Source organism: Oxyura jamaicensis, chromosome 5 (assembly GCF_011077185.1).
Source record: "Oxyura jamaicensis isolate SHBP4307 breed ruddy duck chromosome 5, BPBGC_Ojam_1.0, whole genome shotgun sequence".
Taxonomy (NCBI): domain Eukaryota; kingdom Metazoa; phylum Chordata; class Aves; order Anseriformes; family Anatidae; genus Oxyura; species Oxyura jamaicensis.
The window spans coordinates 25,305,919-25,443,252 of record NC_048897.1 but is presented as its reverse complement, the minus strand read 5'-3'; the positions used below and the strand labels follow the sequence as shown (position 1 = coordinate 25,443,252).

Genomic DNA, 137,334 nt, shown 5'->3' with positions numbered 1-137,334 from the left:
ATCCAAAACCAGAAAACTGAACAAACTCCTCAGTTACAATCTACCCCAGGAAATGAAAAATCTGAGGTAAGCTTATCTAATATCTTCCACTTCACACAGTTTTATTACAAATGTGTGTATTTGCTCTAACACGTTAAACAGCATAATACCGTATATTAATTTCACTTGACAAGTTGGAGATTTTGTGATTGTGACCAACTTGAGTGTAAATTTACTACAAATTGATAATCACTTGCTGATCACTGTCCAAATTCAGTCCTAATCTTGCTGATCAACTCCAACTTGAGTCCTGACCTTGTGCTCATAACTGAGAAAATAGAGTCTTGATAGAAATGAATAGCACTTCAGATTCTCACAACAAAACCCATTCTTTACCTGGAAGTTGAACTAAATGTAGGGATTTGTTGCTTACTAGATTCTCTATTGCTGTTTTCTAGAGCTATGCTTGAAGCTACTTCATCACCGGTTGTATTTTGCCACAATGACTGTCAGGAAGGTAAGCTGCTAATGACTGTGATCAATGATGCATTGTTCAGCCTTTTTCTGATCATTTGTTTGCTTTCTGAGAGGTAGTCCCATTATCCTGTGACTGCCCTGGCAGCAGTGGCAAGGCAAAACGCTTTGACTTCAACAACCCTCTGAGGCCAGTTACAGTGTCATAACTGTTAAACCAAGCGTGTGACTTGGGCTAACACATGCTCTGTTAGTGCAGGTCAGCTGATGCTGGGAGCCTTGGGCGATTTCTGTCAAGACTGTGGTCTGAAATATGAGTAGGGTAGGATAACCTGTAGCCATTTTGAAAGATACTGAAAAAGTACAGTGAATGGTGAAAATGAAGACATGGGAAGATTATCAGCAGTTGTCAATTTTTACTGATAAAAAACAAAAATCCCCTGTTTTCAGTACTTTCTCTGGGAGTCATGGAGGGAATAATAAATTTTCTGAGCCAGTTCTCCAAGGGGGTGATGAAAGAGGAGGCAGGGCTCAAGGTGCTGGGTATGCTGTGCCTGGACTTCCTTTACCCTGTATGGAGGGTAAGCTGGGATGAGCTGGAAGGATACTGTACTAGGACCATATGTGGTCCTAGTCATGTTCTATGGCTGTCATGTTCTTGTGGGTCCCAGCCTTGATAGTTAAGTCTGAGGAATGGGCCTGGAAAAGGGTTGTCCTGAACGATAAGTAGCATGAGGTGGTAGTGTGGGGGGAGCCACTGGTCTTAGTTCTGAAAAGCCAGCTCAGTAGTAGTGGAGTTCAGGCTCTCGTGGCTGGTGTGGTAATGTGTGGTACCAGAGGAGCTGAGCAAGACAGGGCTGAGGTGAGCTTTGCAAGCTAAATTTCCAGGGCATAAGGAAAGTATTTGAAGGCACAGGGAAAAATACTGTCCTTGTTCTGTTGGTGCAAAGGTAGGACAAGGGGATTTGGCATAGAAGACAGGTGTACATATGGAAAGGGGGCAAACTGTTGGAGAAATTAGAATTAGTATAAATTAACTGCTAGTAAAAAGTTACCACTTGGCACAGGCAGTCTCGACTTTTAGATGAGTTGTAGTGACAGTGAATTGAAAGGATGGTTAAACCATGTTACACAGGAGAAGGCTGAACTTTTCAGTGGGTACCTGTTGTGCCACATAGAGCAGAAAAGTAATCAAGTCCATGGCTTTCAGGCTGCTGAAAAACAATTCCTGTCCCAAGTGTTGTGTGATCAGTGATAGTGCTGTGGACATATGAGAGGTGCTGCATAATTTAGACCTCAAGCATTGGAAAGAAGCAATTCAGTGAGGGCTGCCAAGGCTGCTGGTGTCACCTGATTTTCTGCAAGCTAAACACTGTATTGGAGAAGCAGGACCCTTGGGGAAACAATCTACTTCCCTGCCTGTACAGAAGAACACGTTCTTGCTTTTAGCTTCACAAGGTTTATAGTGCTTATCTCAACTTCCAGTGAGCTGGTATATAGCCAATGCAACTTGGCTATTCACTTTACTCATCTGTGTGGATGTGAAGGATAACTGGGATCACCTGAACAATGGTTCTTAAAGTAGTGTTGCTTTTCTGTAATTTTCGTATGACTTCATTGAATATGCTGTATGGCTTAATACTATCATGCTTAATATTATCTTACCATTTCTAGGTAACATCTTGCTTCTGGAAGGCAGAGAGAATTCAGAAAGACAAAAGCTGATGCTCATTGACTTTGAATACAGCAGCTATAATTACCGGTAACCCATTTTAGTCTTTTCTGCTCAGCAAAGAGGTGTATTGCCTTTTAAAAGACAGTGAGAGCAAGTGCTGCACTGCTGATTATCTCTTAATCCTAATGAGTTGTGTTCTGATCTTAGTGGTGGACAAGAAATGCAACCAGTCAAAACAGCTTTGGTCCTGATGGCTTTGGGCGTAGGCATAGCGGAAACAGCATGGTTGCAGTTGCTGGAGCTTGTTGGGCTAGAGAGCCTGCTTACATGCAAATAACTTCTTGTCTGCCCATCAAAACTTCTTTCTAGTGGCAAGATGAGAATAGTGGATTGTGTGTACCTAATATGTGTAGGGAAAGCTTTGCTTTTCTCTGTGCAGTTCTTTCAAATAGTTTTCTCGTCTGTGCAAACAATACTAACAGTAATCCTTGGATTTTTTTTGTTACCCAAAATGCTTTTTGTTCTTACCTCAGTCATCTCAGCCATGTGTTTATGGATAACTTAAGCATGTGGAGTTTTTGGGAGCACTAAATGTTAGCAGAGCTGAAACATAAATAGAACTCTGAATGTCAAAATGTAAAAGTAGGATGTGTTAAAGTAGCTTGACCAGTATGATCTCCTTGCCTGCAAGAAGGCTGATGTTAGATTTAGCTCTAAGTAGTAATGCATAGTTAGGTATTTTAACTGACTGCATTGATATAAAACTTGGTAGCAAAGTCTAGTATTTTCATGCAGCTGGTAGAGTTTTGATTTATAACTGTCTATCTTTACTAATTGATTTTAATAACTTGCAAAAAAGGTGCAGTTCATCTCTATCTCTACCTCTAGCAAAAGCTGCAGCAAGTTCTACTAAGTAGCCTTGTGCTATAAAACTTGGTTTTAGGCTTGCTGAAGCAAGAACAGATGACTAGTGTGTAAATAAAGGCTATCTCTTTTTTCAGAGGTTTTGACATTGGAAATCACTTCTGTGAATGGATGTATGACTACACATATGAGAAGTATCCATTCTTCAAAGCTAGTGTTCTGAAATATCCTTCAAAGCAGCAACAGGTAGGCATGTTAAAATAAGTAATAAGCCAGAGTCTACATTTTTCAGATCGTAACCCTCCGATTCTGGTTTGGACTTGCTTTGTCACAAACCCTTTCTTCCATGACTTCCTCACATATAATACTTGATACAATCCTGACTGTCTTTGCTTTAAAACCTTACAACCTTCATTACAATCAGCCATTCAGGATAGAATACTTATGATTTGCCATGTAGGTATGCACCACAAAAAAAAAGTACTGTAGTTATGGACTGAAACAAGCTGGCAGTAACAATGTCAGTTGTCTTAATAATAAGCCTTTGGTAAACCAAACTTCAAGCAACTAGTGGAATTGCTAATAATATTAAAACTAACTTCAACAGTGTCAATGTTTGGAAAATATAAATGCATTAAAAGGCCTGCCAAGTTCTGAAAGGAGCAAATATGTCTTGAGACGAATTTGTAACTTTTTGATTACTTGCCTTCTAGCTTCATTTTATTTCCAGTTACCTGTCTGCATTCCATGATGGCTTTGAAAATCTGAGCAATGAAGAGAAGTTCAAGCTAGAAGAGGAAGTGTTGATAGAGGTTAACAGGTAACATACTGTTGTCAGCTCTGTCTTGAAACTTTCACACTGCCTGCATGTATACTTCATTGGGTGGAAAACCATCAGCCAAGAGAGACTTTAAGCTATTTCTATGTGGTAAAGAAAAATCTGTCAACTGCAAGCCTTAGATGTGACATGCATTTAGTGGAGTAGATAAAACATTACTCAGTGGGGAAACTAATGAAGCTATTTGTAACAGGATATTGAAGTACGGTGTTGTGACTTAGCTGGGTGTCTTGGTAAATACATTCTTGTCATTTCAGGTTTGCCCTTGCATCACACTTCTTCTGGGGTCTGTGGTCTATTATACAAGCAAAGATCTCATCCATTGAATTTGGTTACCTGGTAAGATCTTTAATCATAAAGTTTAATTTAAGTAATATATGCTCTAAGGAATCTGTGATACATCAGAGTAAATGAAATGGCTTTTCAACATAACTGAACTTTTTAAGTGGAGTAAAATCTTGAATCAACTTGTTACTAGTTTGTGCTCTTTCCTTAGCATGGTAACACTTAAGATTCTGTAAATTTCAGAAATTACTCCTATTATTGCATAGATTAGCCTTATGTGGCAGATGCTGCAGTGGCATGACTATCTTGCAGTGCAGTGATTCTTCTGCAGTAAGAGGTCCCATGCAAGAGGGAAGCTACCATGCAGTAGGTGTGAATTTATAAAGTCAACACTATCTGAGTGCATGTGTAACAGGTTCATATCTGTTGTGCAACAGTATCAATGGCAGGGAGCTTCTGCTTACAAATCAATAATTCATGGTACAAGATGCTTACTGTACTGTAAAGTGATAAAACTTTCAGGTATGTAGAATATTCTGTGGAAAGTGTTGCAGAAGCCATCATTTTTAGTGAAATCCTGTCCTTACAAAATTTCTATTTTCTGATGTTCTGGCAGCAGCTAACAGTGTTAGAGTTTAAGACTACAGGAAATTCTAGAGATGAGAACACCTTTGGAGAGTATCTTTCTCAAATAGATCTAATTAATTTTGATGATGGATTAAAGTAACACACATCTTCACTGTTTCCCCATACCAAATAAAGAAACAGAACTGTTCACTGTATGAATGTTCCTTATTTCCCCAGGAATATGCATTATCCAGATTCGATGCATACTTTGATCAGAAGAAGAAGCTGAAGGTGTGAATGTGAGAGGAGTGGCCTGCTGGTTACTGTATGAAGAGGGCAGCTGGAGAGAACTTTCACTGTGCTTAGGCTACTGTATCTGTAACGAAGGTGTCACTGAATTCCAGTTCCTTGGAAGGCAGGTGTACAATACTGAAGACTGTATAGAAATGACTTGTTTACAGTTTCATAAATACATGGAATGAGGTGGGGAGGCAAAAGTAAAAATACAACAGTGCAATATCTTTAAATCCTTTTAATCTAGAAGGTATTTTATATTGTGGGAGAAGCTTACAATTAAGTGTCAATACCATGTGCTTTAGAGCAAACAGTGTTACTATGAGTATGTTTTCTAGGGGTGTGCTGACATTAGGGTGAATGTTGTAAGCAGAACAGCTGTGATGATGCATTGTAGACACACTGCCTCCTAATGAGAAGGAAAAGCAAAGGAGACAACTGTTGTACTGTGAAGTAGGCTTCAAATCTTACTGTGAGATTAGATTCAACATGCCCCGTGAACACTATCTTCAAAGCTGCTGATATGTTACACCACTTTAACCATCAAACAGCTAAACACATTGGAGCAGTATGCTTTAAGGTGTTATCTACATAGAAATGAATGTTTCTCTTAAGCTGGTGTGCCTGTGAAGTATGAATGAACTTTGAACTGGACATTCTGAAGGAGTTTGTCCTGAACTGTTCATTCCATATCCTTCGAGAACATGCTTTAGCCCGGCCTGGTTGTCTCTTAAAATGCTGCGTCCCGCACAGGGGGTTCTGTGGGCTGGCAGCACTGGGAAGAGTGCCTTGAATTGCTCTAGCTACTCCCCAGACAACTGGATTGATGTTGACAATACTTGTAATTGGAGCCCATCTCTCTTCTTGACTTGTTGCCACAGTATATGGCTATAAGGAACAGTAGAGCCAAAGACTGCGGAGAACACTTCAGGAAATTGCTGTTCTGCCCATCCAATGCTTACGTGGCTTGGGAGGTGCTTTTCTTGTACCTCCAATCTTCATGTTCCAGCAATCCAGTAAAGTGGAGCGTCTTGTGGGGAACAATAACGTGTATATTGAAACTTGAGTATAATCTGTGTACATGTCATCTAAAGATTTCTTTAGATTTTTGAGGGAACTCGTTTATTTTGAACGTTATTTGTTTGTGCTTTCTAACACTGTATTATAAATAATAAACTTTTAAGTCTACCCTTTTTCATTTGGATAGCAAATACTGTTCCAAGCAGTTGAAGAAAATGTGCAGCATTTCATGTACTGTATAGCATAACTTGTAAAAGCTGTCCTTTTATTCTCTAGTATAGAGAATCATTTTGCATATGCAACTATTAATACTTTATAATAAATATAAAGCACTTAAAAACATCATAGTTGATATTCTTAAGTCTTCATTGTATCTGCAGGATAAACCATTTGCTGTTTCTTGCCTTAATATGCGCTTGGAAGTACTTTCTTGAATACCTTCAAGGCAGACTAAGTTAAACTTAAGGCTCAATGCTGTGGGATTGCCTTCTACTTAAATGCTCTACGTAAATGCATCTTTAGCATTTATTGTATAACTGATTACTAATAGAAAGAATGAGGAAGAAAGGCAGTTAAAGCAAAGGTAGACTAAACCTATACACTTTAAACTGAGCGTTAGAGGTGAGAAGAGGTTTAGGTTTCAATGCTTTCCTGTCTTGTTAACTACAGTAAAGGGCTAATGGGTCAGTTTGAATGCTGTCCTGTTCACCATGCTAAAAACAAAGGTGAAAGCTGTGAGCATGTATTGTCTTACTGACGTACCATGTGAAGCATTTGTAATATGAATATCTGGGTAATTTATCAAGGCTCCTGAAGGCTTCATTTAACATATGCTTTTGCATGCAGTAAATCCAGTGGGAAGGGCAGAGGGTAATGGAAGGGATGGAAACAATTCAGAATGATGTTATGCAGCTAGTTGAAAGGGGCTGTATTCCTAAAAGGGCTGTATTCCTTCTAGGGGAGGAGGCCATGAAGACAAACAAAAAAGACAAAACATGCTGTCTTGTGCTTCTTCTAAATGAGTGTTTTAAAGGGGGTAGGTTCTTTCCAGCTGGTGTGGTAGGCTTAAGTGAGGACACAGGTAACTCAAAACTAGTGAGCAGAAACCACTGCTTAGGCTCTTCTTCCAAGTGTAGTTTTTCCATATTTTCTGTAGTAGTCTTCTGTAGATTGCATGCTAAGGATAGATCATTTTTTTCCTTTGAACACACACGACTGCTACATTTCCTGTTTTCTCCTATAGTCCCTTAATTTGGGGCAATCTTGTAACAATGGTTAAAGCTCAATTTTAAACTAGCCAAGCGATAAGTTATATGTATCAGCACTTCTGTAATGGGATACTGTTTTGTGAGTCCATATTCATAGGACTTGGCATAAATGTGGTTATAATCATTTCTTTAACTTCAAAATAGTTAATCTCAGGCAATGTAAAACTGATTAATCCTTCTTTCACGTGATTTGCAGAGAAAACTTGTGCTTGAGCTTTTTTCCTGTTTTAACTTTACATCTCATGACTCGCATTCTTGTCTTAGTGTCCACATCACCTTGCAAGTTCAGACATGGAAGAAAAGACCTGCTGATGAAAGTGAGACTTTCAGTATAAGCTATGCTGGCAAATCCCCGTTCCCCAGCACTGAAGATGCTAACAAACTTAACACAACTGTTTGTCATTCCTCTGAAACTGCTTTCTGAAAAGCAATTATCTGAAAATGTCACTCCCTCCCTTTGTGCGTGCATGTCTCAATCAGATGTGCTGCTGTCAGTGAGGATTGTACTTTTTCCTGTGTTAAGCTGGGATGCTGTGTTGAATCACAGTGACTGGATCTGCTGATGCCTCAAGACGCTAGTTTTCCCTCTCTGCAGACCACATCCACAGTAAATCATCACAGCTTTTTAGGAACAGTAAAATCACAAGTCTGGCAGCTGGAATGCAACTGACCTGCTGCTGTTTCTCCACCAGAATTCAGCTACAGCAGCGAGATACAGCTGGTGCTGGGAGCTGACAGCAGCTGCCAGGCAGCGCAGCACAGCCATGTATTGTTTCTGTGACTTGCAAAAAAAAAGAAGGTAGGGGGGAGAAGCACAGTTTGCTGTGTCTTGCAAAGAAAAAGGCTTTTAACAATTCAAATCCTCCCTGAAAGATCTTTGAGGCAGCTTTGGCCAGGCTCCCTCTGCATGCAGGCAGGATCATCTCTGATGCCTGCCTGCCTATGTCAACTGAAACAGCAAATGGAGCTTTCACCGGAGATGAATAAATAGCCATAATGGTTCTGGACTGAAATAAAATACAGCGCGCACTTACAGGGCCTTGGCAGGGAGCAAAAAGGAGCTACTGTACTTGGTACCCAGGCAACAAAGCTGATCACTGGCAAACAGTCCATTTGTTTTTTCCTGATGTGAAATTCACTGTTTATGTCTTTCATTTTCAAAGTATGCAGAGCTCCTACTGACTCAGGGTTAAGTGTGATTGTGTTATAATGTGCAAACAGATGCGTATGATTTGTGTCTGCCGTTCTCATTAAGCAGGGGTCAGCCAACGCACTCTGAATGCAGCCTGATCTGACTCGCATCAACACTGCCTTAGGAGAAAGCTTCTTGACAGGGAATTGGTTTGAGCTTCAGCCCGGCATGGGACTGAAGTGCTCATCTGAGGATTGGTGCTAGAAAAGGCAGAAGGGTAAGCAGAGGTGGTGTGATTTGTTACAGGTCACAGACGGCCTGTGGCAGAGCCAGCAATAAATAGCAGGCAGTGGTTAAGGTCCAGCCCACTCTGCTGGCTCAGAAAGCCTTGCAAATGCTGTTTCTGCTGCCACGCCAAAAAGAATGTTATTTCTATTCGTTATTCCCTTATTATAAAAAATATGACCCAGGAATTGGCCATCTTTCCTAATATTGGAAACCTACAGCTTTCAAGGTGCTGTAAAGTCAGATTTGGCAATTGTTGTCTAAGGTGGCACCATAGCAGATTTTAAATGGTGCCCAGCAGAGCTCAGGAGTCCTGGCAGCCTGTGATGGCATCCGTGAGAAACTGCCAGTTCCCACCAAGTCTAGAAGAGAGCAGAGCCAGAAGGCACAGCCTTGTAAAGTGTCAAAACATTACCAGTTGCCTGTGCCCTTGCTTGGAGAGAGCATCTCCTACCTTCAAGTAGCACGCACAACCTCCGATTGGGCAGAGAATCAAACATTTTGAGGTCATTGCTCTTCCTGCAATAATCGCAAAAATTTGCTGAACTCTGCTCTGGTGTTTGCCATCTGGAAACTCTCAGACTTTCCTCTGCATTTGGGTTTTTCCCTCTGCCATTGCACATCCTCCTGCAGCTTGTCAGGAAACCACCATGCAAGATTTGTCTTGTCTACATACACCAAAGGAAAGGGCATTGCAACCCAAATTTTCCATGCCACATAATCCCTATTTGCCCGTGTTCTTTTCGTTTAAATAGCTACATCTCACTGCACCACGTTGAACTGTGTGAACTGGAAGTCAGTATAGACCATGGCCATATAAGCCTATTGCAGATGTAAATAAAGAGAACAACAAATAGAAAGGCGGAAGGAAGCCTGCTGTAATTACCCGAGACAAAGAGTATTAAATAATACAATAATTTCCCCAGGAAGAGATTATAGAGGATTGTGTGTAATGTCTCAGTTCTGAAGGGTTTAAAAAGTCACCTTACAAAGAAAGTCTAATTAGAAGGCTACAGCTGTAAAGGAAAATGGTTATTTCATAAATCCTTTGGTAGAGTAATTTGGAAAAATACTGGTTTCTTTTCAAAAATAAATCATTTATTTGCATTAAATTATGTTTTGGGTGAAGACCCAAGACTCAAGGTTTTTGAAATTAACTTTGAGATGTTTTTCATTCCAGTTTGAAAGTGTACACAACTGGAAGTAAAATGAATAATTTCCATTAATCTTAATTTCCTTTCCTTTCCCACATTTATTTATAAATATGCAGGCTTTTATAAATTATTTATATAAGTAGGAATTTGTACACCTATAAATGTGCAAGTTTATTTCCTGAGGAGCATGTGGATCACATGGTTATGGTAATTTCTACCATTCAATTTCATCAAAAAGTCAGAAAAATGAGTTGTCACAGCCAAGCAGCAGTTTCTGCAGACAGGTGGTCCAATGAGGTTAGATCTGAAACCATTGTTTGTGTCAAAATTTGTGTTCTCACTTCCCAAAAAAGTAAAGATAACCCCAAATAGAGGAAGGGAATGTAAAAATGGGCGAAACTGGAGACACTGTAACTAGCTTTTGCACAAATGCCCCAGTGGCACAAGTCACTGGTTCGACCCTAAACCTCCCCCGTGGCTGGTGTATACCTGTGCGGGTGGCAGGGGAATGCCGTGCCGTGCCTTTCCAGTACCTCTTGGCTCCCCTCCTGGGTGGGCAAAGCGTGTCCTGCAGCGTGGAGCTTCCAGGGAGCGGGGTCCCCCACGTTTGGCTCATGCTTCTGCCTTTGCCTGGCTGCTTTGTGGCCTCCCAGGTGTGCCCCACAGATGGGGACACCAGATCCTCACTGACTTTTTGACACCCAAACCAGGCTTCTCGCTTTCACTTGCTGCTGGAGGTTTGCAGAAATCTTGGCATGGATATGACCAAATACATGCAGTAATCACTTTCTGTTCACACTTCATATTTTGCTCTGAGAGTAACTTTAACTCCAGCCTACTTGTGCATTATGGATTCTCTCAGTGGCAGAACAGCATAAACCTGGTAACATAGGTATAAATACACATCAAACTAGCTTTATTTTGGAAAGCAGCTAATATTTTGTCTCTGGAAAAGCTGAATGCTCTGTAAGTACAAGCTTGCTGACCTCTCAGAAATACATGTGGTGATATGCTGGGCTCAAGATACACCGTGTGAAGTTACAGAGAGAGAGGGCAGGAGGCGGAGGGAGTTTTAAAAGCCCATCTCCAGTGAGTCACTATAGCCTGGAGAGCAACCACCCTGTGCAGCTTGATATCCTTCCAGTGTATGATGAAGAAAGAAAGAATTTTAATAGCTTTACCTGGTGCTCACCAGATCTGGTCCTGAGGGAGCTGGACTCGGGATCTAGTGGAGCTAAGTGTTACTGCTTGGTTTGTCCCCTTGTGGTAGCTGGAGGTCAGCAGGCCAACAGCTTATTTACACTTTCTGTCCCAGAAATTGCAACAGAGCTTTGCCCATCCTGGCTCTGCTGAGCCCACTCCTTCCTCAGGGGAACTTTGGGCTTAACCTCTGCCTGCAGTTCCATCTTCTTTTGGGTCACTGGAAGGGATTTCAGTGGCTCTTGCTGTGTCCTCCCTAGAGAACTGGGGGCAGCTTGCACGAAGGCCAGTTGCCCTTTGTGCAGAATTTCTAACCCTGGTGCAGAAGAAGAGGATGTCACTCAGAAGAGGAGGGCTTTCAGTAGTGCTCTCTCCTCGTGCCCCAGCTAAAACAATAGTTTTCCTTGGCTTAACCTTCACCTCCCTCTAATACAGATCCGAAGAATGCGTGCTGATCTCTGCCCTTTTGCTCGATGTAGCCATATTTTCCATGTGCTTTATGGCTTCATGTTGCAACTACTTACTTTTACAAGTGTTTACTTTGCTCTTTTTTCCTCTTCAGATTTAATTACCTTGTGATAGCCCTTCTCATATCTGATCCTTTAGCTTTGGAAAAGCACTAAATTAAAAAAAAAAAAAAAAAAAAAAAATACTTTTGGGGGCAAAGAGATGTACTACAGATGTGTCCTGCTGCCTCCCACTTAGATGGAAAAAGGTAAAATGGTAAAAACAGAGGGCCTAGATTGTCATCATGTGTGTTCATGTGAAGCAAAAGTGGCTGTGGGCTTCTGCCATATGGGTTTGGGTTTGGACACGGCTCACGGCTGCTGTTTTAGTGGTTTATTACGGCAGGGTTGCCATGAAGACAGCAGGCGCAGACTAGTTACTAGGCTGTCGTTCCACCCTGCCTCGGATTTCCAGCAGAAAGCTATCTGAATTCTGCGTTAAGATGCAGGCAAAGGACGGCATGAGCTCTGCAAACAGAGGGGAGAAGGCAGAGGGCTTTGCTTTGCTTCAGTGCCAGATTTCCTCGCCTGCTGCTGGAGACCCTGGGAACTCCACGTCTGTGTGATTTGGGCCCTGCCCATCCTTTGCAGCAACTTGATTTCAGCTTCAGTACTTGAAAGCAAATGCTGTGTGTGCAGTGAGAGTGACTGGCTGCAGGGCAGGCTGGCTGTGGGGCAGCTGATAAAGATGCTGGGCCGACCACAGGAGAGGATCTGCCTGCAGGTCAGCGCCCTTGCAAGGAAAACCAACAGCACGACCTTTGTTTGCAGCCCTCACTAGCTCCTTTGTCCTCAGCCTTAAGAAAATCAAACAAAGCTCTGCCTTCCAGGGCCACAGGAGAGTTTTGGGTCCATTTGTTTAACAAAAAGTATCCAGTCTCTACTTGCAGGAGGCCATCTGAACATGTGAATATACAGAAAAAGAAACAAACTAGCTTGAGGACATCTTGATTAACAACTTTGTGGGTACCAGTTGCTCCTTTTAAATGCTTCATTTTGTGGTACCTTTTGCTGACTTGAACCCTTCCTCCTGTGTGTAAAACCCTCATGTAGTGAGCACAGGGAGGTCTGAAGGCCTCCCTGAACTGCTCAGCAATGAGGAGTCTGTGTGAGAAACCTTTATTTTTTTCAGGTAGTAGAGACCAAAACAAGTCCATACAGGATGTGTACAGTCAGAGTCCCATCCTGGACTCACTGCAGACAGCCACCGGATGGCTGAGGTGGGAAGAGAGCTCTGGGCCCACCTGGTCCCAGCCCTGCTCCAGCAGGGCCACCCAGAGCAGGGTGCCCAGGCCCACGTCCAGGTGGCTTTTGGAGATCCCCAAGGAGGAGCCCCCAGAGCCTCTGGGCAGCCTGTGCCAGGGCTCCAGCACCCGCACAGCACAGCCGTGCTGCCTGGGGTTTCGAGGGAACCCCTCGTGTCCCACTTAGGGACCAAACCCAGGCCCTCTGCAACCTCTCCCCACTCCTCGGGTGCTACTGGGCCTGTGTGCCTGCCCTGGTGGCCTTTGCTGTTATCTCGATCTCAAGCTGTGCTTTCTAAATTGCAGGGAAATAACGTATTTTGTGGTTAATGATTAAGACGTTCTTCTGGGAACCGTGACTTTGCTTGGAGGCATGGGGTTGCTCTCTAACATATGTTTAAAACCAGATGTCAAGGACATTCTCTGGAAGGTGCCTGCAGGCATGCGTTTAATGTGGGTTTTGACCCAAATCTACAAGTCTTTCTCTCATTTAGGGAAGGGATCAGTTCTCTTCCCATGGGTGAGAACAAGGCATCTGCAGACTACTTGCTGAGGGTGTTTTCTCAAAATCCCACCATCTTTTGTATACCTTGGGGAAACAGCTGTTAGGAACAGGTTTGTGCCGTGCAGGGCTCTGGAGGGAACCAGACCGGTCAGAGGGACCAGAGCTGTCTCCAAAACATCAGCACCTGTGCAGAACGCCTTAAAAATGAAAAAAAAATAAATAAAGGAAAAAAAAAATAGAAAGAAAGAAGAAAAAAAGAAAATGACAGAAAAAAAGGTAACCTTTCCCCATTTGGATACCCAGATGAAAGAGCCTAATCTTAAGTAAACAAAGTGCAACAATTACCTGACCTGGGCCGCAAGCAGTCTGGGGCAGCAGAGGCGTATAGATATTTCTAAAAACATTACTGCAAGCAAAGGTCTTTACACAGCTGGCAGCGAGACATGGATGCTGCTGGGGTTTGCATTTTCCCTGGGAACAAGTTTAAGCAGAATCCCCGTCACCAGTCCCCAGAGCAGCGGGGGAAATGTGTTGCAGACAAGGCTGAGCTGAGCCTCGGAGAGGGGTTTTGGGCAGATGTAACACGCTCAGCCCCCGAGCAGCCACTTCCAGCTGGGCCATGGCAAGCACCGGGTGTTTCTGCAGAGCAGAACCCATTTTACAAAAGGGGGTTTCACAATCCGTGAGGACATGTGCAGGCTACTGGATCGTCTGAATCTGGCATCTGGTCAGCTGGGTTTTATTTCAATTTGCGTTTTAGAAACTCCTTAGGCATGGGAGGGCCCGTGAAACATTTCTGCATTATCCAAGTGCTTCAGGAAAACGATATCCAGAGCTCTGTTTCCATGATGTCACCTGGGGAGCATGTTGTCCCATTTCATGCCTGCTATGGGAGGGGGGGGGGGGGTTGGTAAACCCTTTTCCCTTTTTTTAAAAATGGAAACTGTGGTGGTAGAAGAAAGGACCTGATTTTTAAGAAATATTGCAAAGGGGGCTGGGTTTCACTGGCAGGCTTTGTGACATTGGAGGGTGACATTAGGGCTGATCTTGAAGCACCATTCTCAAACCAGGGGTGGAAAGAAGCCTCCTTTTCCCAGAGGGGGTTTCTAGGAGAGGGTTTGTCAGAAGGGGAAATCCAGAAGCAATGACATTGCTCTGTCTCCTTGTCAACTTTCAGCTGCTCAGGCCCTGGGTGGCTGCTGTACTGCAGTAAGGCACTGCAAACGCAGAATCGCTGCACGCCACACAAGTATTAGGGCAGACAGCAAACTTCCATGGGCTCTCTTTGGCCAGTTCATAATCCCAACTTTCCCCAAGCCATGAACATCTTGCTTCAGCAGCTCCCCCACCCATGTGGCCACCTATCTCTGCTTTACGTCCCTGTCCTGGCCACCACCCCGCTTCTGCTGGTGTAGCAGGAACCCTATGTACACATGAGGCATGCTGCAGCCCACACCGGCTGGATCCTTTCCAGGACTCTCCTTATCGATACCTGTTAATGCTCACTTAAATGTATTTTTCCAGCTGTCAGTCTTGCTGAACTAAAAAAAAAAAAAAAAAAAAAAAAGTCAGATTGCTGCCCTTAGAGATAAGGCTTGTGGGTGGATTTGCAGACTTCTTTGGGGCTGGAATTTCTCTTATTAGAGTAATTCAAAATGCATTTGGTTTGCTGAGCAGCTGGCAGAAGAAATGAATCCAGCAGGGTCCCTGTATCCAGCAGCGTGTGCAGAAAAAGTGCAAGGTGCCCCGCAGAGACCTGTCCCATGGGTGAGAAACTCGGTTGTCTTTCCATTCACAAAATCCACTGAATTCAGTGTCCACAGGGTTGCCATGGTGAGGACGGAGCTGCTGTTTTTGACTCATAGTGCTGCGATTGTCCAGGGACCACGGCACTCCTCCGTGAGAGGCTGTCCCGGGCCGGTGCTCTACTCTGAAGTTGGGGTTATCATCCCCTGGAGATAAGATAGGAGCTCCCCGTTTATGCACTAGGAATTACCTCGAGTGTTAAAAAGACATCGCTAAGCCTTCAGACATCTTTTTTCTCTGTGCTGGGTGCTTAAAATAGAATTACGAGGTTTGGCTGCCCAAATTTTATTCTTTGCTCTGAAAAGAGTTAAAGCAAATTGTGTTTGGGTTGCAAGACCATCCCTGTAGGAGCAGGACTGGCTGCAGGAGAGGGCAACAGGAGGCTTCATTTCCAAGGCTCGGAGTTTCTCCTAGGGCTGAGTGAAGCAAAGTCTTTGCCTCTCATCAAAGAACAAATTTAAGGCTGCACTTGGCTGAATCACTTGTACCTGAAGGAGCCTCTCCCTAGAGTCTCATTTGGCCCCGTGTATCATTTCCTCCTTTTGCTTACACCTCTTCCTCTGCCTGCCTCAGCCCCTGCACATGCACCTTGTTTGCAGTGTTGTTTTTCCTGCCGCATCCCCGTCATGACAGCAGCCAGAGGCGGATCTTGTTTGCTGAATTCAGGAATTCCGCTCTGGTTCCGCTGCTCCCCAGCCAGAGGATGCTCTGTGTTTGTTGCTTGAACTCTCCGTGCTCCATGCGGGGAGCCCAGAGCCAGAAAGCCTGGCACAGCCCCGGCTGGAGGGGTGCCAGAGGCACAGGGGGACGGCTTTCCCCTGCGTCAGTGGGGAAGGGAAGAGCCTGAAGTGAGCCTGAGACCTGAGCAAGCACCCCAAGCAAAAGCCAGATCTCAGAGGGGCTCGGCAGTCAGGCACCTGGTGCCACCCAGAAATAAAGGGCTTGTGGAGGTGCCCAGTTTAATGCTGGTGGGAGCTCAGACCCCTGAGTGAAGGCTTGTGCTTGTCCTGTGCGTGGTGCCAGAGCAAGGTGGACCAAATGCTTCGCCATTAGCCCCTGCACCAAGGTGCAAGGCTTCCAACACACAAAATGACTTTGCCTGGCTGGTGGCTGTTCTCCGTGGGCAAATCCATGAGCAGCTGATATTATTTTTAGTTCCCAGCAGCACCACCTTGGGGCAGGGTCACGGCACTCTCAAGGAGAAAGATACTCCCACCCCAGCCGCTGCGTCCCAAACACGTGCCAGGGAGAGCTCGCGAGGCTGTGCATGGTGCCTGTGGGGACAAACCCCAAAGGTGTCCCGGAGGGCAATGAGACCAAGGGGACAGGACAGGCAGCAGCCAGCACAGGCACTTCCGACTGCTTTGGCAACGGGAGCGCTTAATTCTTTGTCACCCTGGTAACGATGCCCTGAGAGCAGCGGAGAGGAAACAGCAGATGTTGTGCTCTCGATTATTTTCCCTCAAACTCCGGCAAGCAGGTGCAGGTGTCCTTGGCCTTCCCTCCCGAGGTATTTATTGTGCCCAGCCACCTCCGCAGCTCTGTGTCAGCTCCCTACACGATGCTCTGCCAGGCAGGGCATGCCCTGCCAGCGCTCCCAGCCCTGCAGTGTGTGAGCATCCTGCCCATATGGGAGCCACTGCTCATTTCTGCGAGGTGTCCTGCCCAAGAGCTCATTTTTAGAATACAGCTAAGGTCCCCGGGAGCTTGTACAGGCTGGTGGGGCACTGTTCTCTATAGGCACAGGGGGTGTGAGGACACTGCGTGTCCCACTGGCTGCCCTGGGCTTGGTGGGGCTTTGGGAAGCATCAGCACGATGTTGTCTGAAGCCCTGCTCAGACACGTTAACCACTTGGGGTGCAGGGCCATAATAGTCACACACACAGCACTTATTGTAGTATTTACTCTGTCAGAGGGAAATTTCTTACCAAGGAAGCAAAAAGACTGGAGAAAAAAAAAAAAAAAAAAAAGAGTATTTCCATGTAATTGAGATCCCTCTCTGAATTCAGATGAAATGCAAGCACGTGAAATCCCCTGAGCTTCGTGCTGCCACTGTCTGTATCGGTGCTGCTTTCGGGATGTTCGCTGTAACTGCGTGTTTTGTGGGACCGTCCCTCCTCAGGAACTTGTGGGTCACCAACACTTCTCCTTTCAGTTCAGCAGGGAATTCTGCTCCGATCCCAAGAACACTGTGATGTCTGTAATTGCCTTGGGTAGGCTGGAGAAGCTGTGCAAGGACTCAAGCCTGTGGTTAATGCTCAGAGTCCTGCTAACACAGGCACACCCAAACCAGTCAAGTTGCCAACAGCCAGGAAGAGCAGCTGCACAGAAATAAATCTCCAATTCATTTTAATAGCTCCAAATCTGAAGTTGCTGGAAGCTAATTATAGGAGCTTTGACAGTTCAAGGATTAAAATTATCTTAACAGCATAAACACACTGACTCATTGCACTGACAGTCTCCTAAGCGGTGTGTTCACCTGCGAGCTAGAGGCTGATTTATTTGTTGCAGGTTGGCCTTGAGATGGGGAAAGTAAGTGAACAATATGGCTCTGCTGTTTGACAGTGCTTTGCTCTGGTGATGTTTTTCTGGTAGGATTTGCAGAGCTATTTGCTCACCTGTATCCATGCCTGTACGTCTTTATTTGTATAATGTATACATTCATATGGAAATAGTATCTCTTTATTTATAAGCCACCCTTTTCTTCCTCAATTTGTAGGTGTTTGGGCCTGTCAGACCTGCTGGCCATGTGCACTCAGTAATTGCTTGCAAGGGCAGCACAACTAAAGGTCTGTGCTGCAACATTTCAGGGCAAACAAACACAAGAGGAGCTGTGCAAGGGTTGGTGGCTGCAGGGCATCAGCACCAGCACATCCTCTTCTCCTTTCTCTTTTGCTGGCCTCATTTCACTTGCTTCCCACACCACGAAAGCTGTTGTGACCTAAATTAGCATTTTTTTTGGTCACACCATGTGCAAAAACACATTTAACAACTTTCTCGTAAGGTGACATCTTACGTGTCTTGTGACTGGAGCAGAGGTAGGATTTTTGAGGACTGTCACTAAGAAAAAAATGTAAAAAAAAAAGGAAAGCTGGAGCTCCAACCCACACCTGCCTGCAGGCAGGCAGGGAGGATGGCTGCTGCCATCCATGTGAGGGAATGTGCCACCGTGAAAGCCTGGGAAATTAGTCAGAAGGACATGCTAGGAGTGTAGGAAATGACAAATGGGTCTCTTCTTATCAGACCAGGAGAGGGAGACAGGTGAAATGTTAAGCTGTGACTCCTCCTCCCCATCCCCTTTTTCCTCTTGTCCACCCAAAGCAGTGAGCACCTCAGGGCAGGCATTATTTCCTTCCATAGGTGCAAACCTTCAGCCCAAGGCGCTGCTAAAACCCTGCTGCTATATTAGATATGATACGGGACCAGCAGAGATGAAGAACCTTCTCCCCGCCAGGAGCAGCAGCACGGAGTGGGAGGGAGCCAAACAAGGAAGAGATCATTACTTCTGTCTTATCAAGAGTTCCAGGCTCTGACCCATCTTTTAGCTGTGCCCACCGTGAGCGTTGCTCGTTTGTCTTTGTGAAAGACAACTTGGCCAACTTCAGCATGAGGAACCGGTGCTCCTCTAAATGAGGAGAGGGTGCCACTTAGCTACAGGCTGCTGGATGGACTTTTTCACGAGGTCCCAGTGGTCGGATGCTTCCCTTGCTCTGCTCTTCCCCACTGTGGCCTGTCCGATGAGGTGCCTGGGGTCAGAACCCACTTGGTAAATGGAGACAAGCACGGTGCAGTCCCATGCTGGAGGCTCAGGCATATGGAACAGAAAAGTCTCGTTGAAAATGATGAGCGGTGTGTGGGCCCGCGGGCTGGATTTCTGGTGCCTTTGTCTGTGGCGCCTGCAGGAAACATCGATCCTCGCATATACATCTGGGAGGGAAAGAGAAAGGGAAAGAGAGGGGCCTGGGAGCATTGCAGCATCTGTCTCTGTCTCAGTTGGCTTCAGCAATGCTGGAAATCAGACCACTTGGCCAAGGCATCTTAATAGGTAAGTAGCTAGTAGGAGCTATGTGATCCTCACCATCCTGCAAAGGCAGAGCATGATCGACAAGGACAACCTCCGAGTAGTTCTGCAGTTGTGTAACAAGCTCTGAAGTTAGTAGGAACAGGGCGATGGAGGAAAGTTTACTTCTGTTAGTCCTAGAAATGCTTATGCTAAACCCAACACCTGCAGCAAAGCTCGGACTGAAACAACAGATAGGAGCCTTTGCAATTGCTTTAACTGTATTTAATTAGTGAAATGGAAAAGTGTGGCTTTAGAGGTTCAGATAAGAGATCTTCTGAGCACGTAAGGCCATGGGAAGAGTTCAGCCCAGGCTGTGGGAACAGTTCAGCCCAGGAGACAGTAGCCCAGGGATATCAAAGTCTGCTGTGCTTCTCTCAGTCCCAAGGGGATACCTTGGGAATACAGCGAAGAGGGAGAGCAGGACACAAAGCGGCAAAGGAAAGAGCTGCCTGCCTTCGTGCTGTTCATGTGCTGAGAGCTACAGGGGGAAAACAGCTTCCCATTCTTCCTCCAACTCACTGCTTGGTGCAGGAGAGAAATGCACATAAGACAAGGGTCCAAAATCTGAAGTGCGGCTGAGTTGGGCTGATTGCCTGTATCAAATGTTGTTTTATAGGAAAAAAAGGTGGCTCTACCTCAGCCTTTTCAGGGCAAGGAGCTGTTCACAGCTTATCTACAATGCAGAGCATCTCTAAGTCTGCTCTCAGGTGTCATCTCATTGGTGGAGATTGATGGATGATAGTGGTGCTCTGGTTACAACCCCGAGGAGCGCCGTAGTACCTCTGCACTTCCTTTGCCCCAGGGTATCCTCAAGAGGAAAAGCAAATTGGCTCCATACTGAGGGCAACAGGACTGTAATGAAATCCAGTTCTGGGGTCTCTGCAGAGCAGAGAAAGGGAATTCAAGTCTTGTGATGGAGGGAAGGGGATGAAAGACGCTGCCCGAAAGAAGTAGCTGGGTGTTTCATTAGTGTGATGGGCCTTGGGGGCTGATTCAGCAGCGCTTTTCTGTCAAGGCTGGGGTGTGATGGGCATGAAAGGGACCTGCTTCTCAACACCCCCATGCTCTTCTGTGTGGGTGAGAAAAGATAGCAGGCAGCAGAACAGAGAGCAGCAACAAGCTGTCCTGGTTTTAGTTAGGAGAGAGTTAATTTTCCTCCCAGTAGTTGGTAGGGTGCTATGTTTTGGATTTACAATGAGACTAATGTTGATAACATGCTGATGTTTTACTTGTTGCAGAGCAATGCTTACACTAAGCCAAGGACTTTTCAGCTTCTTGCTCTGTCCTGCCAGCGGGCAGGCTGGGGGTGCAGCAAGAGCGGGGAGGGGACAGACCCAGGACAGCTGACCCAAACTGGCCAAGGGGTATTCCACACCATCTGACGGCATGCTGGACAATATATAGGGGTGGCTAGCCGGGGTGGGGGGCTGGCTGCTTGGGGATGGGCTGGGCATCGGTCTGCGGGTGGTGAGCAATTGCATTGTGCATCACTTGTTTGTACATATTATTATTATTATTTTATTTTTCTGTCCTAATAAACTGTCTCTATCTCAGCCCACAGGCTTCAGTTTTGTCTCGTTTCTCTCCCCCATCCCAGAGAGGGAGGGGGGAGGGTGAGCAAATGTCTGTGTGGTGTTTAGCTGCCGGCCGGGTTAAACCACAACACAAGCCCAGCCAACAGGGGATATAAAACCCTTACTCTTACCTGCAGTGCTGCAAGTGGGAGTCGTCTTGGCCTTGAGCAGCCCAACCTCTATTCTCTGAGAGATGGGAAGGCACTTCAGCGACACGAGCACTTCCCCCACGATGTCCTGTGGAGGGAGGGTAGAAGAGCATGCAGTGAGCAGCCAGTGCAACAATCTGCTGCCACCGGGACCACACATCAACCTTTCTGCAGCTCACCAGGGTGCTCTGATGGGCCCATCAACTGAGGCTGCAGGACCACGACAGCATTCTGGCCATACCATGATTTTCAGCATTTTTATAGAGACTGACTTTTAGTTTTTTAACTTACAGCAATTGCCAGCATTGGTTCTTTATTTGTTTGGTGTAGCAGTTTCTTTTTCCTGGTGAGGAACAAGAGAGCCCCTGTTCCCCTTCAGCTGGATTACCTAGGTGCAATTCTGAGTTTTCAGGCTCACCAAACCCAGACTGGTTTGTCAGTGAACATCACAGAGCATCAGTTCCCGAACCATCACTTAGCGGAGTTAAACGAGCTGCTCTGGGCTACAGGAAAGAGGCTTCCAGCTCTCTCTTGTTCCTAGGGGCGGTGAGAGATGAGGTACTACCATACGGACTACATCTCTGCTGATTTCATGGTACAAAATACTAATTCTTATGGCACCACAGGTTTTGTTGTTGTTTGTTTGTTTGTTTGTTTGTTTCTAGAGGGCCACAGGAAATACTAGAGGCTGCAGACTGTGACGTTTTGGGGTGCTATGAGAAGCAGGATTGCAACTAAATTCACATTGCTCACATTTTGCAACAAGTTCCCATGTATAAGCAACAAATCAATGTTTCTTACAGTTAATTGTTCCGGTTGCTGGACTAGGGATGCCACTTTTTCTCTGGTACGTTATGCACTGCTGTTGTTAGCAACCATTTAAAATACACAGCTATCATTTAAAAACCAATATTAATTCTTTATTGGAACACATCTCGTGTTTTCCTTATGGACCATCAGTCTCTAAACAAACCAAATGGCTGCCAGTGCAACGCACTGTGAACTCTTGTCCCTGCAGGTGGAGAAGGGAAAAGGTGCTGCAACATAAGCCTGGTCATCAATACACCTCAATCCTTCCCTGGCGGTCTCACCTTTAAGAGGCAATTTGAAACTCCACGCCCCAGCCTTCCTGCGCTCTGCAGGGTGCTGGGAGCAGAAGGGGTCTGTTACCACCTGCATCCCACAGATGGACCCCAGGGATGCAGGGCTGGGATTTTCCACTAATAAAACTAACGGGTGACTGTACTGACACGCAGCTCCCTGGCATTGTGTGAGCACACTGGGTAAGGCCATGTGTTAGTCATTAATTACCTTTGTGGTCTTCTGCAGCTCTGCACACACAGCCAGGCTTCGGGAAGCCTTCAGCTCCCTCAGGGCAACCCTGACTTCCCCCAGCACAGCGTTTCTGGAGTATTTGTCAAACTGTTGAACCTGTGGGAGAGAGGAAAAAAGCATGTCCATAGGGTGAGGTGTGGGATGGAGCTGTGCCACAACATCCACATGGCCCACACCTCATTTCAAGGGGAGCTGGCTATTTCCACGTGTCTCCATTCTCACTGGTGCGCACCAGGCTTTTGGGAGCCATGCAGTCCTGATAGCAAAGGATGCCCATGGCAAGAAGAAAAATTCAGATGCAGTAGTGTCACCTGAAGGAGTGCTTCCACCTCTGCTAACGGCCTGGCCCCTCTGGCCTTGCTGAATCCTGCCCTCGCTCTGTGCAAGGTTTGCTCCCTCCCAGCTGGCCGGGTGGTCACTGGAATCCCCTTGCACAAGAGCATGTCTTCTGACAGCTGCCCACACTTGCTCCGGGACAGCTCAGGGTGTTTTCTGCATGTGCTCACACGTGGCTTCAGCCCTGATTTGTGCCTGCCCTCCGCAGCTGTTTCCCCAGAAGTTTGCTCTCCGGCATGCAGCCATTTCCCAGCTCTGCTCTGAGCTCCCAGGCTTCACTGCTTGCTTCCCTCTCGGGAGCACGGTCACAGTGTGTGGCCACGGCTTTGCGCACACGTTTTATGCAGGCATGTTTTAGTTTTCAAATGAAACCACTTAAAACTGCTGCCTGATGGGGAACAGATTTACTGCTGTTGCTTCGTCACACTTGGAGCCTATAGCTCAATGTCAGTGCATGAATCTGCCAGGGTCTGGAAGGGAGTAGCGTGAAACCACTTCAGCAGCTAGCAGTCTTGCTCCCCCGAGGTCTCTTGAAGCTCCACCTCCATCTCTCCTTCCACCTCTTGCTCTGCCTGCACAGCCTAGCTCTCCTCTTTGTACTGTGCTCCTGCCCTTCCGCTGCAGCCATGTCAAGCTGTTGCTTTGCTGCGGTGGTTTCCTTTGATAAACCCGCCAAGTGCTTTTGCTTGTGAAAGTGGCACTCAAAAACTGAGCAAGGAGTAAACAAAACTGAGACAGGAAAATGTAATGGCCAAATCAGAGGGGCTTTGAAGTAATGTGAGTCTGGACATCAGTCAGGGAACATGAGATCTGCAGCAACACATGGGGATCACCGTTCACATTCAGACCTACAGTCTGTCTAGTCCACTGATGCCTTTTGAAACAGAAATTGCTGGCTGGTTGCACCTCAAGTCAACACCTCCAGACCTGTGAGCTTGTTCCAGCTCCGGTTTGTCTTTTTTTGTGAGACTCCAAATTTTGGGGTGATCCGCTTCCCTCTGCCTCCAGCTGAACTCCTGAGCTCCATGGTATAAAGTGGAAAAAGGAAGAAAGCACAAAGACTTCATCTTCCTGCCCCAGCTCACTGCTGGCTCGTGTCTGGCTGCTGGCTTGTGGAGAGAGCAGTGGGACTGGCTGGGAAATGTCCTGTCTGCTGTGGATTTCACTGGTGATGGCTTTGCTGCTGTCCCCTCAGCATGCATTTCAAAGACACCCGAGTGTATAGGGTGTCTCACAGCTATCTGTTGCCAAGGCACATTAAAAACCCTTGGGTATTCATGGGTACGCTGCAGTGTTATAGAGGCACACCTGAACTGGCTCTAAGTGAGGCAAGTCTGAAGCTGTCAAACCACAGTAAGAAAGAATCAGGTAGAAGAGATTTCAGGCTGCATCTGCTCACCATGTTATCCCCATCTGCCCTGCCAGCACTGTGGGATATCCCTCAGCTCAGGGGGCAGCCATGTGTTTACCCCAGGCCCCAGCCTCTATGCCATACCCTACTGCAGGACCATGCATCCCAGGGGATTTCTACAGGGAATGGCTGTGACATAGGACAAGAGAACACAAGCAAATACAGATTTCAGAGAAATCAAACCACCCCTACAGCCTTAAAATGCCCAAGAAACCAGTCAGGCACGCCTTTGAAAGCCAAAGTGTTTAGGGTCTCCAGGCTTTCTGACCCTTCTGTCTGTCAGTGCCACATGACATTGGTTACCTTGGTCGTGTTTCTGTCGCTGAAGAGCCAGCATCTCAGCTGGCTCTCATCCAAGAGGACCTGGTGAATGAGTCTGGAGTGTTACCAACCCCCTTTTTTTTTGTTCCTCAGAGGGATAAGAGATGGAGACACCTCAAGAGAAAGGCCTGCAGTCAAGGCAACGCTCTATGCCTGCTACCAGAGCTAGCACCCCAGCCCACCTCCAACTTCAGAGTACTCTTCTTCATCTTGGTGTCCCGCAGGGAGCAGACAAAATGGTCCCCGAAGGCTGGCCTGCTGCAGTTCTTCACCACCCGGCTTCTCCACTCCTGGACCACACACTGGAGCCCAGGGATGCGGGATGGGACCTCCTGCAGCAGTCGGACCCGGACAGCAGACCCGGTGTGCCCACGGCCTGGCAGCCCCCATGCCTCCAGGCCGCTCACGAGCAGCTCACATTGCTCTCTGCGGTAGAGGAGAGAGAACTTCAGTTTGCCCCGGGAGCTGGGCAGGAGTCCCCCATCAGTGCTCGGGTCTTCGGCGGTGCTGCAGGAGGGGCAGGAATGTGGCTCATCCGGCCCCACTCGTAACTCCGTCATCTAAGGAAAATGAGGATGAGAGGAAGAGAGAGTGATGGGTCTTTTAAAGTGTGGTGTTGTTAAATTTTCTTCTTTTTCCTACAATGGCAGGCACAGAAGGTGTGTTGATACCTAGTGCTTTTGCTCGTGCAGTCATGCCAGCACCTGACAGACCAGCTCCCTGGCATAGCACAGCCTCATGGGCTGGTTCAGACCACGGGAAGAAAGAGGTTGAAGAAGCTTTGCTACCCTCGGGATCTGCACTCGAGCTCCCACTGCCCCCATGCAAACATCCGCTGCTGGGCTCTGTGCCACGGGGGCCTCTCTGGGGCATCCCCAGCAGCTTCAAAGTGTTCTTTGCTTTCATTTTCTCTGCAAATGAGTGCCGTGGACATGACGCTGAGTACCCTGCACAGTGGAGCCCGACAACCACACTGCACCAGAGAGAGCATGGGCATCAGCACAGCTGTCTGGCCGTGCAGGATGGCCACTCTTTTAGCATTTTTCCTTTCTCACCATGCTTTTTTCTCCAGTGGGAGATGAGCAGCTGCAGCCCTGCGATAGCCATTTTGTACTCAGCAGCTGCTGGTGGTATTTTGGGGCTGTTGCTGAGCAGGCTCTCGCCCCTCTGCGGAGCTGTCTGCGCCCGCCTCACTGCCGCTCCGCTTCCTGCTCTGCAGCGAGGCCTGGCCAGCTGCGGGGAGGTCAGCAGGAACTTGAGGAATTTGTTTTATTGGAAACCACATCCCTCCGGTAACAGAGGCACAGGCTGGAAGTGGGGAAGAAAGCGGGTTGTGGGGGAGGGAGAGGGGACAGGAAAGGCCCACAGTTGCTTCTTCAAGAAAACCCAATACATTCTGGATGAAGGAGAAGCAAGGAGAAGTGAAACTTCTGATCGAGTGAGGTTTTTCATCAGTTTCCCCAAAAATGGCACTGTGGGTTTCTTCACTTCCCTCAGCAACAGACTCCATGAGCTCTGCGACTGCCCCCAAAACACCTGAAGTAGCTGCAAAGGTCCCTGCTGCACACCGCGACACCTACCTCCTACATCTTGCTTGCGGCCTGCAGAGCCAGAGCATCTCCTAGCAGCCCTGTTTAGGAGACTTCTAAATCTGAATATGTCACCCAAAACTCACCCAGGGCACTCCCAGTACCCGCTGGGAGGCTGAAGGACGATGACACACATGTCCTGAGTGCACTGGGGCTGTGGGCAGACTGCAGTACCCTCTGGGGTCCTCGTGTGTCAGTGCTTTGCTTCTTTTGCTCCCCCCCTTTCCTCCTGTGTGTCTCTGGGACTGTCTGGTCCTGCCTGGGAAACAGGCGAGTGGGCTCATGGCCCTGACACATGTCTGGCCCTGACACCCCACGTGAAGGTTGTTATTTAAGTGAAAGAGCAGTATTTTGCTTCCTCCGTTCCTTTCAGCTGGAGACATTATTTCTTTATATGTTTTCTTGCCACAGGTTTTTGCATCTTGTTTTCTAGCAGAGGTGAGAGGCTGTCAGTCAGCACACCTCTTGACCCTGTGGGGTTTCTGCAAACAAGGATGGCTCTCGACCTTGCCCTAGCATCAACGTACTTGCCTTGAAATTTGCACGGCTTGCCTTAGAGGTGTCAAGCAGGAGAGGTGGCATCTTCTTCCCCCAAAAGCCATTCTCTGCCTTTATCCTCACCCTGTCTTCACTGTGGTATTTCTTCTCTGTGGGAATAAAGAAAAGCCAAGTAAGTGATGTCCAGCTTGGAGATGATGTATGGAGGCTGAAAGTCTGAGGATGGGATTTTTATCTGGGAGTTTCTGAAAGTCGTTAGGGAGCACAGAGATTAAAAAATCCCATCTCTGGAAATCAGAACCTTTGTATGGGATACTCCAAAAGCTGGGTACAGGTAGAAGGACAACAGATCCTACAGCCTCTCTTGACCTTTCCTCCTGTAGGGACCACGTTGTCACCAGCAAGGCCTTTTTTGTGAGACCTGCTGAAGGGTCCCACGCTAATGCTGCCATCGCTTGGATGCTGGCACCAACCTCCTGGTGTGAATGCCCTATATTTTAGAATTTTGGGGACAGCCTTGCAAAATGCTTACAATATAAATGCAGCTTGGAGCCGTCGAGCAAGCTGTGTTCAGATGACACTTGGCCTGATGCTCCCAGACAAGAGAAGTGGGGTGGGCCATGCTCAGTAACATGGCTTGTGACACTGTGCAGCTGGGAAGGGAAGGAGAGGATTGGATTTTTTATCATTCTTGTTTTGTAAAAGCCATCCAAGCAGAGGGGGATTGCTGAGACTGGGAGACAGGAGGCTGGGGAGAGCTGGAATGAGAGCGAGGAAGAGCTGGTGAGCCTGGCATCACCTGGGGCCTGTGATAACAGATGGGCTTGGAGGGACAGGAGAAGCCGTGCATACATTTCTGGCCTGCTGAAGAAGCAGCTGGTTTCCTGGCATAGCAAGGCTACAACAACTGTGTGTGCAGGGCATGCTTTTGGGGTCCTGAAATGTGTGCCCCGTTTGTCTCCTTACAGGTAACAGCCAGGAGAGGTGGCCTGCCCCAGCTCCACATCATGTCAGCGAGAGGGACCTGGTCCCTCGCCTGCCTCAGGTCAGGGCACCTTGGGCACGGTGCTTGGCACAGTGACTGAAATGCTCGCAGTTGGAAGCATAGAAACTGAGGACATAGCTGTTAGCGAAGCCATGCTCATCTCCTGCATCTGGTCCAGGATGGAAGTTGCTTTTTGAGAGGAGAAGGTAGCAGAAACACAGGCCCCTGGTGGCTGCTGAGCATTGTTGCCCAATACTTACTTTTTCTAGCCCTGTGGCGTTTCTGGAGCTGACACACCTGGCAAGCTAAGATGGTCAGGGCCACCAGGAGCAAGAGGATGGCTACTACCAAGATCCCATACTTCCAAGTATTGGAAAAGGGCAGCTGTAAGCTGTGCAAGGTGAGCGTGATGGAGCTGTCCTCTGCCATGCCTTGTTCCTCTGAGAGAAAGAGAAGGAAGAAAGGGGTCAGCATTGCTAGCACTACCTCTCTGTGTTGTACGACCCAAGCAGGATGCGGGCTGGGAAGGAAAAGGTCTGTATGCAAGTCATATATAAACTGCAGCTTAGGCCCATATGCACAGAATTGGTCATGTTTCTGGGCATGCAATATCATTTATGTGTGTTTGTGCTCGCTGGATCAGTGCTGCACCATCACGGGTCTGTTCTCATCAGTGCCACACAGGCAGGCTTCTGCTGGATTTCACTGCTTCTGGCCAGAGCAATTGACAAAGCAGCTTATGGTCTTCCAAGATGAAAGGCTGCTGGAAATGTGCCACACCTGTGATTTCCCTGCAAGCTTCTTTTCAGCCTGCTTCCTTGCCCTCCATATACCACTGCTGCCTCCTACAGTTGGAGAAAGACACTTTCAGGGAGTGGAGTGATAGGACAAGGGGAAATAGCTTCGGACTAAAAGAAGGTAGGTTTAGATTAGCTATAATGAAGAAATTCTTTACTCAGAGGGTGGTGAGAGACTGAGACAGGCTGCCCAGAGAAGCTGTGGCTGCCCTAACCCTGGAAGTGCTCAAGGCCAGGTTGGATGGGGCTTTGGGCAGCCTGGTGTGGTGGGTGTCGGAATTAGATGCTCTTTAAGGTCCCCTCCAACCCAAAACACTCTGTGACCCTATGATTCAGTTACTGTCCCTTCTGCTTATTGCCTTCTGACAGTGCCTGACAAGAAGATGCTTGGGGAAAGCGTGTGAGAACACGCTGGGTCCCTGTAATTGAAGCTGAGGGAAGGCCTCTGAAAATTTGAAGAAAGGGATCTGGAGAGTTTGTCATCTGTCCCTAGAAGTAACCTGACAATCCTAGGAAGAAGAATAAGCATAGTTTGGACTTCCATCTCTGTTCCTTTGCTTCAAGAAAAAGATGGCAGTGGTCCATTAGGCTATGGCTCGCCATAGCCTTTCATCCTGCTTAGCCTAAGTAACCACAATGAGGACTGGAGGAAGGGATTCTTCCAGTCCTCTTAGGGTAAATATCCTTTAAGAGCATTATCACCCTTCACAGGAAAAGGTTGAATCCATCTAGAGAGGAGCAGGGATGAATGCTCCCTCCCCCTAGGCCTTTACACCCATTTACAATAGAGCTCTGGTTAGGAATAGCATTTGGTGGTGGGAGATTTTATTATTATTTCTCTCTCTCTCTCTCTCTTTTTTTTTTTTTTTCTTTTTCCTTCATGATTGCTTAAGATGAGACTAGAACACTAATCGTTGCAGGGAGCAAACATTTCACCCAACTCTAGCAAACAAGAGCAGCCAAGAAACAGAGCCCAGCTTTGGACAGGATCTATTCCAAGAAATTACTGCTGGTTTACACAGCCCAAAGCAAGCTTGAAAGCAGGAATCAGCTTAGTGAAACTTCCTGCACAGAATCTCTAAATGTGCGTGATTTCTTCACCTCAGAAGATGTTGCTGTTCGTACCAGCTATTTTCTTCTATGATTTCTCATGACTGACTGTATTATCTGTACCTTTGTTGCAGGACCACGTGCAGCTGCTGGGGTATATGCTCTGTACCCCATCCTCCTCTGCTGGGGATGAAGCAGTAGAAATGAACGGGAAGTGACTGGCAGAGACATCCTTGTGTGGGTGAGAGCTAAATCTCAGTCTAAATAAACACTTCCCTGAAAAAAAAGGCACTAAGAGGAGCCTTTAAAACTGGCTGAGAAATTTAACTCACTGCTAATGTGCAACAAGTTGTTGCCATAAAAATGCTCCAAGAATCACAGGCAGGCCGAAGGGCAGTTCTATGGCATCCAGAGGAATTCACCTATAGTATAACCCTCAGGAAGAGCATAGCATGAAAGTAAAAGAACCTGTAGATTAACAGGCAAAGAATTGCATATATCCATTAGTCCTGATTCTGCACTGCAGATCCAGAGACCTTAAAGCTTGTGGCTGGCTGTCATTCACCAGAGAGGTTTCTTATTTTTAAGAACGTGCATCTCTATTATGTAGCAGGAAAACAGCTATTTAAGTAAAAGCAGCGAGGTTGAATGTCTCCTGAACCATCACACTCAGCCTGGCACTCCTGGGACTTGCTCCAAATCAGCTTCACCTTTCAAGGTCTGCTGTGAGCTGCCCCAGCACTGCTGGCTGAGTTAGCCCAACCCCAAAAATGTGCACGGCCGCTCTGCCATCGCACTGATGGGGCAGGACAGGCCTGGCACGACAGGTCCATCTCCATGTCCCATGTCCCCATCATCTAAATCTGGCTGTCACTCGTTCCTTGTCATGTGGACGGCAGCCTCCAGCAAGCCAGGTGTTCCCCACAGAAACGAGAGGATCCCATCCCCAGCTCCTCCCAGGTGCCTAACTCAACACTGGGTGACTTAAACAAAAATCATACCTTCAGAAACGGCTTAAAAGCGGGTCTGTGGGAGCCCTCTGAGAGCCTGCACGCCGCCAGTACGCAGCAAGATCAGTTTGTTATTCTAGAAAAACAAGGTCCCACCCTGCTCAGCAAGACGGGAGCCAATATTGACGAAGCTGGTTCGGAACAGGGCGTACATGTGGAACAATGTGATGGCAAGGCTGCTGCTTGGTTAACTCCACAAGAGCTGCAGAGGGATGGGGTTTTGGGTGTCTGCTTGGTAAATCTGGCCGTGAGGGTCACCACAGGAGGTGCTCTGTGCTGAGAAACCCTGCAGCTCCCCGGAAGGTCCTAAGCAGGGCATGAAGGGGAGAGGCTGAGCTTCTGGGCTCTGGGAGAGGAGCATTTGTAACCCTCTGCTGCTCTTGGCGAAATCATGAAACCATGGCAAATGCTGGCCAGTAATCCCTAGTCACACATGATTGCAAGCCCTCAGGAAACATGGGATAGGTGAGTGGCATAAGAATACATGCTCTTCATCTGCTTTTGCTGTGCAGTTGTTTTTTAACTCTTCTTCCTTTACCCAAAGCAATAGGATTTTTTTTTATTTTTTTTTATTTTTTTTTCCCCAAAATCTGTCCTGTGGCTGTCGGAGCTGTTGCAGCTGGATACCAGGATGCAGCTGAATGAGAAGTCTTTGCACACACTAGCGGAGCTAGATCCGTAGGCACCTGAAAGGTAGGAAAGGTTTTCTCCTTCAGGATTAAGAGGGTGGTGCCAAGTTACATGGCAATTAGAGGGCCAAGAATTGAGGAGGAAGACAAGGAAGGAGGTAGAACAGCTTCCTCCAGGGCTTTCCTTCCTCCCTCACCTGGTTCTCATTCCTTGTCCCATCTGGACTTGAGGGCTTGGATCAGTCCTGTTCAGTCTTTCCAGTCGGGAACTCTGCTCTCTCTCCATCAAGTCACCCAAATCCAGCCAGATTTCTTCCCCCAGAGCATTTGTTAGCAGCTACTAGCCCACCCCATTGGGATTACAGCTATCTTTAATCCCTGCAGTTAGGAGATGCGGCTGCATCCTTGCTTGCAGCATGTCTACTTTAGATTTGTTTTGCAAGCTGTGGCAAGGAAGGTGGGAACGGATCCCCTGGGAGTCTGCTGTGAAGACAGCAGCATCTCCCCTCTGCTGTAAGGCCATTTCTCCTCGTTGTGGGAGGTGCTGAGGAGTAAACTCTTTGGTGCTTTCTGTTCTAGTGATCCCCGAGCGCAGCCTCGCTCCTTGATTTGTGGTTGCTGCACATTAGAGATGAGCTGAGGCATTAAACCTGGCTACGAGGAGCTCAATTAGCCACGGCACACCTCGAAGTGATGGCAGGCAGGCAATTCTTCCCAGCCAATTACAGCATGGTCTGGGGAGTGCTTCTGTACCCTTTGCATCATCTGCAAAGCGTAACTGGGGTCTCAACTAAGCGTCTAAATGAAGTGTGAAAAAAGACAAAAACAATGCATATCATGTAAAGAAGTTAGGGTGGGGAAAGCTGGCTTTGCAGGTCTGTCCCAATACCTTTTGGTTCTTGGGGTGTGATGGCCCCCGGCGAGGTAGGAAAAAGCCAGCAGCACCAGAGGGTTTGCACAAGTGGCTTGTGGGGTGCAAAGAGGGGCTGTTCTGGTTCTGTATTGCCCCCTGTGCAGCTGCTGGGGAGGGGGGGCAGCTGAGGAAGGAGGCACAGAGAAAGCAGGAGGTATTTGCCCAGTGTGGGAAAAGATAACAATTTTCTTCTTTTCTTTTTTCTGTGCAAAAAGAGGATTTGGGCAAGACATAAAACTCCCTTTCAGACTATTTTAGTAGAGCAGAAGCTCTGGAGAGTCGAAACTGCTGTTAGCATCCATGTTGTTCAAGACGGGGTACCTGGGGCCCTGCTGTGCTCCATCCCCTTCCCCAAAAGCTCCCGCAGCCTGGGTTGCCAGGCCAGCAGTAAAACGATGCTCTTCCAAAGCAAGCAGCAGGTTTACCTGGGGTATAACCTGCCTGTGAGGCCAATAATGTTCGCTTAACTGCTTCTGGCAACGTAGCTGGAACACTGTGACCTCCCTGCTTTAGATCATATGATGCAATGAGTGAAAAAAGTAGGTTGTTGCAGAGTCCTAAACTACTAGCAGGAACCCAACATTTTAACACAAACTAAACAGCTGTTGCCACTACTGAGATCTAAAATACAAACCTGTGACAGAATGTAAGAGCTCTAGACTCGAGTTCTCTGCTCCCGAATCTATTTGATCTCAGGAGCCGTGGCTCTTTAAAAGGGTTTGCTTAAGGTGTCAGGATGTCAGTGTTTGGAAACATGCTTTGGGGTTACATGCAGTGCAAAGAGATGGTGCACAGCAGCTTGTTTATGCGTAAATTAGCCTGCTATTTGCATTATAATCCTGGGCTGCACAAAATTTGCAATGGCATTGAGCTGTCTGCCATGAACAGAAAGTTACACCTGGATTTCTCAATCTTCTATTTTGGCTGTGTGATTTTATTATTAATCTTCATAACGTAGTAAAAGAGAAAGCCAGTATTTGCAAGCTGCTGGTAAAAGGTACCCGAGGTCCAACCGTTCACCCTGACGAAGAACCCTGGCATGCCAGGACCAGCAGGCACCCTTTAGGCCACAACATCATGTGCTCTCAGAAACCCACTTCTATTTATCTTTTTATTTTCTTTTTGGAGCATTGTCTCAGCCCAGCCTTGTGCCTAATTTTTGCTGCTTCCCTCATGCGTGCACCAGCTCTTGCAGCCCCTCTTCAGGTCTACCCTCTCTGTTTTTTCCCCAGTTTGAAACAAGCCCACATGTGCCAAGTATGCAAGGGACCATGGATGCAAAAAAAAACATCTAAGAGTTCCTCAGAATGGGTAGGCCTCTAAACACAAGAACTGCTTCTGCCCTTGATGGAAACCAATTAATTATAGAAAAAGGGAAGTTTTTAGCATTTTGGGCATCAAGAGAAGGGTGGAGGAAGTCTGCTCAGGCAAATGCTCTCCTATGTTGGAACCATGCTCAGACCAATGATCTACCTCAGCCCAAGAAAAGGAAGTTGCAGCCTCTACGAGATGAATACGTGAGCCTCACAGGACATCTTCAAATTGCATGCCACACTTAGCGACTGCTGCATGGAGAGAGATGTGAGCAAACCCTGCTTTCTGCAGGGTTAGCCCAGGGCAACACCAGGCTTTTAACCTGCATTTTTAAGCTACATTCTTTCTTCCGTTGCATTGTAGCATTTTAAGCGTGCATCAGATTTGTTTTCCCTTGCAAGAAGGTTTATTACAGCTCCAAGTGGACGCGTAGCCCCAGTCAGTAACCTTTAAACAAGGGAAATGTTTTCTAGGCTTGCAGCCTTCCTAGGGGCTTGACTAAGGTCTCGTGACAGGCTTCAGCTAGGAACGTACCCAGAAGCAAACAAGAAACAAATTATCAGTAGTAGAGTAGTTCAGAGGGATGGATTGGCATTAAAGAAGAAATATACAGGTTCAAGCTATGGGTTGTATCTTATTTTTCTTTTTATAAGTAGAAAAACGAAGCATTTAATTATTTGCAAACAGATTTTAATAAAATTCCTGTAAAACCACTCTTGCCAGAGCAAACGTATCAAACCATTTAATCTTTTCCCATACCAGCAGAAATGTACAGCATCTTTTGTTTGTGGGAAAAATCACTTTTCAAGGGATGCTAATTCTTGAAGTTAAGCAGCTGAACAGCCACTCGTCTGTTTTTCCTCCAGTAGCCTGGTCATCACTGCTTTTCCAACAACTCATCTACAGAAAGGCAGTGGAGAGCTGACTTTTAGATTAAAAACCACATTTGTTATGTGGCTTGGTTTTTGTTTTGTTGTTGTTTTGGAGGGCTTTCTCCGGAGACCTGGCAAAGGCACCACCCAGTGATAATACAGTAGGTAGTTCTTCCCTTGCCTTTGGGAACGGACTCTCTTTTAGAGCCCCACTAATGCATTAGGAGGGATTACAGGATTAAAGAGCTCCTAAAGGGTACAGACCCACTTCTAGCAGATGCCCAGTAATTGTTTACTTCAAGGATAACGATGCTGCAGTGAAAACGTACAACGCTTTCATGAGCCTCAGCGCTGCACGGAAGGCTTATCAGCTACCTGGACACCCCACTCAGGGAATCCACAAGTGTTTTTTGGTAAAAGCACATTCTATATTAAATTAATTAGCTTTACGTATGAAAAGTTCAGACTAAGAAGAGGACACTGCTTTGACTTTGCTCTGTAGGCAGTCACCACTCATGAAATGATCTTCACTTCAGGCTTGGACTCTTCCAGGGCTCTTAGTTCATCATCCACTTCAGAACTCCAGAAAATGTCATACAAACTGCACCAAAACAAAAAGGCAAGCTGGTTTAGGAAGCATCCTCCCATTAAGGTAAGAGAGAGCAGGAAGACACACAAATTGCTGTTATGAGAAGACCACATAACAACAGAAAGGGCCCCATCTAAGTTGGGCAGTCCGCCCCAACAACCAGTAACAGGTCTTACAGCACCGGACCATGTTATTCCTACCATAGCACCACCTTCTCCTCAGGGACCAATGCAGATTAAGCCATTATGGTCACACCACTCGGAAGGGTCAGGGAGGGCTTTGCAACTAGCAGATGGTGTTTCACTCCGCCTGGGGTCACCAGGAGGACTGGTTCCCCTGGCTGGAGCTTGCTGTCTGCCAGGGGAACACAAGCAAGACCAGAAACATCACTCACATCAACTGCTGCAGCTTGCAGCTGGGATTCCTCAAGGCTTCGCAGAGCTTCCTCACGCCCTCATCCTCCAGAGTGTTGTAGCTCAGGTCCAGCTCCGTAAGGCACGGCTTGGCAACCATGAGGGTGGCGAGCATGGCACAGCAGGCTGCGGTGAGATCGCAGTTGCCCAGCCTGAAGGGAGAGGAGAGAGCACAGCAGAGTGGGAATTTTGCCCCCCAAGCAAAAACAAATAAATAAATAAAAATCTAGTGCTATCCCTGTCTGTATGCTGTTCTTGGAAGGGTAACACAGCAGGAGAGGAGATGACTTGTGAGGGTGCCCCTTACCATAGGGAGTGGATGTTGCAGTTGGGGTGCAGCAGCCCTTCACACAGGAGTTCAACACCTGCATCTCCCAGCTTGTTCTCGCCAATGTGCAGCACTTTCAAGTGTTTGTTCACACTGAGAACAGAGCTGACTGCCTTGCAGCATGCAGTTGTGAGCCCGCATTCTCTAATCCTGCAAAGGAAAAATGACATGAGAACTCCAGGGATCTAGAGAGCATCAAACACTGCTCACTTCACGTTTGCTTCAGAGGAGCCTGCAGAGTGAGGAAAGAGGAACTGAAGCCTTCCCACCATCACTGAACTTCTCTCCACCCCCCTGTCTGCCAATCCTTTCAGAGCAGCACTTCTCCCACCATTTATATTGGGGTTGTTTGTCTCAGAGTATGCATCTAGGACAGACAGCTGCCCACAGAAGCACAGGAACAGACTCCTGTTCAGAGAAGCATGCTGCTCTCTCAGCTCCACCATGCACTCCTGGGGAACTTCACCAATTCCCATGCCACTGGGGTAGGGCAAGAACCCCACTGAGGGGTAGGAGCCAAACTTGCAACGTAGAAAAGTTGAAGAGCTGCCTGTTAAAGTTCTATGTGAAAGAACATTTTTCCCCTCCAGGCCATGCAATAGCAGAGCACCCCAACCTGTAATGTAATGTAATGCTGTCAGCAGTGAGAATGCTGAGAATGGTTTTGTCATCCAAACCTTCTCTGCTTAGATTTAGATTGTAAAGTTGGCACCACAGGTTTTGGTGCTGACTTTTATCCAGTCTTTCCAATAAGCAATTCTACTCTTCATTTGTGGAATCATCACAATTGAGGATTTATTTTGTATTATTTCACCTACAAGTCTCTTTAGTTAGGTCTCCAAAAACGTAGTGGGTATGTGAAGCCTCACAGCAGCTTACCATAGCTCCTGGAGGTTAGCTTTGGGATCCTTGAGCGCCTGACACAGCATCTCCATTCCTGAGTCTCTCAGGTTATTGTCTATCAGACTGACCTCCAGGAGGGTCTCTTTTGTACTGAGGACTCTGGAGAGATCTTTACAGCTAGCGCTTGTGAGATCGCAGTCCCATAACCTGCAGGGAAGAACCAAATATTATTTCCCCCCAGGAATTACTTGGATTAGAAAACACAGTTCTCTGTTAATATTCTGAACTTCTGGTTACAGCATTTCATTTTCTTCAGTCCTTTACAAAACTCGTCCATGTATCATACCACAGAGCTTTCTCTTTACTTTCTCCCCTTTGCACTGAAAGTTCTGTTTGTAACAGAAAGGGAATATGCACACTTGTTTCTGGTAGACAGACATCTCAAGAGGAGGAAAAGACAATGTCATCACAAATTCTCATTCAGCCTCTCCCCAGAATTTGGTCTAAGTGATTTCAGTGCAGCCTTACTCCTTCATGGTGTCCTCCACCAGGTTTTGTGAAGCAACTAACTTGCAGTAGAGACATCCTTGTTTCACTAGGGGGTGTAACTGAGAAGCTTTCCGCTTTGGAGCAGACCAACAATACAACCTAGATAGCTCAGAGGCCACAAGAGGGATTTAAGCAAACCCTCTCTACCCTTACCACAGCTTCTGGATTTTGCAGTTTGGATGCAGCAGTCCTTGGCACAGCAGAGCCAGGCCAGAGTCCCCGATCTTGTTATCCCCCACAGACAGATCTACCAGCGAGGACTTGTTGCTCAGCACCGCGCTGATGTCCCGACAACTATCGCTGGTTATTCCACAGTTTTCCAGGCTGCAGGAAAAAAAAAAAAAAAAACACACAGTTTGAATTGCTGCTCCAAACCTGCTGCATTAGGTACGATCCTCCACCCCCAGTTTGGACATTGACCCTTGTATCGACTGTCTTTTTGAAGAGAAACTTTTGGATGTATGACACAGTGAGTCCCCAGCAGCCACAAACCAAACTGGGACACGGAGAATGAAGGAAAAGGGACTGCTGCAGAGCCCTGAAGCCTCTGCACAGCTGGAGCTGGCGCCCTAGATCTACGTAGCAGTGACTTAGCAGCTGTGTGCTCCTCCAGCCAGGCTGTGCTAAGCACATGGGCAAGTTAAAACAAATTGTGCTTCTACCTTGAACCCTTTCAGGGGCTGTACCAACAAGAGGACAAATTCAACATCTCTTTCTTGAAGAACATCTGGGTCTGAATAAATATGCTCAGCCAGCTGCTAACTCAGGGGTAAGAACTAGAGTCTCTGAAGGCTGTTGCTCTGCCACTCACAAATACTAACGAGCAGCCACTCCTTGTAATTGCAAATTTAACCTGGGGTACATGTTCACACCACACCAATAGACGTGGGAGTGAACTTAGAATCACATGATAGTTAAACAAAAAAACACAAAACCAAACAGACGTGCTTTCTGTTTCCACAGTTCTAGAAATCTGAGCCTGCAAAAGCTGCCCTAAATTTCAAGCATTCTTGACAACAGTTTTTCCTTCTTTTGCGCATGGTAGGAATAGCAGCAGGGTTATTTGCAGCTAAAGATGACCAGCTCTTCCTTACTGTAGTAACTCTAAGTTGCAGCTTGCCTCCACCAGCCCCCGGCACAGCTGCTTTACAGCTGTATCTCCCAGCGTGTTGTTGCTCAGGCTGAGCTCCTTCAGGGTGGGCTTGGTTTGCAGAGCAGCGTTGAGAGCTTCCACAATATCAGCCGTGAGTTCACAATACTCCAGCCTACAAGGAGAAAAGAAACCCAGGCAAAAACAAATGTCTCTACCACGTCCTGCTACCAACAGACACATCAAGGCAGAAAATGTGCCAGTGGGGTCTACGAGTTGAGATTAGGCAATACATGAAGGAGAGAGGACCATAAGCAAGCTGCAGCCACTAGTTCTTCACAGTGTGGTATTTTTTTAAACCTAGACTGCAGGGAAACCAAGCAAGACTAGTCCCCCACCCCAACTTTACTCTAGTCCCCTGCTGAAGCAACACGCAGGCTGCCTCAGCTTGGAATTGCAGCATATCACACAGCCTCGCCACCAAGCCTTCCCAAGAGGAGCTGGAAACTGCAGAGACCTGGGTCCAGCTCAGATGTAAAGCAAGGACCAGGTGCAGCAGAATCAGCCTTCCCTTGGGATTCAGAGGCATCTTGCATTAACAGGACACTGCCAAATGAGCTGAATAAAGCCTACGGGAACAGGCACCCAGCTCTGACAGACCCTCAAGACCCGCTCCCATGAATAAGCACAACCACGTTCAGATAAAGCAGGAAGAAATCCACAGCTGGCAACAAAACTCCTGTTTGTCTCAAGTTCAAGACATCTGTGAACTGTCTGATGACCAAAAAGGGACTACTTACTGCAGCTTCTGCAGCTTACAGTTGGGGTTCATCAGCCCCTGGCACAGCACCTTCACTCCAGCAGTTCCCAGCTTGTTGTCACCCACATGCAGCTCTGTCAGCGACGGCTGTGCACTGAGGACGGAGCGGAGAGTCTCACAGCTGGCGCTCGTCAGGTTGCAGTTCTGCAGCCTAAAGGAGAGGGGCAGCTCAGGTGAGATAAATGCATCCTCAGAATTGCTCTGGGGCTCTTCTGGGAGAAGTGCAGCTCTTGGGGTTTGGGCACAGGAAGGTACACCGTGGCACCACCAGGGTGCAGCTCTCTTGAAAGCAGTACAGACAGGTAAGTACTGTTATTTTAAGGTCTGCCAAAATATTGTACCAGCTAATATTGAACCTGTAACATGAACATGAGCTCCTAGGTTCCCTTTGGTCCAGTTGCTCATGTAGCATCTCTAGCAGAAGATCCATCATACATTAAGCAGTACCACAGCTGCTTTATAGCAGTGTTTTAATAATGATAAGGTTAATCCCTGAGAGAAAGCACATCTTATGATTTCTTGTTTCCCTGGAAATGTCATCCAGAGTAGCTGAAAGTAACCATCTTGTCTAACTTGGCTTAAATCCCTGGATATATCATTCAGAAGTTTTACTGTATGCTTCAAGAAGGATCTATGAAGTTTATCCTTCAGTGCTCAGGCTGGCAGGAGCTGTACAGGAACCAGGCTGTTATTTCTACAAGGTGTTTTGAGCTATTGGACAGGGCACACTTGTAATGGAGAAGTGCTGTGCATGGTGGTGCTAAGTTTGGCTTGGATTTGGTTGCTCTTTCTCCCTAAGACACCTTACCAGAACCCCAGCAATGAACAATTGCATTTCTACAGAACTGATACAACTTAATCTATGCTATTTCTTGGGGCCCTGGAGAGTGTGGAGCTCAGGACAAAAGCTCTCTGAAAAATATCAGGAGTCAGTCTCCCAGTACAGCGTAGCACAGTTACACTTGGAAGCCCACCTGAGAACTGCTGCTTGATTAGCTTCAGCCTGCTTTCCCTCTATTTGCCAATGACTCCTTGCTGCAGGGGGCACAGTGACTTTGAAGCAGGCCTATCTGGTCTAAAAAGTAAATAATTTGTACGAGGTAGCATCAGGAAGATACCAGATGCACCTCAGGAGCTGGAGAACTCCAGTTCTCTGCAGAAGAGCTCTTGGACAGAGAAGGTAGCACCTCGTTGAGGGTCACTAAAGAGCAAAGGCAGCAACTGCTGGCCTTGACTAAAGCTCCTGCAGCATGGTTGGGCTGTAGGGCTTGCTAGGGGAAGTCTTTTAATGCCATAGTATGCTGCTGGTGCCTCTGCAAAAACTGCTGGCTTGAGCCAAGCCCCACATCTAGCCCCTGCCCAACTGAGAAGACAGGGCTCATGGCAGAGCCAATTTGGTAGGGTGCAGAAAGACTGACAGCTTGTGAAATGCCAAGGAACACCAACGCTCACAGGAACACTCTTTTGCTTGGTTCCCAGAGAAAGAAGCAAGCAAACTGGATGGGACTGCTAAACCCCGTGCTGATAACTGGCAGGAGAGTACTCTGAAAAATACACTTCTGAGAAAACGTATTTTCTCGGAAATACATGTCAGGTATGTCCTAACAGCACGTACTCCAAAAAAGGTCTCCGTAAACCCTTAACTTGGGTGGGAAAACTCTACCTGTCCTTCCCTTTGTGCTGGAAGACAGTTTGATAATCTGGAGTCTTACAGCAAATACGCTAGCTAAGTAAAAAAAATCCTACAGCATTCCAATCATCTGACCCAGGTAATGGCTGAGATGCACCAGCACGGCTCCGGTACTACGATCACATACTAGATTGCCTTGTGACTTCACCTACAGTACTCTGCAAGCCCATCAGAGCGAGTGGCTTTACCATAACTTCTGCAGGCTACAGCTGGGCGTCAGCAGCCCTTTGCACAGGTACTCAATGCCTGCATCTCCCAGCTCGTTGTTGTTCAGCTTCAGCTCGGTGAGGGATGGGTTCGTGTTGATGATAGAGGAGAGGTCCTTACAGTTACTGCTGGAGAGGTTGCAGTCATCCAGCCTGAAAGAGAAGGAGACGTGGGGTCCGTTAGTCCTCAGGGTCTCCCTGGCTAGAGAGCTCCCCAAGAAAGCGAAGTGGCCAACCTACGCCTCCTTGGTCCCTGGGACACCTCCAGAAGGATGCGTGTGGCTTGTTGTGCAACACATGGCCCAGACCTCTGCTTCTACAGGGCAGAAGACATGCTCTGCCTGCAGGGCTGTGGCACATGAGGGGCTGACGGCAGCTTCCCAAGCCCCAGGCCTCCTCTGTGCTGCACAGCCACACGTCTTGCCCCCTCGGCAGGGCTTCAGCCGGAGGATGATGTGCCTTCATCTGGCCTTCACTAGTGACAAACTACCCACATCTGAAGCCACGTTTAGCCAGAGGCCTGCTTGCAGGCTGCCAGACTGGTTCTGCACCGAGACCAGCCCAGCTGGGCCTGCAGCCAGGCTCCCCAGCCCCTCAGGGATCCTGCCTCATACGGGTGAGTCATGCAGCCTTCACAGCCTCTCAGCATGGAGCAAGGCTGTGGCACGACAGCGGCCTCTTGCACTGAAGGCAGGGTTTTATTTGCTGCTGCTGCTCAGTTGAGGAGGACAGTGCTGAACGGGGTGGAGAGTTGAGGAATGGACTGGGAGCCGGGGACAGAGCAGGATGGGCAGGGGGTGAGACAGAAGAGGAAGGCATTGCAAAGAACCTCACAGTCCCAGCCACAGTCTGTGGGGAAGACTGCAGAAGCAAATCTCCTGAACAGCCTCATCCCATTCCCCTGCTTGCACTGGGGAATGCTGCTCCCCCACAGCAGCTTGCTCAGCACTCTAGGAGGGTACTTTTGGAGACTGCCTGTTTGCAGGGGGCTTGTGCGTGACAACCAAGGAACAGTCACTTGGCAGCATGCGTGCAACTTAATAAGCACGAATGACACTTGCTTTCCCTCACCTGAGGGATCTGACTGCCAAGAATCACCAAAGCGGTGGTCAAGTGTGGATAACCACTCAAGACATTACCTGGCTGAGTGTGCATGCCGTAGTACAAGGGCAGCGTTAGTTCACACCAAAGAATGCTCTTCTCTAGACAAAATTAATCCTTGCAAGAGCATTTTTATCTTTTTAATTAACTTTCTGGGCAAAAATATGTAGAATCATCTCTGTTCCCGGGTCACTTTTAAGTCAATAATCAGCAACACTACAGCTCAGTCTTGCTACTGAAACGCATTGTGCCTTGTACCTCTTCTCACAGCAGAGAAAAATCATATTCAGAGGAGACAGAATGCAGCTAGGGACTACCTGATGCTTCTGCAGGATTTCATGGTAGACAGAAGCTCAGCCCATCGAGACGGGTCCATCTCCTCACACTGGATGTCAAGGTCCATTTTGGGAGTTGAGCTAGGATCTGAAAAGGGAAACTCAAGCTGTTATTTCTGCCACTGGCTCAGAAACAAGCACAGCAACCCTTTACAAACCCACCCATGGCCCTCGGATGCAGGTCAGGCCACGCAAAGTGGACAGTCCATGCTAGCAGCGGCGTTGGAGCAGCCCAGCTTTCAGAAGACAGCCACTGCTGGGTTTCGGCAGCTCTTCCTGATCACAGAACGAGTGGCTGTACACGAGGTTCGGTACCCAGGCTTTGCAGGGGTGCTCTAGGTGGGCAAGTCTAAGCACAGAGAGCCTGCCAAGAGGGATTCTTCCTCGCTCCGCACCCAAATTGTGCTTCAGAAGTACCCCGGACGCTGCGATAAACCCGCACGGGGATGCTCCGAGGCCAGCAGCTGGGCAAGAGCCGAGCCCGCCGCCCCGCAGCCAGGTGACAAAGCACGCTCTGGGCATCTCAGCCCTGCTAACGTGACTCAGAGCGCGGCGCAGCCGCTTAAAAAAACACCCAAACCAAGGCGCTGAGTGATCGCATCGGAATGGGGCAGTTAAAAAAAAGCCAACGAGGCAGCGCCGATGTTCGGCACCGCCTGCCCGGCGGGGCTGCCCCAGCCGCTCCATCCCGGCCACTGGGAGCAGGGTTTATTTAGTTAGCGAGTTACTACAGCTCCCCCCCCCAAAGTATTAGGATTATTATTTTTGGATGGTACCTTAGCAAGCGCCCCCCGCCCCGGTTGCTATCGCTGTTACGTTGCCGTTTGGGGACCCCGGGCCCGCCCGCCCCTTACCGCCGCCGCCCGCACGCTGCGCCTGGCCCGCTCCGCTCCGCTCCGCCGAGGCCACGCCTCCTTTGGCATGGCCACGCCCTCCTTTCCTGTAAGCCACGCCCCCTTTCCGGGTAACCGCCCTGCCCTTTCCGTCCTGCCACGCCCCTTTTGCGGATCGCCACGCCCCTTCCCGGCCCGCCTCTCCCAGCTCCGCCCCTCCCTCGTGGCCCCGCCCCGCCCCTCGCGGCCCCCCCGCCATTTTCCCTCCCTCCCTCCCCTCTCCCCTCCTCCCCTCTCTTCCCCTATTTCCTTTATTCCTCCCCCATTCCGTCCCCTGCCCTCCTTTTCCTCCCTCCTCCATTCTTTCCCCTTCCCTCTTTCTCCTTCCTCCCCCTTCTCCCCTCCCTCCGTATTTCCTACCACTTTTTCCATCTTCCCCCTCCTTTCCTCTTCCCCCTCCTTTTCCCTCTTTTTCCCTGCCAGAGCCCATAGGAGCGCACCCCGCAGCGAGGGGAGGCACAAAAAGGGATGAGAAGACCAAAAGTTATCAAAAGTGGCACCCCAAAAGGGATGAGAAGACCAAAAGTGGCCAAAAGTGGCATCCCAAAAGGGACAAGAGGACCAAAAGCGGCCACAAGTCATGTCCCAAAAGGGACGAGAGGACCCCAAAAAGTGCCGTCCCACTTTGGGCTGCCCCCTTGACTCCTTTGGGGCCATTCAAATGGGGGACACCCAAAACCACCCATCCCTCCTCGAGCTGCCCGGCTGCCACGGGGAGCCCTGTGGGGTGCCTCCCGCCCGCCCCGGCCCTGTTTTCTCCCCTACTGCCTCCCTCCCAGGACGTGCTGGGGGGCAGCACGGAGGTCCCTACCCCGAGCCCCACGGGTGGAGGCACGGAGGCCGGAGCCCTGCTGCCTGCCCCCCGGCCGCAGGCACCCAGCCTGGTACCAGTGGGCTTCTCCCGCGCATCCCACCCGGCGCATAGCGGGGCCGGGAGGCGTTCGCCATCCCTCGGCTCGCTTCCTCCTCTGGCTGCTGGCTGCTCCCGGCCTCGCTATTGTTTCCCAACGCTTTTAGCCCCGGGTAAAAGCTCACGCAGGCCTCCAGAGGAAGGCAGCGAGGTGCTGGGAGGTTTCTATGCTGCCTCCCCTCGTGCCCTCCCAAATCTCAGCATCTCCCCCGGTTTCTTCTGGCAGCAAACACCCCGTTCCCCGTCAGTTCTCCGGATAATCCCAACCACCCGCTCCCGACAAAGCAGCGTCCGCCACGTGCGGCCCTAAAATCCTGCGGTTCCCCCTTTTTGCTACGGGAAAGGGGAAGTTTGGGGAGTTTTAGGGCCCGTCCGCGCGGCCGACACGTACCTCGCTCCGCGGGGCTCTCTGCGGGAGCGCGGCGGGCAGCGCTGACGCCTTCCTGCTGCAGTTACTACGCAACCTCTGCTGTTGTACACACGGTGCCTGCTAGAGGGAGAAGGGCACGTTGGGGCTCTGACCGCGTTTTTCCTCCTGGGAGCACCCAGCATCCTGCTCCTGCCCGTGCTGGGTGCTCCCCAACAGCCTGCAAGGGCCCGAGGGGAACGACGCTGGTGCTGCCCCCCCTAAAACCTATTCCTGGCCGGTCCCAGCACCCACAGCGAGCAGGATCCCAGCCCTCAGACCTCTGCCTCCTCCTCCCAAAGCCCCGCAGGCTCGGCCCCTCACTGGCACAAAGATTAATTAATGTTTCACGAGCCCACAAGCGAGGCGGAGGCAGAAGGCAGGCTCCATTCTTCCCTCCAAAAGAGCAGCAGGGGCTGTGAAGCGGCTTTTGTTCCCCCCGGGGGCTGCATCGGGGGCTGCTCGGTCCTGCCATCTGCGCCGAGAGCCAGGCTTCACACCTGGCCGTGTGAGTTTGGGTCATCGGCTTCCTTTAGGGGCGAGGAGAGCAGCTGCACGGGGGATGTCACAGCCAGGACAGCCTCGTCTGAGGGGGGTTAACAGCACAGCGAGGCTGCGTCCCCACTTTGGGGTCGTTTCTCGGCTTTTTGCCTTCACAGCATGGTCTCCAGGATTGAGTGTGTCCATGTTGGAGGACCCTTTGTCTTCAAAGGTCTCATGGGGTGCTGCCCTGAAAGGGGTCTTAGCCTGCACCAGGGGAGATGGGAACTGACCACCAGAAGCCTGAAGAGCTAAAACTGTCCTTCCATAGTGCCCAGAAGAGAGCCGAACACCAGAGGGTGCACTGCTTCCCCTTCCCTCCCACAAAAGAACAGGTCACCCACAGAAAAGGGTTGCTGGAGCACTCCTGTGACCCCGGGCCAAACCCCAAACCCACCAACACCTCAGCAGCATGGTTTGAGCATGGCACTAGTGTCTGGCCTCGGTGCTCACCAGGTGCTCCTGGACCGGAGGACGGGAGGGACGCTGCAGGCAGTGAGGGATGACTTCTGCTCTCACTCGGGAAGACCACAAGTGCAAGAAGACGACGAGCACTGCCGAGAGGTTGCAGCACCCCACCAGGTTCTACACCTTCAGCCTTTCTCCAAAAGCAGGTCACTGCTGTTCCTGCCCGTACCTCCTCAGCGCTCAGAGGTTTCAGAGTGTTTTGTGTCACTGGACTTTCTGCAGACCTCCCACCCTGCACACAGCACCTGCCCCACACTGGTCTGTGATGGTAAAAAACTGGATTTACAGTCCAGGCAGCCAGGCCAAGATGTTATTGGCTTCTACCTCCCCTTTGTCCCCTTGGCTGCCCTCACTGCGGGGGCAACCAGAGGCATCTCGGGAAAAATCTATTGCCCTTTCCCCAGCAAGCAGGGCCAGGCTGTCCTACTCACAAATACACACAAGTCCAGGGGAAACCGTGTGCAACTGGGCTGAGAAAATCGACAGGAAACACTGATGAGAAAGGCATGTGCATGTCTTTCCTCTGCAACAGTGGAGGAGTCCCAGTGAGTGAGATACCTTCATTCAGGTCTCCGCCTGTTTTTCCTTCTCCTTTATGTCCTCTGTGAGGTCACTCAAGTTTGCCCCCGTTTTTTGGGAGGTGTTTGCCTCCCAGCTGCACCTGCTGATGTACCAGGGAGCCTTGTGTCCCATGGCCTGCGGAAGTCGAGATGTGTCTCCACATTTCTTTCTTTTTAAAATTAACATATGCATGTAACCCTAGAGCAAGCAATCTAGAAGGATGCTTAAATTATCTCAGAATTAAACTCATCAGCATAAGCCAAAAGCTTTGTCTTTTCTCCCTCTAGCTGTTTGCCATTCTGTCCTCCCAGCTCTCACGATGCCCTTGTGCAAGCACTTAATTGCAATTAAAGACATTAAAATTTTCAGGCTAGTGACAGATCTTTTGCTAGCTTGGCTGTGTGAGGCCTACCAGCAAACTCATTACGTAAATTCAGTGGTGGTGGTCAGAACAGCGAGCTGTAAGAACACGCACAGCTCCATTTGTTGCCCTCAGAGCCCTGCTTTAATTCCTGCTTGATCCATTGGCTCTTCCACGCTCGGTCCCGCTGTCCTTCCTTCTGCCTGGAAGCCATTTGATCCCTGAGCTCGTGAAGCAGGGCTCTGTTGGGGAGGAAATGCAAAACTCGTGTCATTCCTCCAGAGACAGCAGGCTGATGCGGCTCTTGGAAGTGAAAGCAGCCCCAGCATCTGTGGAGCCAGGGTGGAGAATCTGACACCGTGGCTTAGCTGATGCCGCAGGAGCAAAACACCAAAAAGGGAGGTCAACAAACAGATGCCACTGGCAAGCAAGTGGCTGGGAGCCTCGAGGTGGCCAAGCAAGCCCTGGGCTCCTCGGCAAATGCAGGCAACCCCCCCCCAGCTCGCATGTGTGCACACATATGGTTGATCTGCACCGTGACAGCTCATTAGAGATTCCCACAAGAAATTCATTAGGAGGAATTTTTAGCTGCTCTGATGTGGTCATCTTGTTCTGGTAAAAGAAAAGCCGATCTCTTTGTTCCATGCTGGCTTTATTTTGGGGGTGGGGATGGGAATCATTATAACAAAATAGTTCTGTGAGTATATGTGCAATATATTGTCCCTGTGTCTACTGTGGTCACCACTAGCCCATGCTGGGCAAGGAGAAGCGTGCAGAAAAACTACAGCCGGAGGAATTATTCCGATGAAGATGCCAGATTGTGCCCTGCCTGTCTGCAGAGGGCGGTGCAGCCTCAGCCTGGGCGGGTTTGGGTGCCTGTGGTCACCGAGCTGAGCTACCAACAGCTAGCGGGGAAATGGGAGCACCAGGCCATAAACACAACTGCGCTTCGTGACGCTGTCTCCTCATGTCGGCTGCGTGGCAGCTGATGAAATAGGAGACTGCAACGGAGTTCACTTTCCCATTAAATCCCGCTGCATATGAATATTTGAATCATTTGTACAAGCTTTGAAGGCTGTGGTAGTGACAGCTGGTTATTTCTTGAGTTTTCTGGGGCTCTGAAGCCTGAGGATGATAAATCAGCCTTAAAAGAGAGAACAAACTTTTTCAATTTTTTTTTTTTTTTTTTTTTTTTTTAAAAAAAAAGCCTCCGTACGCTCATCTGTTTTTCAGACTTCAGTCTGCATGCTACCATTGCCAGTTTCTGGAAAGGGCTGGTAGGTTGCCTCTGGCGGTGGAGAAGTTTCTCTCCGCTGAGAATTCACAGAAATTTGTGCCAAATAATCCCTTTCTAAACGGCACTGCATCTTCCCTTCGATCCCGTTCTTTGTGCTATCGCAGCAAATCCCGTTTTACTAGGTATTGTCCTATTTACGTGGCCTTGCTGCTTAACATGAAGGGTAGCGGGGTCAGGATTTTCAAAGACAGGGTTGCAACGTGCAGGAGTTACAGTGTAAAACTGTACTCTGGAGACAGGTATGGCGCTGCTCTAGGTATGCATGAACCTAGCCGTGTAGTGCAGCTCTGCAAAACGTCTGCGTGTCAGATTTATTCTGACAGGAAAAGCTTGCCCAGGTTTGTTCTTTTTAAAACGAGGTGTGGTTGAGTCTTGTTACTCTTTCTGTATGAACGGTTTAGGTGAAGAACGCTGCTGAAGAATTCGGCCAGTCCGCAAGGTGCCCACTGACGTTTTCCACGGTGCCTCAGGGCCTTCTCGAGGACCTGACAAACACGCCAGACCCTGCGATTTAAGAGCGTGGGCTCCAAGCCACATCTCCGCACCACCCATCCCCAGGGCCCCAGATGCCTCCAGTTCTGAGGCAGATTTTAATTAACCCCAGCACTGCCTCCACAGAGCTCTGAAGGAAGACCTTTGGTGCGGACGGGGGTTGTGGGCTGTCTGAAAGCTGCTTGCCACCCTGGGACACTGAAACGTGGCCCCAAGGCCCTATCCCCAGGCACGTAACTGGAGGAGCCCTGCAGAACTGGTTCACACCTCGGTTCCCAGCTCTGTTTTCGACTTGGAGAGGAACACGAGTGGAGGCCTGCGGTGGGTCAGGCAGCCATGCTGGGAGGATCTCGTTTTAAGACAGCATGTGCGAATTTAAGATTAAGGTTTTAACAGCAAAAAGCGTTTGCAGATGACAACGGCCGACCTCTGGGGATATCTCGGTGCCCGACGTAAGATGGAAGGAAAAAAAAAAAAAAGCTCAGTGGAGAATGCGGGCATCGATCCCGCTACCTCTCGCATGCTAAGCGAGCGCTCTACCATTTGAGCTAATTCCCCTGCCCACTGCACCGCCCGCCCGCACCCCCTCTATTCTCTTCTCGCGAGATTCTCCCCCTCCCTCCGGAGAACTACAGCTCCCATCGCGCCCCGCGCGCGGAGACGGGCCGGGGCTTGCGCGAGGAGCGTGAGCGGGGGGCGGGGCTTGGCGCGGCGGGGCGGGGCCGAGGGGCCGGGGCGCGGGCGCGCGCGCCGGTGGCGGGGCGGGGAGCGCGCGCCCGGTAAGGAGCGGCGGGACCGGGGAGGGCAGGAGGGGAGCACCGGGGGGGGCGCTTGGGGGTGCCCGGGGTACCGGGAGGGTTTGGGTGGTACCGGGGCACCGGGAGGGTCTGGGGGGCTCGGAGGGGTCCCGGGGCACCGGGAGGGTTTGGGGGTGCGGGGGGTCTCCGAGGCGAGGCGGTGCCCGGGGCCGTGCAGGGCTCGTCCCTGATCATCCCCCCGGGATCCCCCTGTCGGTGCCCGGGGGGGGTCTCGCCTCCGGTCCTCGGGTCGCGCAGGGGGATTTTTGGGGTCCCGGGAGGGATTTTGGGGTCCCCACCCGGCTGTGGTGCCCGGGCTGTGGCCGGGGGGAGCGCTGGGGTCGGTCCCTGCGGGTGGCGGGGGTCACCGGGGAGGCTCGGTGCGTGCAGCTTGGTCGCCGAGGTGCCCCCTGAAAAGCAGCCCCTCGAAAAGCAAAGCGCCATGAGAGGCCCTGCCCAGTGGGGGGACGGGGCCATCAGGGCAGGCAGACCGCAGGGGACGTGGCCAGGACGAGGTCCCCCACGCTGGGGACGGTTGTGGGGCACTAGGAAAAGGGGGGCACTTTTGGGGGAAAAAAGTGGCCAAATGGGTGAGTGCATCGGGACCCTCCTGCGTGGTAGCGTCGACCTCTGCTGCTTCTCTTCCTCCCCAATTTTGCTCCTCGTGAAGAAGGTGGCCAGAACGGAGCAGTAAACCTGCTCTTCCTGCGATGTGCAAGTCATCTGTTCCTGGGTACCTTTCCTGAGCTAGCCTCGTGAAGTTCTGGTGAAACGCTGCCCGGTACCCGCAGCGTCATGATCGAGAAATGCTCTCCTGTTACTTATTTCTTTCAGGTCGTGGTCTGTCAGTGGGCTTTGCCCCTTGCAGAGCTTTCTCCGTAGATTGTCCAAATGTTATTTTCTCTAAACTCCTTGGAAGTTTAAATTTACTCCTCTCTTCTAACACTGCATCTTCCTTTAAAGGGCCTAAGCAGCATGATCTCAGCTCTTCAGACACTCTCCTGGCTTTGGTTTTTCATTGTCGTGGTTGCGGGCTCCGTTCTTGTTTTGTGCAGCTGAGGGAAGATTGGCGAACACATTCCCCAAGACACATTTACCTTCCAAAAATCCCAAGCAGCACTGACCGACCAAGCAGGCTGCCACACCCCCAGCAGCACGACTTCTTACCTTGGAGCATGTTTCTGACAGCATCTTTTTTTGCTATTTTAAAATCCCAAGTGCTTCTCCCAGGTGAGCTACTCACCTGCTTGCCAGCTTGAAGAGCGTTGTATCATTCCTTTCTTCAGTGCCCTCCTCTCTGAGCTTCAGGAACTCCAAGTTTTTTTCCTCAGGCTTCTTTTTCTGTGATGCACAGAAATGCCCGACAGCATTTCCTGCTGGCAAACCTCACCTGCCCTCCGTACTTTCAGCATCGCACCTGTGCGGTTCTGCGAGGCTTCCGTCCGGCTCTGCAGGGCTGGAGGAATATTTCGGCTGCGTTTGGGGTAGATGCTCTCAGATGTGAGGTTTCACTTCCGTGGCGTTACGTTTTTCCCATCCCGGGGGCAGGCTGCCTTCCTGCTTTGCATGTGGCAGGTGCAGGGCGCAACGGGACTGCTTCAGCCTTGCTGTGTCCGCCCCGTCCGGGGTCTCTGCCTCGTTTGCTGCTCGTGTGGTTTAATGACGGGGTGTTCGGCGGGATCAGTTCTCCCAGCAAAACCTTTTGGCTTTTTGTAGGATTAAAATTGCACCGGAGAGAGCGCGTGTTAGGATCGACTTTGAAACTCGAAGCCTGTTCAGTTCTTCATGGTCACGCCAGAGTAATTGCTGCATTTTAATTCCAGGAGAGTGTAGTCCAGCTCCCACTGCCCAAGCTGTTGCAAGGGCATGTCTATACCCTGCAAATAAGCTCTCCCCTTGCTTTTCTTTTACTTCCTTTGGCACTGCTGAGCACTTGGGTTTCTGTAGCTGGGGATCAGGCAGGAGTTGAGGTGCAGCTGGGTTTCCACTGGGTCGAGAATCCACCACTTGGTAGCACTGATGCAGGCAAAAATTGTTCAGGTGCTGGTGAATCTCCATTTTCCCCTTGCATTTTCCCCCTGCAAAGGACAGAAGAGTCCCTTTGCAGGTGGTGGGGGGGGGAAACAACAAATCTACATCACCTTAGTGCAAAGCACAGTCCCCAGGGATGCTGAAGCCGTAATATATGCTGCGGGGCTTTGCTGTAGACCTGCTTGCTGTGTCGAGGCGCCCTGGAAGGAGTGCTCTCTGTTTGACACGGCGTTTTTGGAACAGCTGCCGGGGCTCGGGTGCATGCTCTGATGGCAAGGAGCGCTCCTTGGCCACGGGTTTGCTCGGGCAGCCCCGGTACCAAGCGTTTGAGCTCCAGCCCTGCCAATTAGCCTCTCTTCCCTTGCTTTATTACCCGCGCCGTGCCTGCGCGTGGCTTCATCCTCTGCTGCAGGAGAGCTAAATGGGATTGGAAGAGAGCTGGCACGAGGCCTGGGTGTTCCTAGAAAGATATTGATTGCCCTGGACGGTTCGTGTTTGCTCCCTTTGTTCCCCAGCTCTTGTCACGGCTCGGGCTCGCCTGCCGGAGGATGGAGAAGCGGGGCAGGGCGTGCAGATGGGGGCTGGACGGCTGCCATCCCATCCCATCGCCTCGCCGGGAGCGGAGCCTGAGGCAGCCCGCCTGCTGATTCCAGCAGCAGCAGCAGCCTGCTGCCCAGCAGATAAATGCAAACCCGGGGTAAGCCCTGTGCTCGGGCACACCGGTGGGCGTGCTGCTGTCGGTAACGTGCCCCTGCCTTGCCCACAGCTGATATTTCAGCTGCTGGTGTCAGTGTAAAGGCTGGGCGGTAAAAAATAAAATTGTGATTAAATGTGCCTGCGGAGAAATCCTTAGCTCTGGAGCCGTGCTCCCTTTCGGAGCCTAGCAGTCTGCTTGTAATAGGTTGTGCCGCAAATGAAAGTTTCCTGCTTTAACTCCTGCTGTGCTGGATGACACAGGGCTGGCCCACCAGCTGCTCCGGGAGCTGGCTTGCAGGGGATGTGTCCAGAACAAGCTCGCTGTGTTTAATCCAAGCTGAGCAAACGGCACAAAAGTGATACCGTGTGGGAGACTGGGGTAAAAGCTTCCAAGTGCATCAGCACTACCCACCACAACTGCAGGAGCTGCTAGCAAAGCTCCTCCGAGGTTTTTTTGGCTGTATGGCCCACCCTTGACTTCAGAGATTGCTCTCCTGGCCAAGTGTTTTCCCAGTCGGCTTTTTCTGCAGACCGCATCTTCCTGTCCGCAGTCGTATAACACCCCGGCGGCACCGTCAGCAAGTCCCGCGTTGGAAAGGAATGGTTAATTGGGGTATTTTTAGCTCTCCTTGTGGCTTGGATCCTGGAAATCAGGTGCGGGAGCCAGCACTGTTTAACCATTCAGCTTTACGCGGTGGAAAGCAGCGGGACCTCATCGAGTCTCGCCGCTCCACACCAGTTTGTAAATCTCCTGCCCAATTTTCTCCCCAGCAGCTGCATTCCCTGCTCTCAGCAAGTGGCTCAGGGCATGCTTTGCACGCATTTTGCCAGCTGCTAAGCCATCTGGATGGAGGAAACCCTCGTAACATCACTGTGATGCCCCTGTGCTGACGGGCTGTCGAGGGCTCAGGTACAAGCCGTCAGTCTTCCAAAGTTTCACCCGTCTGGATCACGTTTTAATTCAGTCGCGTGATTTTCCTTTCCCAAAGTAAGCTTTTCAAGTGTCTCTTTCCCAGCTTTCTTCGCTACTCATCGTAGAAGCACTGATACCTTCTTTGGGTGGAGGGGAACAAAGTTGCACCGATCGCAAGCTGCCCGTCTTGCCCAAGGGGGGCTGGAATTAGATGGGCTTTAAGGTCCCTTCCAACCCAAACCGCTCTGTAATTCTATGAAAAACTGTTGTCGTAGTCTCTGATGTCTTGTTCGTACTGTCTTCCCTCCCCCCTCAGTTTCATGAGTCAAAACCAGCCGCGAGAGCATCGTTGCCTGAATGGGGGTGACTTACCAGGGAGGATGTATTAAGTGTATTTCCTCTGGGTGATAAAGCTATAAGTAGGTCACAAGTGTTGCGTGTGTTTATTTGTGCTGATTACAGTGCTAACCAGGTAAAGTTACCGAATTTGTTTCAAAGCGTCAGTATTTTCTTGGCTCCCTGACTCGCCTCATGGTTTTCACGGGAAATCCTGTAGCTTAAGGCTGCTCTGCAAAGCACCACTTTGCTTGGTGGCTCTTCCTGGCCCTGATCCTCTGTTAAGTCACCTCTGAAGACCCACACCATCACACCCTTCCATGAGAACTGGTGCTGGCAGTGGCATCACTTGGCCTCCTGGAGACTCCAAACCCGCTCCGTTTGCTCTCGACGTCTAGAGGTTGAGCTAACAGAGCCTAATGACATCTTCTCTTTGATTGCCTCGAGTTGATGGCATAAATGGCACACCAGACTCTGCGGGTCATGAGCTGAGGGTGCCATCCGCTGCCTGGCTTCCATGGAATGTCCGAACTGGGGAGCTTCTTGCTGCTGTTTTATGATAAAACACCTGCAGCTGCCAAAAGGGAGGGATCGTCCTGCTGCTTATCAGGCTCAGGTCCTGCTCCTCACAGTGGCCAGCTCCTATGGGCGTTAGACCCATCGCTGAGCCCATTTAATTCAGTGAAGCAGCAGGGAGCTGTTGAGATAAGCATATTTATTTTGCTGCCAGGGTGTTGCATCCAGCACAGGGGTGGCTGGCGAGGTGTGATGGACGGAGAGGTCTGGGAGACAGGGCAGGAGGTGCTGGCTGTCCCTTCTGGCAGGGAGCTGCTGCCTCTTCCCGAAAGGTGAGGAGCCGAGATGTGCCCAGCCTTTGCTGCCAGGAGGCTGTGTGCAGGCAATGGAAAGTTCCCCAGCAAAAACATCACAAATGTCCTGCCTAGCCTCATGAGGGCTGTGGTTTCAGCTAGTTGCAACTGCTGTGTTAAAACCAGCCTGAATTCATCATTTTTTTTTTTTTTTTTTTTTTTTTTAAGGTGAGATAAGATCTAAGCTTGAGCTTTGTATATATAAATAAAATAAAACTCACTGTTTTCTTGAGGATGCTTTGGGATATTTCTGGGGTGTGCATGGTGACAGTTATCAGGAGATCTGAGAACAGGGTGGTTAGAGATGCTTAGCTGTTAAACTGATGTTAATGCTGTGGAAGCTACATTTGAGTAGCCTTATGCTTTTTACAGGGGCAGAAAAAAAAAACATAACATGGCAGAGCAACACTGGGTATTTCTGTGAAGGGTGAGGCTTGAAAGTAAAGGTTTTAGCTGTGCTCTTCTGTTGGTGCTGGCACTGTTAGTGGTTTTGGTGTGAGAGCGCAGAGGAGATCGCTCACGGTTCAGAAATGAGGTCTGCAAGTCCTTGAGGTGGCTCTGTCAGGAGCTTGTGTGACTAATGCTGCCTAAACTTGAAAAAAAAAAAAAAAAAGGCACCCAAAAAAGAGGCGTGAACTCTGCCTCCTCTGTCTTTGAGGTCTAGGGGGGGAGGGAGTAGGTGGGACTGTTGCTGAGATCAGTGGTTGTGTTTAGATGGCATCTCTGGGTGTGTTGCCATTTCTGGGTCTAGAGATGTATTGGCTCACTTCATGTTTCGTGGCTCTTACCCCTTCGGTGCTGACCGTGCTTTCACTGTTTTTTGAGGTGAAGTCACCTGCTTTCAGACCCTGAACCTCAGAGCTATGGTCCAGGCAGTGACCCTTGCAAAGAGGGCTGGGGGCAAGGGGACTTGGGGACAAGCCTGGTACCTAGGGCTATGGCAGGCTGGAAATGCCCAGGTGGATTTGTACTTTGGTGTTGAGAAGGGCTGCACGGGTTTATTTTCAGCATGCTGCTGTCTGCTTTCCTTATGAACTTTTGCTAGGTCATTTGCATACGCCTGGCCTTGCTCATTTCCCCTCCAAAAAAAACCTTTTGAGAACACCCTTCAGCTATGGCAAAGCACATCAAAACAACAACAACAACAAAAACAAATCTCTTAAAGAAAATCTCCGGCTGTTCTTTGTTATGCCACAAGGCTTACATAGCTATAGTGTGTGGCCATTTGGATGCATCAGCCCGATTTGCAGACCTCAGGTAGGACGTCACCCGGCTGTTTCGGATGGGTCTTCAGAAAAGTGAGCATCAGGGCACGTTCAGAAGTGAATGAAGCTGTTAAAGTGGTTTTGAGTGACTTAACCCTTGAGCAGAGACAAACCAAGAGGGGCTGCTTCTTCCTAGTGCTGCATCCTAGCTTGCAGGCCCCACCTAGGCTTCCAGCTATACCACAGGGCCATGTTTCTGAGGCCGTGCTTCCCATCAGCTTAGCTGATTGCAAGCTGTGCTCCTGCCAGAAATCAGGCTCCTTCCCCTCTTATTTTCTTTCTGGGATGGCTTCCAGTTGGATCAAACGAGCCATGGTCGCTACCGCAAGCATGGAGGAGATGACTGGGACATGTAGAAGGGGGAGGAGGGAGAAGGCAGGACTGTCTATTTTGGCAGCAAAAGATAGTTTGGGATCAGCTAAGTTGATGGGTTAATTGCACCCCAGAGGCATGAGGCGAAACACGAGCGCTGGGCGCTCCTGTCTCCACAGGGGCTACACCACAGGCAGTCACTGTGTATGAGGAACGGCCTGCTTTTTTGGATTTATCGGAGCTGTGGGGGAAAAAAAAGCACATTTGATGTTAGCTTGATAATTCTGTGAGACTCTGAGAGAGGGATGAGGCTGATCTAGAAGATTTGGAGGCCCTGTGGGATAGGGCAGTGTCAGAGGGAATGAGCACCACTTTGCTGAGGGCAACCACATGGCTCCAGTGGAGCATCCAGCTGGAAAATTGGGTGGTGATTTCATTGTTAACTTGCTTGTGCTACGTCTGCCTCAGTTTCCCTCCCTGCAAAGGATGGGCAAGGGCTGCAGTGTGTGTTAACATTTCTGAGAGGCTTTGAAGTTGGTAGAGCCCTTTGAGGTGCTGCTGACAGACAGCTTCGTGTACGTGCGGAGTAACAGCTGAAAACGTTCAGCTTCCCAATTAACCCAGGGGAGGTATCCCTCTGGGAAGACTTTGAGCTCAGCTTTTAAAAGAGAAATGTATTTCTCTGCTTAAATACACTGCAGACCTGGGCCTGATGCCTCTCTGGGAGGGAGCAGGCCAGGTCCTGCCATCCTGTTCTCCTCTGGCCATAGGCCTAGGGGTAGGTTTATTTTCCTGCCCAACTTGTTATAAGCATTTATATGACCTGTCTCAGGATGAAAAGCTGTTGTCTTAAGTGCTTGTTGTTTGAACGTTACTTCCTTGACAATGACTTTGCAAGGTCTGCAGGCTGGGGAGCCTGTGTATTTTTGATAGCTCTTCTGGTGTGCTAGCCATACCTGAAGAGTTAGTCATATGTGCTTGTATCGAGGGGACCAAGCATCATTCCTGTTGAAAACCACACCAAAATTAAACCTCGTTGTTGCCTGCAGGGGGCCAGAGCTGTGTGCTTGAGCTTGAAGATGCTGGTATGGCAGGATGATCACCAGCAGGCTGCAGGAGGGGGGAAGAAAATTACCATAAGCCTCTTAAACAAAACTTGATGATTTCTCAGTGTTGACAGGAAACACCTTGCACCCCTATTTAGACTTAAAAGTGGTGTGTATTTTATGGTTGGTGTATCTGCTCTTGACAGGGGCATGAGCAAAGCTGTGGGGTCAGCCCTGGGGACTGGCAAACCCCTTGCAGCCTCTGTGTCCCCTCCCAGTTCCTTGCCTGCTCTCTTGACCAGTGCTGCCTCTCTTGTTGCTTATCATTGAATCATCTAGGTTTGAAAAGACCTTCTCCAAGGTCAGTCGAGATCATCCAGGCCAGCCAAATGGCGCAGGGCTGTTGCCATCCTTCCCACTGTGCAGAGCCATGCTGGTTCTCTGCCCCATTGCTTTGCTTGCACCCTTCAACCCTTACCCTTTCCCTTTGTAAGTCACCCTGCATCTCTCAGTCCTCTACCCCTGTGCTTCCCAACTTTGTTGCCCACAACATGGTTGTATCTGGAGGAGAGCGGCCCTGGGGGAACGGCGCTGCTGGACCCTGTGAGACTTTGCTGAGAGGGGAGCTCGGGAACAGAGAGCACATAGCTGAATCCTTGGCACCAAGCTGTGTTTCCAGCGTATCTGGCGGCTGTGGGACAAAATGCTTTGTCTGAGAGTTGTGATTGCTTTGGGGGGGAGGCAGGCCAGGCCACCTGCATATGGGTTTTATTAAATCCAGCAGTCAGCAGCACTTAGAGAAGCTACAAGCATCTCTGTTTGCTTTGCTCAGCAGTACTGGTGGGAGATGAGTTTGAACTTTGCAGTCATGTTTCTGTAACATTGTCCAGTAGCAGCAATCGCATCAAGAAAATTGTTAGAGGAAAGGAGCCGAAGGAGGAGGCAGGGAGCAATGGTTTTATCCAAGGGAGCTCTGCTGCTTCCCGAGCAGCAGGCTGGGCCCCAGTGCAGGAGTGGGTTGATGCTGACACGGATGAAGCCATACAAAGCTCCTGCAGTTCCTTTCAGATGTAAGCCATGTGAAGTTAAGGCAGGAATTTCCTTGCTGGGGGGAAATTGTGTTTCTGTACTGCATAAATAAGCTGTCACTGAAGATTATTGGCCAGCTTGGATGTGTGTTGTGTTATTTCTGTCTTTGTAGAGATTTTATGTTCCACTACAGAACGGTGTTCAGTTAGCAACTTCAAAAGAAAAACAACAAAGATCCTCCTGGAGGTACATAACATGAGTAAATAACTCGTGTTCTGGTTAGAGCAGTAATGTAAAGCAACAGGGAGAGCATTATAAACAGCAATGGAAATTTGTGCTTGAGGCTTGCATACGATGTCCATGCTGTGGTCTTCAGCATTGTTTGCGTCCTTAGAAATGACTTCAGTCCTTCTGTAATGGGAAAGCAGAAAGGGGAAAATGGGGGGAGGGTTAATGGATTATGATTTTTCTCTCTTTTTTTTTTTTAATATTGGTTGGCAAAAGCTGATGTCCATGAGTCATGCACAGAGACTAGGGAAAATAAATAAGTCTCTTTTTCTCAGTCCAAGGTAAACCTGTGCACTGCATGAGTAAGTTTTCTTGCACTTTATAACAAGGTCCTTCGTTTGGCAGGAAATACGTGAGACATCCTTGGGCTGATCCTTTTTATTAAAACCTCAGTGCGTCCCCCTTGCCGTTTTGGTGCTTTGACTGAAGAGCTGCTCAGAGAAGTTGCCCCACCCTCACTGTCCCTGTGGGGCTTTGCCATACCTGTTTCCTTACCTTCCCCATTTTCAAATTCCCTCTCAGTTAAAACATGCTGAAGGATGGTCGTTCAGTGACTCTGCTTGTTGCTGTCCCCGAGCCGTTCTGTGAACAGAACAGGAAGAGTAAAACCATCCCATGTTTGACTTCTGTTACCCTACATGGTGACCTCCGCTTTAGATGTGCGGCCAGGCAAACGTCTCCTTATGGCTGCTTAGAAATGTTTCCAGGAAGACCTCTCTTTTTGATGTCTTTTCATCAGCATGCAGCGGGTACTTTGAATACCTCCAGCTGGGTGTTTCCACAGCCGGTGGAGCAGATTTCTGTCACTGCTTTTGCTCTGTGCTGCTAGTTATCTTTTGGTGTGACTCACCTACAGAGGCTGTATAAAGTGATTGGTAGGAAGTAGCAAACCATTTACATGATGAAACCATCATGTTGAATAAATAATAGTGAAATGAGCAGCGTGGCTCTGATGTCAGATGTGATTCACCTGCTTTAGGAAGTAGAAGGAATTGCAGAAGAGCTATAGTGCAGATCTTCGTCAGTGTCACAAAGGGGTAGGAGAGCTTAGCAGGTGATCACTCATGCAATTTATCAGCCTATTGTTTGCTCTCCTGCTTAGACATTATAACTTCACTGCATTGACTGCTGAGGAAGCTTTGCTGGGTGAACAGCTTTGTTTTGGGACAGATAGTCTTGCCTTTTTTCTTGGCTTCCTTCTGCGATTTTTGGGTAAGTCCCTTAAAACCTTGTGTCTGGTAGCTCAGCTGTTGACAAGGACTAGGCAAGAGTATGTTCAGTGCAGAGATCTAGCATCCTTCAGTCTCTCCTAAGGTAGACTTGGCTTCCCTTCCTTTTACCAGCCACGTCTTATTAATGTCACTAATTAACATTCTCTCTGACACTTGCAGGATTTGCCAGTTCTTGTATGCCAATGGGGTTTGTGCTCTGGCTCACTGTCGGTGCCTTCGGGGAAGCTGACGCTCTGAGCAGGTACATCACGCCGTTCAGTGAATGCTTTCTTCTGTGCAGATGTGAAAACACCCATGCAGAAGGTAAGGTCTTCGTTTAGCTTAGCCGACAGCCTTGTGGGAAGAGGGTTGGAAAATGTGCTGTCACTGCTGAGTGGGCAGCCTGCGGGATGCTGCGGGGTGGGGGGCTGTATCCAGCCCTCAGTCCAGAGTAAAGACCTCCTCCTGCTTCTCCTGGCCTTCAGCTGTGGGGAAGCAATGCTTCAGCTGGGGCCAGGAGTGTGCTTCGAGCAGGAGGAGCTGCGTTTTTTGCCAGAGCTTGGACCGTCTTTGCTCCCATACATGTTGTGCAGAGCATCGTGTCATCATCAAACACAAGGAGGCTGCGAGCTGGGGTTTGCTTTCTGGAAAAAAAATCCTCACCTGATTGTCTGAGCTTGAACGTATGAGGTGTTTTGAATACAAAACCCATCTTCTTCCCCCTGCCTGCCACGGGGGCAGCCCGTGTCCTGTCCCAGCAGGGCACCTGGCCACGCTCTGGGAGCTCCCATATGTGTGCTGCTGCTGTGCTGCCCTTCTCTGCTCGCTCCCCTACAGCATGCGTGCACCCACCCTCCTCAGTGGGACCTCAGATTGCTGCTTTCGCCTTGATACATGAGCAAGTCTACTGCTGTTTTCTTAATGTGTCTCTACTTGCAGCCTGTAGCAGCTTATTCTTCCCTGGATAATTATTGCTCGGCTCAGCCGCCGATTGCTGTTGGAAGTAGTGGAGTTGTGCCCAGTGCTGCCCAGTGCATCTTCTTGCTTGAGTTATTCAGCGTGTTTATTGCTTTAAGGCATCAGTGCTCAGCTGAAAAATCTCACCTGTGCTCTCTGAAAGTGTTTGGCAATGAAAGTGGGTTGCTTGAGTTGGTTTGTGTTGCCAAGATGCCTTCAGTAATCGTCCCTCGCTATGCTACCAGCAGGTCTGCATGCTCCTTGATTTCAATTACTGTGTTGCTGTCAGGGCTGCTTCTTTAGTGACTGCAATTGTGTTCCCAGCTGGCTGGAGGCATGTGTGCAGCCGTGGGGATTGAAGTGGAATATTTTGCCGTTTGTGGTCGCTCAGGGGAGGTCTGAGGTAGATGGATGCTGCTGTAGGTGCGTTGGTGAATGTGGAGAGATTGGCCTGGCACACCGAGCTTCAGCTTACCGCAAACGCTCCTGAAGTTAAAACAAAACAAACAAAAAGCTTCATTTCCAAAGGTCCGTCCCTGACAGATCCCTTCTGAAAACAGCACTGCACTTGGCCAGTCTAAAGCCGCCCTCTTGGTCGTAGGAGGACGTAATCCTTAATTCACTGCATGAAGCTTTCTTGCTCCCTAAAAAGGCAAGTGGATTAATTAGGGGAACCAATCTTTCTTGAAAACCTGGTTCAGCTGGGGTTGTCTGGGTGGTGCAGCAAATGCACTGGAGGAGTAGGAGGTAGGGCGGAGCTGTTCCTGGGAGCTTATCCTGGGTATTTCCTGGGGTTTATCACCCTGCACAAGAAGACAACGTGCTCCCTGTGTCTGAGCTGATGGCAGAGGCAGTTAGCAGGGCTTGCGCTTCCCGTGCTAGCCTTCTGGGCGTGCTTTCTATTTCTTAAGGTTATATGCTAGCTCAGAAGACCTCTATTGAAAGTCAGGAACGTAATGACAAGGGGAGCGGTGAAGGTAAGCGTGGTCTCCGTTGGCTGGTCTCCTGAGGTGTGTCTGCCTCGGAGGGAAGCGGTGCTGAATCAGTGCCCCAGACTGCTGGTGACTCAGGTGGCAAAAGCACAAGTTGTTTTCTTCCATGCCTGAAACATTGCAGTGGATTTCCTGTAATGGGGTTTTGCCTCCTGTAGCGGCCGTGTAGGGAACAGTTTGTCATCCTTTTCCTCTCCTACAGACAAAGAGCAGCTGGGTTCTCAGGGAGCACAGGCCCGTGTTGGCTGGAGCCCTTCTTGTCCTGGCATCCTTTTCTGCGTGCCCAGCCTGCTGGAGGAGTAGGGGTCTTGGGAGGCTCTCCTGAGCAGGAGAACTGTGTTTTCAGTGAGCTCCTGTGGCTCCTTCAAAGGCGAGCTTTGTTCTTTGCTTGCCAGTCACAGATGTGCTGGGGTGTGTGCATGTGTGAAGGATCTGAAATGCTGGCAAAACAGATGGAAACTTGATTTACCCCAGTGCCCTCAACCCTATCCCTCCCTTAGTCTCACCTCTCTCTTTTTTTCCTGTTTTGTTTTTCAAGATGGGGCAAGTTAATGTAGCTGCAGATGCTATCTGTTGAGCCTGATGAGATTCTTATGCAAATCTGGAGGCTGTGTTCTCCTGTCAGGCCTGCTTGCATGTATAATCCACTATTTTACTGCAAAGGGGTCTATTTTCTGCTCCAATTGGGTTTATTTTTAGCCAAGACTTTCCCTGTCTAATTGGCAAAAGTTCAGCATTTGCAGTGTGATTTGCAGAAGAAGCAATTTCACCAAATCCACGGGATGGGGGAAGGGAGGGAGAGGGGGAGAGAGGAAATGTATTAGCTAGCAAAAAAGCTAAATGCTGATTTGGAAACACGGCTTGAGATGCTGTTGTGAGAGCAGAAGGGTGGTTGATCACAGCTGAGGACAACGTCGCACTTGCTGCATCGGATAATTGAATTGCTGGGAGTTGGGCAGGTAATGGAGGGATACAGGGGATGCTACAAGCTTCATCACCCCCGTATTTCGGTGCCCCTGTCGGGCACCGGAATGAATAGAGCGGTGTGTGGGACTTCCCAGGGCGCTGCTGCAGCTCTTTGTCCCCTCTTCCCCGGCTGCTGCCCCAGGACAAACTGTCTTCACGTGCCTCCTTGGCTTGACCAACTGCCTGTAACCGTTTTGGGTCTTGAACCAGCCTGTCACACAAAGAGCTGCCCTTCGGAGGTGATCTTCTTGCTTGTTCTTCCATCTTCCCTGACGTTTCCACCGCTCCTTTTACGGGGTCACCGTTGCAGCTAATGGTAACAACACCACAAGCACAAGCCCCCCGAGCACGACGCAGGAGGTGGATGGCTGTGTTCAGAGCCTTTGATGCTTGTTCCTCTGACAAATGAGACGTAGCTCCACGTGTGTGTCTAGAAATTTGTTTTCTGCGGCTTCTACTTAAGTAGCTGCCCCGCAGGTTAACCCCTGTGGTTTGCTTTGTCCTTCTTGATTTTCCAGAGCCTCTTGCAGACAATTGCACAGCAGGCCTGTTACAGTTCCATTAAGAAGATGGGGAGAGATGTCTGAGTGTCGATTTTCTTCTGAATGTTTAGAAAACGGAAGAAAGAAGGGAAACAGCACTAGGACGTTATATGTATTCTGCGTTCAGTCTGAGGGGATGTGCTTTGCTGCTTTTCTGCTCTGCTGAACAGCGTGGCCTGCGTGGAGCTGCATCTTTGCAAGGGAACTGGGGACGAAACTTTTCAGTTCTCTTTCAGTCACTGGGACAAGAGCACCAGGAGAACTGAGGTAAGAGCACCCACTAACTGCCCAGAGCAGTAATCTTCTCTGGGGAGTTAATCCAGCCTCACCTGATAAAAGAATTTATGCGCTGGGAACTCTGTTTCTTTTCCTGCTCAGCCTCCTGAGAAGACTGGGAAAAACAAAGTGCCGAAGTGACCCTCTTCTCCCTGGGAGGGCTTCTCTTTTCCGAAGACATGTTATCTTCCTGTTGAAAACCATCTGTATCAGTTGGCAAATCAGGATTGTTTTAGCTACTCAGCTTTGCCTAGTTCCCTGCAAACATATTCTGAACATTCCCTGTTGGCACAGGCTGCAGAACACGGTGCCTGATGAGGGACACATGTGTCCCTACGTCGCTGCGGTGCCTAGCCCCATGCCCCCGATGCCTGGGAGCCCTCCTGGATGTAGGTTTCCTTCGTCAGTTTGTTCCTGTGGTTAACCAATATACTGGGTTAAATAAAAATGGTCCTAGGGAGTGTTTTCTTCTGCATTGCACAAGCTCTGGAAAAGCTGCAGCAATTAAAGAGCTAATACAGCAGTAGATCTAGTAGACTGCAATGAGCTTTGGATATATAGGTTTAATTATTTTTAAGCCTTTCCTTAGGGAAAGTTTGTTAGTTTTTTTACCTTGTACTGCTAATTGTTTCAGGGGGAACTCCTTTCTCATTAGTGCTTTCTCCCTGAAAGGCATTTCTTTTCCTGTCTCTTACCCTCAGAAGGCTGGAAGAACCCTTATACATTAGGAAAGTAAGTCTCTACTTTAAATGGCCTTAAGCACGTGAATATTCAGCTCAATTTCCTTTTACAGCGGCTTGTTACGAAATGAACAGGAATCTCGGGGCATCCCTGGGTCAGCTCTTCTTTTGAGCCCTGGGAGAAAGCACAGCAGGTTTTGTTCCAGCAGCTGAGTGCTTGGAGGAGGTGTCCACCTCCAGCTTTGAGTACTCTATTAGGAAAATACTTCTATCGGTGAATTCCTGCTGTTGTGGTTGTGCTGTGCTGGAAGTGTGTGGGCATGTATTTTAATCTGCTGCTTTAGAGAGTGCAAAGACAGCCGTACCGGGTTGAACCAGGGGTACAGCTGAAACTGATTGCGTCTAAAGCAGTGCCCTGCCTCCAGCAGCAGTAGTGGAGCTACTCTAAAGAGCTGGATAAAGGCTGAGCAGCCTCATTCTGCTCAGTAGTAGCAAAAAACAACCACCACCACCAACAAAAGCCCCTGTCCACCTTCATCTGCCTTTTTCAGGCTGGTGGTTTGATCCTCACCTTCTCCTACAAGGACTTGATGGTTGGGCTTAGCTGGAAGAATTACGCTGCTGGTGACGTTGCCCTTGTCGAAGGGGAGAGAGATTGTGGAGCTTGCAGAAAACCATGGTCCGCTGACACCCCAAGGCAGCGTGTGTGCCCGTGCACGGTGCCCATGGCTGGGGGTTCTTCCCCAGCCCATCCTGTTGCTTCTGAAACCCCGTAAACTGCGAGCAGAGCAAACGCCTCGTGGCAAGGAGTTGCACGGCTCAATTTCACATCACGATGTTGTCTTAGTAAGTAGTTTGGTTCCTGGCACATCTCAAGCAGGTAGTCCTGGCCTGCAACAGAGTACCAAGGGAGGCTGTGAGCTCCCTGCCCGTGGAGGATGTGCCTGGGGATGGGGGCGAGTGCAGGGTTTCGCTTCAGAAAGTAAAACCTCTTTGTTCCTTTTGGGTCAAATGGTCCTCTTGCAGCCAGCAGAAGGGGAATTTCCTGATCCTCCTGGGAGCGCAGAGCTGTGAGCACTGGAGGATGGTCAGGACTCAGTCTGCTGTAGCCTGAATTACTTATTTTTCCCCAAATTTTCTGTGTATTGAGCAGCTTGAGAGCTCTGTTGGGGTGGCAGCCTTTAGCCCCACGTAGTCTGGCACGCACGGAACGGCTGTGTATGTGGCTAAACTTTGAGATCGAGGTCTGCAGGTGTGGTTGCAGCGGAGGGAAGGCTGTATCTGGGTTGCTGCCAGCGAAGGCCATTTTCACAAGGTTCAGATCACCACTTTTAAGGCCTTCGTTCAGAGCAGATGAGCAGTTGTGACATGCAGGTCTGTTTCGTGGGCACTGAGCAGTTTGTGGTTACCCGGCAGGCTGTAACCATGACAGCACAAATTTAAGGCTGTTTGAATTTGCTTTCACATGCAAAGACCTCGTGAAGCCCTCACCGAAGGCAGTTTGGTGGCTGCCTAAATTGCTGCTTTTCCCACGAGGTGACTCAGGTTCTCCCCTGCTCTGCCCTGCTGTATAATTACTTGCCCCGTCGTGGTTGGCAGCAGTAAAATGGGATGCGAGGAAGGTGGTGACGGTGACCATCTTATGGGCAGCATTTCGGTGACCTGGGGTGAAAGGCATGGCACTAGCCAAGTCTTCTCTGCACATTCAGTTTCCAAACAAAGCATGCTTTCCAGCAGCTTTTGCTGCATTAAAAAAAAAAGTAACAGCGAGTGGACATCTAGGAGGGGCTGCTGGTAGTCGGTAAGGGGAGTAATGCCTTTGCCCTGATATTAGCGCAAAGCGTGCTCTCCAGCAGACCCCACTGAGGCTCCTTCTGAAGTTTCTCTTTCCTTGGCTGAGTCTTTGGAAAACCCTTTTCATTCCAAGTTTGGTTTGGAAAGAGGAACGCCCCCGCAGATGGCTGCTCTTCAGTTGTCATTCAGGTTGGGGTTTTTATGTTCCTTTTTGCATTACCCTCAGGTGCAAACCAGGCTTCCGGCCAAAAACCAAGTCCCAGAAGTCGAGAGAAGCTGAACAATAAGGATATTCTGTTTTTCCTCTTTTATTCTCTAAGCTAGAAATGCAACAGGCTATCTGATGCTTTATCAGTTCATAAAGGATTGTGTTGCTTTTTTTCCTCTTTGGCTGAGTCTCAATTTAGTCAAGTTGTTTGTTTTCCTCAAATAAAACACACAGCTTTCATTAAGACTTGGCTTGGCTCTGTTTTGCTCCTTGCTTGATAACGTCTGAGTGGTGCCACTTTTTCTAGACAAATGCCACTGCTCTGCTTCAGAGTCCTGCTCTCATCTGATAAGCTTTTTTTTTTTTCATCCTAAGCAGCTCTCAGAGGAATTGCAGGATTGTTAAAGAATAAAAAATACTTTCAGGTCTTTGAGATACAGAAAGACTTACGTAGCTGGAGGCAAGGCAAGGAGAGCGATAATGTTGCTGGAGGACTTGGGGCTGGTGTGCTGGTGAGTTATAAAGCTGAAGTTACAGCTGCTTGCTTGGATCCCCTGTTGGGATCCAGGGTGCTGTGGATGGTGCAGTCTGTGCCGACTCCAGTTTTCTGGCCTCACAGGAGCTTTGGTCTTGCATTTCTCCTGTTTTTTAGAGACTGAGGAGAGCCAGAGGTAAGTTGTGACTGTGGCTGGGCTCCTTTCTCCAGGTTCCTGTGAGCAGGTGAGGGAGGGCCCTGCTCTGTGCTGCCAGCTGGAGGCAGATGAGGCTGAGGAAGCTGGTGGAAGCAGCAATGTGGAGACAAAAAGGCTTTGGGGGGAGGGGGTTTCTAGGAGAACTGGTTGTTACCTAGCCCTGCAAAATCCATACAGCGGTGCCTGTGGTAGTCTGTGGTTATTCTAGCAGGGATGCCAGTCAGTGCAAGGAGGTGGTGGTACTTCCACGTGTATTGTCTCATCCCTCAGGTGGCCATAGCGATTGATCTTTATTTTATTTTTTATTTTTTTCTGGGGTAGCTGTTCTTCAGGCCTGGCTAGCTGTGCTTTGCATGGAAATGGGACTAGGTGCTGCTTCGGGACCTGCCATTTAGCAGGCTGCACGTAAATCTGCCGAGGTTATTTGCTGCTTGTTAAGCCGTGGCTTGAAGGAAGCCCTTGCTGTCCGCCTCCTGTGGCGGGGGTTTTTAACAAGGCACCTGCAGAAGAAGCAGCAGGCACGGTATTTCTGTAGCTAATGGGAAGGCGAGATGTTTGTCTGCTCTTCCCCTCCTCAGCCCCATGTTTATCCCACAGAGGTGCCTTCCCATCGCTTTGCCTTTACTTTAGAAGGAGCTGGGGGGACGGGGAGCGCTGTGAATAAAACCTCGTGCAGGTACCTAAAAACAGGAGGCGGCTGCGACAGCAGAGGCTCCTGGCAGGGTTGAGTAACGAGACGCTGGGTGATGCTGAGAGCCCTACGCCCTGCTCTTGCACAAGCAGCAGCACGCAGGAGGCAGCAGCAGCCTGCCCTGGGTTGAAATTCTCCCCCAGCTCTTGCAAAAACAGCTCCGGCCTTGCAGAAAGGGCTTGAAAAGGAGGAAAATGGGCAAACAGCCGGGCAGGGGCAGCTGGAATAGGTGACTCCAGCTCAGTGACTTTCTTTTTTTTGGTCTTTAGTCCTAGCATGCATCTGCTGCAGTTCCTTTGTGTTGCTTCTAAGCACTGGCCATCCTGCATTTCTGAAAGTATGTTTTCATTTTTCTTTCTTTCCTGAGGGTTTTGGGCAGTGTTTCCCAGAGCTATTGTGGTGGGCATTTCCCCTTCCCTCCCGACAGCAGCTTTCATTTTTGCCTGAATAGCTCAGCATTGTTCACATTGTCTTCTAATTTTATGAGCTTTTTTCTTTTTTGATTTTGACCAAAGCAGTTTCCTAAATGCTTTTGGAGTCCTTGAAGTCACTTTGCAGAAACGTGGGAGCAATTCTTCCTCTTACAGCACGTCTTGTATCTGAAGCTCCAGGCAGGAACGCTGTTTTGTAGCGCTCACGTTTGAGTTTCTGAAAGCATGATTCTTGTGGGCTTCTTGTTTGTTTTTTCTGGACGGTTTTCTTTAAGATCATGCTAAGTTCAGCTTTGAGGAGGACTTCATAGGCTTGATGGCATTTACTTTTGTTAAAACTTGAGGTTTCTGACAATGTAATGAACTCTGCTCTAGGTTTCTAAACAGCATCTGTTCCTCCTCTTCCAGCCCAACAACTATTTTCTCCCCCCTGCAATTCTCTCCAGAAATGACAGGTTATTACTGGGATTTCTATGCATATTGGTTTCCTGGGCCTGATATCGCTTGGCGCTGAGGATATTGATCTCTTTTACCCCCTTTGCTCTCAGAAGCTGGGCTCTGGGTCAGCACGATGCACGTCTGCAGATCTCCTGTAGTTTGTTTGGAACGTGGTCTCCTGGCTGGGTAAAGACTTAGGTTTGCTCCCCTAACTCAAGCAGCAATAACAGCTTTCCCCACTGATATTTCTTGGAACTAAGTATCTTTTAGCCAATGAGTGGGCATTGTTGTTTTTTTTTTTTGGGTGGCTGGTTCCTCCCTCCACTTTGGGGACTGAATACTGGTGAAAGGCTTTGGGTTATGTCAGCCCAGGTAGGTGGTATTTGTGGCATAGCAGTGGCGTCTCCTGGGATGTGTCTGACTTGTTCCTTGTCTGCCTGTGGATGTTGGCCTTGCTGGTTGGGTGCTAGGCATCTGCTGATCCGGCAGTGGGAGGACTACAGTGAGTGGAGGGCTCGAGGATGGGCCACGAGCCACACGCCCAGGACAGCAAGTCACGGGTGGCTCCTCAGCTGCTGGGAGACAGCCACGACCTTGCAGTGCTTGCAGCTTGTGATCTGATGTTCAGGAGCCAGGTTCCCTGAGCATTAACTGGTCAGAATCACGGAATCATCTAGGCTGGGAGAGACCTTCAAGATCACAAGTCCAGCCATCAACCTAACCTATGGAGTCCCATCACTGAACCAAGTCCCTGACTGCCATGTCCGCATGTCTCCCCAAAACACCTCCAGGGACAGGGACTCCACGCTTCTCCCCAAAACACCTCCAGGGATGGGAACTCCACCGCTGCGTGGGCTTGAGCTCTGCAGTCCCGTAGGTCAGCCCCCAGCTGAACCATGTTGGATGTGCTCCGACGGATGATGCGCTCATCGGCTACTGTGCATGCATGGTGTTGGCCGGAGCATCTGGCACCAGGACGGATGCTCTTGGAGCTGGGGCTCCCTGTGCACAGGACTGTATATTTACACTTCTGGTTCGAATTGGAAGCAGATCTGCATGTGGCTGCAGCCAGCGCTGTGCAGGAGAGCGGTCCTCGCTGGAGACGCTGCTGGTTCGGGACTCCTTAATTCATCTTTGTTTGCAGCGTGCCAGAGCACAGAGCTGGGCACAGGAGTGTTTTTACAGTGTTTCTGCTGCAGGCACTGAAGGGCCAGTAATGCGGTTCCTTTTCAGTGAAGGAAGGGTTGGTTGGTGCGGGTTTTTTTCCTTCTTTTGTTTAGGTGATATATTGCTGTGAGATGGCCCTCGTAGTGCTGTTCCTCACGAAGGCGTGAAATATTTTATTGTTGTAGGTTTCCTTTCCCATTCAGATAGGAAAAAAAAAAAAGGCATTAAAAGTGTGTGTGGAGGAGGGGGGGGGACACATGTAGTGATTACTAACCTTTTTTAAAGTCACTGTTCCCATTTATCCTTTGAACTCGTGTTTGTTTGTTTGTTTCCCAGTACTTTGGAATAAAATCACCAGAATTTTGCAATAAAATCCACATGTGAGAAACCAGTGGCACATCTAGTCAAAACAGGTTGCTTGTGATCTAACTACTTAAATGGCTGTAGAGAAATGTTTTGGTTAAGCAACTGGAGGACAAATACATGTTGAATTGATTAGTTCCTATCTATGCTTCACGCTGTAATGAAGGTGCCACTACAGAAACTACACAAGATGAACATATGTCAGGGTATTTTTTTCTGAGTTTGTGTGTTTAAAACTGCAAACCTGAGTGCTTGAAAGTTAAAACCTTTCTGGTTTCCTTTGGAGATGCTTTTCCTTGGCTAGGCTTGGTGGAAGGGCAGCTGTAGTTTACGTGCTCAGAGCCCAGGAGGCTGAATCCTCGTTTCTCAGCCCTTGAACACTTTGAAATTGAACACTTTGAAATCATACGTGGTTGTGTCAGGCCCTCTGGGAAGCGTGGTGATAGATGTGGAGCAGTAGTGATAATTTTGCTTCAAAATGATGTGGTGCTTGCTTATATTGAGCTGGAGTAGTACTCTAAGCATGGTAACGACATATTTCCGTAGGAAGAGGTGCATTTTCTGTCCTTATTTAACCTTGCTTCTCTTAAGGCTGCTCTGAGCAGCTGTTTCTTTGGTTTTTCTCAGATACCAGCCAAAAATACCAACGTTCACATTTCAGGAGGCTTTCTATGTGTAGATTAAGTGAAGGAATACTTTAACACAGGACCTGGCTGTCACACAGCTAGGTGTAATCCTAGTTGCCTAAAAACGCAAAGGTATAACGTAGGAAGTTGAAGGTGCTGCTCCTTGCAAAACCTGGTTAGAATTAGGTCAGTTGGTAACTGTAATTTTTTGGAAAGGCTTTTAATTGTCAGTTCTCTGAATACTTAATATTATTTCTGAGCGACAGTGTCTTTTTCTCCTTTTTTGCACTTTGGGTATTGCTATGGTACGAGCAACCTGCAGAATGCATAGTATGAATCTTTACCCGTGTGCTTGAATGAGGTAACTACTCCCATTATCCAGAACCGTTCATATATCTCACGAAGGGCTGTCCTAACTGTGGGACTAACCTTGAAAAATCACTGTGCTCATGCTTGTTTTGAGTTGGGTTGATCTTCAAATAGGGCCATCTCCTTCTTTTTAACTGGGAAATGCGACTCCACCAAATGCAAGTCTTCTGATTAATTGCAGTTGCATGTTATTTTCCATCAAATTCTAGAATTACAGTTTATGAAACTAACAATTATTTTCTTGATTTATCTTAGTTCAGCCTTATAAAACAACAAAAGATCTTCAAAGCGTGCAGCTGGCCAGCCTGCCTAGTTCTATGTTTTTGACCAACGGACGTTAATTCTTTGGTTGTGAGTGTTGCAAAGGAGATTCCTCTGAGACCAGGGGGGAAAACAAAACAAAAATAACTGCTGCGTTTTATCAAGATAGATGAATGCAAAATATTGCAAAGCCATCTCTTGATCTGGCCTCAAAGATGAGAGTTGACAATATTAAAAGAAAACAAAGCCTAATCTGAAACATGCTCTGCACACAGCTGAGTGTTGTTTTACGAGTAGGACCTGGAGCCCGCGAGCCCCTGAAGCTGGGCACAGTCACACGCCCGGGGTGGTTGTGGCTGGTCATTGTGTCAGTTCAAGGCCAGAATTAAGGCTGGTGTCTGCGTTTTCATCAGCCCTCAAGGCTGATGAAGGATGAAGTTGCATCGAGGGTAGTGCTCAATAGATGTCCAAACATAGGCTGGCTAAAATAGATTTAAGGCAAATATAATCCATGCCGTAAGTTTCACGGAGGCTTATCTCAATCCAAACACTGTGCCTACAACCACGTCTGCTTTGTTCTTTCAGCTTTATTTTTGCCAGAATTAAAATAGCAGTGAGGTGGATGTGAGCTTCAGAGAGGACTTTTTTGGGGGTTACCTGCTGCAGGGGAGAGGCGAGGAGCTGCCAGCCTTCTCGGCTCAGTGAGCTGCTCCCCAGGCTGCAGAGCAGACGTTGGAGGGCACCGGCTGGGTCTGTGTGCCTCGCAGGTGTGTGTTTTGCAGTCTCTGCACTTAAATACTCGGCTTGACTTGAGATTTGCAAAGGTGGTGTCTTTTCCCTAGAGGCTGAGCTGTTTGCCTGGAATTGAAGGGGAAAAAAGCAACTGTTAGTAGTAGATGAAAAAGAGCAGTCTGCCAGCCGTCCTAGCGCGCAGGTCACGCTGCAGCCTGGAGCTGGGCTTTTTTCATGAAGAGCAGCTCAAAAAAAAAGTAAGCAGACAGAAATAACCTCCAAACAAAACAGAAACCAAAACTAACAAAGGAAGTGCTTGCTATTCAGATGAACCGATAGAGTTGAGGGAGGAAAAAACAACTCATCAGAGACCTCCGAAGTTTGCTGCTTTGGCCAGAAAGGTGCCATTTTCAGATGGCAGGAGTTGTGTAGTCTGCACAGCCATCTGAGAGGTGATGCAGACATTCCTGTGGTGTAATCCTAGGCAAAAGCAGGCTGGGGGACGAAGAAGAAGATGCTGAGCTGGGATGCAGGAAGGCAAGCCTCAGCTCTTGCCCCACGTAGATGAAATCTCTCCAGGGCAGCATTGGTTCTGTTCCTCGGCTCAGTTTCAGTGCAATGAGAAGTACAGCAGGGAGGAAGGGAACCTGGTCCCAGCCTTCGCCTCCACCCCTTTGTTTTGGGTGCCGAATAAGGGTAGTGAATGTTTAATATATATATATATATATATATATTTATATAGTATATAGTTTGTATACCAGCATCTGTAACCCAGAAGTAACACCAGAGGAGGAGGCCTGCTTTTTGTTCTTGCTGCCAGAAGCTAGGATGAGGTGGGAGAAGACATGAGAGTGTTTTAGCTGCGTGACAAGAGGCTGGGTGCCAAATGTAAAGAGCAGGTAGGAAATGCCAGCGGGGTGTTGCTGGCGTGTAAGTCCTGTGAACAGAGAGGACAGACTGCGTGTATTGATGCTGCTGTCAGCTCTCATTTCCTCACAGCTCGGGGACTGTGAATGAACAGGCCCTATTGATGGGATGTCCTGGTTCTAATGTTGTGAGCGGAGGGATTTGTCTGCCCTGAAGCATAACACAGCTCTGTGTGCGCCTTGCGGCAGCGCTGCGTGCAGACCTTCCCAGCACTGCAGCCTGGCTCTTCCTCGCCTCTGCCTTCAGACAGGACTTGAGGGGGAACTGCTTTATGGGTTTGCCAAGCTTGGAACTGTTTGGATATGTTGTAGGTATGGAGAAAGGGTTGGTGGGTTTGGAAGTGTGCAGGGGAGGTGGTGCTGCCTTCCCTGAGAAAGCAGATGTGCTGGAGGGGAGGTGCTGCTGGTACCCGCTGTGCCCCGTGTGCCTGTCTCCCCAGACAAGTGCTGCAGCTGCAAAGGGTTTTGCCCCAAAACCGTCCCTGCCAGCCCCAGAGGTTTGTGCTGTGCCTCTTAAATCCTCACCTCTCCGTGGAGTGAGAGATGCCTGACCAAGGCTTTTCCCTGGCTGTCCTGTCCGCACCCCTCAGTTCAGAGGCTTTTACTTAGCCAGCAACTGGTGAGAGCATCCATGTTTTTATCCTCATAATGTTTTAGCACTCTGTCATTTTAACACCTGACAAGTCTGTCCTCCTTGTATTCGGAAGTGCTGGAACGAGTAACCTGGTGGGAGAGACCCTGGCCGCTCGCAGCACGTCCGGATGCTTGAAGGGAGTGGGAAGTGTAGGGTGACTGCAGAGAAACAGGAAGAGTTGGTCAGCACGGTTGCAAAGTAGCTACAGCAACGAGCCAGTGCTTCCTTTTCTGTGCGCGCACTTCTGACACTGAGGCAGAAGGCAGACAAAGTGCCTTGGCAAAGCAGCCGAGGTCTGGAGGACAAATCCCTGGTGATTACCTCTCTGGAGAAGTGGATACCTGTGCCAGAAGAGACCCCACCACCTGAAAAGAGATTTTGTTGCTGATTGTTTTGTTCTGGATGGCTGGATGCCGCAGGGAGAAGGATCTCTGATCTCTCTGCTCCTTGTTACTGGTGCTGCGTCTGCTCCCGGTTTGATGGAGTGAGGGGAGGTTTTGTGCTGAAGGAGAAACTCCCCAGCAGCCATCCTGGCAGGCTCACTGGCACTCACCTCGGATGCTTGCGTGGTCAAACGGAGGAACAGCTTGGAACCAGCATCAAGGTCTTGGTGCTTCAATGCTAGAGGGCGAGTGCAGGAATAAATGGCTTAAAAAAGCTTTCTTCAGCGGCACAACCCAGAGCTGTCTTCCTTTTCCCTGTGCGTGTATCATTTTTTATGGCCTTCCAGCATCGTCCAGCCATTAATGGGTTTGGTAAGTGTTTATCGGGGAAAAGCTGTGGTGTGGAGGTGATCCTGGCTTGCCTTCCTGGAAGTTTGTCCTAGCTGGCGGCTCAAGAGCTTTGTCAGCACGTCACAGTGTCTGGTTGCAGTGGTCGATGTGTCGGGGCTGTCTGGGCAGACGGAGGTGCCTCCTACACTCAGATTTCCTTCGTGAAGCTCGTTGGGCTGGGAGTAGCTGCCTTTCCAAACAGGCTGTCAGTGAGCAGGGTGCTTGTGGGTGCTGGGTAGGTCTTGTACACCTCACTGGGGATCGCTGGGAGTCTGACCCCCTGTGAAGGGTTGCTGGGCTCGTTCTCACCCGCTTGCAGTGTGTGTTTGAGTGACACGCTGCGGAGAAGACGGGTGTGCTGCCCCTCACTGCTTGGGGCTCTGCCCCAGAGCAAACAGCATTTCCTCTCAAATCTGCTGCCCGAGGAAGAGCAGGTGGAAGTTAGCAGTGTCTGTGATCCCTTCTTGCCTGCTCCTCTTGCAGAGGTGTTCTCCTAACATGCCAGGACAAAGGGCTGGAGCCCAAAGCTCTCCCCACTGGCACCGTAACAGCAGTGCGTGTTGAGCAGCGACTCAAGCATGGAAGATCTTCCACGCTGGCTCCAGCCAGGTCCACCTTGGCCAGCATTGGCCCAGACACACCCACAGTGGATCCTCAGGGAAGGAGGAAGAGTTGTGGCTTTAGCAGCCACAGATGGCCCTGTTCTCCTGCAGTTTGCGTGTTACTTTTCAGGCAGCTTCTATAACTTGATGGAAGCAGCAGAATGTGCCCCAGCCCAAGCATGTGTCACACGGAAGAAGCATTTCCTCCTTTTGTTGCACTTTTATAACATGCCATCTGACCGTCTTTCACCGAGCAGTGAACAATCGTTCTTCATTCCTAACATGCTTCGCATGAAACCAGTGGCTCCTGCAGGCTCTTTAGTTGCGTGCCTCAGCACATAGGTGGCTTTTTTATGGTGCCCACAGCTTAATATTTGGTGATGATACTGTCTGCCCTGACTGGGCTGCTCTGGGGTCTGCTTTTAGGCAAAGGCTTTGGCGGGGGTTGGAGCTGACCTCTTAATTGCAGAGAAAATAGGTTAATTGCAGACTTGGTTGAAAAAAAATGGTCTGTGCTTCATCATATTGACTTTCTTCCCAGAAGAGTTGTTGATACTAAAGAGCAGGAATTTGGAAACACGCCCACATGACCCCGTATCTATTACTCAGCAGACATTTTTGTTGCACATCTTGCATTTACTCTCTTGCTGAAGTGTTAGGCAGACCTACAGTCTTTCCGTTCTGTAGCTGCACGCCCTTCGCTCTGTCTTTGCAGCTAGAAACGAAGTGAGAGCGATGCTCGTTAGTGGTGTGATCGCCGTCGTTCAACTAGAGGAGGACAGAAGCTGGCTGTTCTCACTTAATCCCTCCGTTAAAAGCACTGAAAGCTGCATACGAACTTGCTTTGGTTTGCCAGAAGGTGTGATATTAAAATAACCAGCCCCATTTCTTTAAATTGCCAGAGCTGACTTAAAAATCAAATGCACCCAAAACCCACCTCAGAGGTCCCAGTGTAAGAGTCTTCTTCCTGGGGTCGCTTGATGGAAATAATAATGCACCCAAGCGAATTGATGCACAGGATTCCTGTGGGCTGTCAGAGGGGGAAGGGAAGCCCGGAGAGCTGTCAGCCTCTGCAATACACACTGTGCTTTCTGGCAGCGTAATTATTTACTGTGGTGCGTGGGGAGGACAGTTCTGGGGGGCTCTCTGGTCTTTCCTCAGCAAAGATTTTCTTTGCTTGTCCACAGGTTCCTGCTCTGTGCATACTGAGGCATTATTTAATGATGGCTTTGGAGGCAAAGGGAAAGCTGAGCCAGTTTCTGTGGGTAATGAGAGCTCTTGCTTGATGGGCCTGGCAGAGGGAGTAGGCTCAGATCTCCACTGTGCCAAGCCTCGTGTTTTCCCAGTGCTGATCCTTGCTGGGAGGACTGGAGATGCATAGAGTAGGAACTGGCTGACTGGTTTTCCCTGTGCCTTGGTTTCTCTTTCCAATGAGGTCTTGTAAGCTCTCCCCCTTCCTTGTCTTCTGTGGACTGGTGCTAGAAACAGAAGTGCTGGAAAATAGCTCTGGTGTCACCCAGAAGGGCCTCCAGTTGAAGCTGAGATGATTTAAGCAGTAAGATCCACAGTTACCATAGTACTGTGAGAAGGGGCTTTATCTGTGACAAGATGGGGGGGGGGGAGGGGAGAAACTAAGCACTATTTGAGTTGATAAATTGTTGTCTAGGCATGAGAGTGCTGATAGGTGAGCGCAGTGTCCGTGTCTGCAAAATACAGAGGTGGTGTATGTGTCTAGGGAAGCTTACTGGCATTTTGGGTGACGGGGCAGGTTGTATTTCCGGTGGTTTTATGCTCATCTTGCAAAGTTGAAAGCCTAACCTGTTTTTGCGATAGCCCTTGTGGTTTATTTTTGAGAGCTCTTTGCTAAAACCAGATGGTTTGGGACATCTTGGTCGCTAGCAGAGAAGCGCTCGGTGTTTTCAGCAGCTAGATGTATATCTACAACTCCTGGCAGGGGGCTTCTTGGTACAGAACACAGCAAGCAGTGAAAAAGCTAAATAACACGTCCTCACAGGTTCCTTTATTCACTGCACATGCAGGATCTGTGCCTTACCTGAGACCAGAACCAGGTAAAGTTAACGGGATGTTACTTCAGGAATAACCAGCAAAGCAGGCTGCCGTTAGCTGTGCTCCCGATGCTCTGCTACGTAGAATGAAAGCATTGCTGTTACACAGCATTTTCTTCTCTTACCCTTGTGCTGCTGGCTCTTTTGTGTGTCTTTAAGTCTTTGGGGAAGCATCTTTGGTGGTCTTTCAGCTGTGAGATGCTAAACCTCTGGCTGAAGGTGTGCAGCTACTCTTGGTGAGCTCCCTCAGTGAAATAGTACTGCCAGGGAGCCCAGGAACAGCCAAAAGGTGTTGCACGAGTAGGGGTTAGTAGCGTCTTCTGTATTTTCTGCTTGGCTAGCAGATCAGTTTCCCTCCTGGCTCGCTGCTGCCCATCTTCCAACATCTGCTTCTTCCTCCTCTCCCACCTGGATTGAGCGCTGCAGTGTGTTTGGGTGGTTTTCTCCTCCTGAGGACAGGCACAGGGCATTGCAGCATCACTCCTTGCAACAGGGGCTACCACGGGGAAGACCTCCTGAGCCACAGATCTCTGGGGCTGCTGCACACGTGGTCTTGGGAAGGCCCGAGCTTTGATTTCAAGGCATCAAGTAGCGTAAAAGCCTCAGTACAAAGCTAGAGGACGCCCCGTTGCTGTTCCTACCCCTGTGCCACAGCAGAGCTTCCTGCTGCAGAGGTGTGTGTTAAACCAAGGTCACTATGGACTTCTCCATCTCCTGCACCAAATGGAAGGAGCTTCCTTCACTCTTGTGTTCTTTGAAGAACCTTGTGTCAACGCAAAGCCACAGCTTTGCTGTTCAGGTTGAGTTTTGCCACGGCCCTGTCCTTCCCCTTCAGGGAGGAGTGGAGAGCATGGACCGAAGATCACAGATGTTAGGTTCTAAAGAAAATTACCCAGCAGACCTCCAAAATCAGAAGCCTGATGCGTCTGATCTTGGAGCAGGCCGTGCTCCTGGTGGTATTCTGAGCCAGCTGTGAAGACTTCATTAAAAAAGATGTTTGACCCGTGGGGGAAAAAAAGTAAGGGGAGTGGTACCCGCAGTGCTCGGCGGCAGCAGCGTGCACACAGGCTCGGTGCTGGAGGCAGGCGCTGGGTGCGGGGACGGAGGAGTCTCCTCGCAGGTTGGGAGCAGCGAGCATCTGCAGTTGTGCTGAGCGTGGTACGGACCTGCTTGCCAGAGTGTCTGTCACAGCGCGTGTTTACAAACAGACATCTCATTAGTGAGGGCAGCCGGGGAACGTGGCAGGGGGCCCAGCTTCGGGGAAGCTTTTGGGCAGCTTGCTCAAAGGAGGAGGCAGTTGCTGAAACATTTGTAAACTTGCCTGTGAGCAAACTCTTCCTGGCTTCCCTGCGTGCAGTGGGAGAGCTGGGGGGTGAGCCGGGGTTTCTCCACATGCTCCTCGTGGTCAGGCTGAAGAGATGTGCTACTGGTTAGTGATGGCTGCTGATGGCAAGTCTGAGCAGCCTGGGCATTCCCATCATAGAGTTCTGCATTCAAAACTCTAGTAGCGTAGAGATGTGCTAGGCTGATTTCAGGGTCTGGAGCTTTTTCATTTTTTTTAAGCTTTCTTCTGTAATGTTCATATGAAGGAAAGTGCTTCGCTGTTACTTTTTCTTGAGACTATAAAAGCAACACCAAGTACCTGCTTGCCGTAGGCATGTTGCAGTGGCAAGCCCCTTGTGATGCTGGCTCCTTTTCTTTGTTGCTTACAGAAGTGTAAGGCCCTTTCTAACATCACTCCCATGTATTTAGAGATGAGAGCGCAATAATTCAAACTCTGAACACCTTCGGTCTTTGCCTTTCTCCCAGGATGGGAGGGTGCTGGTACCTGGCTCTGCAGACCCTTGCACAGCTGCCAGGCTGTGCAGTCCTGTCCAGTGGCACTCTGGTACCTCTAAGCCTGCATTATCTTTCCTCACTCAGTATAAGGAACTGCAAACCTCTATGTTGAAGAGGTTTATCTCCTTTGGCAACAGGTTCTTAACCAGCCCTGAACGCTGCATGTTCAGCGGGGTCACCTCAAGCTGCATGGTTAACACTTTAGGATCACCGTGGTGTTTGCTTGAACTTGGGTGCTTGGCCTTCCAAGTGTGCAGCTCTTTCATAAAAAATCAATGAAAATAACTGCAGTCACTCTGACGGGCTGTTGTGAAGCGGACCGCGTTGTGAGAATTTCCCAAATTGTTTTGTTTTCCTCTATAAGTTTCCTTCTGCTGAAAATTAATGCTGGATAGTGGCAGGAGCAGTGGAGTCAGGGAATTCAGAGTTAAGTGATCAGCGTGTCCTTAGTTCACCCTTTTCCCTTCTCTGACCACAACAGTCTGTCTTAGGAAAGATGGTGATTTGTTAGCTGGAGAAAATATATTTACTTCCAAGTGGAAAAACCCAGAACCCAGCAGTTGCTCTGGTCAGTTACTGGGAGGTGAAATGCTCTGCCCTTACCTCCTCTGCTGGAGCCATGCCTTGCTTTCCTGCCCGTGGAAAAGCTGGATGGAGCAGCCATGGCAAGGAAACCCCAGGCTGGCCCTAGAGAGCGTCCTGCAGAAAATTTGCCTGCACCAGTAACCAGCTTTGGATGTTAGGCTGCAAGGGCACTAACGAACAGTGGGGCTGTCAGCCGCTGTGTTTGGGATCACAGGTGAGTGCAGTGACCTTCATGGCGTGCCTGATCTGCTGCCCAGTGCTCTGCGGTTGCTGGAAGCTCCAGTGCTCAGCGATGTTTTAGTCTTAAATAAAAGAGGGTAGGTTTAGGTTAGATGTTAGGAGGAAATCCTTCACTGTAAGGGTGGTGAGGCACTGGCACAGGCTGCCCACAGAAGCTGTGGATGCCCCAGCACTGGAGGTGCTCAAGGCCAGGTTGGATGGGGCTTTGGGCAGCCTGGTCTGGTGGGTAGCATCCTGCCTGTGGCAGGGGGCTGGAATTAAATGATCTTTAAGGTCCCTTCCAACCCAAGCCTTTGTATACTATGATTCTGTGATGTCTCTGCTGCGAAGGTGAGACTTCATTTCATCTGGTCATATGGGGAATCAGCTAAGTATTACATGCCTCAATTTCCCCATTTGCAAAGGTCGTCTTTAAGGCCAGGCATTAAGCTGCCTGTCTTCCAACGAGCTTGCATCTCCATCAACCAGGCGTAAATTCTGACTCCAAATCAATTTGCAGTGGCTCAAAACACACCGTGTGTAAACAGGAGCATGCCTCGCATCCTCTGCAACAGTGCTGCATCGCGCCAGGCTGAATCTGGCCCAGCTTCCTACGGACAAGCACACAGTGTCTTTTTGGGCATCGTTTGTGGCACAGCCTACCTAACAGGATAGACTTTGTTTTTCATGCTTCTCCTTTTTTTTTTTTTTTTTTAGGGTATTTTTGCAGACGTTGGGATTAAAGACCTTCTATTTTTAAAACCTTTAAAATCTTGGAATGTGGCTCCATAGCAGTAAGTAGTGGAATTTGGAAAAAAGTCTGTTAAAATGTCATACAAGGGAGAGTGCAGCCATTAGGTCACGTTTAAGCTGTTAGGCTTTCTGTTGCTGTATGACTTCTTTAATGAGCGCAGAGCTATGAATGTTTCCTTTTTAAAGAAAAACAAACAGCAGGCCTTCCATCTTAGACAAACGTCCCTTTTTTGAGTGGGCCTCTTCACTTAGGTTTTTCCCATTTAATGGCCTTTTTTAGTGGCCCTGTTCTTTCCGTCCGATCTGTGCCCACACGTCTGAATGTTTCCATTTCAGAAAGGAGGACAACGGTGCCAGCAGACAAACTTCCAAATTCTGAAGTACAGAAGCGATTTTAACACCTCAGAGCTGTGACTAGCAAGAAAAAACCCACCAAAACCCCTTCAACTTTTACTGCAGCGTAAAGATAAGAGTGCTGCTTAGCTGCTTGCCGCGCTACGATACTGGAACGGAACAATTTGCTCCGAAAAGGGCAGAGTTTGTCTAGCAGCACTGCAGTTTTCAGAGCAAGTCGGATGATTTGCCTATCTAATGCAGCAGCTGGGCTGTCAAACGTGGTGCCTCGGAGTGGGACTTCTGGGTGTTCCTCAGCTGCAGGACCCAGGAGGAGTTCTCTGTCTCCATCTGCCGCGTTGTCATGCCGTGGAGATGAGTGTCCCCCAGCTTTCTGCGGGGCTGAGCTCACCCTCATCGCCTTGTGAGTGATGCCCAACTGCAACCCAATTCTGGCCACCGTGGTTGAGCAGTCTGAATCGGGCAGTGCTTTTCTGTCTGCCCACAAGCCTTCCAAGAGCCTGTTGAGGGGAAAGGGGAATGGCTTTTTCTCAAGAGTAGCTGAAGGCAATGCCCTAGTTACCATGGCTTTTAAATGAAGCACTTCAGGGGTTGTACAAAAGCATCTTTAGCACTTGCAGTGCAAAGGAAAATGAAAGGACGTGGATTATGTCAGCACTGCATCAGAGGCTTAAATGAATGTCATTCATTTATTGTTCGGAGCTGACCCAATTTGGGTTGGATTTATGGAGTGGGAGGGGAGAGCGGACCTGTTTCGGATGACTTCTGAGGCTAAAATGCACTCGTAGGCTTTGTGTCGGGCCTGCATTGGCTTCTGCAGGGTAAACAGCGCGGTCTGGAGGGTGTTCCCGGTGTGCCGGCGTGGCGACACGTCCTGCCCTTCCTGGCTAGACGTGCTGCCAAAGTGGGTTGACTCACGCCGCCTCTCCCCGTGCCGCGTTCCACAGGGGGGGAAAATTAGTTGTTGGGGGGAGCCTGCCCTGCCGAGGTTTGTTTTATTTATTTTGCGACGTTTCTAAAGCTTCCAGTCTCCGGGTGATTCGCAGAGCGGCTCCAGCCGAGCGGATCCGCCTGCTGGCGGCTCTGGATGAGGTGAGTCTGCCTGGGCTCGCTCGGTGTGCAGGCTCCCGGGATTAATTGCCAAGTGGCACTTGGTAATTAATGACAGGCCATTAGTGCCGGCACCGGCTGAGGAGGCTGCATGGTGCCAGGCAAAGGCTGTGAGGCTGCAAAGGCACGATGGAGGCAACAACCCGTTCAGCCTGCCTGCGGTGGGACGATTCTCTCCATTTTTTCCCCACACCCTGCGGTGCTTGCTCGAAGCACCAATTGTGCCACGGTCCCGTGCCTCGCTCCTCGTGCGCCAGGGATGCTGGCGAAGAGCTTCCTCCCCATCTTACGGGGCTCTGAAGGCTGCCTCGGGGGCTGCTGCCTGCATCTCTTGCTGGAAGGCCCTTGTTGGTGTTCCTTAAACGATTTTGGTTCTGCTGGGAGGAGTGCTCTGTCTGCAGATCCGGTGAAGGAGGCACTTCGTTGGATTTTCTTTTTTTTCCCTCCCTTGCACAGGTTCCTGTGGTCGTTACAGCACGCTCCTTCCTAATGATGCAGCTTGGTTTGAGAAGTGCCCGGCGCAGGTGGTGCTGTGGGCCTGAACCTGTCTGCAGGTCTGGGAGAGAGAAGGGAAAAATAGACACAGCAACTCCTGAGGAACCAGGCTGGGAGTTTCAGAGAATCGCAGCCTTTGAGCAAACGTTCTTTTCTCTCCCTGTTGTGCAGACCAGTCAAAATCTGAGTTTCATTGTATGTTTGTTAACAACATTCCACTTAATTTCGATGGAGCCAGGGCTGTGTCCTCCAGCCAGCCGCCCTGGTAAGCCCCTGCCTGGGCTCTTGCAGTCCCTCCGGAGTGGCACATCTGCCTCGCAGCCTGCTCACAGAGGAGGGAAGAGTTTTGGTAGGGGGAGGAAGGCTGCCGGGGGGCCCAGGAGCGTGCTGCAAGTAACAGGAGGCTGAATGTGTTCCTTTCCGAGATGCAACCAGCAGCAAGTCCGGATGTGTTGAAGCCGAGGTTGCTCCGCACGTCCCAGCCCAATTTCTGCATTAAGGAAGGGTTTTGCTCTATAGGATTCGGTGTCTGAGGCTTTTAGGTTTGCAAAGGAACCCACTGGCTGGGAAAGTGTGCTTGTTTGTGGGTGAGGGTATCAAAATGATGTTAAAAGCAGGTGTAGTGCACAACAGGGCCAGGGGGCAGGGGCTGGGGGGTCTGCCAGCACGCCCACATCACAGTGGCACCTGTCAAGCGTGGCGGGGCCAGCGGGTGCTTGTCTCTTTGCCCTGCCCCTCCTGGGGGTGTGAAGGGCAGGGATGCCTTCTGGAGGGCAGGAGGATTAATGCAGAGACATCTATCTGCTTGCTGTGGGAGACCTGAACCTGAGACCAGTCTGGGATGTACCCGTTTTCTGTCTGTGAGAGGTTTTGGCTTGTTTTCTTTACTGCTGTTCTGTGTTTGTGGTTCTTATTGATTTTATTTTTACAATCAGATTTGATAATGCCTGCCCAAATAAAGGGTAATGAAAGTCGAGTAGCTTGCCTTACCTCTTAACACAGCCACCGCTGGGAGTAGTTAGTAGCTCCACGAGCAAAGAGGCAGGGCAGTTCATCTCGCTTTGCTGGGCCTGAGCTGGCTCTGCAGGGCTTAGAAGTAAGCTGGGGTGGTAATTGGGCACGATGCGATCCCTGTGGCAAGGCTTTGCTTTTGTGTGTAGCCACCGAAGGCTACAGGAAATTCATTGTGTTCCTTTGAACAGGATGGAGCCTTGCACGTGATCCTTTTTCTGAAATTTAATTCTGCGATCTTTACCCATTACCTACCAGCAGGAAGACTCCCTAAACTTGGAAACGTATTTCATCTACTCGAAGAGGGGAAAAAAAACCCTCTGTCTGGGTCCATCTGGGGAGCAGTGTCTGTCCCCTCGGAGGGGTTAAAGGCAGCAGCTGCGAGATGGCTCGCTCGGTTACAGGAGGAGGAACCATCCCTAGCGAGAAGCGTTACGAATGGCAGCGTCCGCCGGCCACGTGCAAGTTCAAAAAATGCCTCCCGGATTTGGGCAGCGAGGGGCAGAAGCGTGCTCGTGTTCAGAGGATCTCAGGGGAACTGCTCGCGTGGGCGAGGGCGTGCTGCGCGCCGGCCCCAAAGCCTGGCGCCGGGGCATTTCTTAGCGCTGCAGTTGGCAAATGCCGCGGGTTGCCGTGCCGAGGGCGCCGCGCCGAATCAGCCAAGGCTCTTTTAACTCGTGTTTAAGGCTGGAGGGGTTTGTTGCGAGTTCTGCTGCCGTTTAGAGGCTTTGCCTTCCTGGCCGGCCTCCAAGGTACGTAGCTGGCTGTGTAGCGCTCGCTGGAGCGTACCTCCCCCAGACTTCCCCTCCGCTTTGTCTGGTGTACCCGAGACCTCGCTCCGGAGCAGCGTTCCTCTGCATCTTCCCAGCGCAATGCCCCTGGTGAAATCTGGCTGCGGGGCGGCCTGCAGGTCATCTGCTCCGACCGGTAAGGTGACTGCTTCCAGAGCTCCCTGGGATTTAAGGAGGGAAAAGAGATTTTTAATGTCAGTGCTTTGCGTCAGGAGGGCTGATGACTGGAGTCCTGATTGCTTTTCTGCTAGAGTTTTTGTGCATGTGAAGGCTATAATTTAGTTTCTTCTTGAATTTAACAGCTGTGAAAGGACTAAAATCTGCTGCTCGTGGGAGCTCTGACTGAGGATGTGTGAAGAGGCAGAAACTTTCATGTCCTTCTTTTCTAGAGCAGATAATGCTTCATGTGAAAAGGAGAGCGGAGAGCTGTCCTGCACAGTGACCTGCTGCACACTTACAGCTAGAATCCTGTTTCAAGCCATGCAGGGTAATGTTTTGGGATGATCTTTTAATCTGTGGCCACCAGCTTTGAAATAGCACAGCTGAGCAGGCTTTGTTACCTTGCCAGGTTCAAGTTGTGCGTGCTGTGGTCTCCGGGCCTGGAGGGCAGCACTTCTGCCATGGTGCTTCTCCCAAAGACTAAGGAGTTAATTTCCTACTTGCTGGCTAAGTAGAGAGAGCTCGATCCTCGGTTGTGGCTCGCCCCGAGGGATGGACAGATGGGACTTGGTTGCCTTTGGCAGCTGCTGGCAGTCCCGTCTGCTTCTCGTATGCTGGCAGCCCATCGAGGGCAGGCACAGCGTGTGCTTCCTCGTGTCCGGTGGCTTGTCACTGGAGATACAGAAGAGGTCATTAGTGCATTGCCAGAGGCTGGCATAGCTCTGGGGATGTAGGAAATTAATCCTTAAAAAATTGGGCTGCGGCAATTAAGGCATCCACAGAATAACTTGCGTCCTTGTGCTGCTCTTATGCCTGGTCTGGAGCTGGGTGGGGCTGCGTGACGGCTCGCTGCGTGGCAAGAGCCTGCCGATGGAGCTGTGGTGCTGCCCCGTGGAGCAGGTGACAGCCTCCGATGGTCCTGCAGGACCGTAGGAAGATCCTGCAGGTGCAGAAGTCCGTGGAGACCGCTGTTGGCTCACTTGTAACATGCACAGGCTCCTCATTTTGCTCCTGGAGCATGGGGAGCGTGAGCTCTGCTCTCTCAGGCTGGTGTAAGACAAAAAGCGAAGTGCCACGACTTCCACTGTGAAAACACCATAAAAGGCTGTGTCCTCAGGAACCGGGCATGGGAGCCGTTCCCACCCACATTGCTGCAGCATGAGTCACTTGGCTATCGCAACTGCTCCTGGTGTGGATGCCCGGCCGAAGATGCGAGGAGCGGAGGGATGAAGGGGAACTGCTGAAGTGATGGAGAGTTACGAAGAAGAGGAAGGCACGCACGCTTGCGTGAACTCGCCTGAACTGCTGGCTGGTTTTGCTTTCGTTAGTATTTTTTGAGAGCTTCCAGAAAGTGCTGCTTGCTGGTGACGTGAAGTTGAAGTGTTTGCAGCAGAGGGCCTTCTGAATGAGCAGAAAACCCCAGTGTGCTTCTAGGAAGCACAGTAACTGCCACGTGAATGTGAAGCTGGAAAACCTCTCTGACGTGAAAGTATGTTTTATCCTCCATCTTTAAACTTAGTTTTTAAACTTTAAGCTTAGTTTTTTTTTCCTCTCCTCGTTCTTCATCTGCATCCTTCTCTTCCCTGTGCCGGTGCAGGACTAGGCCAAGCTGCTATTGACAGGCTGCGTCCACAAAGAGCTCCCTTAATATATCCATACCTGTGCCTCTTCTCCCACACGCAGGTATTGGGAAGTAAATCTGGGTTTGTTTTGGTTTCTTTCCCGAGACGCCACCCACCTGCCCCGGCCCCAAAGATGGGGTGGTTATTGTTTTTCCCTTTTCCTTCCTTCCGCTCGACGAAGCCTTGGCTATCGGGGCTTACCGGATTAAGTCTGTCAGTGGGAAATTCTATAAAAAGCTTCCTTTATTTAGACGCCAGCCCAGTGATGACATCATGTGGGCAAGTTCTCCAAGTTTGTCCGAGCTGCGTGCGCAGAGGAAGAGGTAGTGGCTGTGGAGCTGTGTGCTTGCGAGGACGTCTCTGTGGACCTGCTCGGTGGCCTGAGAGCGGGGTCCTGCGCCAGAACTGGGGCTCCCATCTCCCAAAGAGAGCACCGGGAGGTCCTACAGCAGGTGGTGTGGGTCGCTCTCATCTCACCCCGGTCTCTGGCTGGTACATCTGAAGGAAGTTTTTAAAGGTCGTGAAACCGTAGCCATGGTTGTACTGCTCAGTGCTTTCCAGGTTAGTCCTTCAATGTGTTCTTGTGCTGCTGTGGGCAGCAGCCACCCAGGCTCTGCTCCTGAGTGTCTCCTCGCTGGCCTTGAGGCAAAAAGGGCAGGTTTATGGATGCGTCTCCCAAAGGGAAGGAAGAAGCAGGGAAACAAGGTGCTTGTCTGGAAACATGGCAGTGGGCAGACAAACCCACGTGTCTCAGCTTGAAGGCAGGCATGAACATCTCGAGAGGCAACCAGGAGTGCTGGAAGTGCCTGCGGCAGGTGGTAGGTGCGCCGTGTGGCTTGGGGCAGAGGGAACGGGTGAGGTTGGACACCAAAGGTGGCAGATTTTTAGCTTTGCTTTTTTTTGGCATTTGTAATGAGAGTTTTGAAATGGGGGGCAAGGCCTGTATTTGTGGAGCGTTCGGGTTAGCATAAGATTACTGCCATTTTTTTTTCTGCCATCACTTGTTTCTCATCCTTCAGCAAAACAAGTGTCTTCTTTACTCCACGTGCCTACCTTTTAAGCTGCTTTTCCATCCTTCCTCTGCACAGTACCTGCTATGTTCAAAGGTAAGAAAGTGACCTAAACAAGGTCTCCAGGCAGAGGTTACCACTGGGCTTCATTTACATCTTTGGGTGAAAAAGCATCCTTGTGCATGCTGGCTTTGTTTCATTATTGCTGTACGGTAGCACAGGCTTCTCCTCACCTGCCTGCAGGAATTCCCAGGTATTTCTTCAACCCAGAGACCATTTCAGTGTTGTAATGGTACAGAACTCCCAGTTGTGATGCACTTAGCTGGCATCACGATCATTCTACTTGACCTGGTAGTTTTGCAAACCTGAGAGTCTGATTTACATAGTTTATTGGTCCTTTGTAAGCATAGTCTTTATTACCTGTCCTGGTCTGTTCTGCTATGGCAGGTGGTGCTTTTTGGTGTGTGCTGCCTTTTGAGCAGCTCTGGCATTGGTGCTTAGATGTGTTTTCAAAAGGGCCTTTGGGGTGCAGGTGGGGTGTGCTCGGAGCCCCTGGGGTTTCTGTGTGTGGGGTACAATAAAGCCATCAGCCAGGACTGCTTGTCTCTGAAGGGATAAGGCTGATGCTTCCGTGTTAAAAATATGTCTTAAAGTGTCAGAAAAATGTGTTTATTATTTAGGCAGTGTATCTGCGGCATAGCACCATAGCGGCCCTGTGAAACAAGTGGAGCTGATGAACAGTTGCAGAAGGAGCTGACGAACATGTGCAGTGCTTGTTAACAAATACCTGCCACCGGGTAAATCATGTACACGCTGCACCTGATGGGCATGGCACGACCCGCACCTTTCTGGGGTAATGCTCACAGAGAGGAGCGCGGTGTGGCTCTTGGTGTCTCCTAAACCTCAGCGACCACTTCAGGGCTGGGGATACTGGGGGCAGCAGGCTGAGCCACCAGTGCAGCCTGCCCATAACAAAGGTTTCCCAGTGCCCTGTCGGACCCAGGCTCTTGGTCAGAGGAGCAGGCCCATTCCAAACCCGCATGTGCCCATGCCTGCTCTGCACCGCTGCTGTTCCACTGGTCAACGTGATTTTCTTCCCATCTTCTCCAACTCGATGCCCTGAGCTATAAAAATAATAATAAAAATAAATCTGCATGGCACAAGTGTTCTGCACCTCGGTATGGATGACTAGAATGCTCTGCTGTCTTTAGAAAGTTATTTTGCAACACTAGGTCATGTTAGTAGAAAATTCTGGGCTCCCGGGTCTCTGCCCTCCAGTATGAGAGAGAAGCCTCTTCTTGCAGATAACCAGAGATAGGACTAGAGGGAATGGCCTCAAGTGGCGCCAGGGGAGGTTCAGGTTGGACATGAGGAGACATTTCTTCTCAGAAAGAGCAGTCAGGCACTGGGATGGGTTGCCCAGGGAGGTGGTGGAGTCACCGTCCCTGGGGGTGTTCAGGGAAAGGTTGGACGTGGTGCTTGGGGACATGGTTTAGTGGGTGACATTGGGGGTAGGGGAACGGTTGGAGCAGGTGATCCTGGAGGTGTTCTCCAACCCAATGATTCTACTGGAAATGGCCCAATGCAGGGCTGCGAGGTGGCCAAGGGCCTGGAGCTCCCCTCCTGTGAGGAGAGGCTGGGGGAGCTGGGCCTGCTTGGCCTGGGGAAGAGGTGGCTCAGGGGAGCTCATCGGCGTCCTTCAGTACCTGAAGGGACAGAGCCAGGCTCCTGTCAGTGGTGCCCAGCGCCAGGACCAGTGGCAGCAGGCCCAAAGTGGGGCACGAGGGGTTCCCTCGAAACCCCAGGCAGCACGGCTGTGCTGTGCGGGTGCTGGAGCCCTGGCACAGGCTGCCCAGAGGCTCTGGGGGCTCCTCCTTGGGGATCTCCAAAAGCCACCTGGACGTGGGCCTGGGCACCCTGCTCTGGGTGGCCCTGCTGGAGCAGGGCTGGGACCAGATGGGCCCAGAGCTCTCTTCCCACCTCAGCCATCCGGTGGCTGTGTGAAAATACAGATTTACAGGACCCAGACTCAGCTAGCATCTCAGCTATCTGAGCAACCTAATAGGTTGCCTAGAAAATGAGATCTTGGAGGCAGCAAAAGAAGTATTTTTTCTAAGGTAGCTTTGTGTTCCCTGGTAAGAAAATCCAGTGTTCTCGATACCACGGTAATTAACAAAGAAACAAGCCTGTTTTTAACATTGGGAAGTAACATCTGATAATGTTTGCTCTGTAGAATGGGTGTGGGGATTGGGTATTTTTAGCTGCAGCTATTCAAGTTGTTCTGTTATGACCTTCTCTCAGTACCCTTTTATAACATTTTCTTGTAAGTATTTGTAATTGCAGTAGCTTTTTTTCAGCCAAAGACGTGTTGCTGGGGGGAGAAGAGGGTGTAGCAGCCTATTTCTGGTAGGGGTGTGTGTCCAGTGATAGATTTTTGTTGTTGAAGAGGGTACGGTTTTAGAATAGGGTGCATCTTGGATGCACTCAAGGGACCTTTCCAAGGCAGAGGGTTGGCTGCAACAGCTGTAAGATTGCCATCGCCTGCTTCTTAAAAGCAGTTTAGGCTGTGATTTGTGAGCTCTCAGCCTCTCTCAAAAAGCTGAATTTGGACAAGAAGTGTAAAAGGTACTAGACAGTGGAACGACATGCTGACGGATGCTGTGGTGAAGCATCCTAGAGGAAGCGGGCCGTAATGAATGACAATCTAAACTTCAGGTGTCTGTGTGACAGTTTGGTCTATAGCTGACTGCTGTAGACTGCTCCATCCTTCTCCATGCAGCTGAAATGGTTCAGGTCAGTGTGTCAGGCTCGCTTTCCGTGCTGGCATCCCATCTCTTGGGGATGGGACAGTCACAGCGCTGTCTCACACAGGTTTGGGTCGGGGTCCCTCCTGGCTGCAGCACCTAGCAGTAGGGCTGGAGCTGTGTCTGGCTTAGGCTGAGCCTGGGGAAGGGATGAGAATGGTGTTTAAGTGGTTAATTGTTTATATTTTATTTTTTCTCAGCACCCAAATCAGTGATGAGGATTTTCTGCTGATGGGCAGTAAATTAAATTAAGGTACCATTCCCTGAGCCAAGGCTTTCTTTTTTTTGTTTGTTTGCAACAAGTGCTTTCATGCTGTGGTGCATTTTTAATGCCCACAGGCGTGCGTGAAGCTGATCTCAGAGCTGCTAGAAACGGCAGCAGAGCACACTGAAGGTATTGAGACCGCGCTCGGACATTGGTCCAGCCTTTAGTCAGGAAAAAAAACCCAAGTAGCTGCTCCCCAACACACTGAGCACACTTTCTGCAGCTTGATGATGTGATAGCATTGTGGGCAGGTATCACTGAAGACTTTGCAAGGTTGGGCAGCGATAGCTGAGTATTTCATGTCCTAAGTAACACTCACACTTTTGTTCCCCTTTTCAGTGTTGGGACCTTAAACATGATACTCTGGTTGCTTAAAAAAATAATATTATAAATAAAAAGTGACTGTGCATGTTAATGCATTCAGTGCTTTTTTGGGAGCTGTAAGCTTGGCACCAGGGCCTAAGTTTTCATGTGACACCCATGTTTAATTCTGAATCGCTCACTGGCAGCATCACTGTGGGCTTAGTGCATTTCTATGGTCGCTGAGTAAAAGACCAGCGGCAGCGGCTCCATCCTGGTGGCTTCATCCTGGTGGCGTTGGGGTGAGGTATGGCGATAAGGGGTCTGGCAGGAAGGAAGCACAGCGCATGGTAAAGAACAGAGAAACTGCTGGTGCTTGGAACTTGAGTGGGCAGAATATTGTCCGGAAATGGTCTCTTGTAGCAGGGTTTGGTTCCTGATGGTACGTGTGGTCCCGGTGGGACGGGCAGGCAGTGCAGGCTGTACCAGCTGAGGGCCACCTCGCTCCCAAATCCCCCACTGCTGCTGTTAGCTGGGAGGGAGTTCAGGCTGGGATTCTACCGACAGCCCTCGCAGAATGAGGAGGGGGGGGGAAACAATCTGGAAAAGCAAATATTTTTGTGATCTTGTTGAGCAACAGCGTGTGCTTTTGTTTTCTGTCAATGGAAGGAAGTGGGAGAAACGTGTCATAGCTTTAGTGCATCACAGGCTTCGGTGCTGCAAAAGAGATTGAGCGCAGAGGATCACAGATCAGGATCCAAGGGGTAATGTCTGTAAGGAAAAGATGCTTAGAGCAGCACCTGGGAAAGGCGCTGCTTGTGTTCAGCTGCAGCCGAGTATCTGTCAGAAGCAGGTGCCGAAGGAAAAAGAGCAGAAATGGAGAGAACCTGAGCTGAAGAGGTACGTTTGCCTTCGGTTGTTTGAAATGCGAGCATCTCTCATGGCTGCTTTGTAGGCTAGCAGTAGAAAAGCTGTCCTGTGTGTTGCACGAGTGCTGTGGCTTTCATCACAGTGCTGAGTATTGCACTGCTACCTGCACTGCTGTGCTGCCACAGGTGCCTGCACGTATGGTGCTCTGCCAAGTGGTGCCAGTGCAAGCCTGGGCGCTCCTGGGGCTGCCGGGGTGAAGTTTTGGGATGCTCTGTGGGCTGGAGGCAGGAGGTGCAAAGCCTGAACGCCACCACGCAGCTTCCTGCAGCCCTGTGGTTCTGGACTGAGGTCCCTGCAGTGCTGCTAGGCTGGCGTGTGCTGGCCCTGGTGCTTGCGTGCCCTCCCAGGTGGAGTTTGGGGTATTTCTGCTCCTGGACTGAGTGACGGGGGAGTAGCGACCAGGGAGCTGTGGTGAGAATCCAAGTCCTGGCACGCATGGGGATGGGTGAGCCCGTGGCACTCACAACTGCTACAAATAGGCAGTGGTGCAGAGCATTCTGCAATAGTGAACTTTGATCTTGCAGATATCAAAGAATTGGGAAAGTTTGTACAAGAAACAGCGACGAGAAACCGATGTTTAACACCTTTATTGGAGCACTTCCTTCCTTGATCCTGATGTGAGCAAAGACTGACGTTGGTACAGGAAAAATGAAGGCTGCTCCGGCTTATCAGCAGCTGTTTTGTACAGTGGAGGAGTTTTAGCTTGCTTTCTGCTTCTGGGGAGTAGTCGTGGTGTCAAGATGCTGGGACCAGGCAGATGAGCTCCTCTTGTCCTGTACTTAGCCAGGACAAGGCTGCAGTGGCTGTGCTTTAGGGGCTGTGCGCGCTCTAACGCAGGCTCCTCTGCTAGGCTGACAGTGGTGATGACAAGTAACCAGGCTCCCATTTGCTCTCTGGAAAAGTTCTTCCTGCTAGTGGCTTGATGTTTGTTAAAAATAACTTGCACATTCTCCATGGTTTTTGATTTTGAAGTGTTATTTCAGGGCCTGCAGTCATGTTCTAACCCCAGTGCGAATCTTACTCTGTAGTGGCCCTGCTCTTTACTTCAGGAAAGAATAAAAGCCACTTCTTTGCTCCTTTCCTTATCAAAACACACCCCTGCTGTTCTCTGGTGCATGTTTCTTGACAAACTGCCTTTTCGGAGCGATCTTGCAGAGTGCCAAGTCCAGCGGCTCTTCAGGCAGGAGGCGTTCAGCCCTCCCACTTTCAGACCCTGCAGTATAAAGATTGCCCAAACCCCGGTGGAAAGTCATCATCCTGGTTCCTTGTAGCAATTAACCAAATTAACGGACATGCTTTAAGTGAAGTGTCTACTTGTTGCTTCTCCTGGGTTCGATGCACTTATTTTTAAAGTGCTTTTTCAAGTTCAAATCCGAACTCATTTTTCTTCAGCTGAACACTTCTTCAGAGAAGTCAGACTGCGTCTGCTTCTCGCTGTCCTTGTGAACCCCCAGGTGATGCTTGATCTGTTTTCATTTGCTTCCAGGGCAGAACACCACCTGCACAAAAGCACTGCAATTCAGGACAAAAGCACACAAAAAGCAATTTCAGGACAGTCTCGCCCTAGCCAGTGGTGGGAGCTCCTTGCGCTTTCTTCCTGCCGTCAGGGCAGGGCCCTGCTGCTGTCTCACAATCCACGGACTCCTGCATATTTTCCATGGGCCAGATTTTTTAAAATTTTCTCTAATAGAAACGCCGTGTGGATAAACTGCCAGAAGTGAGCAGGGGAGCAGCCTTGCAGCACAGTTCTTGTGTGTGTGTTGTCACTTACCCCACACAAGCTCCAGCTTTCACTGGACCAACCCTTCTCAAACATCACTATTAAAAGGTGAAGTTTGCTGTGGTCCCCTCTCCCTCGCTTTTATCCCGCTTGTGTTATTCATATTGGAAATGGCTGCGTCCCCAGGTGCTGTGGAACTCGGGCAAGGTGCTGGCGAAATTCCTGGCGCTTCCCAACGGCTTTGCCCATGGATGCTTGCCCAGGGGCCGTCCTCAGCCCCCCCTCCTGCTGGGTGCGGGGCCAGGCACTGAGCTCATGGGTAGGGCTCTTTCCCCAGAAACCGAGACGAATTCCTGCCCCGTCCCTGCCGTGATCGTCACAGGAGGTTTCAAAACCAAGTGTGGGGAAGAAGCTGGGCTGGCAAGCCTGAACTGCTGGTTTGTGCTGGGTTGGGATGGCCTGCAAGGAGAGGTAGGGGTGGTGGGGGCTTGTTGTGACTTGGTCATGTGTGCCATGACTTGGTAAAGAAATGCAGAATACAGAATACCTTGGCTGGAAGGGGTCTGCAAAGACCCTCGAGTCCCAACTGTGAGGTGTAGGGTTGGAAGGACGTAAGGGTTTTGGCATTTTACCCTTGTAAGGAGTGCTTGGACACGCTGGTACAATCCCATGTGAATCTCCAATGCTGCTTGGTGTCCCCTGGCAAGCACTCTGAGTTCTCCCACGTGTCCTGGACCAGCAGAGTGCCGTCAGTCCCTGGCTCTTGCAGTTGTCCCTGTCCCCAGCAAGTGTCCCCGTATCGCTGCCTCAGGGCAGCGCTATCATCGCTCTGCAGACCCAGAGCGCAGCCTCTGCAGCAGCACGGTCTGAAGCACCTTTGCTGAGCCCTTCAAGGATGATTAAATGCTAGTTAGGAAATAATTAGGAAGTCCCCAGGGAGCAGTGGCACCCCAGAGCAGCGATGGGGCCGTGGGCTCAGACCTTGGTTTTGGGAGCGGTGGTTCAGCTGCTGCTGATCGCCTGGGGCTGGAGCCCTGCGGTACACGCAGTGGGGTTTTGCTAGCGGCCGGAGTCTGCATCCTCTTCCACGCTTACCAGCCTACCTGGCTGCCTGCTCATCGCTCCCCCGAGCATCGTTTTCTTGCATTTAACTAATATTGCAGTAACGTTTTTGACTTCTGAGTATCAGCACCCTTTCCTTTGCCGTGGCTGGAGAGTCGCGTGGCCGCCCCTCGTCGCGTGGGCTCAGCGGATCCATTTTTAGCATCAGCCCCGCGCTCCGTGTCAACCGTGGTGAGGTGCTAACAGCCAAACGCCTTGGGAACTGCAAGCAGTATCATGCAGCCCTGACCAAATTACCCAGATGTTGATTTCAACACCATAAAAAAAAACAACTGGCTTTATTTTTACATCGACTCCTAAGCTGGTGAGCTGCCTTTAACAAGCATGTCCTACCCGATCCTCGCTGTTTCGTAAGCTCCAGGCTGCTGCTAGTACTGCGTGTGCCGTGAGTCTGCCCTCCAGTCAGATTTTATAAACATGTTTTCCACAAAGGGAAGAGGGGAGGCTTCTTGAGTGAACGCTTTCCTCCGAGGGAACATAACCATTACGTTTTCTTGTTTATGTAAAGCGGTGCTGTTGCACCAAATAGCAGAAATTCCTGCCAGCATTCAGTTCGGGTAATTTTAGGAATTATCTACAGAAAGGAAGGGAAAGGTTATGTTGTAATTAAAAAAAGATTGCTTTAATGCTCCTTCAAATGCTGTGTGTCCTAATGCTGCACTGCAAAGTCGTAAAAGATGGCAGAGCTTGGGGAGACGTTTTCTCAGTGCCTTCCCAGTGCTGGATCAGACGCTTCTTGGTTCCCTGAAGTTGTCTGTTCCTTGATGTGATTGCTTGGGGCTTCAGTAGTAGGAGAGTTAACAGCAGTTAGTGCTTTAGCATCTGGAGATGCTGTTTGGAGGTGGTGGAAGTCCAAGGAACGGCCGGCGTCATGGTCAGGGAGCGTCCTCACACGGGCTGCCACGTACAGACGGGTTTGGAGGCTGTGCCACCTGCTTAAACCCGTTACACTGGTCGAAGAAAGGAGGGCAGTCCTGGGAGAACCTCACGTAAAATACTGATTTTCCTAGGAGCACGGGCATTGGTCTGGGTCATGGTAACAGCTCAAGCCAATTCTCCATAAAAACGGAGCGCAGCCAGGGGCTTTGGCGAGCGGTGGGAGACCCACGCAGTCAGTACAGTCCCTCTCTAACTGAATTTAGATAACTGCAACTTAGGAACCATCAGCCTCAGCGTCTATTTTGGGCGAGTTTTCCAGAGGCAGGCTGTACCTCATTGTTAGCGGATTTTTCACTTCCTACCTATTTGTCTCACTGGCTGTCCCAGTGCCTTTGCATAATGGGACGTTTGTTATTTCCTTGTTTGCGTTTGACAGCGGCGCAGTCCCTCTGTGCCAAGGAGAGCACGGGCTGCCGGCAGCGCGGTCACTGGCTTCTGTGTCCTGCTTGTTCCCATATCCTTTGCTAAGGGCCCTCTCCAGCTCTCGTGGTGCCAAGGGGGAAATCTGAACTGTTGGCCAGGACGCGTGCCCTCGTCCCTTCGCATCAGACGCTGGTTACGTGTGGGTAGCCTGGAGCTGGCAGTGGTACCCGAGCCAAAAGCAGAAAAGACTTGAAAAAAGGAGATGCAGCAACAGCTTTTAGCCCACCCAAAGTTGCCCTGTGCGTCTTGGAGGCAAAAATCGCCGTAGGAATGGTGAAAGGAAGAGCAGCGCGTCCCGTGGTGTTGCTGTGCGGGTTGGAAAGAATGGAGTACAGTGTTGTGGGAGGAGAGCCTGCGGTCTGGCAGATCCTTCCCAGAGCATCCGAGGGCTGTTATTGCCCTGTTCAGCGGGGTTGAAGCGTTGTCTTGCCGCTCAGCGCTCGCCGTGCAGCCGCCTCCAGGTCATTTTATCCCGGTGCTGAATCTCCCTTTGGAGTTTGCCTAGCTGGATGCTGAGGTCCAGCCGTGCTTCCGTGCTTGGAAGGAGCGCTCGGATTTGTCCTGCCTGCTCCACGCTGGAGTGGAGAACGATCGTTGCCGTGTCTTCCCCTGGCTTGCTCTTAGAGAAATGTAAGCTGCTCTCCCAGTCTTAAGCAACCAGGAGGAGTCGGTTCTTGAACTCTGTTTATACTGTTCCTTTCCAGCACCGTGCATCATCCAAAAGAGTTCTGTTGTTTTTTTCTGTCTTTCTTGCCTTTTTATAGACACTGGAAAGGAGGAAGGGGGGAACGTGGAGTAGAGAGAAAATAAGTCTTCAATTCCCAAAACAGCATGTGGACTTTTGCACTTCCCAGTTTACTTCTCTTTTTTTTTTTTTAGTGAGGTCAAGTAGAAATCATTTAAATAGTGAAGCTTTAAAAAAAATCATTCATCTTCCTTTATTGTTGTCTGCAGAAGATGAGTTCCTAGCAGAAAGAGCCTAAAACAAATGTTTAGATGTTTTTTGTTGTTTAAAACTTTTTTTATTCCCTGCGAGGTCTAAAAATAGAAGCTGCCAAAGAATTGCTTGCAGACCCGCGGTTCTGCTCGAGGGCTTTAGCTCAGATCTAAAGCTGTGGCTTTTGGCGTTGCAGCGGTTGTTCTTTGCAGAAGCACCGAAGCTGCTCTGCTGTAGTGCGAGCAGGGAGGAGCCGCTGTCAGAGCCGTCTCCTTACCAGCCCTCTTTCTCCTCCCTGCTTCTCCCCTCCTGCCTCAGCCCTTGGTCGGAAAGCCTCCACCTGAGCCCCAAGGCACGCCGCAGCACATTTGCCTGAAAATGAGAGCGGAACGTAAGTGCTGGGAGCACGAGGAGGACGGTGGGGAGGAGGCTGAGGCTGCACTTACTGCCACGCACGGTGTTAGCCTGGGTGGGGGTGGATAGTGTGGAAACGCAGCCTCACGTTGAAGCCTTTCTGTAAGGAAAAGGCTTGGCCCATGTGTTTGCGTTTCACCGTGTCGCTGTAGTCTGGCGATGCTTGCAGAGAAGTATTATCCTCTTCGTGCCCACAGCTTTCCATTGTGCTGTGCAAACCCGATGTAAACCTGGGGGGACAGGAAAATGTGAGCAATTTGCGTTACAACGTGTGCAAGCCACGTTATGGGTTACTCAAGGGCAATGTATGCGTACCGCAGTGTGACTCCGTGCTAACGGGGCCCACCTCAGCAAGGAACATGTGGGAAGTCATCTGCCCCTGGGGGCTCTGAGGCGCTGTGCTGGGGGGGCGATGGCACAGGAACGGCAACTGAAGTGCTTCACGAGTGCTCCTGAGTGAGGTCAGGTGGGACCATGTTGCCGAAGCGGCTTCTCGAGGTGGAAGTGAGCCGTGCTTCCTCTGGTGGGCACTCACGCACGCTTCCCCCCTTGTTTCTAACAGCAGCGTCGCGCTTGGGAGCCAAGTCTCGTTTCACACTTGTGCAGTTAGCGTGTTACTTCCGTGGGTTGCTTAACACGAGAACTAAAAGTTTGTGTAAGAGGGGAAAATCGCACCCCCCTTTTCTTTAACCTTCTTCTGCTAAAAGTTAGTGCTTTTTCTCCAGTCGCCTTGATAAAGCACTGCCTGCAGCAGTCGTTGCAGACCATCCTGGTGCAGCAGAGGCAGTGCTGGAGCTGTGGCTGCGGGGCTCCGTAGGCTGGTCTGCTGCAGCACGTCGGCTTTGTTCTGGGAGGGCTTGTCACCAACCGAAACGCCGCTCGGCTTCTGCATCCAAAGCTACGGGATGTGCTAGCAGTCCTCAAAGTCACATGCACAATGTGCACGTGCCCACACGTCGCAGAGCGCAGGCTGACAGCCTTCATGTCTCTTTTTTTTTTTCCCATGTCACTGCTGAAATTTGGAAGGAATACTAGTTCTTGAGGCTGTCACAACGACAGCTTCACGCTGGGCTCTGTTCTTTGAATTGCTTTTAGCTGGTTGGATGTGTTGCGTACAAACTGAACCCTGGGGTAGGGCACGGAGCATCCTCTGCTTGCTGAGCCTCAGGTAGCGTGTCTGCTGGTGCAGAAGCATCGTGGGCTCTGAGGTGTGCCAGGGATGGAAAGCTCACCGACTCCTTGCTTCCTTCACAGTGACTCCGTGGCAAGAGCGAGCCCGTGTGCGGAGAGCCTCCTGGCGTGCCTCTTCTCCCGGCTGCTGGCACTGAGCTGCAGCACTGCGGGGCCACCGAGGACGGAACTGCAGTGACCGGGTGGCGTGAGCCAGGCCAAGGGAACGGGTGTGCAGCTTGCAACACGTGACGGCTGGGATTCGTCGCGCCCTGTGGTGGAGACGTCGGGTTGGGGCAAGGAAGGCTTGCAGCCGGTTAGATGCCCGAAGGGGAGAGCACAACTCTGGCTGAACGGATGCATCTCGGCACCTGATACCAGGCTCAGGTAAGGGCGTGCTGCTGGGCACCGGGTCGCGTTTCCACGCTCCTTTCTGACTCCAGGGATCACTCCAAGAGCACTTGTGTGCTGCTGGTGGCTGTGCCAAGAAATTGAGACCTGTGCTGGCCAGCCTGTTCTGTTGTAGTCCTGGGCGTTTTCCTGCTGGTCTTCTCGGGACTTCGCTAGTTGCATCAAGCAGCTTGTTGCAGAGGCTCACTTGGCTGCCACAAGTGCATCTGCTGAAGGAGGTGGATGTGTTTATATAGGGATGGCTGTAACTTTCTCTGTTGTGCAACGTGTGGAGCTATTTCATTGATAGGAGTAGAGGGAATGGCCTCAAGTGGTGCCAGGGGAGGTTCAGGTTGGACATGAGGAGACATTTCTTCTCAGAAAGAGCAGTCAGGCGCTGGGATGGGTTGCCCAGGGAGGTGGTGTGTTCAGGGAAAGGTTGGACGTGGTGCTTGGGGACATGGTTTAGTGGGTGACATTGGGGGTAGGGGAACGGTTGGACCAGATGACCTTGGAGGTCTTTTCTAACCATTGAGTCTATGATTCAGATATGGTGCAAGTTTACTGGGACAGAAACTGGTATGAGCTTTGTGTAACAAGTCTGCCATGCAGAAAGGGATCTGTAGGCAGTCATTTCCAAGGACCCTCAAGACAGCTGAAACATTAAGCCAGCTGAATTGCTGAGTTAGTGCTCCTTATGCTATTCAAAACACAAAAAAAGCATGTCTGCATGCTCTTGGGTTTGTCGTAGTCAAGGAAATAAACGTGCAGACAGGATCTGCTGGATGTTGGTTCATTCTGCCTGGCAGTAATTTCGTTCCTGAAGCCGTTATTCGCTCTGTCAGTGCAAGTCTGTTTTCCTCTCCTGTAGCCGAGTGCCACTTTTTGGCTTGAGGCTTCCTAAAGCCATCGTTAGGGGACTGGGGAGGTTCGTTTGGGTTGAAATCTCCCTCCTAGGATTTCTAGTGAAACCACTAGATGGCTGTGAGCAGAGGTCCTACAGCTCAACATCTGCTGTTGTCAGCATCAGTTGTTGAGCAGAAGGACCCGGGTCCTGCTGAGCAAGGAGCTCGGGGCGCAGCCCGGGGCGTGCCATGCCACCCCAGCCAGGGAGGGCTGTTGGCTCCTGCTGCTTGCTGCCTCAGCACCTACAGCTGGCTGCAAGTGGTCTGAAGCATGCTGAGGTGCCTGTCTGTGCACTTGAATTAACCCTCCTGGGGGATTTTAGCGCTCTGTAGCCTGTTTCTTCCTGAGCTGCTCCTCCATGGGGCAGTGGGACGGCGCTGCAGGGCACGCGAGTGCCGCACCGCTGCTCGAGCTGTGGCTGCTGTGCCCCGGGGCATTGCGTCCTGGGGACACTGGGGGCTCAGCTCCAGCAGGTGTCCTGGGACAAACAGCTCGAGCTCAGCTCGTTTAGGTACATTCCCTGCATGAAAATCGCAGGGACCAGCTCGTACCTTAGGCAGCTAAAGGTTTAAAGTATGCTAAAACGTGCTTTTAAAATAGAAGGTGAAACAGGAACAGAGATGTGCTTAGTTTCAATGGTGGTGGATGTGGTCGTCAGTATGTACCTTGGTGACTTTGTTCCACAGTAGCTTCAGTCTGATGCAAGCTAGCACATTATTTAAGTATGGAGTGTCAAAACTTGCTTTATTTACTACTTTTTTTCCCTTACGGCAGTCTCTAGTAGTTATTTGGGCACGTTCAGGGCTCCAACACACCTTAGCCCAAACTCATTTCCTCTTCAGGGCAATAGTTAGCCAGGACGTGCTGCTCGGAGAGGCAGCCAGCCTTAACATCCCCGTCCTCGTGGGCTTGGGTGCAGCTGGGCAGCACAGAAGTGCTACAACGGCCGCAGAAAGCGTGCAGGGTCTGTGCGCTTTGCCCTGGGGGGATGCGGCGTGCTCAGGAGGGGTGCAGGCGGCTGGGACGGCTCAGCTTGGGGAGGGAACTCCAGATTTCGCAATTTGGCTGCGTGCCTGTGTCGTGCTTGCCTTTAATTTGCTGTAACTGGTGGGCGCAGCGCAGACAGAAGAAACCAAAACACAAGAGGCTGTAATCTCGAGTGCGCAGAGTGGCTGCTTCTCTGCAGGATAAAATATTGAAAAATTGCTTTGCAGAGTACCTGCGAGTCTAGTCCAACGTTGAGTGATGCTATGCTTCCTGAAAAGGAGACTCACTGGCAAGCCCTTATGCCAGGTTATAACAGACCTACTGTCCAGCAAAAGGGTGAAGGCAACAGTGAGCACAGCCTGCACTGGTGCAGCATGGCAGTATAAAATCAGCACGTGTAAAAAGCCTGTATTTTCCTTGAAAGAAGGCCGAGAGAAAACTGAGAAGTCAGCAGCTGTGGCTCAGGAGGGGTTTGGCTGCTGGGAGGCTGAAGAGCTCAGCAGCGCCCAAGGAGGGAGGGTTGACACCAGGGCTCAGCTCACGCAGGAAACACGGGGCAGCGCCTGCTCTCACACTGCTGCTGGAAACGGAGGGTTCAGGGTGAAGTGCTGCTTGCTTCAAGCTCGCTTGGTGTGAAAAATACTGGATTGGCACAACATCACTGCAGCTTCTCTGTTCAAAGGCTAGGAATTGCTTGCTGGCAGGTCCCAACAGCAAAACTGTTTTGCAAGAAGGTCTCAGAGGCGTCAAATCCTGAACCATGGCTGAAGTGCATTTCTTGTGAGGCACATCGAAACACGGTGATGGCGCAGCTGCCTGCACTGTGCATGGCTCGCCAGCCAAGTCTTCAGTGCCCCTGTCCCTACCCAGAGCCTGCCCCTCTTCCATTTTTGCTGGATTCAGGTCTGTGTGCAAGGCTCCTGTCCCGCTGCAGTTTAATGGGACTTCTCCTTGCTTGTATCCATCGAGCGGTGGGGCAAGAGGACCTGGAGGTGAACGGAGGGCTGCAGATGTGTCCTCAGGAGAGGAGCCCTCTGGAAAGAGGTGGCAGCATCTGCTTCATCCGCAGCTACTGACACAGAGGGAGCAAACCAGGCAGGGTGACTGCAAACGGTGTTTGTGAGAGGCAGCTTTTGGGGGGGGGGGGGGTAAGTTGCAGGTGGCTGAGGAGCACAGCAGGCACCTGGTGCGTGTCAGTGGCTCTTGGAGCTGAGCTCGTTCCTGGCTGCGAGCTCCAGTGGAAGTCTCCTCCTGGCTGATGCGACAGGGCTCGCTCTCCTGAAAGCCAGCTTCCCTTAGTTAGTCTGGTGCTGCCGTACAGCAGTGCCATGGAATTTCAAGGACTACTTTAAAGGCAAGGAATGCAGAGCATGGATTTAGATACTCCACTTTCCCTAAGTATTTGCTATTACATATGATAATGATTTTATGGAAAAAAAATCTGTGACTTCTTAGGGAGTAAACTTGACTTAAAGATAATAGTGTTTGCACACAGTCCTGTGTTTTTGACGCAGACACCTTCATGTTGCTGTCAACACTTGAAATCCCACACCTCAATTTTTTGTGTAGAGTTTGCATTTGCTCAGGGCTAGGTAGGGATTTGGTGTGGGTAGGCAGTAACACACATTTTCACGAAGCATCTCTTTTGCTTACTATTACTGGGGATAGTTCTTCATCCCTTAAAGCATAAACTGGGAGCTCCCAGTTTTGTGGGAGATGGCAGACTGTTGTTTTTTTTTCTACTCACTATTTTAAAAAGAAACTACTTGATAACTCTGTTTGTTAGTTAAATTCTGTGGCTTGAGGCTTTCTGTTGCTTGTATCATAGCAAAATCATCTAGTACCCTGTTAATGCGTTCTTATCGTTCCTCTTCATGGCTGCTCCACAATGTGGGATTGTCACCCAAAAAAAAAGCAAAGGGAAAATGCAGTTCGCACAGGAGAAAATTGAGCAGCTGGAGAAAGCCATTGGAGTTGTGTATTTAGGGGAAAAACAGAAGTCCTAAGCCTGGTGTATGTGAGTGGAGAAGCGAGGTAAGTACGGGCTGTAGCTGATGGAACCTGTGTTGTTGGTTGGGGTTCGGAGCCAGGCAGCCAGCTCTTACCCCGGTGCCATTTCTGGGAGTGGTGGCATTTTCTGTTTGTTCTGGTTTCCTTCAGACTGAACAGTCACTGCTGGCCCTTCCATGGGGGTTTCGGGGGTGGCAGCTGGCCTTGTCCACCGGCACCCCCTGTGCTGGCTGCACGAATGGGCAGACGAGCGAAAGCGAGCGCAGCTCCGCCTTGTCCCATTGCCATCAACCATCTTGTCTGCTTTTGAGTTGTCTTCTAAATTTGGATTGACGAGCAGCAGAAAGAAAACAAGCACGCATGTTCCAGGCAGGAGATGCAAAACGGGCTACTTTGCATTAGTCTGGGGCTTCTGGCTGCTGGGAGGCTTTCACGTACGCTGAAGACAAAAGAAATGTGGTCTGGCTGCTTTCTTCGGCTGTGTGAACCCTCCTTGTCACCAAGGAGCTCTTCCTCTGGTTATTCTATTACAGCATGAGGTTAGAGACAGAATAATTTCCACTTCGTAAACACCTTGCATGTTTAATTTGACACACAGTTTATTTTTCCCTCTGGCCTGCAGAAGGTTTGTGTTTTTAGCACCGCCTAAAGGGTCTCGTTTCTTCAGCCTCATAACAATCGGAAAATGATGTAAGGAGGGAGTGGGGTCAGGAAAGCAAATTTGCCTCTGATTTAAACTTCTCAGAAGAAAGCCACAGGAAGGAGAAGATAAAGATATGTTAGAGGACGCGGTGAGGCTGTCACTCAGACCTTGCACCATGAAAAAATGAAGCCACAACTAACACTCGTTAAGCAAAAGCCAGGGGAGCATTTTAAGTAAGATCTGTGGCTTGGCAAAGTAGAACAACATGCAGTTTAATATACTTGTCCTTGCTCTGTTCTGGCTGGGGAGTGAATAACAGGGAATTTCCCTTCCTGCTGCAAATAGAGTTTGCTCTTTAAAGAGCCTCAGCCCATGTGCATCCTACCTCCAGAAGGGACCGGAGTGCTTCCTTGCGGGAGGTCAGGGCAGCTCCCGGTTCCCACTTGTTTGCAGCGACAGCTCAGAGTGACCAAGCGGGATTTGCTTTGGGGGTGTAGATGCGAGCTGGTCTGACTTCTTTTCAGAAAGCAGCAATCTTTCCTACTTGCTTCCCTGCCTACCTGTAGCGGTTCTGACATCGAGTGGCCGATTCAAACGTTGCTCACTGGTCTCAGTGCTGCTCACTGCCCTGTGGGTGTCCTCCAACTAATGTGGGCAAACGGAAAAGGACACTTTTAACTGACCTGCTAAGTGAAAACAAGGTGGGTAGGGCTTTTCTTCTGACCCTGCAGCCAGTTAGGATTCTCTGTGTGCTGCGTGTTCCCATAAGGGGTCCCCCACACTCCGTGCTCCAAGCCCTACAAGAAATCTCTGGGCTGTGTTGTTAAAGCCATTCAGCTTTCCGATGTTCTGGGTAAATCACTGGATGATGATTCATTGTGTGGCAGTGGGGAAAATAGTTTAAGGTTGCGGTGGCTCTTACCAGTTTTTTCCCCAGCCCTGCCGAATCTTTTTACAGCAGGCAGAATCTCCTTGGAGCAGGCAAAAACAGCCTGACTTTCTAACAAACTATTCTAAGAGGTTTTGTACTCGTAAGCATTCAGAAACTTCCAAACTCTAAGCCATTTGTAAAACCCTGTTAGAACTGTGTTCCCTCCCTCTTCTTGAAATGCAAACTTCCCATCTGGGACCTGTGGAGACGTGGCCATGCGGGCGATAACGTGACGTGACTTCCCAGTGCTTGTCCTGCCCTCTGCGAGTAGGGTTCATAATTCATGGCAGAAGCATGGGGAGCACTTGCAAAAATAATAATAAGGAATAAGAACGGAGTGCTGCGGGAAGGGGAGCGAGGGAAAGGTACCAGCAGATGGAAAGCTCTGAGGCTGGCTGGAGTTTGCCTGGTTACAAAGTGGTTGAGAATGTGGTCGGTGAGCTGGGGGTGTCCCCCGTGGGCTGGGGGTGTTCCTGCTGCCTCCCCCCTGCCAGGGTGGCTCCTGGAGCCTGAAGGTGTGGGTGGCGTTGCTTGCAGCACTCTGGCACCTTGCCTGCTCAGGGAGGTGACGTGGCCGTCTTGGCTGGGTGGTGCACGGCAGCACACGCCGCGTGGGGCAGCTCCCAAGCTTTTCCAAGAGGAGGGGGATGTGGTAGAGCTGCTCTCTGCTCTTGCAGCCTCCTTGCTTTCTCCCCCGTGCTCAGCTTTGTTCGGCAGGGAGGATGCTCCCATGGGTCTGTACAAGGAGACCTTGGTGACTAACGACTGAGCCCCACGTCGGTCACAAAGCAGATGGGGCTCCATGGTCACCTTGCTACCCCGTTGCCCTTCTCGTAGGGATGCGTGTGGATGCTGATCGTCCAGAGGCCAGTTCATCACATGCACACTTCAACAGGCAAACGTTTCTCGTTTTAGCACTGTCTTTGATGTTGAGTCAGCCTTCAGATGTCCCTACAGCTCTGATGGCTTCACACCCAGAGCTGAGGGCAAGAGTTGGGCGTTTTGCTCTCATCCCAGAAATGCTCAGCGGTGCAGCTGGCGTGCGGCCGCATGGCGCAGGGGCTCTGTGGTAAGCAAGGCTGGTTTCCTCGTCTCCATTTTAAAAGCTTGGTGTCTTTCCTACAGGCATGTGTGTGCCTGGAACAAAGGCACAGAGTCTCATCCTCCAGCCTGCTTTGCAGACAAAGCTCCCACTTGCTCAAATTCAGTTGTTCCCCGTGCAGAACGAGGAGCTGGCAGTCGTCCTGGGTGCATGCGAGCTCCACGCAGGCTTTGTATGGAGGCTTTTCAATCTCAGCCTAATTTTAGCTTTGGGATAGGGCTGGAAGCTGAAGTTGTCAGCAAAGCTTTTTCCTATTAGCACTTGCCCAAAATATTTCCCATGCTGTGTACACACTTACTTATCTCCTTCTCTCTTTTTTTTTCTCTGCCTTACAGCTTCTGACATGAAGAAAGATATAGACACTTTAATAACCCAGGAAAAAGCGGAGATCGTTGCCAAGTATGAGAAGGTACCACGCTCATGCTTTCCCCCAGCGCACTAAGGCTGCAGCTATTTAATCAAGTGGTCAAGCAGGGATGCTCCAAAGCATCTCCACCGTAACCCGTCTCTCCCTGCCCGCGCATCCCCTCTCACCTTGTCCCCAGACTTTCTCGCGGGTCCTATCCTCTGGCTCAGGCCATAGTTCGAAAGGTCCTGGGCTTCCAGTGCTTTGGTGCCCCCTAACACCAGGCTGCCTCGTGCCCATCAGCACCGAGGTACAGCCCTTCCCAGCCCAGAGCAGAGACACCCCCACACAGCTGGATGGTGCAGATTTTTCTCCCTGCTTGCATTGTGTTCCTCTCCTTAGAGCAGGTTGGAGTCTCCAGGCCTGTTGCTCTGTGCTTGTGTGGGGGCTGGGGGAAGCAGGGTGTGGGCGCCGGGGTATTCCCACTGCTGGGGGTGGCTCACGGGCATCCCTTCTGCTTCCAGGGCAGGCAGGAGGGAGCTGAGATTGACCCGTGGGAAGATGCCGACTTCACGCTGTACAAAGTCACCGACCGGTTTGGGTTCCTGCAGTAAGTCCTGCTCTCCTCTCCTGTCCTCCCAGCGCGTGCTCGTGCAGGGTGCCCTCTGCACAGTGTGGCAGGGCCGGCGGCCTGGCTCCGGGCTGCTCTGTGGCCTGGCTCCATCAGCCCCAGAGGCTGGGGGCATCTCCTCCCTCAGCCACCCGGGTGGAAACATGCTGCTTTGAATCTGCTGCGAGGCAACATTCAGAGCCCTCCAAAACTGCCTCAAAATGCTCACGGTGACCTTTGTGAGCAGGGGAAAAAAAAGATTTTGAGATAACCACTCAGTACGAAAGGTGTGGTTTGTTTTTTTTGGGGGAGGGGGTTCAGGATGTCCTTTTGCTTGTTGACCTCTCTGGGGAAGAGTGGTTTCCCATCACCTGGTGTCAGAAGCTGCAGGCTAGTGCTCACGCACCTCCCTGGAGGCCTGTGGCATTTGTTTGAAGGAGATCATCCTGCGTTTGCCCCTGCTGATGCAGGGCTGTGTAGGAGGGGAACAAATGAGATCTGATCATTGTTCCTTCCCTTAGGAAATCCTTGCTCTAAGCAGGGCACAAAGGAATTAAATGCACACCTTTTGGCTGGGGAGAATGTTTAAAGAGCAACTTTTCTTCTGGATTTACAACAGAAGTAAGAATAGTGGCTGTTCTGTCTGCAGCAGGGGGGATTCAAAGCTCTTGCTGTTCAGAATTCCCCCGCTTTTTTTTAATGGATGCCCAAGTGTGCACAGGGTTTCCAGCAATACCCGTGCTTGTTATCCCCCCAGCAGCTCCCAGGTTTTGGTTGGTGCCTCGGGCAGGCAGTGGCCCAGAGGGACAGCTGTGGGACAGGCACGAGGTCCTGGAGCCATGTGTCTCTGGTGCGTGGCTCCCTGCAGAGGGACCCGCAGCTCCCGGTGCTCCTTATCCCCAGGCTAACCTTGTCATCCCTTGCTTTTCCAGCGAGCAGGAGCTGCCAACCCGCACTGCCTTGGAGGAGAAGGTGAGAGCTGTCGCTTTGCTGATGTGGTTCTCAGATCCTTATAAGCTGGTTTTTAGGGAAACGAATGTGCAAGCAAGAGCGCAACAAGCAGAGGTGGGGACTCTGCACGCTGCAGCTCCGGGACTGCTTGTTGGAGCTTTTATCTGTAGTGCCATGCACCTCTCTTCCTCCACGCTGCAGTGAAATCTCACATTTTAAAGCACTTTTTGCATGTTTTTTCCTCCTGGGAAAAGCTTCCCTCGATTGGGCTGCAGCTACAAAAGGGGACTGAAGGCACAGGGAAAGACCACGGTGGTTGTGGTAACCCTGCTTCATCCTCCTCTGCCCCGAGCTGGCAGCGTGTCCTCCTGCAGGGACACGGGGCTGTTTGCAGAAAAAAAAAGGCATTTTATTCTGAGATAGAGCCGAGCCTCCCTGTGCACCGTGCCACAGCTGCAGGAGGTTAAAGCTCACCTGGAAAGTGGAGATGTGTGTGCTTGGGTTGTGAGTGGGCTTTTGTGGCAAGTAACAGCTCTTTGCTTCGGTTCATCTGTAAAATACCTTGCCTCAGAGGGACCGGTGTGGGGTCTGGTTTGTGGATGTTTGGCTTCTCCGTTGGGATCCTGCTAGCTGGGACTAAAGCGTCTCATGTCCACCTGCCTTCTGGCAGAGGTGATGCAGAATGGTCTGAGGCTTGCTGAACCTGGAAGGATTTTGTTGTAAAGGGCTGCTCCTCTTGGAAATGCTTTCTGTCTGCTAAGCCTGTGTCTCTCCTTGTTTATACACTGCATTTTTAATGACCGTGGGTTGAAATTGCCAGCTCCTGCAAACACCTCTGGATTATTCCTGGCCCCACCAGAGGTGTTCACGTGTAGCAGAACACAAAGTTCAGCTGTTAGAAATTTCAAACTGAAGAGAATTAAATTTTATTCTTTTGGGAAGTATATTCTGGGGCTTTTTTCTTACATTTGTCTTGTCTTCTTCCCCCTTACACCAGCAAAAGCAGCAGGAAATCGAACGCGTGGACAAGTGGCTGAAGATGCTGAAGAAATGGGGCAAATACAGAAACAGTGACAAGGTAAGATGGATGTGATGGTGCAACCTTTGAATCAGGCTTTCAAAAAGCTGAGAGAGAAACTAGAGATCAGTTGGAAAATATTGCCTAGTTCTACCCATTAGTCTTTAAAATTCTCAATCTTTCCCTGAGCTTGCTGGTTTACCAGTAGAGGGAAAGTCGTGTTCTGACGAGAGTGTTAATAAAAATGGTTTCCTAAATGCTGCCCGCATATTTGCACTTAGCTTACCCATGCAAGCAGGAGCGCAGCAGAAACGTTCATGTGCCCTGCCTGCAAGAGCAGGGGGTGCCTCGTGCCCCAGGCTGTTTGTGTCTCCAGCACCTGGGAATGGCAAGGAAGGCGTGAGGGGCATGGTGCAGCTGATGTTCTAGTAATCCACGCATTGGTAGACTCTGGGAAGAGACTTAAAGCAGAAACCTCTTTAACCTACTGGCAGACTTCAGACCCTCTCTGGGCACGGACAGGAGCACTGTGCCTGCTGTATGCTTAGAGCAAGCTGGACGTGGCGCCTTTCTGCGTGGGATTTTGGAGCCTCGTGTTCCCCAGGGGCCATCCTCAGAAAGAGGCAGCCAAGGAAGTGATGCCAAGTCCTTTGGGCTCATGTAGATGGATGCTTCCCAGCAGCATCAGCAACCCTTACAGCCTGGGGGCCCAGCAGCTTGTGGGGGCTCTGCTGGCTGTATGGCACCCTTTGGGGTGTCCTGAGGGACCGGGGTCCTATGTACAGCCCCAGGGGAGGCCCCAGGAGCCGAGCAGGATTTTCACCGCCCAGCTGCTTCTTGGCTTTTGGTTTTCAGCTCGTGAGGTGCCTGACCAGCCATCTACCAGCAGGCCTCTTGCAGGTCATTGTGTCAGAAAACTGCAGAGCTCTTGTCATGGAATAAATGACGTTATTATTTATACCAGCCCCTGAACAGTTTGTGACTCCTGGACACAGAAGAGGCATTGTCCCCTGGAGGACTTGAGCCTGGCTGCCCTGGCAGTCGGCGTCAGCCCCCTCAGTGGACAGAGGGAGCATAAAGGAGCTTTGACTTGGTCCTGATGGTCCTGGCAGCCCGGTGGCACTGTTCGCAGGCCGGCCTGTGCTGCTGGTAGCCACCGGGGAGTGCCTCCAGCTGCCCTACAGCCCAGTGCTCAGTGCCGGGTGGCAGGGAGCAAGACCCGAAGAGGCACAACAAGAAGCACTTTCAAAAAAGAAAGCAGGTTGCGTCCTTCACCTGCATGTTTTTCCATTCCCGTTCATCCTTTGTGTGGACCACTACGCTGTTTGCATCCTTTATTTTTTAAAGGAGAGATGCTGCACCACCCCATGCTCTCTGGGAGCAGAGAAGCCACTTGGAGATGCGTGTTGCCACGAGCTGACGGCTGGCTGCAGTTCACAAATGGACTTGCAAAGAAAGGAAAACCTGATGCTGGGAGCACAGTAATGCCCTTCAAACACTTGCATTTTTTCCTAGCGAGGGAGGCACGATGAGCTCTTGATCTGATTTTTGCAATGAGCAGCAGGTTGGGTTTGTTCCTTCCCTGAGCAGTCAGCCTGTCGGCTGCGTGGCTGCTCGTCTTCACGTTTGTTTTCAGCACGTCACTGCCATGACAGAAGCCCAAGTGTCACAGGATGCCGTCTGCCTGCTATTTTAATAAAGGCTCGGATGTTGTCTTAGGGGAAAAATCCTCTTGCTGAAGATAAGAGCCTTGTATTTGATCTTTGTTTTGATAGAAGCTGTGCAGAAGGGCTCTGGACTCCTTGTGCAGGCGGGTGTGTTTTGCAGCATCTCTCAGCATTTGCATGGGGTTCAGGTTGTTGCCTCAGCTTGCCTGTTGTGAAACGCATGCTGTGCAATTGGGAAGGGTGTGAGCTGCTGAACTTCTCTTGTGTGGACCAAAAGCTGCCCCAAGAGGACCTGCAGGCTTTCTCCTGGAGAGGAGAGAAGGGCCGTGGTGGACCCATCCTCCTCCCATATCTGACACCCCTACCAGGACTGCTGTGCCCTCCCCAGGCGTGTCCCGTGTCTCCCAGCCCAGGGGGCATTGGTTCAGCAGTGGCTGCAGGCTGGGGAAGGCTGCATGCCCGGCTGTGCCCTGGGTTTTGCTCCCTGAGCAGCATGTCCCCGTGTGCTGCTTGCTGGTGGCTGCCGCAGATGCTAGGGAACAAGGCAGGAGAAGCCCTGGTGTATTGCCTGGCCTAGCGTGGCATGGCTACGCCTAAAACCATTCCTGGTGTAACCTGTTTAGAGATGAGCAACAACTCAGATTGCTGCAATTAAAGCGATGCCCTGGGGCTCCTGGTGCTTCTCACCCTATCAGATCTGTCTGCGGAGCTGTTCCAGACATGCTTTATAGCAGCGTGATTTAATTTCAGCAGAAACACAGGTGACACCGGTGCTGTTCCTAGGATGGATGTCAGGCTGATGTCACGGTGCCTTTCCCTGGCTCTGCGTGCTGTCTCCTGGCTTCCACAAGGGAAACGATGAGAAAATACCCAAGTCCATGCAAAGAGCACGTGGTCCTGCAGAGCTGATGTATGCCAGACCTGTGAAAAAGTAGGAAACTGTGTAACTCAGGGTGCAGCACCAGGTGGTGCGTGTGCCCTCCCCTGCTCTTTTAACCCATGTGACTGGGTTTAGGATGCTAGGAAGTGCTCTGATAGTGCTACATAAGCATACGTGGTTATGGCAGCACAGTTTAGGGGGGAAAAGGCTGTGCTGAGTGTGCTCTGACAGCAGGAAAACTTGCTTGTTGTAGCTCTGGAGTAACGGGATTTCAGCCAGAAGCATCAGTCCTGCGGGACTGAGAGCTGAGGAGAGGCCACGACTTCTGTCTGCACCGTTTGCAGGCTGCTCGCTGCTGCTGGCCGTGGGGAGCATGACCTTTGGAGAGGGATGGCTTTGGCCAAAGATGTCAGGTTTTTAGACAAAGCCTCTCTCTGCACGCAGGCGTGGCCTTGTCTCTGCTAAAGGGCACTGAGCGGCTGTGTGCTGGCAGGGCTGCTTGGGATGAATCAGGGCTCTGTAGGAACAGGCACAGACCCCCGGGAGGGAGCACTCTGCTCCTGCTGGGGACAGCTTGGTGACGTTTGGTGTGGCAGGGGCGGTCCGAGTCAGGTTTTGTCCCCGCTGCAGTGCTGCCAGCAGGAATATCCCAGGGAAGAAAAGGGCTTGGGCTATTGAGCAAGCCTCTCTGCCGTGGCCATCACATCTGCATCGTCCTTGCCACGTGTCTACTGGGGCAGTGGAAGGCTCCTCCTCTGAAATTCACTAAAGGACTGTTGCTAAAAATGAATATTTCCCTGCTGTATTATAGGGTTCCAGCTGGTTTGGGGTTTCAGGCTCTCACCTTCCTTTTCCCAGCAGCTCCATCTGCCCCGGCAGCAAGGGGAAGCCGAGACACTTCCTAAGGGAGGGCTTCTCAGCTGGCCCTCACTTCTCAGTAGGTTTTCCTCCCAAGGACTGCTGGCTTCCTCCCTCATTATGCTGAGGTGAGCGAAGGCAGGCAGCGTTTTCCTCTATCCCAAAGGTGGCTGTTGTAGTAAATGCACGTGCCCACCCTGAGCCATCGCTTCAGCCACCAGCATCCCCAGCTATAAAGCATGCACGTGTTTGCTCATCCTGCTGAGCTGTGGCTTGTCTGCTTGGGTTGTGGTCCTGGCCCTCCTTCCTCAGCTGCAAGCACCAAGCAGTTTATTAGAGACGAGAGATGGTGACCTTGAGGGTTCTTCATTTTTCCCACAGAGCGGGGGTTCCCATCACCTGCGCTTCCTTCCCCCCACAATTGCCGCCTTTAATGATAACTTCCCTGTTTTCCTTCAAGCCTCCCGAAGAAGGAAAATTGCTCACTTTTACTCTGTGTGACTCACGGCACTGAGGTTTTATCACTTGTACTTTTGGAGGCGGGGGGAGGAGGAAAGCCCTCAGATAAATAACACAGAGGCATTTCAGGGTGGTTCGATCACAGCATGTTTTGTAACTCCCTTGTTTCTGCTGCACTCTCATGCAGAGAAAATCATTAGAGGCATTTACTACGTGCCAGTGAGGGCTGCGCTTGTTACAGTACAGCACTAACAGGTCGGAGAATGCAAAACGAAGTAATTTTCTTCCCCCAAGCTGAGCATCTTGCTCTACCTTGGCAACTGTCAGCTTCAGAAATAAATAAAAATAAATAAATCGTGGGCTGGTTTTAACTGAACGGGTACATACTCTGTTCTCTTAATCCTGTCTCATCTTGTTCTTCACTATCTCATTCTTCACAAAGCCATGGAGGCTTGCAGGAGCTGGGCTCTGTGTGCTTCTTACTGGTGCGGCTTTGGAGCACTCTATCTAAGCAGGTTTGTTTGCAGCTCCAGCCTCTTTCATGCTGATTTAATCACTCTCGGGTAACTCAACCCAAGTGTGAGCTGGAGCCATGGGGACAAAGGTGTCTGGCGAAGTTTTGAGGCTCACTGTCCTAGATCTTTGCATCTATTACATTTTTGTTTACATCCTTCTTCACTGTGACTAGGATAGGGTTATTTCTTTGCCTGTCCCCTAGCCTGTGTCTATTTGGGCCCTCCTGCCTCATCCCACACTAGCTCTTTGTGCCAAGAGCCATCTGTGCTGTGCTTTGCACAGCCCCTAACTCAGTGAGCATTGTGCCACAGTGCAGGCAGCGACAGAGCAGAGCTGCGAGTCTTTAACCTTGTGCCCAGGCCTGTGCTAAAAATTCAGGTGAGAAGAGAAAAAGCTGGCTGTGTGAGATGCACCAGAAAGGAAAGGTGGCAGCAGCAGATGGTGGGAAGGCAGAGCTGCAGGACCACAACCGCAAAACCTGCTGCTGACATTGCCCGCCTCGATACTTTCCCTTGAGTCCCAGCCCTTCTCTTGCACCAGCCTCCTGGAAAAAGCAGAGGGATTTTGGAGGAGGTCGGAAAGGTTAAAACCAGGCAGCACAAACTGATTGCTTGGTGGGACATGGACCTGCTGCTCTGCCCGCGTGAGCACGCCTGGTCCTATGGGTCCCCCAGCCCCAAGGAAATCGTCATATCCTAACGTGAGCGCCTGTGGCTGGAGCCTGGGCACGTGCAGCGCATCCTTCAGCGCGTCCCCAGGAGCCGGGAGGAATGCTGCAGTTGGCTTTGCAGTGCAGCTGCAAGGCATTTCAAGGGTGGGATGAATGAAAGTGTGGAAAATGTTCAGATGTAAGGCACTCTTTTTTTTTTTTGAAGTGTTCTTTTAATGGGAGAAGTCAGGGATGGAACAATAGTTCTTTTTTCTGTTTCCCATTGGAATTTAATGGTCTATTCAGAGAGAGGGGGCCTTATGACAAGAAAAAGGGAAGAGGCATCTGTGAAATGCATGAAAGGCACACAGGGAGGCAGGAGGGGGACACTCAGATGTTCGTCCCTGATTCCCATCCTTGCTCCAGGGATAGCACACACGTTGTTACTTTGCTCAGGATGAGAACCGTGCAGGCTCAGACCGAAGGCTTGCACAGCCAAGCTGCTCTGCTGCTCAGCCTCGCCGTGCCGGGAAGCTGCAGCATGCTAACGTTGCACGTGTTTTCCTCCTGGCAGATGTGTCGGCGAGTGTACAAGGGCATCCCGCTCCAGGTGCGGGGCCAGGTCTGGTCACTCCTGCTGGATGTTGAGAAGATGAAGAAGGAGAACGAAGGAAAGTATGAGGTACGGCTCCAGCATGGGCAACGGGAGCAGGTTGGGATTCACGGTGGACGCTGTCTCCATCTGTGATGGGTGGGAGGGGTGCAAGGATTCCCAACGGGAAGCTTTTAGGGATGGGGGGAGCCCAGCCCCCACGTCCTCACTCACCGGCAGCGAGGTGGCGTGCAGCGGTGGCGGGGCTGAATCCCTGCAGTGACCTGCTGAGACCTCTGAAAAGGAAAGGCTTCAAATCAGCGAGGGCTGAGAACAAAAGTGGGATAAACTCTTTATCCTTGCATGTGTTAGGCTGGGGTCTGTTGGCCAGCTGCTTTCCTCAGCGTGCTGCTTCCATGTTTTCTGCTGGAAGTGGCCAGCGCAGGTACTGTAGGTGTTACTGCATCTTCAGGGAACGAGAGGGGACAGAAAGCAAAGGTGCTGCTCGTGGTGGTTCCCTGAGCTAAAAGGAGGGATGCGGAGTGGTCACAAGCACCTTGCAGCAGGTGGGTGCCAGATGCGGGTGCCCCGGACCCCTCTGTGTGCTTTAAAACTTCACTTGTGGTGTTGTGAAGCTTTCAGCAAGGTCAGAAGCCTTGAACCAGCCTGCGAAGGGGCAGTAGTCGAGAAAGCCAATCACAGCGGAGCGAGAGCGGATCTTAAAGCCTGTGGGGGATTTTTGAGCAGTTTATGACTTAGATGTGCAGCTGGAAGTGCATAGGAAGAACTGAAACAGCCTCGATTGAAGCAGCTGGTGTGTGTTGTCCTTTATCTTCAGACGTCGTCATAGGAGTGCTATTTTGGAAGTTTCTATTAAAAATCAATTTCCATTGTTTCCTCTGCAGATAGGAGCAAAGTCCTACTTGCACTGCTTCCTACCAGAGTTCTTCATGCTGCAGACTTTTCTATGGATTTCTTGGTATCAAGCAATTTCTGTGGCGTGTGTTGAACAGCAATTCAAGTAATGGGGCTTGCTGTATTTTTTTTTATTATTTTTTACTCCAAATGTCTAGGCTGCTTTACGCTGCCTAGCTTCTTTTCCTAACCTGTTTCACCATGGAGCTTGCACTAGCGTAGCTCAGAGGCCAAGCAGGCTCCCTGGGGGGCCGTGCACACCCCGAGCACACCTCAGCGCACCCCTAACAGCCCGCACAGCACCCTGCTGGCTGGCTGCTCGCATCTGCACCACCACCAGCACCACCAGCCGGGCGGTCAAGCAGCAGAGTTTCTTGTGACAGTGAGCACAGTGTGATGGAGCCACGTGCGGGGTGAGGAGCAGGCGGTCGCGGAGGTGACTGCTTTTTGGAGGTTAAGTCCCACTTCCAGCAGGTGGAGGCATTTCTAAAACATCTGCTTATTAACGGGGTGATGCTAATACTCATCATAGCTAGTCAACTGTGGATGTTAATAGTGAAGTGCTGCTGGGATGGGGTCACGTGAGGGGGCTCAGGGAGCAGGGGCTGGGATCGCTGCACTAAGCAGGGATAATGAAGCTCTCCCAGCGTGCAGTTTCTTATCACGCTCCCTCCTGGGAAGCTGTGCCGTGCAGGCAGGGAAGCAAAGCAAACAAATGAAAGTCATGAGGAGTGTTTATCTGTGCTCCAGAAAGATGGATCTGCCATAAGCAGGAGCTTCAGGGTTAATAGGCTTTGCTGGATTCAGCCCCCCAAAAGCTCATCTTAATCCTCCTCCTCTTTGGTGCCACCTGCCACCAGCAATTAGCTCTCTATTTGCTGCAGAAGAGGGTCAGGGGCACCTCCTGGAAGAGAGATTTTGCTTTCAGAAGGAACCAAGAGTCAGCCTCAGCCCCTTGTCCTGTAGGGGCTGGCCCCAGGGCTGCCATATCTCCCTGGGAATGAGCTGGGGCACAAAAAAATCCCAATGGCCTCAAAGCATCTGCTGCCCCTTGGGGCAGGCCCATTGCTGGGGGAGAGCAGGGTCCTGCTGGCTGCAGGTGGCTCTGGGGAGGATCCCCGGGACCCTATCCAGACAAACCAGGTGGTCCCCACTCCCTCCTCCCTAGCAACATTTTAGGAAGCAACTGGCCCAGTAGCTGCTCACTGAGCTATGGGTGCCTTGCTCTCCATCTCTGGGACTGGGGTCCTCTGAGCATAGCTGGGTTTTGCATTTAGCAGCTGTGCCCAAGAAGCTCTGCTCACACGCACGTGCAGCTCAGCACATGCTCACTTTCCCAGGCAGGTGTGGTGCTTTTTCAAGCCAAGTTTGGGGAGGCTCAAAGAAGAGAATGTCAAAATAAGGGTGGTGTGTTTTTTTGTGTTTCGTTTTCTTTTCAGGCTTTGAGAGATTTCTGTGCTGTTTTTGTGGGGAAAACAGGAGTCTTCAGGGAACTCTGAACTCAAGTGGTGCAGGGTACAAACCCTGTCAGGGAGGGATGCAGAGAGTACAGGATTTAAAGCAGGGAAATTATAGCATTTATCCAATCATCGTTCTTTTGTCACGTTTCTTATCCTGCCTTGTCTTGTTCAGGCAATAATTCAAAATAATCCCTCCATATACAGCTGCTTTCAAGGTTGAACTTAAAATTCCTAGTATCAGCTACTGCGAGTATGGGCTGTGCCCAGCCTCCAGCCACTAACGAGCTGTGGTGCTCCAAGCACTGGTGTGGCCACCTCGAGAGGTGAGCAGCATCCTGCAGGCCCCTTGTGGCAGGCTGGGAAGCATCCAGAGAAGCTTCCGAGTGGGTGATGAAGTGTCCCTGCAGCTGTGTTACCTTCAGTCCCCTGCGCTTGTGAGGAATGGATCTGACCCTGGGCTTGCTGCTCACCTCCGCTGCCCCCACCCATCTGGGTGATCTCAGGCTGCCTGAAAACAGTCAAAAAACATATTGTTTTAATGCAGCTAAACATGGGGGATGTTGAAGAAAGAGGGTGAGATCACAAGCAGTACCTAAAGGCTTGCTTAGCAGTACCAAAATGGTCCTTGCCTGCCTGCTCAGGGCAAAACGCAGGGCTGTGAGGGGACCTGTGGTGGCATTATCTGTGGAGCACCGCAGAGCAGAGTAGTTCAGCTGGAAGGGACCTTCAAAAATCACGGAGTCAAACTGCCTGACCACATCAGGGCTAGCGAAAAGTTAAAGCATAACGATGAGGGTGTTATCCAAATGCTTCTTCGACACTGACAGACACGGGGCATCAACCGCCTTGCTAAGAAGCCTGTTCCGGTGTTTTGACCACCCTCACGCTAAAGAAATTTTTCCTTGTGTCCCATCTGTCCAGTCTTGGGACTCTTGAGTGTACAATTGGTTCGTGTGGGCCTAGCTTTGGTACAAATTTCCTTTTTCTTTTTCTTTTTTTCAGTGGGCTTTAGTCCTTTATCCAGGTGACACTGCTTTAAATGATAAGCTGGCATGGGGGAACGCAGGGATCCTCAGTTCTGAGTTTAGCTCCTGTTCTGTACTCTGCCCGGTCCTTAAAATTGCTCCAGTGCAAGGCAATACCCCAGGACTGCTTTTCTGGGATTCAGCGCAAACTTTTTAAACCCAACAGGATCCTGTTCTGCAGGGGAAGTAGGGATCACTTCCCAGACAAACCAAAGCCGTAACAGAGCTCTTGGTGCTTCGGGATAGCCCTGAGAGAGTGCCAGGCTAGGCGCCAGTAATCCCAGTAAATTTAATTTCCTGGTGGAATTTAATTGTAAAGGTTTCCAACTCTGAAAACTCCTCGTGTGTGTCTGAAGATGAGCGAGGGCTGGTTTGGGCCCAGCTGCTGTGGCAGCGGGGGTGTTGATTGCGGGGCGTTCACCACAGGCCTCGGCGGTGGGAGCGCTGCAGGCCGTGTGGCGAGCGGGGTGTGCCAGCTCTGTGCTTCGGGGGTCACTTGGGACGGGCGAGACACGCTGGCCCTTGTCCCTCTGTGCAGACACACATCGTGCTCGGCCACCTCTGCTCTGCCTCGGTGGGGAGGCGAGCTCGTGGCCTGTTGTGGTTGCTGCTCCCCGTCCTGTCACCCCCAGCCTGCAGATCACCGCTCGCTGTCCGGACTGCTCTGCGGCCCCTCTGCACCTCACAGGCTGCCGCTTCTGCTGTGGGGAGATGTTTCTTCTCCTGCCCTGCGGGAGGTGGTAGTTCTGACCCCTTCTTCTCGTCTGCCCCTCTGTCTTCCAGCAAATGAAAGAACAAGCAAAGAGCTTGTCCTCGGAAATCAAGCAGATAGATCTGGACGTTAACCGCACCTTCCGAAACCACATCATGTTTCGGGATCGCTACGGAGTGAAGTGAGTACCGCTTTTGAGGCTTCAAATACCTCTGTGGGTATTGGTAGGTTGGCTGCAATGGGACTGGGTTAAGAGCTGGCCAGGATGGCCTCCAGCCCTGGGGCTGGGAGCAGCTCACGAGAGCAGAACCACCTCTGCCTGCCCCAAAAACCACAGGCATGAGGTAAGGCTTGGGCCGCAGGCATTGAGTTCAGCTGTTGAGTCTCTCTTTTCGGGCAGGTCCCTGCTGAACCACGTTCAGCACCATTTCTGGAGCCTGTTGTGGTGCCTCAGCCCCCAGATCTGCTCGGGCTGCAGTTGCAGAAGGCCTGGTTTGGGGTGGTGGGGTGGGTCTGTATGGAGCAGGACGCAGTGTACACGGCCTCTGCAGTGCATGAGTTTGGAGAGGTTTGGAAAAATGGCTTTGTCACTTGGGTGAGCCACACATGGCTGACCTAGGCAGACACAAGGTATGCAAGGAGGTCTGCGCTGCATACCTGTTCATTGGTGACTCCCTTAGCAAGGAGGGAAGGGAGAAAGGAGAAACCTACTAATAAAAAGGTGACAGCATTCCCCCTGGGATTAAAACACTTGCTGCCTCAGTGGCTTCCAGACTACTAAAAAGCCACCACCACCGCTCCAAACCTGATGAACGGGTGTGTTGAGCACTGTTTGTGTGGGCAGTTCATTTTAGTGTCCTTCTTCTTTCTCCCCAGGCAACAGGCTCTGTTCCACGTCTTGTCGGCATACTCTGTTTATAACACCGTAAGTAGTAAGTTAGTCTAGTTCAAGTGAAAAGCACTGTCCTGATGCGTGTATATGTATCTGGCAGGTGTGTATATGCCAGGCAGTGGCAATCCCAGCTGGAGTCCTACTGCTGGTTTGTACAGACTGCTGCAGGGCTCGCAGGCAGAATAAGCGCAGGTTTCTTCACCCAGCTGTTTCATTCCCTTGTTTGTTTTTTCACCCGGTAAAATGACACCTCTCAGATTTGGTTTGAGCAAGTGCCAGCGCAAAACAAGGAATTGCTCTTTGGCTTTCCACAAGACTGCCCTCCTGGCAGAGGGCTTGTCTGCCCATCATGTTCCTGACTTGTCATATGCTGAACAGCATCCTTGTTGAAAATGCTGGTTTGTTACCGCAAACCAGTCACTTTTAGCAGTAGGCAGAACAGCCCTAAATTAGCTGCTGAATGCACTGCCTCCATCCACAGGGGGTCACAGCTACCCCAGGAGGCACAGGTGACTCAGGGTGGCAGTCAAAGGAACAAAGACCTTGCCTTCCCTTGTGCGGCTGACTGGATGAAGGCTTACCAGATTGATTTAATTTTTAACTACTTCAGTGCTTCCATGGCTAAAGGAGCCCCAGGTAGCACTGGAGCCATGTGCTGTTGAGCGTCCCCTCCCACATTCCCAGAAATAGCTGTGGGCACCCGTAAGGGGCTGGCTTATGGCTGCTCAAGCCCTTTTCTTTTCATCACCACTAAGTTCCAGTGAGGTTGGTGGCAGTGGGGTGGGCTGGGTCCAGTCCACGGCAGAAGCAGCTGCCTGCTAACTTACCCCTCAGCTTTGGCTCTTTGGCATCATTAAAATCTTGCATAAACATTTGGAAGGTGCTGTTCAGCAGATGACGCAAACCCAAAAGGCTTTTCAAAGGCCCGGGTCAGAGCTTGGCTCTTGACTTAGACCAGGAGAAAGAGGGAGAAGTGGTTTGCATGCTGGTTTTAACCATCATGTGGAGGCGCCTGAAGATTTTAAAGCCTTGCAGGTGGGACGCTGTAGACCATATGGCAGATTCTGTAGACATATGGGAACTGTAAACTTGAGAATAAGCAGTAAAGACCTGGAAATGGGACAGACCTTGAAATAGGACTGGGAGGCACAGGTAACCTGAGCTGTTCCCAGCCATCCTGGCATAGCAGCATCAGCAGCATAGGTCCGGAGGGGACCAGGATCCGTGCTGCCCCATCCCCTGGGTCCTCCTCGTGTGCACCTTTTTGCCAGCAACAAAATCACTGGGGTCTCACGGGGTTGCATGGAGAACCACAAGTGGCATGCGAGCACGTGTGCTCCCTTGGCTCTTGCAGGAGGTGAGCTACTGCCAAGGGATGAGTCAGATCGCAGCCATCCTGCTGATGTACTTGAACGAAGAGGATGCATTTTGGGCACTGGCACAGCTGCTGACCAACCAGAAGCACGCAATGCATGGTAAGGATGAGAAGAGGGATGCAGGCAGCAACTCTCCCTATGGAGGCTGCTGTTTAACTTGGCCAGGAGAGCCTTGCTTCTCCTTAGGTACTTGTTTTAAAGCAGGTAAAGCTTAATTACGTGCTGTCGTGAACAGTACAGAGCTGAACTCCACTCCAGGCAGGCAGGTTCATCAAAGAATGTGATTTATCGGCACCGGCCTCTAATACTCAGTAATTAACACTGTTGCAGAGGCGATATCTTCCTTCCAAAGTGCCTTGCCCTTGGCAATCCATTAACTTCAGCTTACAAGTTTTTAAAAAGCCTAACAGAAGTACATCCAAGAGCACCACTTAATGCTGGTTTTTGTACACCATGAGCTATGTGCCCTTACGTTTTTATGAAGATGCAATTCCACCAAATGGGCTGTATTATTTTTCTTCAACCACATGAAAGTTCCTTTGATCTTACTTGTGGTTAGAAGTCATCTGTGCAGAGAGGATTATTTTAGAAGTGGAGGGCTAGCCCTTATGGTTTGATAACTCTGGATGGCTTCTGTGAAGGAGCCCAGACAGAGCCTGCTCTGGGTCTGGCCTTGCTTTTATGCTCTTTACTAAAGCATTGCTTTATCTGTGATCCTGGGATTTCAGGGCTGGATAGCCTGCTGGAGGTTTGATAGTGTGCACAGGGGGCTTGTCAAGTGCATCTCCTTCCAGATTGCAAGCTTGTGTTGTACCCGCACTGGTATGGACATGCAGGGAATGTGTGTCTGCAAAACCAGCCTGCCCCTGTGACCGATCGCTCCCAGAGCTCTTCTAATTTTTTCCTCTCTTGTCTTTTTTCCTGTAGGTTTTTTCATTCCCGGGTTCCCAAAGCTGCAGAGATTTCAAGCTCATCATGAGCAGATTTTAAGCAAACTGTTCCCGAAACTGAAGAAGCACATGGTATCTCTTTGTTATCAGTCTTCCCATACTAATGCTGTGTTTTAATGCCAAAGCAATTAGTGTAATGTTCTGCTAAATACACGCACAACTAAGCGTATTTCTAACTCTATGGCTGCTTCAGCCACACAGAGGCAAGCGTTTATTAAGTTGTTTTTCCCGTGAATCTTGCTTAGGGGAGTGGCTGTCGTTTGCTTGCTGTTTATCATTAGTGCAGGGACTGCTAAAATTGGAAGGCTTCCTGAGCAGAGCCAGGCAGGAGGGCTTAGAGACTGCAGCAGAAGGAGCTGTGGCTTACAGCAGTGAGGCCACACTGCCTTACTAGACTGGCTGCGAAGCCCAAAGTGCAATGGAATGTCTGGAGTTTTACTTGGATAATTATTAGCCCCGAGTACTTTCATTTAACGCTTCCCTGCCCTGCTTTGCGGCTTGAAAGGCAGGAGAATCCCTCCCGATTCTGGAGCAGCATGAGATGTGCTGCGTGTTTCCGTGGCTCGCTGTGTCCAGTTGTTTTTCTCGAGCAGCCAGCACGAGCCCATCTGGTGGCTGGAGGGGTGTCTGCAGGATGCATCGACTGCAGTCCAACGGCTGGGTGACTGTTTTGCAACACCTGCTCCCTTTTTTCCCCCCTCTCCTCCCCCTTTGCATTTGCTTTAGACATTTGGTATTCAGTGGCCAGACTGCTGAAGGTTTCTTATGCTCCCAGGGGGCTCGGTGGCAGGGCTCCAGGAAAAGCCATTTAAATTGCCATCGTCTGAAACAGCTCAGCTTAGTGCTACGAGCGAGCCAGCCCTGGCCGTGTCAGGGACACAGAGCCAGGACAGGTTTTCACTTCATTATAGCCACTGGGGGTAGGGGGGAGGATGGGAGTAACTCAAATCCTTGCCAGCAAGCACAAAAATGCCTTCATTAAGAGCCTCTGGTAGTCAGTGGGTGCCAGTAGTGGTGGTTTCCTGGCTGGAGAGCGCAGTGTGCTCCCTGTCAGGTGGGACTATTTTCTTGCCTGGGGTGTCCATGCCGGTGATTTGCCTGCATGCTCTGTAGCAATCCTAGAAAGCATTTCCCCCTAATGAACAGCTGTCTACAGCTGATTTTTTATTTTTTTATCACTTGGCAAGAGGCACAGCTCCCTCCCCAGTGCCTCTGCCCTGGCAGAAGGTGTAGCTGCCAGAGAAGTGGAGTTACTAGGTGGGGGCAGCGGGGAGCGAGCAATGGCTTGGCCACGCAGGTGCGGATTTGCCGGTGGGATGCTTGGGGTTCCTCGTTTCTGCGGTGCTCTGAGAGGCTGGGCTGGGAATTGGTATGGAAACACAACTGGTAATCCCATGGGTTTGGTTCCTGCGAGGTTTTTGTAAATCCCTGGGGTGGAGATTAGGCCAGAAAAGCTTTGCTTAGACATCCCTCCTCGTGGCTGTGGCATGGCTGAAGCCTGGTTGCAGACTTTACTCAGTGAATAAAGAACCAGAGCGGGGTTTCAATGCTGCCATTTAAAGCAGGGGCCTTTGTGTGAGAGGCAAGAAGCCTGACAAGCCACAGCCAGAACCTGCACCCAGGCCCCAGCGTCAATAAATCACCCAGCCCACCCCCAGCAAGCCCTGCGAATCGCTTGAGCTGCCCACAGCCTGCCTGCTGAAACACGGGTCTTGTTTGCTGTCTCGTCCTAGGACAAGGAGCAGATGACAACGGGGATTTACACGACCAAGTGGTTCCTGCAGTGTTTCATTGACCGGGTGAGGACCCCGTGGGCTGTGTCCTTCTCTGCCACCTGCTCGCACACTGAACGCGCTCAGTTTTTCTACTAGTGAATTGGGAGGAAGTATAATTTTAAGATGGTTTTAATAATATATAAGGTGGGATGTTACGCACACTCTCATAAGGCAGGAAATTCAACAAGGGAGAAGCTAAGAATAACCACCTGTCGTTCATGGTGGATGACAAGCAAACTCCGACAGCCCCACTGCAAATAGCGGCTGGGAGCTGGTCCTGCAGCAGTGCTGGGAGCCTCCCAGCTCGGAGAGCTGCTTCTCCTGCCCACTGGCACTGCTGCGGCCGTGCAGAGGCAATTAACCTCACTTTGGCTCTGGCAACGTGTATGGAAAAGAGCTCGAGGCACAAACCCGAACAAATTGCATGGCAGCAGTTGCACACAAATGAGCAGGCTGTGCACAGGAGACATATGAAAGCATGAGAAAATTACCCTGATTTGTCCAAGGCTAATTTGGCAAGCCCAAGCCAAGACTACCTAATTTTTAGGGGCAGCCTTGTGTTGGCACACGTGAGCACGAGATGGAGGCTGGCTAATATTTACTACATCTGTGCATCTGCAGTCTCAATTTTCTGCTTCCCTGTCTCCTATAAGACTGAGGGCAACCTTTTCCTCCTGGGACTGAGCTCAGACATGGACATGCACTGCCTTTCTTGTCACTGAAAGCTGTACAGAATGTAGCCACCTGAGTTTCTTAGAATCACGGAACCACCAAGGTTAGGAAAGACCTTCCAGGTCACTAAGTCCAACCACCACAAGCCAGAAGGTTTAACTTTAAATCAAAGCCTTAGATGATAAAATACATTTTTGTGTTATAGACGAGTTCCAGATGCCTCACCGGGGTGCATGTTTTGGTGTGAGGGGGACGTAGCCTTGCCGCTAACCTCTGCACTGCAATCCCGTAGCTGAGTGCTGCTGCCTTGGTGCTAACGGGCTGGGTTTGTTTGTGTTTGGGACAGACGCCCTTCACCCTCACCTTGCGGCTCTGGGACATTTACATCCTGGAAGGAGAGCGGGTGCTGACAGCCATGGCCTACACCATTCTCAAGCTGCACAAAAGTAAGTGCCTGGCGCAGTGGGGAGGCGGCGAGGGGATGAGCTGCCACGTAGCCACCAGCCCGGGGACAGGGTTTGGTGCTCAGCTCAGGTTAGCCCAAGCCAGTGCTGCCATCCAAAGGCAGATTTTGTCTCCAGCTGGAGCGTCTTCCTGCACAGTCGCCGCCTTCAGAAAACTTGAGTTTTGACAGCAAAATTGAGGCAAAGGCTGCTGGAGGTGGCTCACCCTGAACTTGTTTTCTCACCAGTCTGCGTGGGCATGGAGCACCCTAAAGAAAGGTTATAATGTGTGCTCCTGAGCTCGCTGTCCTTTACAGCTGTCAAAACTACTTTTAGAAGCGAGCGGGCACCCTGAGCTTTGCTATTGCTTGTTTATTGTGGAATCGAGTTGTGGAATCGAGAGGCGATATGCTTCTAAAATGACCAGAACCTGGTTTCCATACATAATGTCAAGGTAGTGACATTTCTGTTGATACCTTTTGGACTTCAAGGTGAGCTGACTAGCTTCTCTAGAAAGTCAGAAAGTGCTCCCACCTACCACCGGGCCTTGCTTTGTAGCCGTGAGATATTGTGAGATCCTAAAACTGGGATAGAGAGATGCTGATACTGCGAACTGGGGACTTCTGGGCCTGCAGACGGGCAGTCAGACTGCAGATGGTCTGCTTCTGCAGACAGCCACCCTGCCCTTCCTTCAGCTGAATTAAGAACATACTGCCCCGAAATAAATCTGAAAGCATCGAGTTGGTTCGCAAAGACGGTGTGGGTCAGCATCGCTGCCTGCGGGCATGGGGGGAGGCAGCTGTTAGGTCTGGGTCTGTCTCGTGGAGCTTTTCCTCCTCCTAGAGGCATTGGTGAGAATTTCTAGAAACGGCCCCAAACTTGTGTCCTGGCCTCCCCATCACCTACCAGCCCCTGCGTTGTGCTGTTCTCACCGCCAGGAAGGTGGGTGAGAGGAGGGGCAGCACACCCAGCCCTGAGCAGCAGGAGGAGAGGGGCCAGCACCTTCAGACCCCAGCACAGAAAGGGCAGCGCAACCCCTGGCTCGACAGGTTTTACTTCTGACCTAGACAAACCAGAGCACAGCAGCTTGTTCTGCTTCCCAAAACAGAGCCCCAGGGTGTGCCACTGCTCTCACCCGGCTGTGTTTTGTGCCCTTCCCCAGAGCGCTTGCTGAAGATGACGCTGGAAGACCTGCGGGAGTTTCTGCAGGAGAAAATTGCCGCTTCGCTGCAGTATGAGGACGATGCTGTCATCGAGCAGCTGCAGGTGTCGATGAGCGAGCTGCGCAAGATGAAGTTTGACCTCCCCCCACCAGGTGGGCAGGGCCCCCAGCCCCCTGACCCCTTGCTACCATCTCCCTGAGGCCTCCGGGGGCTGCGACCCTCCACGAGAGGGGTGGCCAGCAGCTCGGCTCGGCTGCTGCCTTCTCCTTGGCACTGGTCCTCCCGCGTGTGTTCCTCCTGGTGCTGCTGTCAGTGGGGGGAATGATGGGGGCAGAGTGGGACGCTGCTGGGGGGGTGCTCTATTTATGTAATGTTTATTTTTCATTTTTACTATTTCTTACTTTTTATTGCTTTTCCATTTTTATTTATTGTTTTATTTTTAATATTTCTCATTTCATGGTAATATACATATTTGATTCCAACTTTTATTTTAATCCCTCTTTTACGTTATTTGTTCTTTCCCCTATTTCCCCTCCCTCCAATGCAGCAAAGCCCGAGGAGTTCCCACGCAAACCCCTGGGCCTGGAGCTCTCCCTCAACCCAGTGGCCGTGAAGGCCAACGCGGCGGCCAATGGCCAGAACGGGCTGCTGGGCGAGCGGCCTCCAGACAGGGACGCCACGCAGCCTCCGCCCCACAGAGGGCCTCCAGGAGGGACAGCCACCGGCACCGCAGCAGCCGCGAGGACTCCCGACCAGCTGGGCAGCAATGCCGCCGAAGCGGCTGACGGACGCTTGCATCCCCCCAGGCACGATGGCGAGGTGGAGGCTCCTGAGGCTGTGCAGCAGCAGCCTCCCTCACCAAGAAGCGAGGCTCCGGCTGTCCCCGCTGGCCAGGAGGCCGCTGCGGTGAGTGGAGAGCCTGCCTCACACGGCAGCCCCCGGAGACCTCAGGGGGAGCATGAGGAGAGCCCCGTGCTGCTCGCTGCCGGCCGCATGAGCAGAGCTGCCTCACCGGCACGGCCTGGAGGCCCGCAGCCTCTGCCCCAGCACGAGTCGCCCAGCCCTGCTCCCTCTCCGCACGGCTCCATGGACTTGCTGCACGACCCCAGCACCTCGTCCGGGACTGCACCAGCCAGGGAGGCTTTGGCACCCAAGCAGCATTCCAACACAGACAGCTCGCCGAGGCGGCCAAATCCTGCTGCGTGTGGTCTGCCAGAGGTAGAGCAGGCATCTTCCCCACATGGGGAGGATGAGGAGGCACTGGATGCCCTCCCTCCTCCTCTGCCAGCTCAGCATGAGGACTTCCCCGAGGCCGAGCAGCAGCGCGGAGCGGCACTGCTGACCCAGACAGACTTGAGGAGCCCGGTACCCAAGTCTGCGTCCACGGGCGAGCTCACCAGCCTGCAGCAGGGCGCGGGCACAGCGGAAGGACTGGGCTTGGCCGCTCACCCCCCGCACAGGCAGTCGGGCGGCAGCGTGCCCCTCTTGGCAGAGACCCCGGGGCGCCCCTTCCAGCGGGGAACCGAGGGGAACAGCCCCTACGCCATTGTAAAAACCACCACTCCCCTGCACGTGGCCCACGCCACGGAGCAAGACTTGAACAGAAAGCAGGTGGCACTGCCCTTGCCTGAGGCCGGCCGTCCCCTGGCTGCCACCTCCCAGCTGCCTCCTGCCCCGGGGGCGGCGGCCGCCCAGGAGGGTGCCCAGAAACCATTCAATGCACTGAAAGCGCCGCGGCTGCCCCTCAGCCCCAAACCAAAATTATCCCCACAGGTTGCCAAATCCCTCTCTGAGAACAGCTTCGTCTCAGCCTCTCCTCCCCCCGCAAAGCTGCCCAAATCGGTGACGTTTTAGTGGGTCATGCGGGGAGGTGAGGGAAAGGGGCTGGAGCGGCACCGGTGTCACGATGCCCTCGGCATCGCCCATGGAGCCGTGCTTCGGTACGAGAGCCCGGGGCAGCTGGAGCTCCAGGAGCCGCCAACATACTCCATCTTGGTTTGCACCCGTGGTTTCTTTTCTATGGACAGAAGTGCTTTAATTTCGGGTCGCTCGTTGGAACTTGCCGAGCCCCGGGACGTGCAGGGAGGTGAACTCGTGCGCTTTGTTGCTCTCCTGCCTGTCTCCTGAGCTCTAGTGGTGGGTCTGCGGGCACAAGGCAGTGTAGTCTGAAATATTTGCCAAGAGAGGCGTTCCTCCCAACTGCCCCATCCGCCTGGCCAACGGTGTTTCTATTCCTGTAGCAATAGGCCTTCAGTTGTTTTTCCAGACCCGCGGGAGGCAGCAGCCCTCGGGACGGGGCCGCGGCACGCCTGCTCAGCAGACTATGCAATTCCCTGCCACTCCTGGTGAGGGTCCCCTTCCGCCTCCCCCCGCTGATGTTTTCCTGGAGGGGAGGCATTAGCAGCCGGGGCAGGTGAGCCCCTGGGCCTGGGGGGGCTCCGAGCAGTGCCCCCAGCAGCGGGTGCTAGGCAGGGCTGTTCTGGCTGAAGTTCTCAAAGGGGCAAGGCAAGGACAGCAGGGAAGGTTGAGCCGGGCGTGTGGGGAGGCTGCTGAGTGGCCTTTCCCTCACGGGTCCGGGGCAGCGAGCAGGCTTGCTGCCTTAAACCAGCTGAAGGGGAAAAGAGGCTGCTGCTGCCCTGCTCAACCTGGCGAGCTGCTGGAGGTGTGCACTGGTAGCTAGTCCCAGTGCCCAAGCTGGAGCCTGCTGCTGCTCTGAGCAGGTGAAGTTCCAGGGTGGAAATGCTGTAGAAGTTAGGACAGGCAAGCACATCGCCCAGAAACCTTAGGTCAGCCCTTCTGGTTTAACCCAGCCAGAAACTGCTGCCCGGGGAAGGAAAACCTGGGCACAGAGCAGGGGAGATGATGCTCCAGAGTTCCCCCTTGCTGTTCATGCAGGGGGAGGTCCTGGTGGCCTGTCCCTCATCCCCTTCCCCGTGAGCACTCAGGATCCAAGCCCATCCTTGCCTCCAACTCCTCTTTCCCAGCAGCTCTTCCCAGCCTAGGGGGCTGTGGGCGCTCACCCTGCAAAGGAACGGGGCCAAGCTCGTGTTTGCAGCCCTCGGCAGTTGCCTCACCCCTCCAGGCAAGAAGGAGGCTTGAGGAAGGCAGCAGGCGGGGAACTCGAGTCCAAACATGCTGTATTTTTTGCTGCTTTCCTAAAGGGGTTGCTGCAGATGCCACCTTTTGGACAGCAGGTGGGACTGAGGGAGCTCCTGCCTGGGTTTGCAGGCCAGCAAAGTCTCAGCAGACCTCGCAGACTGGTTTTCATCCTTTAGGCTGCTTCAAGAACATAGCCTGAGCCAAAGCCTGCCTGGAAGCCCAGCAGAAAACACCCCCTGAATTCCTTTGGGGGCAGTTATCAGGTGTGTGTGTGTGTGTGTGTGTGTGTGTGTGTGCTAGCAGGTAGGAGCAGGTGCTCCCCGGCTGTGGATGTGGTCAGCCAGGCCACAGCGCCCACAACTCCTGCTAAACTCCTTGCTCTGTCGGGGAACCCCATCTTCTGCCTCGGCTGAGTCTCCAAAGCCGCCTGCCCTCCCTCTTGGGGGGGCAGGATGAGCCTGGAGCTACCTCGCAGGGGTGCTGGGAGAGGGGTTAGCTCTTTAGGTGATGTCTGGGAGGCACTTTGAAGAGAAGTGCTGTGCGAATGCTCCGTGCTTGGATTTTGAGACACCACGGGTCATTTTTAGGGTAAAGGTGCTTGAATTGGTTTTAAGTTAGAGTATGCTCTTCAGTAACTGCAGCAGTGAAACCCAGTTGTGTTACAATACCTGGGCAGTATTTCAGGACAGGAAGCCATTGCCTTTTGCTAGGAGCTGTACCCCACTGACCTCTGCAGCCCCAAGGGAAGCAAGGAGAAGCAGCCGAGGGCTGCCCCAGCTTGCTTTCTGTCCTCAGAGCACACTGAGGTGAGCTTACGTGCAGGTAAGGCCTGAGCCCCTCGTTTATGACAGCCCTCGCCCGTCGGTGTGCGTGCCCTGGTGCGCGTCTGTGACCTTTTGCAGTATTCACATTGAAAAGCTGATCTGCGGAGCTGGTGCTGCGCGGTTCCACTGCACAAGGTACCAAGCATGGGGGTTTCCCTGCCCTCCAAGTCCCCCAGCTGTAACAGAGCCTTGCAGCAGGTTCTCCCGGCATCCCCGAGCCGGGGGCAGCCACCAGCAGGGTTCGGGGACCTTTGGGCCAGGCTCGCTGCTCCCACCGGTGCCCCTTCCACCACGAAGGCAGGCTGGGGAGGGGGCAAGCAGCGGCCGTCCCCACAACGTCCCCTGCTCAACTCAGCCTGGCTCACTTGACCCTGCCACCACCGAGGCAGCTCTTCCCCAGCCTGCAGCCCCTGCAGGCTGCTGGTTTGGGAACTGGGCATGTGTTGGGAATTAGCAGAGGGGCTTCTGCCCTCGGGGATGGGGGGAGAGAGCCTGCCGAGAGCTGGAAGCAGGCGACGCTTTCCGGGGGGTGGTGTCAGCCATCAACCTGCTCTCACTTCAGCATGTCCGAGGAGCACCTTCAGCAGGCAGCCAGCTCAGCAGCTTTTCTGCCTCTTGTTGCAGATGAACGTGCAGCTGTGGCAGGTCTGCTCTCTGCTGTGACCTATCTTAGGGCACCTGCTGCTCCTAAAAGGGCCCTGTGTTAAAAGGCCACCTCCATTTCTCTCCAATTCCTCCTCAGGCAGCTGGAAAGAGCTCAGCAGCAGCTCAGCAGCAGCAGTGGCAATGCTTTGCTCCTGCCCCCAGCTCCCAAACTAGCCTCAAGCCCGTAGCGAAGCCAGTGGGACCGTGAGCAAACTCAGGAAAGGGCTCCCAGCTCCGTGCCCTGCCAGCCCTGGGACGGCTGCCACCGCCCGGCAGCCAGGCCAAGCCCCGGGGGCTGCGTTTTGTTCCCTAACTGAGCACTTTGAGCAGCAGCACCAGGGCTGGGGACGACCCGTCCTCCCGCGGCAGCCTCCGCGCTGGAGGCTGGGGGGTCTCCTGCGTGCACTTTGCTGGCCCTGCGACCATCGGCTTTTATTTGAATTGCTATTCTTGTTTACAGCGTGGAACGCTTCCTACTCCGTGACTCCTTCTAATGTATTATAATTATTACTGAAAAACTATTTTTATGTCTGTGCTTTTTTTTTGTTTTATTTTTTTGTAAGGAAGTTTTTTTCGGGGGGGGGAAAGTCAATCATTCCTTTTTACTCAGCTCCCAGCAGACTGTACATAGTATTCGATGCTGTGTTTTACATGGTTGTAATGACGATGGTTAAAGAAGTTTAGCATAAAACCTGTCTCTCTGCGGCCTTTCTTGCGGCAGCGAAGCCCCAGCTGCCTTTCAGCTCGGTCCTGCTGCGTGGCGGCGGCGAGTCCTGTCCTGTGGCAGGAGCCAGGTGCCGGCTGGGAGGGACAGGCTCGCACACGGCAGCACTGGGGTGGAAAACCGCTCAGGTTTGGGGTCGGGCTCAGTGCTTCCCTGACGTGAGCGTGAGTGGGAGCTTCCGTGCGCGCAGATGGCGGAGACATTTGGCCGGAGCAGATGTCCTGGCTGACAGCAGCACGGTGAAAGCATCCCGGCTTGTTCTGGCCCTGTGCCTCCCTCCTGAGTCAACAGCCACAGGGCCTGAGCAAGGCATTACCAGCAGCGGAGGCCAGAAAACCACTCTTTTCTATGTAAAGCCTTCCTGTCCTGGCTCGCTGAGCCCACAAGGAGCGTGTCCTGCTTCCAGCCCCTGGCACTGCCCTGCCGCCAGTGGCCAGGAGCCCTGCCCCAGCTCCCTTTCAGCACGGAGCTCGGTTTGGGCACTTGTCTCCCTGCCCGTGGTCAGTGCCAGCCCTGGGGCTGGGAGGGTTTGCCCGGACGCGCTGCAGCTGCCTCCTGCCCCAGGGCTGAGTCACGTTCCTGGCGTTCCCAGGGCCCTGAGGTGGTGCCCTCGCAGCTCAACAGCCCTTGGGGTGTCACTGAATTACCTTCAGGAAGGGGACTGCAAAGGGGAAGCAGAGGGACTTGTGTAGGTGTACGGCGAAGAAACAGAAAGTCTTAATACTGTTCAGTTAGAAAAATCAGTCAGTCAAGAGAGAAATCCATAGGAAACTGCATTTAAGAGTTCTGTTGCTCACAGCCCTTATTTTTTCCTTTGCTCTCCTGCGTACCTCTGGAAAACGTCCAGTTTCCCTCCAACAATTCCCTATTTTCAGTGGGAGTACAAAGAATGCAGAACAAAATCTAAGTTCTTGTAATAAAAGCCAGGATTACAGAAAACCCCAGCAAAAGGCCAACACTGAGATTTTGTGTCTTTCCTTATGTTGCAGACGCGTTTCTTTTGAAAAATTCTTCAGCCCGTTACATTTACTTGCAGTAGTTGGAAGGTTACAGCATGGTTTTGCTGCGACTTCGCGAGGCTTGCAGCGCTTCCCGAGTGCACTGATCCCTCGGAGTTGTGGGCTGCAGACCGGGAGCCTTGGAAGGAGTCCAAATTTCCCTCCAAAGCAAGCTGGCAATTCATGGCAAGTCACTTCTGGTGGGAGCACCCTGTCCACCTGGGGGACTGGGGTCACCGCAGGACTCTGCAAGCACTCAGGCTCGGCACCGTGTGCGGGGCTGGGGGACAGAGGGTCCCATGTTGGGGCCCTGGCAGCCACCCCCAGCGGAAGCAGCGGATGCTCAGGGAGGCGGCAGCTCGCTGCTCGGGGCAGCGGGGAATTCCCCGTGGCTCTGGGTAAACAATCAAAAAACTCTCTGAAAGTCTAACATGGAGGGAAATTTTGCTCAGTGCTCTTAATGAACACAGAAGATTAAAAAAAAAATGACTTAAGTAATTAGCATGTGTTCTGTGTTCACAGAGGTTTACACATTTATAGCACTAGGAGAAGTCACTGTTATGTACCCTGGTAACCTTCATCAATCCCCTTGCACCCACCCTGCAAAACGTGTTTTCCCAGGAACAATTTCCTCCCACACCTCTTCTGCTGCCTCTTGCTCACAACTGAGATAAATGTACAGCATAACCCCAGGTAAAGGAGGATTTGCAAGATCAGCCACTGGCTGTGTAGCAGTTACTCAGCCCAGACCCCGCTACCATCTTTTTTTCTCAGAAAACTTTAATTTCCCTGGAAAAGACTGTGTTTTTCACTTCTACTTGTAGCATTTTCATTCCAATGCCTCAAAGCTCGTTATGAAGCTTATTAATGAATCCTCCCCTCCCTGGGTGCCCGAGGTCATGCAGGGAGCCTGTGGCGAGCTCAGGTGCGGGGCAGACAGGCTTGGGCCCCATGCCATGCTGTACGCCCCAGAGCATCCTTCCCCCTGAGGGAGGAAATGCAGGCCATTCACAGCAATCATCTTCTTGAAACCTCTGTTTCACACAAGCAGCAAAGTCCGACTTTCCTTCTCAGTAAGCATCCTCTGACAACAGCAGGTCTGAGGAGCTCGATGCAGGTTGCTGCCTCCAGCCACCCATGAGCTAGAGCCATGTATCTGGATGTGCAGTGAAGCAGAGCCCCGGCTATGCAGCAGGCACAGATGTGATGTGCTAAATCCCACCTAAAGAGAGGAAATGTGAAAAGCAGCATCAATTTCTGGAAGGCGCGGTAGCTGCTGTGCTTCACAGAGTAATGCTTGTTGCAGTGAAATGGCAAGAGGGGAGCCAAACCAGGCGTATAGATCTGACCCATACGCTGGTAAGTGGATTCGAGAAAAGCTGCCAGCCTGCTTTGCAAGAACAGACTGTAATGCAACACGAAATACAGATTTCATTATTTAATTATTCTGATCAAATAGAAGTCCGGGGTTTTTCTCCAAGCAGCCAAGAAGCAATGGCACGATGTGCTAGGTGTGTCGGTCAGCTGGAAAACCTCATCTGGATAATCCATTCCTTTTGTGTTCTTTCACATACACACCTTTTTCCTACACAGTGAGCTCCTGGCAAAGGCACCTAAAAAGTGCAAATTTCTCAAACTAAAAGCGCGCCAGCTGTGAAAACTGTAGGAGGAGAGAAACAAACTGTTTTCTGGTAATGCCAGCTTGTTTTTGCCTGAAGAACACCACTTCTGTCTGAAGCACATTACTCTCCCTGTTCGTGCTGGCAGCGGAGGTATCGCTGCCCAGAGAAGCGCACGGGGTGGGAAGCGATGCCTGGGATCCGCTGTTTAAGCGGGGCCCCCAGCCCACAGCATCCACACACAGCTGCAGAGGAACCCCGCAGCCCTTCCTGTCACAATTCAAGGACACACACGAGGAGCACAGAGGAGATGCCATTAATAGTTCTGCAGCTTTCTGTCAGGAATTTCCAGTGGAGCTATAAAACGGGGATGGCTAAGGCTAGCAGGGATGTGAATCAATGCAACGGTCCCAGGAGGTGCTTCTTCAATAGCAATTTCACCCTTCGCTAACCTCTTCAGGTTGGTGGCTAAAATTCCCTTGCCTTTGCCACCTGAAGAAAGCTATTACAACAGTAGGTGTTCAGCAGACCTCCGTTGTGTGCCTTGCTCGAGCCAGGTGTCTCCTGCTGTGGATTTGCCACAGCATAGAAGCAGAGTTTTTTCCTTAAAAATCAGAGACTAAAAGAAAAAAAAAAAAAAAAAAAAAAAAAAGTTCTGTATTCTTACTGTTACTACTGTGGCTCAATGAATGCTTCTTTGCTCACATGTCGTGTACAGAATTTGGTATGTGGGACACGGGATCCTGTTCGCAGTGGCTGGACAAGTGCAAAGCAGCCTGCACACAGAGCACAGGCACTAATCCCAAGTCTTGCAGCCTTGGCCCGATTCTGCTACAGACCCGTTACACGACTGCCAGGCAGACACCCCATCTCTGCGTGCTTCCCTTCCTGCAGCAGCTAGGTCATCACCTTGGAATAAGGCCCTTGGAAAAGGGTCTGGTCCTAGTCCTCATCAGCAGAACTTCCAGGGCTCTGTAGGTCTGATTTAAGGAGGCATCTTTGCAACACAAAATTATTCTCCAGGAAAGGATCTAATCCTGTCCAGGAGATGAGTAACTGTCACAAAAGTGCCAAGACGGGGGAGATTAATTCGCATGACCTGTTTAGATTGGAAGTCACAAAGGCCAGACAAAAAGGACGACAGACACTTCTGCTTCTGAAGTTTTGAGTTGTTGAAATTTCTCCAGACAGACCTAGAACTCGGTTTGCAGCATTGCCTCCAGATGTAAGGAAATTCTACTGTGTGGTGAAGGCTGAACCCATGGACTGGTTCTTAGATACCTCTTAGGACCAAAGATGGACAAACTATAGGAAAAAAAAAAAAAAAAAAAAAAAAAAAAAAAAAAAAAAAAAAAAGATGGACAAAGTATGGAAACGACAGATGCACAAGCTAAACCTACCCATGGGTCCGTCCCAAGCACTGCAAGCCCCCTCACAAAGTATGCTGCTTAAAAACAGTTGATTTGCATTTGAAAACCAGAAAGCTTTTGTTTTTCAGAAAGCAATCTAAAAATAGAGAATTAACTAAGTCTAACACGCTAAATGCATGAGTTGAGATCACTTGCTGGTGCTTGAGAATGGGCTTTTGGTGCCTGGGGCAGAGGAGTATTTGTAACTGCTGCTGGATCGTGGGACCTCTGTAGATCTTACTGTCTTACTTAGTCTTATGAGGAGTGGCTGAAGGAGCTGGGACTGTTCAGCCTGGAGAAGAGGAGGCTCAGGGGTGACCTTATTGCACTCTACAGGTACCTGAAGGGAGGCTGTAGCGAGGTGGGGGTTGGTCTGTTCTCCCACGTGCCTGGTGACAGGACGAGGGGGAATGGGCTAAAATTGCACCAGGGGAGGTTTAGGTTGGACATTAGGAAGAACTTCTTTACTGAAAGGGTTGTTAGGCACTGGAATGGGCTTCCCAGGGAGGTGGTTGAGTCACCATCCCTGGAGGCCTTTAAAAGATGTTTAGATGTAGAGCTTAGGGATATGGTTTAGTGGAGGACTTCTTAGTGTTAGGTCAGAGGTTGGACTAGATGATCCTGGAGGTCTCTTCCAACCTAGATGATTCTATGATTCTGTGATTCTGTGACCTGTCGGTCACTGTGAGTGTCCTCCAGGGACAGTGGGACGCTTGGGCAGTGCCAGCACCACCAAGCCCAGCATGTGACTCTGATGGCAGGATCTATTCAGGAATGTTCACCAAAGGGAACTGTGAATTCCTGATCCCACAGGCAAAGCTGCACACACTGCCCAGAAGCACATTCAAAGCCATGATCCAAAACCAAGATGTTTCAGCATCCTGGATCGCATTTCTGGCGTGTCACAGGAGCCAAGCCACGGTACAACCGGTCTCTTACAAGTCCTTTCCTCTCCAGACTAATTTGATCTGTAAGGTGCGAGACAAGAAGAGTAGAAAAGCGCATTGATTATTTTATGTGCTTTTATGGGACTCCATTTCAGGAATGGTTACATAAAGCCTAAATAAACTGGTAAGCAAAGAATAGCAAATCAACAAAACTAAAAGGTTTGACTGTGTACTACTCTATCAAAGTGTGAATATCCTCTACAAGACAACTTTGCTGCAAATCACAAGGGAAATGATACCTCCAGTACCCCGGTTCCTCCCCATGGTATGGGCTGTACCCAACACCAGAATACCAACACCGTGTACTGGGACCACTGGGCAATTAAACATGTTGCTAGCGCAGTGCCACTGAGTTACGAGAATGAGACCCTTTCTTCCTCAGGTCTTTGAAACAAACCTAAGAAAGGAAACTCAAATCTGTAGGGAAGAATAAATGAAAGCTGATCTTCCGTGGGCAGTAGCTAGCACTTTGGAGAACATGCTTTAATGCAACATCCCTGTAGGAAACTTGGCCCAATCGAACATTTCTATCATCAAAAGGGAGTGACGTGAACAGCTGGATCTGTTCCGCAAGTGCAGGGCACTTGTGCTCGCTGCCTTCCACACCCCGGACTCCCCCAAGCACACACCTCCCACCCAGCCAGCCTCCTGCTGCATGCTCCCATGCCTCCAACGTCACAGAAAACCACCAGTTTTCCTTCTTTCACAGCTAATTATTTTTAAAGGTGGAGTTATACCTAAATAATAATAATATAGTTTCAGCATTTTTCCAGAAAAGAAGCACTAGAAAGCCAGAATGATACGCTGCGGCAGAGAAACAAGCCCAAAGTCAGCATCTGGGTACTTTTTGGTAAATACCTGCAGTTTGTGGACTTCTGCCCCTGAAAGTATTTCAGGTGTAGTTTACATTGCTGCTTAGCACTTTGTTGCCCAGGGAGGTGTGGAGTCTCCTTCTCTGGAGAGAGATTGATGCCTGCTGGGCTACAATATACTGGAGCTACCGAGAAGGAAGACTTTCACTAGGCAATTTTGTCGAAATTTTACTTTTGAGAGCAGACACCAGACTTGGAGCTCATGGAAGCCTACTGCCCATGTTCTTGAAGAGCCTGGTAAAGCCCCCTTAGTCAAGACCTCTGAAGCAGAGATGAAACGGTTGAACATACCCAGTTTGCTCCTCCTACAGACAGTGCATATGCCTTACCCTAGTAGTAAGAGCATTGAGGTAAGAGTAAACCAGGTAAGAGCAGCCTGAGAAAAGCGTGCTTACAGTAAGACATGGGTTTGTTTTACAGGAAAGTTGAACAAAATGCGCACTTCTCCATATCTCTCAGCAAGTTTAACTAAAGCTTGCAAACTTAATGACCAACTAGTAACTTTGGAAACTGGCTGCTCTTGGCTTGGACTGGCGTACACTTTGTTGGGTTAGAAACGGGCTGGGTAGCCGGGCCCAAAGAGTCGTGGTGATTGGCATTAAATCCAGTTGGAGGTCTGTAATCCTCTAAGTAGGGGGCTGGACTTCAGTGGGAGCCAGGACGTGTCTGAGCAGGGTCAGGGCTGCAGTCAGGCTGTGACCCAGCCAAAAAGCTCTGTCTTTGGCTTCTATTGCAGGAGTCTTTTTGGTCAGCAGCGAGGACAGGCCTGGAGCAGGTGGTGGTCAGCAGAAACAGGGCAAAAAGTTTTCTTCCAGTGACTGCTGCAACCTTCTTGAATGACGAAGGGAGGGAGCAGGATCTGGAGGCCGTGCTGCTGCTTGCACTTGACTTCCCCCTGGTGCCTCTGCACAGCGCTGCTGCATCCGGCTGCGGGCACCCCTTAGCAGAGAAGCAGCGTGTCAGAGGCTCTGCTGGCTGGCAGGCAGGCCTGGGAATGGAGGATAGGCATTTATCCCAGCGTAAAACAGCCAGCATTTTCCCAGATATGTCATAATTTGCTTGTGGAATTAAGTACGGAAAGATCACAGAATCCCAGAACGGTCGAGGTTGGCAGGGAGCTCTGAAGATCCTCCGGTCCCAGCCCCTGCCCAGCAGGATCACGTGGAGCACGCTGCACAGGAGGGCATCCAGGTGGGTTTGGTTATTTCCAGAGGAGGAGACGCCACAGCCTGTCTGGGCAAAAGGTGATGTGAAATGTCCGAGTGCCGAGCTGCTGAAGCCCTGAGGACCCAACGCCAAGAGATGTTTCTCCCTCCTATTGGCAGAGCCTACCTGAAGATGAATTGTAGTAAGGTCAGGAGTTCTGGAAACCTGGGATCCCCTGGCAAGACTGGAGGAACTTCCCTGGGCACTGACCATGCAAGGAGGACTGCCCACTGTGCCCACACAGCCTGCAGAAGGGGCAGGGGAAGCAGGCACCGACCTTAGGGTCTGGGCAAGCTGCTGTAGGTGGGGAGCTCGCTTATGCACAGTCTTGGCTCGGCGCTCCAGGTAGCCAGGGAGGGTTTTCAGCCCCTTGGTCATGGTTAAGCATTTAGTTTTGTTAGGGAATGTCTCATGGAAGAGGGGCGTGTTGTATTCCAAAGCCTAATGCCTTTATTGGAGCTGTGCAAATGAAGTGGCTGCTTTACCTCCGCCTTCTTTCCAGCGGTTGAGAATTCCTTGGAGATGCTTTCCTTTATTAACCAGAGGAGTGCCTGCTCTGCCAGAAGCTGAGAAGAAACGTACTCTAAAAGTACTCTAAACGTGAATTACAATGAATATCTTCCTGGTCAACCTGTTGGCTTCCTTCTGCCCCTCTGTCTGAAGCCCTGAAGGACTGCAGTGCAGGGCTAATGGACAGTATTTGTAAGAGACAACCCAAGTGTTTGAAGTGTGCAGAAAACCCAGTCATGTCCCATTCCCAGTCCTCAAATTGGTATAAAAGCCTGACTGCAAAAGAAGTGACATGAAGGTGTAGTTCTGGAGATGTATCCAGAGGTCAACTCCAGGGAGTAGAGCCTTGAAGAGTATTTTTATTCTGATGAGATACCCGAGGAAGGAGGAGACCGCCTCTGTGGGAGCACAAAGTGCTTACCAGCTAATGAAAAGGAATCAGTATGGAGAATGTCAAGTGACTGCCTTATGCTGTCTGTTAGTTTGCTTTGCACTCCTTTACCTTGCAGCCTCCTAAAAGAAGCGGTGATAGAAAAGACGTCTCCTGAAAGCCCTAGGATTTGTTCCTGACAAGCACCTGTTGCTCCCAGTGCCCCGTGGCAACATTTCATTGTTTGATTGGCAGCACTGGGGCCTTGTTCATCTTTCTTGAGTAATTCCACAGTTTAGTTCTGTGAGGTGCCATTTGTGGTTGTCAGCGTGTTTGGAACGCTGGAACGCTGTTTTCTCCCTCTCTGAAAAACTCTTTTGGGGGAAAGAGGGCTGTGGGGAAGCTGGGAGCGCTCTGCATGCTGGGGA

At 50.7% G+C, this 137,334-nt stretch overlaps 4 protein-coding genes, 2 long non-coding RNA genes and 1 other non-coding gene across 15 annotated transcripts in view; 4 read left to right on the top strand and 3 right to left on the bottom strand.

Moving 5' to 3' along the window:
• The window catches only part of CHKA (choline kinase alpha), a 21,909-nt gene extending 15,571 nt beyond the window's left edge, over positions 1-6,338 (top strand). For both annotated transcript variants that reach the window (XM_035327106.1, XM_035327105.1), the window contains 7 exons: positions 1-66; positions 438-496; positions 2,128-2,215; positions 3,130-3,238; positions 3,706-3,812; positions 4,088-4,169; positions 4,920-6,338. The exon at positions 1-66 is cut by the window's left edge and continues 39 nt beyond it. In XM_035327106.1, coding sequence (XP_035182997.1) covers positions 1-66; positions 438-496; positions 2,128-2,215; positions 3,130-3,238; positions 3,706-3,812; positions 4,088-4,169; positions 4,920-4,979 — 571 coding nt within the window. In that variant the 3' untranslated portion in view covers positions 4,980-6,338. The remainder of the gene's footprint in view (positions 67-437; positions 497-2,127; positions 2,216-3,129; positions 3,239-3,705; positions 3,813-4,087; positions 4,170-4,919) is intronic.
• Positions 6,339-18,048: 11,710 nt separating this feature from the next.
• On the bottom strand, positions 18,049-30,661 carry LOC118168089 (synaptotagmin-5-like). 3 transcript variants are annotated; one of them, XM_035328202.1, is made up of 7 exons: positions 30,206-30,655; positions 27,618-27,797; positions 26,406-26,521; positions 24,468-24,845; positions 22,194-22,313; positions 20,865-20,970; positions 18,049-19,023 (listed from the first exon to the last, which is right to left on the bottom strand). In XM_035328202.1, exons 2-7 carry the CDS (start codon positions 27,784-27,786, stop codon positions 18,722-18,724), a joined length of 1,191 nt encoding a protein of 396 aa, XP_035184093.1. In that variant the 5' UTR covers positions 27,787-27,797; positions 30,206-30,655; the 3' UTR covers positions 18,049-18,721. The 3 variants fall into 3 exon arrangements, with proteins under 3 accessions (XP_035184093.1, XP_035184094.1, XP_035184095.1); XM_035328203.1 differs by lacking the exon at positions 30,206-30,655 and adding an exon at positions 29,328-29,450; XM_035328204.1 differs by lacking the exon at positions 18,049-19,023 and adding an exon at positions 19,032-20,280 and having other exon boundaries at positions 20,830-20,970; positions 30,206-30,661.
• Positions 27,824-29,491, top strand: LOC118168090. Of its 2 annotated transcripts, XR_004751350.1 has the most exons (3): positions 27,824-28,275; positions 29,075-29,238; positions 29,339-29,491. It is a non-coding gene; the product is annotated as an uncharacterized LOC118168090 (long non-coding RNA). The 2 variants fall into 2 exon arrangements; XR_004751351.1 differs by lacking the exon at positions 29,075-29,238.
• Positions 30,662-33,743: 3,082 nt separating the features above from the next.
• RNH1 (ribonuclease/angiogenin inhibitor 1) lies at positions 33,744-44,377 on the bottom strand. Of its 2 annotated transcripts, XM_035328201.1 has the most exons (11): positions 42,761-42,811; positions 42,560-42,562; positions 41,889-41,994; positions 40,453-40,623; positions 38,555-38,725; positions 37,759-37,929; positions 36,818-36,988; positions 36,152-36,322; positions 35,252-35,422; positions 34,926-35,096; positions 33,744-34,543 (listed from the first exon to the last, which is right to left on the bottom strand). In XM_035328201.1, exons 3-11 carry the CDS (start codon positions 41,972-41,974, stop codon positions 34,456-34,458), a joined length of 1,371 nt encoding a protein of 456 aa, XP_035184092.1. In that variant the 5' UTR covers positions 41,975-41,994; positions 42,560-42,562; positions 42,761-42,811; the 3' UTR covers positions 33,744-34,455. The 2 variants fall into 2 exon arrangements, with proteins under 2 accessions (XP_035184092.1, XP_035184090.1); XM_035328199.1 differs by lacking the exons at positions 42,560-42,562; positions 42,761-42,811 and adding an exon at positions 44,101-44,377.
• On the top strand, positions 38,712-42,078 carry LOC118168091. The gene is made up of 2 exons (XR_004751352.1): positions 38,712-38,880; positions 41,783-42,078. It is a non-coding gene; the product is annotated as an uncharacterized LOC118168091 (long non-coding RNA).
• A 3,942-nt stretch (positions 44,378-48,319) lies between the features above and the next one.
• On the bottom strand, positions 48,320-48,392 carry TRNAA-AGC. The gene has a single exon. It is a non-coding gene; the product is annotated as a tRNA-Ala (tRNA).
• A 183-nt stretch (positions 48,393-48,575) lies between these two features.
• On the top strand, positions 48,576-125,996 carry LOC118168094 (USP6 N-terminal-like protein). Of its 4 annotated transcripts, none has more exons than XM_035328211.1 (16): positions 48,576-48,613; positions 58,808-58,889; positions 96,870-97,172; positions 104,090-104,163; positions 104,625-104,710; positions 105,643-105,682; positions 106,659-106,739; positions 112,283-112,390; positions 116,484-116,593; positions 117,289-117,337; positions 118,659-118,779; positions 119,608-119,702; positions 121,364-121,429; positions 122,424-122,523; positions 123,683-123,835; positions 124,231-125,996. In XM_035328211.1, the coding sequence occupies exons 4-16, from the start codon at positions 104,098-104,100 to the stop codon at positions 125,535-125,537; spliced, it is 2,382 nt and encodes a 793-aa protein (XP_035184102.1). In that variant the 5' UTR covers positions 48,576-48,613; positions 58,808-58,889; positions 96,870-97,172; positions 104,090-104,097; the 3' UTR covers positions 125,538-125,996. The 4 variants fall into 4 exon arrangements, with proteins under 4 accessions (XP_035184102.1, XP_035184105.1, XP_035184103.1 ...); XM_035328212.1 differs by lacking the exons at positions 48,576-48,613; positions 58,808-58,889 and adding exons at positions 84,342-84,618; positions 85,003-85,312; XM_035328214.1 differs by lacking the exons at positions 48,576-48,613; positions 58,808-58,889 and adding an exon at positions 72,639-73,127.
• Positions 125,997-137,334: the final 11,338 nt, after the last annotated feature.

Coding starts and splice junctions, on each gene's coding strand:
- LOC118168089 (XM_035328202.1), bottom strand. CDS start 27,786: ATGGCAGAGGACAGCTCCATCACGCTCACCTTGCACAGCTTACAGCTG. Junction 22,314..24,467: donor AGAGTACTCTGAAGTTGGAG/GTGGGCTGGGGT, acceptor TCTCTCCCACAG/GTTCAACAGTTTGACAAATA. Junction 20,971..22,193: donor AGCTGCAGAAGACCACAAAG/GTAATTAATGAC, acceptor CTCCCTCCACAG/GACATCGTGGGGGAAGTGCT.
- RNH1 (XM_035328199.1), bottom strand. CDS start 41,974: ATGGACCTTGACATCCAGTGTGAGGAGATGGACCCGTCTCGATGGGCT. Junction 40,624..41,888: donor AAATCCTGCAGAAGCATCAG/GTAGTCCCTAGC, acceptor CTTCTCTTTCAG/GCTGGATGACTGCAACCTCT. Junction 35,423..36,151: donor GCTAACCTCCAGGAGCTATG/GTAAGCTGCTGT, acceptor TTTCCTTTGCAG/GATTAGAGAATGCGGGCTCA.
- LOC118168094 (XM_035328211.1), top strand. CDS start 104,098: ATGAAGAAAGATATAGACACTTTAATAACCCAGGAAAAAGCGGAGATC. Junction 104,711..105,642: donor GACCGGTTTGGGTTCCTGCA/GTAAGTCCTGCT, acceptor TTGCTTTTCCAG/CGAGCAGGAGCTGCCAACCC. Junction 119,703..121,363: donor CGAAACTGAAGAAGCACATG/GTATCTCTTTGT, acceptor GTCTCGTCCTAG/GACAAGGAGCAGATGACAAC.